Genomic DNA, 105,479 nt, shown 5'->3' on the forward strand with positions numbered 1-105,479 from the left:
CCCCCATCTACTATTATGACTGGCGAACCCTTTCTTCTATTATGACTGGCGACCCCAATCCATTATTATGATTGGCGAACCCTTTCTACTATTATGAATAGCGACCCTCATCTACCATTATGACTGGCGAACCCCTTCTACTGTTGACTGGCGAACCCCTTTTAGTATTATGACTGGTGACCCTCATCCATTATTATGACTGGCGAACCCTTTCTGCTATTATGAATAGCGACCCTCATCTACCATTATGACTGGCGAACCCCTTCTACTTTTATGAATAGCGACCCTAATCTACCATTATGACTGGCGAACCCCTTCTACTTTTATGACGGGCGAACCCCTTTTAGTATTTTGACTGGCGACCCTCATCCATTTTTATGACTGGCGAACCCATTCTCCTATTATGACCGGCGACCCTCATTCATTATTATGACTTCCGAACCCTTTCTACTATTATTAATAGCGACTCTCATCTACCATTATGACTGGCGAACCCCTTTTATTATTATGACTGGCGACCCTGATCTATTATTATGACTGGCGAACCCTTTCTACTATTATGAATAGCGACCCTCATCTACCATTATGACTGGCGAACCCCTTCTACTGTTATGACTGGCGAACCCCTTTTAGTATTATGACTGGTGACCCTCATCCATTATTATGACTGGCGAACCCTTTCTGCTATTATAAATAGCGACAGTCATCTACCATTATGACTGGCGAACCCCTTCTACTTTTATGAATAGCGACCTTAATCTACCATTATGACTGGCGAACCCCTTCTACTTTTATGACGGGCGAACCCCTTTTAGTATTTTGACTGGCGACCCTCATCCATTATTATGACTGGCGACCCTCATCCATTATTATGACTGGCGAACCCTTTCTACTATTATGAATAGCGACCCCTATCTACCATTATGACTTGCGAACCCCTTCTACCATTATGACTGGCGAACCCCTTCTACTTTTATGACTGGCGAACCCTTTCTACTATTATGAATAGCGACCCCCATCTACCATTATGACTGGCGAACCCCTTCTACTTTTATGACGGGCGAACCCCTTTTAGTATTTTGACTGGCGACCCTCATCCATTATTATGACTGGCGACCCTCATCCATTATTATGACTGGCGAACCCTTTCTACTATTATGAATAGCGACCCCTATCTACCATTATGACTTGCGAACCCCTTCTACTTTTATGACTGGCGAACCCTTTCTACTATTATGAATAGCGACCCCCATCTACCATTATGACTTGCGAACCCCTTCTACCATTATGACTGGCGAACCCCTTCTACTTTTATGACTGGCGAACCCTTTTTAGTATTATGACTGGCGACCCTCATCCATTATTATGACTGGCGAACCCTTTCTCCTATTATGACTGGCGACCCTCATTCCTTATTATGACTGGCGAACCCTTTCTACTATTATGAATAGCGACCCTCATCTACCATTATGACTGGCGAACCCCTTCTACTATTATGAATAGCGACCCTCATCTACCATTATGACTGGCGAACCCCTTCTACTATTATGAATAGCGACCCTCATCTACCATTATGACTTGCGAACCCCTTCTACTATTATGACTGGCGAACCCCTTTTAGTATTATAACTGGCGACCCTCATCCATTATTATGACTGGCGAACCCTTTCTCCTATTATGACTGGCGACCCTCATCCATTATTATGACTGGCGACCCTCATTCCTTATTATGACTGGCGAACCCTTTCTACTATTATGAATAGCGACCCTCATCTACCATTATGACTGGCGAACCCCTTCTACTATTATGAATAGCGACCCTCATCTACCATTATGACTGGCGAACCCCTTCTACTATTATGAATAGCGACCCTCATCTACCATTATGACTGGCGAACCCCTTCTACTATTATGAATAGCGACCCTCATCTACCATTATGACTGGCGAACCCCTTCTACTATTATGAATAGCGACCCTCATCTACCATTATGACTGGCGAACCCCTTCTACTTTTATGTCTGGCGAACCCCTTTTAGTATTATGACTGGCGACCCTCATCCATTATTATGACTGGCGAACCCTTTCTCCTATTATGACTGGCGACCCTCATCCATTATTATGACTGGCGAACCCTTTCTACTATTATGAATAGCGACCCTCATCAACCATTATGACTTGCGAACCCCTTCTACTATTATGACTAGCGAACCCCTTTTAGTATTATGACTGGCGACCCTCATCCATTATTATGACTGGCGAACCCTTTCTCCTATTATGACTGGCGACCCTCATCCATTATTATGACTGGCGACCCTCATCCATTATTATGACTGGCGAACCCTTTCTACTATTATGAATAGCGACCCCCATCTACCATTATGACTTGCGAACCCCTTCTACCATTATGACTGGCGAACCCCTTCTACTTTTATGACTGGCGAACCCTTTTTAGTATTATGACTGGCGACCCTCATCCATTATTATGACTGGCGAACCCTTTCTCCTATTATGACTGGCGACCCTCATTCCTTATTATGACTGGCGAACCCTTTCTACTATTATGAATAGCGACCCTCATCTACCATTATGACTGGCGAACCCCTTCTACTATTATGAATAGCGACCCTCATCTACCATTATGACTGGCGAACCCTTCTACTATTATGAATAGCGACCCTCATCTACCATTATGACTTGCGAACCCCTTCTACTATTATGACTGGCAAACCCCTTTTAGTATTATAACTGGCGACCCTCATCCATTATTATGACTGGCGAACCCTTTCTCCTATTATGACTGGCGACCCTCATCCATTATTATGACTGGCGACCCTCATTCCTTATTATGACTGGCGAACCCTTTCTACTATTATGAATAGCGACCCTCATCTACCATTATGACTGGCGAACCCCTTCTACTATTATGAATAGCGACCCTCATCTACCATTATGACTGGCGAACCCTTTCTACTATTATGAATAGCGACCCTCATCTACCATTATGACTGGCGAACCCCTTCTACTATTATGAATGGCGACCCTCATCTACCATTATGACTGGCGAACCCCTTCTACTTTTATGTCTGGCGAACCCCTTTTAGTATTATGACTGGCGACCCTCATCCATTATTATGACTGGCGAACCCTTTCTCCTATTATGACTGGCGACCATCATCCATTATTATGACTGGCGAACCCTTTCTACTATTATGAATAGCGACCCTCATCTACCATTATGACTTGCGAACCCCTTCTACTATTATGACTAGCGAACCCCTTTTAGTATTATGACTGGCGACCCTCATCCATTATTATGACTGGCGAACCTTTCTCCTATTATGACTGGCGACCCTCATCCATTATTATGACTGGCGACCCTCATCCATTATTATGACTGGCGAACCCTTTCTACTATTATGAATAGCGACCCCATCTACCATTATGACTTGCGAACCCCTTCTACCATTATGACTGGCGAACCCCTTCTACTTTTATGACTGGCGAACCCTTTTTAGTATTATGACTGGCGACCCTCATCCATTACTATGACTGGCGAACCCTTTCTCCTATTATGACTGGCGACCCTCATTCCTTATTATGACTGGCGAACCCTTTCTACTATTATGAATAGCGACCCTCATCTACCATTATGACTGGCGAACCCCTTCTACTATTATGAATAGCGACCCTCATCTACCATTATGACTGGCGACCCCTTCTACTATTATGAATAGCGACCCTCATCTACCATTATGACTTGCGAACCCCTTCTACTATTATGACTGGCGAACCCCTTCTACTATTATGAATAGCGACTCTCATCTACCATTATGACTGGCGAACCCCTTTTACTATTATGACTGGCGACCCTGATCTATTATTATGACTGGCGAACCCTTTCTACTATTATGAATAGCGACCCTCATCTACCATTATGACTGGCGAACCCCTTCTACTATTATGAATAGCGACCCTCATCTACCATTATGACTGGCGAACCCCTTCTACTATTATGAATAGCGACCCTCATCTACCATTATGACTGGCGAACCCCTTCTACTATTATGAATAGCGACCCTCATCTACCATTATGACTGGCGAACCCCTTCTACTTTTATGATTGGCGAACCCCTTTTAGTATTATGACTGGCGACCCTCATCCATTATTATGACTGGCGAACCCTTTCTCCTATTATGACTGGCGACCCTCATCCGTTATTATGACTGGCGACCCTCATCCATTATTATGACTGACGAACCCTTTCTCCTATTATGACTGGCGACCCTCATCTACCATTATGACTGGCGAACCCCTTCTACTATTATGAATAGCGACCCTCATCTACCATTATGACTGGCGAACCCCTTCTACTATTATGAATAGCGACCCTCATCTACCATTATGACTGGCGAACCCCTTCTACTTTTATGACTGGCGAACCCCTTTTATTATTATGACTGGCGACCCTCATCCATTATTATGACTGGCGACCCTCATCCATTATTATGACTGGCGAACCCTTTCTACTATTATGAATAGCGACCCTCATCTACCATTATGACTTGCGAACCCCTTCTACAATTATGACTGGCGAACCCCTTTTATTATTATGACTGGCGACCCTCATGTATTATTATGACTGACGAACCCCTTCTACTATTATGACTGGCGACCCTCATCACCTATTATGACTGGCGACCCTTATGATTAATGTAGCCTCTTCCTTTTTATGACTAGCGACCCTTATCTAGTATTATGAATACCGACCCTCGTTGTTGATTATGACTAGCGATCCTTATGATCAATTACCCTTATGGTCCATTATGAATAGCGACCCTTATCTTGCATTATGAAAATCGGACCTTATGACCCATGGTCCTTATGACCTTATGACTAGCGACCCCTTTTGCCTATTATGACTAGCGAGCTTTTGGGTATAGGATTTTACACGTTATGACTAGCGGTCCTTATGACCAGTCAGTATTATGACTTATGGTCCTTATGACTGACGGGCTTATCCCGGTCTTCCAGTCGCCGTGCCCAGGTTGTTTTTTATCCTCGACTAGATTTTAAATCGGTTAGGGAGAAAGGAACTTGAGAGGCACGTCGACCCAAACGAAAAAATGAATTTGAATAAATAAGAAGATTCAAAAATTGAAACACTGGAAATTTCAAGAAAATCGGATGTAAAATATGGACGTTATATTAAATTAAAGTCTCGCTTTAAAGTCTCGCTTTAAAGTCTCACCCCAACGAAAAATTAATTTGAATAAATATGGAGATTTGAAAAAGTGTAACGCTGGACATTTCCAGAAAATCGGATGTAAAATAGGAAAGATATATTGGTTTAAAGTCTCGCTTTAAAGTCTCACCCCAACGAAAAATTAATTTGAATAAATATGGAGATTTGAAAAAAAGTGTAACGCTGGATATTTCAAGAAAATCGGATGTAAAATACGGCAGTTATATTGGTTTAAATTCTCGCTTTCTTTGTACAAAACAGTTATACTCCAAGCAGGATAGTAACATAAACTCACTATTTATTGTGAATTTTATTATCACAATGAATGGATTTGTTTTCATATTAAATATAGGAAGCATTTTAAATATACAATGCATAGGTTGTACAAATGGCGATGAAACTTATTCAAGAAGGAACAAAATCCTGTTCTATTTGACAGTGGTATGAGCATGTTGGTATTATTATGAGGAACACTAAGCCATTTCATACTTTCTTAAGAAATACACAAGACATAGTGAGTAGGTCACTTCATTACTTCCCCCATTTGATTTCGACTACCATCAGAATTAGCAAAGCCATTGTAACCAAACTGTAACCAAATCTATCTAGATTTATCATTTTTTTAATTGGTTGTATGATAATAATAATGATGTACATAGTTTATAAAGCGCTTTATTCAAAAGTTTTAAAGCGCTAAGAAAGAAGGGGAAAAATACAAGATATCTCAAAAAAAAAACATAGGAATTGAAAGTGAAAACACCATACGAAAAATTAATTATACGTACAAGTAAAGAGATGATCGGTGAATAAACAACTTAACTATGACGAGTTGATAATCATGCATGTAAATTTGAATGATCTTAATAAATGATCTTACAATCTGACTTAAGCAAATCTGAACACAATAGGATAATGCAAATCAACTGAATGGGATAATTTCATACAGAACACAATATAAGCGAACAATAGGTGAGAGAAACTTGATTAAAATAGGTGGGTTTTAAGAGAGACTTAAACAGATCTAACGACGATGCCTCATGTACATTAATGGGGAGATTATTCCTGAGCTTCGTATTATAGTTTTTGGTTCAAATTAATGCAAAGACAAGGAGTAGGGCTTAAACAAGTTTGCAGGTTATATTTCATGGTTGGCGTAACGTGCAGATTTTGCATCGGAGCATGTCGACGGAGCAAACGTTTTAGAACTACATGTAATGACTCCAAACATGATTGTCCTAAATTTCCCAAGTCAGAGTCTTCGGAGACCGATGAATGATATCATTTGTGTTAATCTATTCTCATTTTTAGTGCCCATGCATGTCGGTCATTACGTCATGGTAGGTCATGTCAATGGCAAACCAACTGATCGAGAGCGGGAGCGTCTCTATCTCTAAAACTATTCCATATATTATACGGTGACCGAAATGAAAGAACCATGTGTTTCATGTTGGCTGCTATGTTCAGGATCGTCTGATTCTTCATGATATTGATGCCGCAACTTCATCTTCGAAATTTCTTACTGTATATTTGTGTATGAGAGGAGAGAGAGATGCATACTTATTAATAAGATGTGAAATAGGATAATAAATAAGAACATGAGGGAATGGCGAAAGAGAAGTTGATGAGTAATAGGAAGACATTCATAATTATGTACAGAGTTAGGTGGATAAATCAAGAGAGGGAGAGAGAGACGGATATGACGTTCTGTAGGATGGCTAGTTTTCGAACAGCAATGATACCTAGTATGAAAAGGCATTAATTTCGGCTTTAATAGGTTTCCAACGCGATTAGATAATACTAATCATAATAGTATTTCATGTCAAGACTGTTCGTAGCAAGAGCTGGATTGAACAGAACTTTTACATTAAAACAACATAAAACATAACAGTATCAAAATAGAATTATAAGCAAGGGCGCCGGAAGCGGGGGGGGGGGGGGGGGGGGGCAGGGGGGGGGAGGCACTTGCCCCCCCAAATAAAATTTGGGGGGGCAAAACGAGATGTTGCCCCCCCCCCCAATGTGCCCCCTGAAAGTAGAAAATGATAAAATATTTAAGGACAAAAGTAAACGAAGGCACTTTTCTGCCTGATAATTGTCATTTCCATTGTCAAAAATGAAAATTTTTTGCCCCTGACGGGGCAAATACATTATCATAGTAAGCCTCGCGTCTTTTGACGAACAGTGTTCCTCTGTGAAACATACCTTTGATAAGCCCCTTTTCCATCTTATTACAGTGTGATAACGTTCAACCTTTTAATGAATACATTTCAGACTAAAAGCGAATGGCAAATTGATAGTGGTCCACCAATGATTAGGTTTATAACTCTATGATGCTGGCTGTGTCGTCTAACAAACGCGCGGTCGCCCAGAAACGCTCAGACCGGACCCGATATCACTAACGCGCGTGAACACTCGTTACTCGAGCAACATAATGGAATCTATGTCCGGGGGGGGGGGGGCACTTACATTGACGAGTGGATACCATGCGCGACCACAAAAAAACACGTAAAAAGGATGTCTTTTTCACGATATGGCACGTTACGTACGTAACGTGATAAGGGTGTCAAAAACACAAAAATGATAAAAAAAGGGTATCTATTTCGCTAGGAAAATTACGTGTTTTGGGTCGAATTTGTGGGGATGATAAAACAAAATTAAAATGTTTTATAAAGGATGTCCTTGTTGCCCCAACACTTCGTGTTTAGAGTCCGATTTGCGCAAGGTTTAGAAGTTGGGGGTCGTACTAAACCAAATAAGGTAAAGCAGACGACCGAAGGACCCGTAACAATAAACATTCCTGTACTTGTTTAGGGGTTCATTTCAGAGAATATTTACTAAGAGTATCGTTTTGTTTCCAATAATTCTTAAGGGTAGGGTTTCACACGCCAATACTTGTTAAGGGGTGCATTTTCAGAATATGGAAATTACGTGTTTAGGGTGCTTTTCGAGACCCCATGGTCGCGCAAGGTATCCACTCGTGAATGGAAGTGCCCCCCCCCCCCGAGATCTATGTCATAGCTGTCAAGCCCAGAAACCATAACATCTCGAGAAACTTGTTTCAATTATTTCATTTTCAACTAAATATAAATTGAGTTGATAGTGATAACAAGACAGTGCCCTAAAGAAAATACCAAGGTCATTTCAACTCAATATAGACATGTTATCAGAAAATTATACACAGAATAATCATGTGTAGAGGATTAAAATTCATGTTGTGAAAATGGTGAATCCCACTCGAAAGCAACTTAGAGATAATGTTTAGACATGAAAAAAATAAAATCATCTGTGAAAGTGTCTTCTTAACCGGACTCATATTATCCGAGATATGAATAAAAATGTAAATAAAGAATATAAAAGAAAAAATAAGCGTTACAGTACTGCTCAACTATAAAACAAAATATTAAGATATTTTCACAGCCCCGTATTTTCCTCTATTCCTTTTCATTGGCATGATTGGAAAGCGTTTTGTCTGATACTATTTCAGCTCATATGATATAGCACTTATGTATTTTAGATTCCAAAACTTCTTCCCATTACCTGTTACTAATCAGATCGAGATGGCAGCTAGCTCTGGTTCATCCCAGCTTTTGTTATTCATGGACGTTTAAAAAAACAATCCGGGAGTGGGTGGGGCTGCAAAACCTAAATTTTCGAAGAAACTTAAGAGCGAGGGGGCTTGTGATGGGGGAGCTTTTGCATTTTCTAGAATAAAATTGAAGGATTTCGTGCACAATTTTGGTGAATTTTGCCCTCTCGATCGGCGGCCCTCGGCTGCGTACGGTCAAAGGCCTATATTACATTGGTTTGAAACAATTTCGTTTGCAATAAGGCTCGTAATTTGCTGGAACTGCGACAATGACCATGAAGAAACACCAATCTGGTTCAGAAGAGGGGGAAACAGAAGGAGCAAAAGGAACTCCAATACTGTTTAATTCTCAAGGAATTTATTTTTGAATGCTCTTAGAAACGCAACTTTTTATACTCAATTTTTACACAAAGTCCTTACCGGGGGGGGGGGGGTCCCACAGCCTCTCCCACTCGATCGCTTCGGTATCTCACGCTGTCAAAAATATTGTGCCCCCTAACTGAAAGTGTTCCGGCGCGCCTGATTATAAGAATATTCAAAGTATGAACAAATATACAATCATAATTACTTTGGGGATTAATATAAATCAGCAGAATATTTTCAAATAATTGTAAATACTTTAATTGCAGAAGCTTCAAAATTTGCTTAAGATATAGTATACGAGAAAGCGGAACGGAAGGATTTATGATGTAAGTGAAATGGATTGGATGAATTTGACTGTAAAGGCTGTCGAGAGTTTGAATTAATGACGTATTCAAAGTATAAGCTGATTTAGAAGTGGAAATTATACAATGGGTAAATATCTAGAATAAATTGTTATATACAGAGAGTTTTATTTAACTATATACCTATTTTATATACCTAGATTAATAAATTTATTTACTACACTACAATTAATTATTACTACAACGTTACATTTTAAGTCTCAGGAAAGTAAACTTTATATCGTTAGAAGCTCTTCCTAATGTTGTAGCAACGCGGCTATGCTCTCTCTTGAATGGTCATTTAATTTCAACTTTGGCGACAATCTTCATTTTCTCATTTCCTTTTTTATTTGTGACCACATACCATGCATCCCTGAATGCATATTTCAAATCTGATTTGCTTGAATTTTGGCCAGACTAATCGACAGTAATATTTAGCTTCTTATTCCGCTACAAGTATTTGAGAACACCCTTTTTGTCAAAATATTTAATATGAATTTTGATGAGATTAGAATGATAAGGACAGGGTGGTGGTTAGTTTTATATTTCATATGTATTGGAGAATATCATGGGCTCTAGCCAGCTTTCATTGGGAAGTGTAGAAATGCAAAACAACTCTTTAATATCACAACTACATAATCATTTTTAGATGGATTCTCTGGACCTGAATTGCAAAATTTAATAGAAAATGAAATGTTTGATAAAAGAGGTCTTATGGCTTACCCCACTGGTTTGCCATGTACTATCTCCACAGTAATATTATGCTCATCATTGGAGTCAATACAAGAATCGAAGCTCTCATCAGTCCCACATCTTATGAACCTAATATTATTAACATGGAGAGAACACGCATTCGTCGGAATAAATTATTTTGTGTAATATAGGGCAATGGTGAAAATTTGTGTTTGGACTCTCGGGAAAGCGAAGTAAAAACACCGGTAACGGCGGGGACAAAACTATGATTTAATAATGGACCTACAAGATTTGAATTCCTTCAATAGGTTAACAGTATGAATGGTTAAAATGTAAGTATACCAAAATAGATTTGCATGAAATAAATAAAGAAAATTAATTACAAAAGCAAGGTGTTGTCATTCTTTAACAGAAGAGCGCTAGACGATAAATAATTCCGGTAATTCATGTTCAAATATTCCGAGTAGTATCCAAATGAAAGTATGCGTAGTTACGTCAATACGTGCGGCTGTGCGTTTTACATATCATACCAAGGGGGGGGGGGATTAACTATAATCTAAATATTTGCCAAATGCTTAATGTCATCCCTAAACACAGCATGAGACCATACTAGACAGCGCTTTGCATTTTAGCTTTTTTTTCTATGATGAGTATACGTTTTACCTAAAATATCATTTTATAATATTGTCCACCGAGTTGCTAAAGCGTTTCTTGTTACGTTTTAGCAGTATATGTATCCTTCATATTGAAGAACCGAAGATTGAACATTTGAAAACGGTGCATCTGAATCAAATCAATAAATGATCATCGTCAAAAGGTGATAGAAATAAAAGAAGGATATCTCACCCCAGGATCCTCAGATTTTTGAGATCGTGTGTTGATCTGAAAGCTTGAATAATGCGTTTGGTCTGATTGTTACCGGTGTAGAGATCTGTGAATGTGACCTTGACAAGCTGAGATGAGACCTTGTGAAGTGCATTGTGTAGTGCAGTGGGATCATCGTGGAGAGAAGCCGGTTTCCTATTATACTCATATGTTTGAATGGTGAGCTCTGTCGCTGCTGGTAGATGGATCCTCTGAATGACGTCACATCTGATCGTGCCCCGTACCTGTATGGTGAACCTCTTCACATTGTCAAACATCGATCCACAATCCTGCCATTCTTTTAGTGTACTATCAGTAACGGTTAGATCAGTCACAGTTGAGCTTGTGTTGCAGTAATCCTACAATAGATGAGAAAATAAATAAATAAAATAAACAAATATATAACAAAAGATCATGCTAGTGGAAACATGATACCACCCCATCGGCTGACAACATAACAAGTGGAATGCCTCTGGCCGTCTCACCTGCATCACGCGATTCAACATAGCAGCAGTGCTGACTATGAATACTACTCTAACTCGCACAAGATGTTCAGTGATACATGGTTACTCTTATGTCCACTTTTTATGAACTAGACCAATAAACTTACAGAGATATGATAGTTATTCAACAAAATAAACCCAACATGGCCAAAGTTCATTGACCTTACATGACCTTTGACCTTGCTCATGTGACCTGAAACTCGCACAGGACGTTTGGTGATACTTGATTACTCTTATGTACAAGTTTCATGAATCAGATCCATAAACTTTCAAAGTTATGATGGTAATTCAACAGATACACCTAATTCCGCAAAAGTTCTTTGACCTTGGTCATGTGACCTGAAACGCGCACAGGATGTTCAGTGATACTTGATTACTCTAATGTCCAAGTTTAATGAACTAGACCAATAAACTTTTAAAGTTATGATGGTAATTCAACAGATAGGCTACCCCCGATTCGGCCAAAGTTCATTGACCCTAAATGACCTTTGACCTTAATCATGAGACCTGAAACTTGCACAAAATGTTCAGTGATGCTTGATTACTATTATGTCCAAGTTTCATGAATCAGATCCATAAACTTTCAAAGTTATGATGGGAATTCAACAGATATCCCCAATTCGGCCAAAGTTCATTGACCCTAAATGACCTTTGACCTTGGTCATGTGACGTGAAACTCATGCAGGATGTTCAGTAATACTTGATTAACCTTATGGCCAAGTTTTATTAACTAGGTCCATATACTTTCTAAGTTATGACGTCATTTCAAAAACTTAACCTCAGGTTAAGATTTGATGTTGACGCCGCCGCCGCCGTCGGAAAAGCGGCGCCTATAGTCTCACTCTGCTCCGCAGGTGAGACAAAAACAGGAGAGAATAAAGGGAGAGAGATAGAAACAAGCTAAAGAAAAATAAAGCACCCAAACCATATCATAGGAAAAATACAACTCAATAATGATCTGTTTTCTTTACTAAAGGTGGTGTCACACCTTGGCGCTTTAGACAGTGTATGCCCGACGTATGAGGAATTTGGCGAATACGCTGTCGTACGTCGAATACGTTGCGGGTAAGTTTTGCATACGTTAAGAGTACGCCAAAACACGCTGGTATGCGTCGTCATACGGTGAGGTCGTCGAAAAAATTTGTGCAAGCACAAATTTTTTTTCGAAGTATGCCAGCGTATGGCTCATACGTCCCGCATACGCGGCCATAAGTTGTAGGCAAGTTACGCGATCGTTGATACACGTTGACACACGTTACTCGTAAGTTACTCATAAGTCGATGTACGTCGAGAAAATGTCCAGCGTACCCTAAAACTTACTTTTAACCTATGAGTAACGTGCTTTGAACGTATGTCTAACTTAACTCCAACGTATATTGACTATGAAGACGTGCTCCGGACGACCACAAAACTTACTGAACGTGTTTATAACTTACAGCTACCGTATAATGGCGTGTTGATAACGTTTATAGGAATCGGTATATAAAGGTGGGGTTCACAGGAGTTTTCTTCGGCATGGCGGTGGTGTTGATACGGTGATGTATCGTGCGGTTGTGTTTGAATAGTCGAGCGGCAGTCTTTTTATAGGGTACGACACGTGTTCGTCAGCGATACGCTGCCGCGCGCTAAGCGTAAGTTAGGCTATCGTAGGGCATAAGTTGTGTACGCCAGCAATACGCTAAACATTCATTGGAATACGTTACTTATAAGTTAACGCAGCGTTCGATATAATTTACTAAGACGTTATGTATACATCCAACTCGTTATAAATACGCTAAGTATACGCCCAAAGTTGAAAAAAAATTAAAGTTCAGCGTATGCCGACGTTTTAGAGAAATTTGATACGTCGGGCATACGCTGTCTAAAACGCCAGGCTTATGTCGAAAGGGTGGGTGCTGTCGCGTTAGGGTGCGTCCACGCGAACGCGAAGATTCGTCCAAAGCCCCCCCCCCCCCCGGTTTGGCCGAAAGGGTGCGTTGGGAGCGCCACGTCGCGTCGCGTTCACTGGAACGCGCCCTTTCGTCCAAAGCCCCCCCCCCCTTCCCGGTATGGACGAAAGGGTGTGTTTAATAATAATGAATAAATAAATACAAATATTTATAAGAAAGCTGAATATAGGGTATTTTGTCAAACATTGCCAATTTGCACGTAAAATAGTGGATTTTCAATCATTTAAAGCATTGACAATTTGAGGAAAAGAAAGAAAAGTTAAACTAAGAATAATGATGATAATAATGATAGTGATAATGATAATAATAATGATAATAATAATAATAATAATTATGATAATAAAATCAGATACCCACCCTTGCAATAAGCCACTTGGCGCCAATTTTTCACTCCAAATTCATTACCATAAATTCACTCTTTGGGGTGAAAATTATTATTATTATCATTAGTATAAGTATTATTATTATTATTGTTATTATTTTTATTATTATTGTTATTATTTCTATTATTATATGTATTATTATTATTATTATTATTATACACACAACACGCACACATAAAAACAGATACATCTCACAAAATATACTGAGGCAGGGTCTCAAGTGTAAAATATAGTAAGGTAGTCTCTGAAGAGTTAAACGTTGTGAATGCTGACCCGACATCAATTTTGGCCTTGCACTTCCAGGACACATCTGCCGTAACTTTTATAATTTGGGGGACACCAAATATCTCCAGGTATACGAATGTTTTCCTTTGTAATAAATACACACCTGCAAAGTATAAAATTGAAGGTAAGTTACTTTTTTTATTTGAAAGAACCTTGAAATCAGTCATAATTTTTACATGTATCAATATTACACCATAAAACATTTCCACCGAAAAATCCTCATGCAGCATGCCGTCATTGTTTTATTTTTCCTTAAAAAGAATGTTTGTGCCATATGATGATTTATGTTCCTATGCAAATTTCACATATCACTCGTCTTTTTTGTTTGTTCAGCTTTCTTATAAATATTTGTATTTATTTATTTATTCATTATTATTAAACACACCCTTTCGTCCAAATCGGGGGGGGGGGCTTTAGACGAAAGGGCGCGTTCCAGTGAACCCGACGCGACGTGGCGCTCCCCACGCACCCTTTCGGCCAAACCGGGGGAGGGGGGGGGCTTTGGACGAATCTTCGCGTTCGCGTTGACGCACCCTAACGCGACATCACCCACCCTTTCGAAATAAGCCAAAACGCCAAGGTGTGACACCACCTTAAGATTGTATTTTTACCAGGTTAATCACAATTTCAAGAAACACAATGTCGATTCTGTATTCACTTCCCGGCACCCTACCAAATCATTTTTGATAAATTCACATAAACCACCATTCTCTTCCAAACACACACTTCATTTCATGAAAACAAACAAAAGATCAGTAGTTGCATAACAAATAAAATGAAACAAAATTTAGCGTAGAACTGGTAATGTAATCAAAATTTGATGTAAATTAGAAAGATTTCCTGTATTTTTTCCCCACAAAACACTTTTATGTATGGCATATAGCGATATGCAAACGAGAGAATCGATGTTTAACTCACTATAGGCTGTCCATTTTTTTTTTAGTTCATAACAATGGAAATTTATCTTGATCAGCAAACATCATTCCACATTGTAATGAGAAAGAGAAAACATATATCAAAATACAATAATGTAAGGAGTGGCTTCATCAGTTTCCTCATGTACATGCCAATCACGACCGACGACACATATATATATATATATATATTTATATATATTGTGAAATTGATCAAAGTCGTATTTGGCGTCCGATGCGGGGGGGGGGGATTCAGGAAATAAGATTTTTTTTAAATTCAATGCAACTCTTCGAAAAACAGTTAAATTGAATGGCTTTCCTGGGTAAATATACCAATATCTATATCATTATTATTTTTATTATTATTACTATAGTCATTATTATTATAATAATAAACATTATCATTATTGTTATCATTATAATTATTATTATTATGTATATATACATATATATATATATATATATATATATATATATATATATATATATATATATATATATATATATATATATATATACATATCCTTGCTCTGTTTGTGCCTGATTCAAAACTATCGTTTGACTATAAAAGATAAGATCATCATATTCGTAAACGACCTACAACACAGAAACCGGAAATTATAGAATTAAAACATAAATTGAAAAAAGCCACAACTCTTAATATATAGGTATGCGAAAAATGATTTTTTAATAGGAACATAACATTTTCACACCGTTTAAAAATGGTATTTTTGGACTGAAGTAAAAAAAAAATCTTTGACTTTAAGTTCTGTCACATTTACATGTAAATTCTTCCAACTAGGGTCTTCAGATTATTCAGCTTACAGACGAACTGAGCGAGATCACGTGATGCAGAAGGACGTTCAATGAGATCAGCATAGAGATCAAGAGTCTTAATTTCATATGATAGTAATATCAAATGAAATCTAAAATCACTTGACGTAAATATGTGCGTTGAAATAGCATATTGATTTTATTCACGAACAAAATCACAGATCTAATGGTGTAGTAATCATGGTATAAGAATTGTTATTATATAGATAATTGTTCAGGGTATATGTTTAACGTTGCATTTTCAGGTTTCTCTGACAAGAGTAAATATATGAACACTGAAAATAATCGCCATACAATACTCAAAGTACAATATCAGAATGAATTGAAAATACACAAAAATGGAAAGAACAACTCCAGCCATGGACGAAAATCTCTTCCAAAAGGTAGAGGGGGGGGGGGGACATTTCCCCCTGAAAAAGGTTAAAAGCAAGGACAGGAAAGGGGTATGACTGTACACTTGATGTGAGTGCTAAGCGCGAGCCGAAACGAAATTCGACATCTCACGTTTTGTAAATCAGAAAAAGATGGATAATTGGATAGATGGATAATATTCCTACATTAATAATAATATTTGGTAATCTGATCTGAAACTGGCACAAGATTCGTATCTAAATAAACATGCGTGCCTGTGTTTAGATCCAGACCTAGAGTCTGGACATTCTAATTTCATTCTTTATTATAATATCAATAATAAGAGCGCGATGAGCGAGATAAAGATATTTGATTTTCCGATAAAAAAAGAATTTATTTAAGCGCAGTTACGAATTGGATATGGATCGCGCTTAATAAATGATGCGAGTGCGAAGCTCAAGTTTATATTTTTATCATTACATATATTTTGAGTTGCGACCGGGACATTTTAAGGACATTTTTTGTCTTCATATGACTATGATGACTATCTTCCTAAGCGAGAGATGAAACTTGTCGATATTCCATTTTGAAAAAAACGGACAATGATTATAAGGAAATCTTAAAATTATTATCTTACCTATTAATCTTATAAGCCCAATGAGGGCGCGAAATTGATGATAATTGATGACATTGATCATGAATAGGATGCATGGGTTAATATATTTTAACAAAAATAATGCGAGCCCAAATTGCGAGCCGAAAATTTTGATAAACTGTCATGAAAGAGGAATTTAAAATATTTTTTTACAATTGATACAGGTATACATAACCCCCCAATCATAATGCAAGCAAGTAGCTTTAGCTGATACTATTCACAATCAGACCATCCTAAAAAGGGATATTTTTCAAAAAATTATGGAATACACGAAGAGAATAGTTATTTGACAAATCAAATAATGCTAGCGCGCAGCGCGAGCGCAAAATGTTCATATTTAGACCATAAAATATAGTTATTTTACAGAAAACTATAAAATCTATTTGTAAATCAAACAAATCGAACACTTAATGTCCGAGAAATGTTTTGTATATTTACTTCAAAACTTGATATATTAAGCTCAATATAAGTCTATTGAGCAAGTTATGTATCTCATAGATTAGGCAATGCGAGCACAGAGCGAGCGAAAATTTAAAATTGTGACATGAACCCCCCCCCCCCCCTCATCTTATTTAATTCACTCGTCTTTCTACTCTTGTTTTTCCTCCTTATTTTCTCTTCTCTTTTCCCTTCTGGTTCTTTTCCCTCTCTTTCCATTTTTTCTTTTTTGCTCGTTCCAAATATTGGGGAGGGGGCATTTGATATCAATTGCCACCCATTTTCCAAAAAAGTGAGGGGACGCGTCGCCCCTGTCCCCCTGGGATGTCCACCAATGTATGCAATTTGATTTGAAATACATGTAAAAGAAAATCTTATATAGTCTTTGTAGTCGAAGAAAACCCAAATAACACCCTTAAATTCATTAAAAAATATATGAACGATAATTTTCATGGAGTATTCGCAAGTTGTCCGATTGTCCTAGTCCTTGAATTTACCACTCGTGACGTTGCCCTAAATGTCTCCGGTTCTGTCCTAATACGGTCTGCATGCTGTCCGCACCGAACGCCGACAAATTTATTTAGATAATCTTGTCTTAGGACAGTCCCAGAAATGTCCTACGACAATACGCAGACAGTCCTGGTTGTGTCCTAGGACAAGATCATTTGCATAATCTTTTACGGAATTTGGTTGCGGACAGCATGCCGAAATGACAAAAGTAGCTTCCGCAACCCTTCCTGGTCTTGTCCGCGCCCTAGTGGAAAACCGCCTTTAAGAAATCATCCCGATAATTATGTGAAAATATGAATCTAAATAAAAAATTGTTAAAAGTTGTTACACAAGATTCATTTGGCAGTGCAGCATTATGCAACCTCTATGTACCTAACGACCAAAATGCTTAAAGTCCCGAGAGTTAAGAGTATAATATTCAAAATGATTTAATATGTTTTTAGCTTTTGATGAATATATTTTTATCAAAATTTAGACAAAAGAAAATTTTTAAGCGGTTTATCGTATGTAATATAACCAATCATGTGGAATTCTCTTCCACAGAGTTTGAAAACCTAGACTTCACTGAAACACCTTCAAGGGAAACCTAAAAACATACTTGTTTGAGAGTGCTGTTAGATAAACATTGACTTATTGTTCAGGCATGTATTATAACTAATAGTTTTTGTTGTTCTGCAAATATTGTTCGATTGTGTACTAATTATTCATATCTAGTGTAGTCCTGTGATCATAATGCTTGTTTAATCCGAATTTAAAGACTAATAACGTTCATTCTGTTTACACCGCTATAATACCCCGATGCAAATATATTGGAATTCTATTTGTCTGAAATACAGGTACATTTATTGTTGAGCAAGTTGCGTATTTCATCATAATATGTCAATTGCACGGTGTATAGTGGCTGATCATGTTTATGAATTTTCCTCTATCTTACTTATACTATTGCTTATTAAATGACAGTTGGTTTAAATAACAATTCAAGGAGAGATTCATTATACAAGGTGGAATTACCAATTTTATTTTATATATGCCATCAAAGCATCATGAGACAATTAAAAGAAATTTATGATTTCATCAAGTACTCTCCCTTTATATAAAAAACATCCTTATAACAAATTACCGTTGCAGTTGATGCCATCGACAATGCTGTTGAGTAGAAGTCATCATGATACTGACCGGAGAGAGTGAGGTTCTTCAGATGATTCATCTTACGGATGAACTGAGCAAGATCATGTGATGCAGACGGACGTTGACTGAGATTCTCTTTGAGATGAAGAATCTCAATCTGATAAAAAAGTAACGTGAAAATAAAAGTAAAATTGATTTACATTCCATGCACTCGAGTGTGTATTGAAATCATTTCAACCATATTAATAATTAATCCCATCAACACATGGACACACTAACCTTGTATGACAGGATTTATGGTAAAAGAAATCGATGTAATATAAAAAAAAATGGAGATATGTTCTACATCCCTTGTTTGTGTCTTTATATTACCATAACCCTCATTGGGAAGTTATTATCCCAATTATTCACTGAAAATATAAATAGAAATAAAAGTTGTTACAAGCTGTTACACAAGGTTCATTTTGTAGTCCAGCCCTATGCAACCGCTACATGTACAGTACCAAGAATTAAAAGAGTAACTAAATAATGTTCAAAATAATTTTGCGATATTCTTATGATAGATCTACTTATTAAAATTCAAACAAAACGGAATTCCAAGCGGCTTTATTGTATAAAATGTAGCCAATATGATTGTTTGTGTTTACTGTTGAATAAAATATTCATAATACATTAGAATGAATTGAAATCAGAAAGTGAAACATTGTTCGATTTTGTTGTAATAACACCATTACGTCTGGTCCTTTAATCACAATGCATGTTTAATCCAAACAATATACCCAATAGCCTTCATTTCTTTCATTTTTGTTTGAAATACATGTACATTTATTTTTGAGCGAGTAGTTCATTTTTTATCACAATATATTATTATGCCAAATGCATGTTGTATAATAGTTATCATGTTAAATGACTTTTCTTGGGTCCTTTTTACTACTGACAGTTAAATGACAATTGATTTTTATAACAATCCAAGAAGAGATTCATTGCAAGGTGGAATCGAAAATTTTAGTTTATATAAGGCATCATAGCCTCATGAGACAATAAGAAGACCATTACGGTTTCATTAAGTACTCTTATTTCACGTATAAAAACATCCTAATAACTAATTACCTTTGCAGTTGATGCCATCGACAATGATGTTGAGTAGAAGTCATCATGATACTGACCGTCGAGTGTAAGGTTTTTCAGATGATTCATCTTACAGATGAACTGAGCAAGATCACGTGATGCAGACGGACGTAGACTGAGATTCTCATTGTGATGAAGAATCTCAATCTGATATAATAGTAACGTGAAAATAAAATTAAAATTTCTTTACATTCCTTGCACTCGAGTGTGTATTGAAATAATAACAACCATATTAATAATTAATCCCATCAACACATGGACACACTAACGTTGTATGACAGCATTTATGGTAAAAGAAATTGATGCAATATAAAAAAAATTGATATATGTTCTAAATTCCCCCCTTTTCGTGTCTTCTATAATACCATAACCCTCATTTTAGAAGTCATCATCCCGATTATTGACTGAAAATATAAACAGAAATAAAACTTGTTACAAGCTGTTACACAAGGTTCATTTTGTAGTCCAGCCCTATGCAACCGTAATGTACAGAAGTACCAAGAAGCTAACAGTCCCGAGAGTTAAAAGAGTAACTAAATAATGTTCAAATTAATTTTGCGATATTTTTATGATAGATCTACTTATTGAAATTCAAACAAAACGGAATTCCAAGTGGATTATTGTATAAAATGTAGCCAATATGATTGTTTGTCTTAACTGTTGAATAAAATGCTCATAATACATTAGAATGAGTTGAAATTAGAAAGTGAAACATTGTTCGATTTTGTTGTAATAACACCATTACGTATGGTCCTTTAATCACAATGCATGTTTAATCCGAACAATATACCCAATAGCCTTCATTTCTTTCACCACTATACTGCCACGATGCAAATATTCTGAAAATAATAATTTGTTTGAAATACATGTATATTTATTTTTGAGCGAGTAGTTCATTTTTTATCACAATATATTATTATGCCAAATGCATGTTGTATAATAGTTATCATGTTAAATGACTTTTCTTAGGTCCTTTTTATTATTGACAGTTAAATGACAATTGATTTTAATACCAATCAAAGAAGAGATTCATTGCAAGGTGGAATTCCCAGTTTTAGTTCATATAAGGCATCATAGCCTCAGGAGACAATTAGAAGACCATTACGGTTTCATTAAGTACTCTCCCTTTATATAAAAACATCCTAATATCTAATTACCTTTGCAGTTGATGCCATCGACGAAACTGTTGAGTAGAAGTCATCATGATACGGACCGTAGTAGAGTGTGAGGTTCTTCAGATGATTCATCTTACAGATGAACCGAGCAAGATCACGTGATGAAGACGGACGTTGACTCAGATTCTCACTGTGATGAAGAATCTCAATCTGATATAATAGTAACGTGAAAATAAAATTGAAATTTCTTTACATTCCTTGCAGTCGAGTGTGTATTGAAATCATATTAACCCTATTAATAATTAATCCCATCAACACATGGACACACCAACGTTGTATGACAGTATTTATGGTAAAAGAAATTGATGTAATATATAAACACAAAACAATTGAGATATGTTCTACATCCCTTTTTTCGTGTCTTCTATAATACCATAACCCTCATTTGGGAAGTCATAATCCCGATTGTTCACTGAAAATATAAACAGAAATAAAAGTTGTTACAAGCTGTTACACAAGGTTCATTTTGTAGCCCAGCCCTATGCAACCGTTATGTACAGAAGTACCAAAAAGCTAACAGTCCCGAGAATTAAAAGAGTAACTAAACCATGTTCAAAATAATTTTGCGATGTTCTTAGAATAGATCTAGTTATTGAAATTCAAACAAAACGGAATTCCAAGCGGCTTATTGTGTAAAATGTAGCCAATATGATTTTATGTCTTAACTTTTGAATAAAATATTCATAATACATTAGAATGAATTGAAATCAGAAAGTGAAACACTGTTCGATTTTGTTGTAATAACACCATTAAGTCTGGTCCTTTGATCACAATGCATGTTTAATCCGAACAATATACCCGATAGCCTTCATTTCTCTCACCACTGTAATGCCACGATGCAAATATTCTGAAATTAATAATTTGTTTGAAATACATATACATTTATTTTTGAGCGAGTAGTGCATTTTTTATCACAATATATTATGCCAAATGCATGTTGTATAAGAGTTATCATGTTAAATGACTTTTCTTGGGTCCTTTTTACTATTGGCTGTTAAATGACAATTGATTTTAGTAACAATCCGAGAAGAGATTCATTGCAAGATAGAATCGACAGTTTTAGTTTATATAAGGCATAATGGCCTCATGAGATTATTAAAAGACCATTATTGATTATGGTTTCATTAAGTAATCTTACTCCACCTGTAAGAATCTCCTAATAAATATACCTTTGTAGTTGATGCCATCGACAATGATGTTGAGTAGAAGTCATCATGATACTGACCGGAGAGTGTGAGGTTCTTCAGATGATTCATCTTACAGATGAACTGAGCAAGATTACGTGATGAAGACGGACATTGACTGAGATTTTCGCTGACATGAAGAATCTCAACCTGATAAAATAGTAACGTGAAAATGAAATCAAAATTTCTTTACATTCCTTTCACTCGAGTGTGTATTGAAATCATTTCAACCACATTAATAATTAATCCCATCAACACATGGACACACCAACTTTGTATGACAGGATTTATGGTAAAAGAAATCGATGGAATATAAAAAAAAACAATGGAGATATGTTCTACATCCCTTGTTCGTGTCTTTATAATACCATAACCCTCATTGGGAAGTTATTATCCCAATTATTCACTGAAAATATAAACAGAAATAAAAGTTGTTACAAGCTGTTACACAAGGTTCATTTTGTAGTCCAGCCCTATGCAACCGCTACATGTACAGTACCAAGAGTTAAAAGAGTAACTAAATAATGTTCAAAATAATTTTGCGATATTCTTATGATAGATCTACATATTAAAATTCAAATAAAACGGAATTCCAAGCGGCTTATTGTATAAAATGTAGCCAATATGATTGTTTGTCTTTACTGTTGAATAAAATGCTCATAATACATTATAATGAATTGAAATCAGAAAGTGAAACATTGTTCGATTTTGTTGTAATAACACCATTAAGTCTGGTCCTTTAATCACAATGCATATTTAATCCAAACAATATACCCAATAGCCTTCATTTCTCTCACCACTATAATGACACGATGCAAATATTCTGAAATTAATAATTTGTTTGAAATACATATACATTTATTTTTGAGCGAGTAGTGCATTTTTTCAAAATATATCATTATACCAAATGCATGTTCATGTTAAATTACTTTTCTTGGGTCCTTTTTATTATTGACTATTAAATGACAATTGATTTTTATAACAGTCCCAGAAGAGATTCTCATTGCAAGGTGGAATCGACAGTTTTAGTTTATATGAGGCATAATGACCTCTTGAGACAATTAGAAAACCATTATCGTTTCAATATACGTACTCTTACTTCACATATAAAAACATCCTAATAACTAATTACCTTTGCAGTTGATGTCATCGACAATGATGTTGAGTAGAAATCCTCATGATACTGACCGTCGAGTTTGAGGTTCTTCAGATGATTCATCTTACAGATGAACTGAGCAAGATCACGTGATGCAGACGTACGTTGACTGAGATCCTCATTGTGATGAAGCATCTCAACCTAATAAAATAGTAACGTGAAAATGAAATTAAAATTTCTTTACATTCCTTGCACTCGAGTGGATACTGAAATCAAATCAGCCACATTAATAATTAATCCCATCAACACATGGACACACTAACGTTGTATGACAGTATTTATGTTAAAGAAATTGATGCAATATAAAAAAATTGATATATGTTCTAAATTCCCCCTTTTCATGTCTTCTATAATACCATAACCCTCATTTTAGAAGTCATCATCCCGATTGTTCACTGAAAATAGAAATAAAACTTGTTACAAGCTGTTACACAAGGTTCATTTTGTAGTCCAGCCCTATGCAACCGTAATGTACAGAAGTACCAAAAAGCTAACAGTCCCGAAAGTTAAAAGAGTAACTAAATAATGTTCAAAATAATTTTGCGATGTTCTTATGATAGATCTACTTATTGAAATTCAAACAAAACGGAATTCCAAGCGGCTTATTGTGTAAAATGTAGCCAATATGATTTTATGTCTTAACTTTTGAATAAAATATTCATAATACATTAGAATGAATTGAAATCAGAAAGTGAAACATTGTTCGATTTTGGTGTAATAACACCATTAAGTCTGGTCCTTTAATCACAATGCATATTTAATCCAAACAATATACCCAATAGCCTTCATTTCTCTCACCACTATAATGACACGATGCAAATATTCTGAAATTAATAATTTGTTTGAAATACATATACATTTATTTTTGAGCGAGTAGTGCATTTTTTCACAATATGTCATTATGCCAAATGCATGTTGTATAGTGGTTATCATGTTAAATGACTTTTCTTAGGTCCTTTTTATTATTGACTATTAAATGACAATTGATTTTAATAACAGTCCCAGAAGAGAATCTCATTGCAAGGTGAAATCGACAATTTTAGTTTATATAAGGCATAATGGCCTCATGAGACAATTAAAAGACTATTATGGTTCATTACGTACTCTTATTTCACGTATAAAAATCTCCTAATAACTAATTACCTTTGCAGTTGATGCCACCGACGATGCTGTTGAGTAGAAGTCATCATGATACTGACCGGAGAGTGTGAGGTTCTTCAGATGATTCCTCTTACAGATGAACTGAGCATAATCACGTGATGCAGACGGACGTTGACTCAGATTCTCATTGTGATAAAGAATCTCGACCTGATAAAATAGTAACGTGAAAATAAAAGTAAAATTGTTTTACATTCCATGCACTCGAGTGTGTATTGAAATCATATCAACCATATTAATAATTAATCCCATCAACACATGGACACACTAACGTTGTATGACAGAATTAATGGTAAAAGAAATTGATACAATTTATAAAAGAAAATGGAGATATGTTCTTCATTCTCTTTTTCGTGTCTTCTATAATACCATACCCCTCATTTGGGAAGTTATTATCCCAATTATTCACTGAAAATATAAACAGAAATAAAACTTGTTACAAGCTGTTACACAAGGTTCATTTTGTAGTCCAGCCCTATGCAACCGCTATGTACAGAAGTACCAAAAAGCTAATAATCCCGATAGTTAAAAGAGTAACTAAATAATGTTCAAAATAATTTTGCGATGTTCTTATGATAGATGTAGTTATTGAAATTCAAACAAAATGGAATTCCAAGCGGCTAATTGTATAAAATGTAGCAAATATGATTTTATGTCTTAACTGTTGAATAAAATATTCGTAATACATTATAATGAATTGAAATCAGAAAGTGAAACATTGTTCGATTTTGTTGTTATAGCATCATTAAGTCTGGTCCTTTAATCACAATGCATGTTTAATCCGAACAATATACCCAATAGCCTCCATTTCTTTCACCAGTATAATGCCACGATGCAAATATTCTGAAATTAATAATTTGTTTGAAATACATATACATTTATTTTTGAGCGAGTAGTGCATTTTTTTCACAATATATCATTATGCCAAATGCATGTTGTATAGTGGTTATCATGTTAAATGACTTTTCTTGGGTCCTTTTTACTATTGACTATTAAATGACAATTGATTTTAATAACAATCCAAGAAGAGATTCATTGCAAGGTGGAATCGACAATTTTAGTTTATATAAGGCATAATGGCCTCATGAGACAATTAGAAGACCATTATGGTTTCATTACGTACTCTTATTTAACGTATAAAAATCTCCTAATTACTAATTACCTTTGCAGTTGATGCCACCGACGATGCTGTTGAGTAGAAGTCATCATGATACTGACCGGAGAGTGTGAGGTTCTTCAGATGATTCATCTTACAGATGAACTGAGCAAGATCACGTGATGCAGACGGACGTTGACTGAGATTCTCATTGTGATGAAGAATCTCAATCTGATATAATAGTAACATGAAAATGAATTCAAAATTACTTTACATCCATTACACTCCAGTGTGTATTGGAAAAATATTAGCCATATTAATATTTAATTTCATCAACACAGTAACACAGTGATATTGTATGGCAGTATTCATGGTATGAGAAATCGATACAATTTAAAACAAAATCAACAACATTGGAAATTCGTTCTAAATTACTTTTTGCGTGTCTTCTACATGTGCATATCAAAAATACACTTTAAAAAAGCCCTGGGAAGAATGTACATGTTGGTATTCTTTATATATATTCTTGGGTTTGGGTCACATCTCTCCAATTAAAGTAAAAGTTTTGACAGAATGTTACACTTGAGTGAGCACTGTCCATTTTCATGCAAACCTCGCACTTCCAGTCAATTGAAATACAACGTATATATTCGAGGTTATTGTAACAATTTTGACACCCAAATTTAAATTTTAACACTTAGGAAGCGCAACCTTTACCCTTTTTTGTGCCAGCAGGATCTGAGGAAATAACTGAATCTAAACAAAAGCTTACATCAGACATTTGCAACATTTTATGACTAAGTCTTAATCATTTATTGTGGGTTTACATTTTATTGTTCTTTTAATACTTTTTCTCCACACTTTTCCCAAGCTTGACATTGACAAAATGAAAATCAAGGCTAAACTATTTCACGTAAATCATAGCTTAGTGTAAAACAAATATCGTCACGATTGCCTCGGTGTGTGGGTGAGTGGGGTGGGACGCAATGGCACTCTTCGAAGTGCTTTGGACATGTTGGAAAAGGAAACAAGTTAAAAGAGGTAAATGATATCTTCAAATCAATTTTACTAGCAAAATTCCATGTGTTCTTCATGATTAAGTTCTACTTTTATTCGCATAACTATTTCAAAGTACTGCGCAAATCATTTTTCACTAACTTTCAAAAGTAAGTGGTGGTCACTCATGCTGAAATATTTTTACAGTCATATCGTCAATTACTGAAATGGATCCATACCAATGTTAAAATGTGGAAAAATCTTCAGGATATTACAAATGTATAACTTTGCAGGATATTTTTCAAAGTGTTAACTTTTTTATATGCACTATATAATACCATACCCCTTATTTGGGAAATTATCATGCTGCATATTCAACTGAAAATAGAAATAGAACTAAAAATTCATAACGATTTTCATCAAAAAATATAAAAGGAATTCAAATAGAAGAACGAATCATTGTTGGATTATTAGTAGTAATAATGTACACTATTTTACTCTGGTCCTTGGATCACGATGCTTGTTTCTTCCGAATAATAATCCTAATAGCCTTCATTTCTTGCACCACCATACTACTACACTGCAATTATATTGAAATTAATGATTGGTATAATATACAGAAATACATATATTGTTGAGCGAGATGTGTATTTTGTTTATCACAATATGTCGAATGCATGTTGTATCATTGTTAATCAGTAATCCATGTCCGTTCTTCATCTAATTGTTCTCTTATCCTTCAAACCGCTGTGGCGGATAACGAGGGATTCATCTTTATTTTACACCACCGTTCTACCCCAAAGAGAACAAAAATGTTATTTGTACAATTCATCGTGTTTCATCCGATTGGTGGTGAAATAATCAAAATGAGGCATAAAATGGTTAGTTGCGTGCATTTGAGTGTCCGAAAGTCCACACACACAGCTTCAACATGGGAACAATGGTTTTCATGAACGTAATATTGTAGATATCCGGGTATATCTTTATAACTATCAATAATCTCACACCGGATTGATAATAATGTGACAAGTTTATCCAATTCCATTAATTCGATGTAAATATTACTATAACTTATTCATTATTTACGTCTCGCTGTTCTTTTGAGGGTGTCCATGTTAACAACTCCTGCTATGGCAAACGGTCTGAAACCACCCATATTTTCGAGACGCCAGCACCTTTGTTTTCCCACTGGAATATCCTTAAGGGTCAGAAAGGTCGAGATTTATTGTTATCCCAATGGTTAATAGAGTACCTACAGTTTGTTGCGACTGGTATAATGGTTACATCTTATTTTTCTCCCGAACTTGAGATCGAGCAAGCAGAACATGGCATATTTTGTGTACAACGTCACGTGACTAACGTATGATAGTTTCTGTTACTAGATCCTTTTCATTTGAAACAATTAATACAGTTCAAACAAACTTAATTAACGCATTTAATGTTGAAAGTAACAATGTTCTTGTACTATAAAGCTTTGCATACTGATATTTATAATATAGCTATAGTTTGATGAAGCAAATAACGAGTCTGGAATTTATTTTGATTCGCAAAGGGTCTGCGTAAGTATAATATAATATATCATACTAGCAGGTTAGCATCGTCTGCTACGTACACAAAATGAGCGAACATGACCGAAAGTAACCATTATGATAAACAATTATTTTGTATCGCAGTCTTGTAACTTTTCTGTAAAAACTGGGACTTAAAATAAATTATAATTGCCTTTAAAAGAGTGGACATTCTCAATGACTTGTGCTGTTAACCTCAAATTCAAGGATTGGTAACAATATCAAAACGATTCAAAACGCATGTATAAAAATGTTGAATTTAGACAATGAGCAGCATATTCAGGGATAAAGAACGATATATAAATTTATGTGAAGAGGTTTACTATTAAACCTACCATTTTAATTAGCATTTTCAACTAAAAAATTCGTCATAGAACGTAAATTGGTGTTCAATCTGTCATAATTATTAGCCGATATAATCTAATAAAACTTGATTCCATCTACCCCGTATTAAATATTATATTTTGGCAGGGTTCCGTTCAATTGCAAGCAATATCCTCAATTTATCTGGAGGAAATCATGGCCAAAGTTTGTTGACCCTAAGTTACCTTTGACCATAATCATGTGACACGAAACTCAGGCAGATTATTTAGTAATACACTATTATCCTTATGTCTAAGTTTAATGAATTACTAGTGTATAGGTCAATATACTTTTTAAGTTATGACAACCTTTTAAAATACTTAACCTTGGTTAAGATTTTGATATTGATTCCCCTAACATGGTCTTAGTTCATTGACCTTAAATTACCTTTGATCTAGTCATTTGAACTGAAACACAGGCAGAATGCTTAATAATATTTTATTACTCTTATGTCCAAGTTTAATGAACTAGGTTCATATACTTTCTAAGATATGATTAAATTTCAAAAACTTACCCTTGGCCAAGATTTCAATGTCGACGACGCCGTCGTTGGATAAGCGGCGCCTGTAGTGTCGCTCTCCTAAGCAGGCGAAACCACTGGCGTAAATCCGTGTTGATGGGTGGGGGGATGACTGAAATATTTTGGCATTTTTTGCAATCATGTTTTTAGATATGCAAGGAATTGTCATTGATATGTCCACACTGGCGTTCCGTGGATCACGGCATTGTGGGGGCACCAGAATTTTTTTTTTAATCACTGAGTGAGCGCGCGAAGCGCGAGCTGATTTTTTTATATTCACACCTAAAAAGGGACATTATAATCAAATTTATGTAATCATGATAGGTACCTGTCTTGCTAAATAATGCGAGCGCGAAGCGCGAGCTGAAATTTTCGTATATTTTGACCACAAACAGCGAGATTTTAAGGAATATATTTTAGGAATCCATTAAGAGTATGCATATCTCACCATAGTCATCTAATGCGAGTGCCAAGCGCTTGCTGATTTTATTAGAATTACATTTGAACACATGAGACACTCTTTGTAGTCATTGCAATAATGATTATCATACGCATCTCACCAATCAAATATTGCGAGCGCGAAGCGCGAGCTGAAAATTTAGATAATTCAGACCTGAAGTGGGGCATTCTAAGGTTTCTTTGTAGGAATTAACTAGGACCATATAGGTAATTCATTTACCAAATGATGCGAGCGCGAAGCGCGAGCTGAAAATTTTTCATATTCAGATCAGAAGGGATATTTTAAGGACTGATATTAGGATTTCATGAAGAGAGGACATATCTCACCATTCAACTAATGCGAACGTAATCATGGAGAGGAAATGTTTATATACGGAGACCTTAACATGGGGCAATCACTTTTTGAGTCATGTAAAAGAAGCACATGTCAATATATGATAACTCAAGTGCTAGAAAATATGTTTGGTTTATATTGACCTGAAAACTTGATGTTTTAGTACAACAGGATTATATATCTTGTTAAACAGACAATGCGAGCACCAGGAACAATGAAGACGTAGGCCCTGGGCAAATTATGTTTCATAAAGTTATTATAAAAATGTTTCTTATGAAATGTAACATAAATGATTATAATATAACATTATAATGAATTATATTTTCTTCTTTACCCCTACGTTTCTCTTCCTTTCTTCCCATTTCTCCTTTTCCCCGTTTTTTTTTTTTTTTTTTTTTTTTTGGGGGGGGGGGGCATGTGCCCCCCATGCCCCCCCCCCCGGTAGTTACGCCACTGTTTGTCCATATGGTAAATACCCATCCGATATTGTTATCTTTTTTACCACATGATGGTTTAATGGTTTTATTAGAGATTACATTCAGAATGTTTTGACATTCCATGTAGCCTTCCCTCCAAAATCCCAACATTGATGAATTGGAAGAAACGGGGTTTCTCTTCAATGTTATAATAAGGACAAAAGTATTTCGTTTGGAAATGGTGAACTGGCTCTTTATTTGCATTTTATGATCCAATGATATTGTTTTATTTATTTGTTAAGCGGTATTTTAGGAAGAATTTTCACCAACAAAACAATTATCTCTTGTGATTTTTTTCATTTCTTCCGTAAAAAGGGGGGGGGATGTTTGTAGATGCCATCCCCCCTCCTCGAAAAGTCGGGGGATATATCCCCCATTTCCCCCCCCCCCCGGGATTTACGCCAGTGGGCGAAACAAAAATGCATTTCTTATAGGTACACTACTATTCATACATGTAGATTTGTTTTTAAAAAAATTTGTTGGATTTGGGGTAATTTATACAAACAAACCTGTAATGCTTTTTTTGTGTTTCTTTCTTTTCTGTTTTATTTTTTGTGCGTTGTTCTATGATTTTTTTTATCAAAATATAACTTATTCATAATGTACAATGTTATTCTACGTTGATGCTAGACATGATTATGAAACATGTTACTCTGACATTTCTGTATAATTATGAGATGGTTATACCAAATAAAGGTGTAAAAAAATAATGTGATTTATTTTCAGTTTATTCTATTTTTATAATGATATAATTATTTACAAATTGAATTACCGTTTTTATACAAAACTATGTTATGTATTAATGCAACGCTGTTTAAAATATTTAAAAAGTTTTAAAAATCATAAATAACGAAGTCGTAACATATCAAATCATCAACAAGCATGATTGTTTAACATGTGAAAAACATATAAAGAGGAATGCGTAATATTTTAAAAAGCATATTTATCTTCCACATCAACATATTTATCTGTGCTTGTTTTTAAAACTGCATCATTCCTTGTGGCTGCACTAGCTGGGGGAAATTGTTTAATATCGTTTAAAAAAACGAAAATGACTACGTGAAAAGGATACCTTTGCGGATGATGCTAGGGATGATAACGTTGAATAGAACTCTTCATGAAGTGAGGGACTGGCGTTTCCATATTTATCACCGAGAAGAAGTTCCGTGAGATGAGGCATCTTACAAATGAACTGAGCGAGATCACGTGATGCAGACAGACGTTGACTAAGATCAATGTAATTAATATCAAGACGCTCAATCTGGAATAATAGTGATATAATGAAGAAAGAAAAATACGTCATCAAACAAGGGCTTGAATGAGCCATTATAAATACTGATGTACCTGGATTTGAATAAGAATACTGGGAATTATTTGCTCGAGGTTGGAATGCTGTTACAGTATTTACCAACTATAGCAATTTTGACATTAAAACCAAGGCTGAATAATCCCCTCCATTCTTTCGAAATAGAGGCCTGGTATAATTATTGTATCATTTTTTGTACATTCTATTTTTAATAAGTTAAAAGGATAAATCTTTGTAATTTTGTGCTTGTACTCGTAATTCACCCTTTTACCTTAAGGTCATTGTACTAGTACGATTAATCATGAAAAAATGATCACAGTGGCAGCCATTTTGGAATTTTGCAAATTAGACGTCTTTTCATCACTTAGATTTTCTAAACGTGTAATTGTTTTTTGGACTTCATGGAAATGCATTATGCTGAAATAAATTGTACTGCAATTATTTGCACGAGAGGACTGTTTATCATAAATTTGTTACGCTAAGTGTCAATATTTCGAAATGTTAAATTGATTGACCTTTACCAGCCCTCCGGGGTTTTAGAGGTCAAGACTTATAATGCAAAACAATTATCTCTAGAATGTAAAGATGCCATAAAATCATTATTAAATAACTATTTTGCAACAAAACCCTGTTTATCGTGAAACAATGATGCAACAAGATCAATATTTTGATATTTGGCAAGTTTGGAGTTACTTGACTGAAAACGTTTGATATCAAGACGCTCAATCTGCCATAATAGTAAGATGATGAAGAAGCCAAACTACGTCATCAAACAAGGGCTTGATTAACCACTACACTTTATTCTACCTTCAGCGCAATGAGGAGAGCTGGACGACATCCCTTTTTTTACATCAATAACCATGTCTGAACATTACGTAATAAACAGAGTGAAAAACTGGACCAATTTTCGTCATTTGGTATAGTCTACGCATGTTCATGGCTGTATAATCAAACTTCTATTAAGTAATGGATATGATTTAAATTGCAAACTAAACAGATGTCAATATAAAAAGCAAAATCCAGATTGTCAGGATGATATGATCATTCCTTGTGGTTGTACTTTGGGGGGGGGGGTCGTTATTCAATTAATTGATTTATTTTTCAAATAAATGAATGAAATGAAAATAAAAAGAAATATGTTTGGTCACATGATGCCCTTTAAACCAATCAGCATACAGGATTTAATTTATGTAGGTTATAATGCACACTATTCTATCTTCAGTGGAATGGAGGGAAATTGAAGACCTGTTGGCTATGTGAACATAGCCAATGCTATAGCCATTTCAACTTGCCAATTAAGTAAACGTTTTAAAACACAATGAAGAGATGTCACAGTAGAAGGTACAATGACATCAATACAAGTTCGGAAGATGCTGATCATCGTGGTAGTAAAAACAAAATAGCTACAGGAGTTGATCTGTGGATAAAACATACTATTATTGCGACGTTTCGAATACACCTGCTAGTCTTAATGAAGCAATGAGGACAGTCGCCGCTTGGTTGTTATACAGTATACTGTTCTACTATATATTATTATTGGGATGATAATACAGCCCCCCGAAAATGGGATATATTATCCTCCAGGATTGACGCATTTACTTATTTGTTTAGAAAGAGGGAAGCTAATTCAACAATGTGTTGATCTGCCATGGGGCCTTGTAACAATGTACATGGCATAACATTTATAACAATTCATTTACATAGTAGCATCATAAGATAGGCATAAATAAATTAGTAAGTACATGTGAAGGAAACTCTAAAGTTGAGAGTTAAAAGCAGTCAGTTATCAATAAAAGTACAATTATTTAATATAAAAACAGATGACATTAAATTATTAAGACGTGTATTGTTACATTTACAATTAGACAAAATCTGTAAAATCAAGAAAGTAACCTGAAGTTGTGAGTCGAACAAAATATCGAAATAGATGGCCGAAAGTTAATTAGGAAGGTTATTTCAGTACAACTCATGGGTCAAAAGTGGGTAATGCTGAATGCTTCATCAAATGATTTTTAAACGATGCAAGGCTAATTTGAGATCTTATTTCAGTTGGTAGGTTGAGTACGTGTATAGAGAAGGGCCGTCATAGCATAAATGCGTTTTTACTATATTCTGTGCGACATTAAGGGAGTACTAGGCATAATTATGCATGTAATTATAAAACAATAAAGAAATATGTTTGTTCTTTCTTAATACCATAGCAAAATAGAGTTCACTGTCAAACCATATTGACATAAAACAAGCAAACATTGTATATGTCTTGCCGATATTAGACCCTATACACTCAATATACATATTTAGAACAAATGTACTGTCTACCAACCTATTAATTATTAACGATTTGTAAAAAATATATTCTGCTAGCCAACTGTGACTCTCCGTCCCTGTTTCTCCATCGTGTGTGTGTATCTCTCTCCTCATTGGCGGTGGAGCAGAGGATTATCTTTTGTGTTTATTTTTTTTTTTTGGGGGGGGGAGAGGGCGCAACAATTGGCGTCCCCCACCCAACACAAAAGACAATCCTCTGCTCCGCCGCCAATGTCTCTCCTTCTCTATCACTCTCTTTCTTTTCTCACTTATTAAATTAGTAAGCTTTGCGGCCATGCCCGCCCCGAAGACTTCAATCCCCTAGATAATGAGAAAAAAGGAAAAAACGGTATATGAGTGAATGTACCATTTTCTATATTGTTTTCTCAACCAATTCCAAAGTAAGCTAAGAAGGTCATTTTTTGTGCTTGCTCTCTTCGATCCCTTAAGACTTTCATTTTCAATACACAATGTTTTACCTCCTCAATTTAGGGGGTTCATCATGCCATCGGCACGAGGCTTTTGAATCTGACAAAAGTCAGTTAAACTGTGATCAAGTTGATCATTGTTTATAATATCATTCAGAATAAAACATTCTTGCTGCAGATAAAAAGGGAAAAGTAAACTACCGTAACCTGCATTTGTAGTAATTATCTGCAGTATTATCCTAACAGTAAAACAACAGTAAATACATTATACTGGATGGCTCAGTTTTTTATACTAGCCTATGGAATATTCGGAGGATATCAGTCCTTTGCCCAATACGCTCTGCCTCTGCCTCTCGTATTGATTCAGACCACTGATGTAGACAAAAATGTGCATTTATAATGCATCGCTAAAACACTCTACCGTGTGTCTCAAAAAAAAAAAACGTAACACTTTTGAAATGGTTGCCAAATTGAGCATATGTAATTTTATGAAGAAATGTCGATATATATAGAAACCTGAAGGACCAACCTTTCATATGATATGAAAAATCTGATAAAAGAAATCATGCTTCGATGAACAGTGTTCACTTAAGTTAGAAGTATGAAAATGTGCCTGCGGAGGATTTTTCCTTCCAGTTTTTGACAGGTAAGTTACTTGTAGCTTACAAAATAAGATCGATATGAGATATTCATGATTGATGGATCAACAGGATATTTTGAATACCTTGAATACTATTCCCTTTTCTCTGTTATTTATCAATCCCGAAACACCACCGCCCCCCACACACACATACACACGCACACACACTTCCACTCCCATCTTATTGTATCATTGATCTGGTAGATGTGAACGGGATTAAGGATGAATGGGAATTGGCTAAATTGAAATATTCCAAATCATAATGAACATTACCCAACCCCCTGTCCTCCCCCTCCCACACACACACACACACATATACAACCTTCTTCCTATCCTCTCACCTACTTCTTCCTGTTTTATCACTTTTCTTCTGAAAGTTTGGTGGATCATTTTTTTTTCATTAATAATCAAATTATTAACCAGTCACTCATTTTGATCAATGAAATCATTTTGATAAATCACTGAAACATTAATTTCATCAAGCGATTGCTCAAACCAATTATCACACGCACACAAACCACACACACACACGCACGTACACATACACACACGCGCGCGCGCACACCATTATGATTTTGAATATTTCAATTAAACATTTTCAAATTCTTCCTTCATCCTGTTCACATCTACCAGATCAATGATACATTAAGATGGGAGTGGAAGTTGGTGTGTGTTTGGCATGGGTGGTGTTTGGTGATTGATAAATGACAGAGAGAAAGGACTGGTATTCAAAACATCCTTTTAACACTTAATCCATCGATCATGAATATCTCATATCAAATTTATTTTGTATGCTATACCTGTCCAAAATTGGAAGGAAAAATCCTGCGCAGGCCGATTTTCATACCTCTAACTTAAGGGAACCCTGTTCATCGAAGCATGATTTTTTTCAATTTTTTCATTTCATATGAAAGGTTGGTCCTTTAGCTTTCCATACATATTGACATTTTTTCATGAAAAAATACATACTCGATTTGGCAACCATTTCAAAAGTGTTACGTTTTTTTGAGACACACGGTATACATAGCAATCCATATCATCAGTATTTATTGATATTGATTACAATATTTACTGTCAAAATCATGATAAGTTATCATTATAACTGTTTTCATATTATTCAAAATCATCATCTTTATTATTATTACTAGTATTATCATCTTTATTAAGTGTTATCATTTGACCTTTCATTATTATAATCTTACTTATCAATTAAAATGGTGACAATTTTGATCATGAAATAAAGTGGATGGCACCACCACTACTTGTATTTTGGCCATTATTGTCATTGAACACGAACAACAATTTATAACAATTCATTTATTTAAGTATATTACAGAAAATGCAATTAAAAGTATAAAGCAAAAAGTTTTGAAATTTCAAGGATCAAAATCCTTAAAGGAAAATGAAAACTTTGGAAGAAGTTAGCTTGTGTGAAAACAGAAAAATCAAAGAAACAGATCAACAAAAGTTTGAGAAAAATCGGACAAATAGTGAGAAAGTTATGAGCATTTGAATATTGCGAACACTAATGCTATGGAGATCCTCAAATTGGCACGTAATACAGATTTTTTTAAAATACATCATAAATAAATATTTGGTAACACCACAAAAAAGGCAAAAAGAGACATTTGAGGGTATTTTATAGTCCATCAAAGGGAAAGCTGTTCACATATGACTTCACACATCCTTGTCGCAGTGCCAATTGGAGGATGTCCGTAGCATTTGTAATTGCAATATTCAAATGCTCATAACTTTCTCATTATTTGTCCGATTTTGCTTAAATTTTCTTTGTTTTATTTTTTTTATTTTTCTGTTTTGACACAAGCCTACTTATTCCAAGGATTTCATTCCCCTTTAAAAGTCTTGAAAGTCTTAGGCCAATGCTTTGAATAAGTATGCCTCAAGGCCAAGGCCGATTATCAACGCGCTGCAATACTAGCTGAAATAAATTGATTTTTTTTGGTCATATGATATTCCTGTTTATCATAAACCAGTGATGATAATTGTCAATATTCTGCAATGTTAGTTCATTGACTTCTGCCAACTCTTGATGGTCAATAATTAAGACACGAAATCTGTCTAGAATATCAGGGTACCTTGAAGGTCAATACCAAATAACCCTTTTTTGTACTAGAACCATATTTATTATCATGAACAAATGATACAAAACTTCAGTGGCATGATATTTCAAGGTCGTGAACATTCAGGTTCATTTACCTCTAAAAGTTAGCAGAGGTTAAATCTGAAAACTTAAATCTCAATTTCAAAATGGATATTATGACAAGATAGGCCTATAGCAATAGTGAAAGGTTGCTGCTTGAATCACGGTTTTTTTTTAAGTGCTAGGATCAGATCAGTGTTTGTACTATTACGATTAATCATGAAAGATTCTCACGATGGCAGCCATTTTCATTTTTTAAGCAAATTAGACGTCTTTCTACCACTTGGATTTCATAGACTGGTATTTTGGGGGAATTCATGGAAATGCATTGTGCTGAAATTAATTGTACTGCAATGTTCTAAAATATGTTTTACCTTTGCCATCTCTCCAGAGTCAAAGGTCTAAAATTATAATACAGACCAATTATCTCTAGAATATAAAGATGCCATAGCAATCAATAGTGAATAGCTATTTTTCAACAAAACCATGTTTATCATGTAATAATGATGCAAAGGCACCAATATTTTGATATTTGGATTTGGGTGACTGAGATCAATACGTGTGATATCAAGACGCTCAATCTGGAATAACAGTAGTAACAGATGATGAAAAAACCTAAATACGTCATCAACCACTGCACTCTATTCTAACTTCAGCGGAATAGATTTGAGCTGGAAGACATCTTCCTTCTTATTTTACATCGATAGTATACGCATGAATGTTATGAGTGCAATGGACAGAATATTTCTTGAGGTGAAAGATGAAATGATCAATTCAACTAGGCGTTGCCGAGTTGAATTGATCATTCATTTCACCCTTCACAGAATGAAGTATTCTGTCCATTGCAAGAATGATAATAACGTTCATTATTTGGTTTATATGACACCTACAAATATATATTTATTCATATGAAATTTATGAATTTCGATGCAAAATATGCTCGGTCTGTTGATTGTCGCGTACATGCATACAACATGTGCGCGTTCAATGGACAATATCGTATGGATCCAAAATTTCACGGTTGATGACGTCATTGTAAAATGGGCTGAACGATTGATATCAAACAACCAATCAAATGACAAGGATCAACCAAGTTGTCATATAACCATGGCTAAACATTATGTTACACACAGAATGAAGGACTGGTCATTTCGTATAATGTATGCGTGCTGTATAGCTGCATAATCAACCTTGTATTGGGTAGAAATGTATTTGTTTCAAATTGCACATAAAACATATGTTAATATGGACACTCAGATGGAAGTTAAAATTAAATCATAATTATCAGAATAATATGATCATCCCTTGTGGCTGTACTAATTGGGGCAAATTGTTATTTAATTTTCGTTAAAAAAAGAAAATGAGAAGGTGGAAATATACCTTTGCGGATGATGCTAAGGATGATAACGTTGAATAGAACTCTTCGTGAAGTGAGGGAAGTGTTTCTTTATATTCACTACCGAGACAAAGTTCCCTGAGATTAGGCATCTTACAAATGAACTCAGCGAGATCACGTGATGCAGACAGACGTTGACTGAGATCAATGTACTTTATCTCAAGACGCTCAATCTGGAATAATAGTGACATAATGAAGAAACTAAAATACGTCATCAAACAAGGGCTCGAATGAGCCATTATAAATACACATATACCAAGATTTGAATGAGTATAATAGGAATTATTTGTTCGAGGTCGGAGTGCCATTACTATATTTACCAACTAGCAATTTTGCCATTAAAACCAAGGGTTCATAATCCCCTTATATTCTTTTGAAATAGAGGCCTGGTATATTTATTGTATTATTGTTTGTATATACTACTTTTAACATGTTTAATAAGTTAGAACGAAAGATCTTGGTATTTTTTGTTCTTGTACTCGAAATTCACCCTATGACCTTAAGGTCACTGTATTACTACAATGAATCATGAAAAATTATCACGGTGGCAGCCATTTTGGAATTTTGCAAATTAGGCGTCTTTTCATCACTTGGATTTTCTAAACTTGTAATTTTTGGCCGACATGGAAATGCATTATGCTGAAATAAATTTTACTGCATTTTTTTTGCACGGGAGGGCTGTTTATGATACATTTGTTATGCTAAGTGTCAATATTCTAAAACGTTAAGTTGATTGACCTTTCCCAGTCCTCTGGAATCAAAAGTCAAAACTTATAATGCACACCAATTATCTCTAGAATATAAAGATGCCATAAAATCGATATTAAATAACTACTTTTGAAACAAAACCATGTCTATCGTGAAACAATTATGCACAAAAAACAATATTTTGATATTTGGCAAGTTTGGAGTTAGTTGACTAAACACGTGTGATATCAAGACGCTCAATCTGGAATAATAGTAAGATGATGAAGAAGCCAAAATACGTCATCAAACAAGGACTTCAATAACCACTACAATTTATTCTACCTTCAGCGGAATGGAGGCGAGCTGAACGCTTTCTTTTTTTACGTTTACATCAACAACCATGTCTAAACATCACGTAATAAACAGAACCAAAAAATGGACTAATATTTGATATTGTGTATAGTCTATGCAGGTTAATGGCTGTATATTCAAACTTGTATTAATATAAAGGACACGTCCACTCCAACAAAAAGTTGATCTTGATAAAAAGAGAAAAATTCAACAAGCACAACACTGAAAAGTTCATCAAAATCGGATGTAATAGGAAAGTTATGATATTTCAGTGTTTCGTTTAATTTTCACAAAAGAGTTATATGCACATTTTATTTATTTATTTCGGTATAAAAAACATTGCACATAGCAGCCTTACGGCTGAATTGCGTACAATTTACAAAGATGATTGATACATACAAAACACAAACAATAGTTGATAAACATATATAAGATATTGAAATAAAACATAACTAACTAAACTCTGATCTATAATAAATGAATCTATGATTTAACAAATGAATTTACTAAATATTTTATGATATAATTCAATGGTTGCTTTGGGATGTATATGTCAAATGAATATGCCATCTTTCACATAATTCATGTACCCATTAATGCGAACCAATCACATCTGCTGCAATAATTATATTATATGATCATTAGAGAGGCAGCCAACTGGCCTGCGTGTGTAAATACGGCTTTTTTTCCGGTGCAAGTATAGGATTTTAGGATACAGAGTTTAAGGTAATATAATTCATGCAATATAAGTGGAAATGAAAGTATCGACAAAAACACTGATGAATTGCATTGGCAAACATAATAACGACTAGCGAAATATCCAGCTTGAAGTGTATAAAAGGGGAAAAATTGTGTCTAAGAACATTAAAGACCCAGACCTGACCCAAAAATGAAATTGACAAATTATATACCAATCGAAAGCTTATAAGGTACTAAATACAGCATTGTGAGCTTGATTCATTTTCACCCTTCCCAGCTGAGTATTTTGCTTAAGAATATTCCAATTATCGGGCTTCGAACCCGGCTTAGAAAATAGGCTTCATTGTGCTTTTCAAATGCCTCGAGACCGTGACGTCACGTTGTGTAAGAAGCGTCGCGATTCCATAGGTTTGTACACAGAAAAACTGGGTTATTTTTTTTTGCTTTCCAGATTACGCATTTCATTTTCTTCACTTCCATCACAGAGTGATATCACATATACTTTTTCCTACATGCTTAAATTATGAAATCTACATTTTTGAACTAGTTTTTGCCATATTTCATTTCCTGCTTATTTGGCGTAGATTTCAAATCTATCTGCATTCAGATTATGTATCACAACTTTTCCTGACATAGCAATTTAGGCCCAATAAGAGCCAAACAAAGAAGTCACAAAAAAGGCATTGAATAGTTGTAGGTTTCCATCAATTTCAACAGTGAATAATTGTGAGTGCCATTTGCATCTGAAAACGGAAAAAATTGGATTCATAATATAGAAATGGAAGAAAATACCCAATGCTTTTGTACACAAACCTATGGAATCGCAACCCTCCAGACACAACATGACGTCATCCTTTCCAGGCGACGTGGGATGCTCAATCGAAGCGTACTTTGGAAGAGCAGTTTCTATGATTTTTATCTAATATTTCTTAAAAATGGAAGGAGATGTATAGAATATTTTTGGTATATTTGCATTGTATGAATCATTGCCTTTCTTTTAATATATGATTGTTTTTACACCGGTCAGGGTCTTTAAGATTTATCGTTTGAGCATAATTTAAAATATAACATCCTGGTCCGTATGAAAATGAAGAGACTGATGATGTCATCCACTCACTATTTCTTTTGTATTTTATTATAAGAAATATGAAATATTCTAATTTTCTCCTCATTGCCAAGTGAAACAACGATTAATTCCTCCCTGTACATGTGGAATTAGCAGCATTTAATACAAGTATGGTTCAGTCAAGTTGGTCCTTAATGTCAAATCTCCAAAAAATGAAATATTGTATAATTCAAACAATAAAAAAATAAATAAATAGGGAGTGAGGGACATCATCATCTATTGCGGAAAATGCTCAAGGTTACACGAGTGGCATCATCCAGATTCGTAATCAGCACCCTCGAATTGACAAGAAATTAAAAAAAAAATATTGTTTATATAAAAAACAAGGTTTGGTCAAGTTTGGGGCTTATCCTGGACTATTGTCTACGGACACCTCGCTGACTGGTGTGTCGGAGCATGGTCGGAGAGATTGCACGGTTTGCGACGTCATTGACGGAATAGTGCACCAGTCCATCGTTGACGTCACAGAGTAGTAAATAGGCATCTTTCGCAAATCTCTACAACGCGAGATTAGAGTCGGGTAACTCAAAAGTTAACGATTAATCATAGACTCGAACTTCTAGATTGATTATACATTACAGTCAATACAATCAAACGTAGAAAACTGTTTTACAATCATTGAAAAGCTTTGTGTTACAGGCCCTATAGATCTTGCTTTTCGTGTGCAAAGCTCTTTCATACGATACCAGCATGCCATACCATGCCATTTGCCTGCCTAAGCTCGCGGCGGGACCTCTATCATGGCTATGACTCCAGCTGGCTGGAGACATGCGAAATGTAGATTATGACATGGATAAGAAAGTGGTTTTTCAAACAAATCGAGTACATATTGAGTAAGAAAAAACTTACCGAATTAAGGCTTAGATATAGATCATTACAGTCCATCGAATCGATATTGCATTTAATGTGCATTATTTGTGGATCACTGGCAAATGATTCCATGGGTCAGATCACCTCTCAAGCCGAATCATTTTCCATGCGTTGACATGTACACAGCATGCAGCAGGCTATAAACCGTCTAAATTTGCGGAGTTTTTTTTTCTTTTGCCAGCACCTTCTACATAAACGATATGCCTATATAGCACACAATGTAATGGGCAGTATGTTTTATTTTTCCGCAGAAATAGGGTTTTGCCGGGGGGGGGTACACTTCCATTGATGAGTGGATACCAGGCGCGACCATGGGGTTTCGAAAAGCGCTCTAAACAAGGGAAGGTCTTTTCCAGATTATGAAAATGCATCTCTCAAGAAGTATTTGGGTTGTGACACCCTACAAGTAGTGGAAATATATCCCTTTTCAGTATCTTAATCATTGTTTCTCACACCCTCATAACGCTACATAAGCCTATACGTACATGTATACCCACTCTTTCGCTTTTTACGTGTGGTCGCGCCTGGTATCCACCATTCAATGGAAGTGGGTCCCCCGGGCGGCCTCTCGAGCTCTGGGAGGAACCAAATTTGGATTTGGAAAGTCGTCGTAAATAGTGCGGTATGGTGTGTCATCCCGTAGGACTAGCGTGCCAAAATTGATTTTTTGGTTGTTTTGGCTTCAATAGGGTCCCCTTAGACCAAAAACGATGGGGGTCAAATTTTCAGACCCCTCCTTCCCTTTGTGGGGGGTCCTTTTTGGCGCCATATTCGTCTGTACAAAGCCCAATAGGATAATCCATTGTTTTCAACCTTATTTCTCACTTTTCTTCGCCAATTTTATTTTTAAGTTGTCTGAGGTGTACAAAAATGAATATTTGATGATGTTGTGAAGTCAATATTTTTTCACTTTTGCCATACGGGGGCGGATTTTGCGAAAAATGCCCCAAAATTGTAAAATATTACCCCCAAAATGTAATTTTCCCACTTTTTGGCACTAGAATTAGGACAAAAAGATTACAAAATGAAGTGCATATGTCTTGTTGTACAGTCCAATAACAGAGGAATACATCACACGTAATTTATATGATTATTATTAATAAATTAATGTAAAAGTCACCCCCATTTCAGGATTTTATGCAGTGAAAACCTAACTACAACACTAGAGGGCGCCATAACTTATCATGATGATATTAGTGTGGTACGGTACATCATGACACACTTCCTGCAGGATTTTTGTGCCAAAATTGTTTTTTTTTTTTGGATTCACTTGGGTCCAATCTATCATGAAATGATAGGGTTCCAATTTTCCCCACCCTCACCCACTGCCTGAGGGGGGGGGTCACCTATATCGAGACCCACTAAAATCAGGAGTATTAGTAATTTGCGCCCGGTTAAACAATGGATTATTTTATGGAATTTTATCATCTCTAGACAGCTAAAATGCCTATATCTGAAGGCTTCAAGTTGGACGAGCATCCTACCAACCATATCCCCTACCCCCCCCCCCCCCAACTGACTGGCATACAACTTTCACTATTCGGCCACTCGTTCCGGAGTACAATAACGATTAAAGTACTTCTATTCGGATTGTCAATTATGTACTTCTCGGCTAATTTCCAATTACTGATAGCCAGAAAAAACACATAAAATATAATTTTAGCTCCCCCCCACAAACACGCACATATGCACATATTCATTATTGAAATAACATGTGATGTTTAGAGAACTTCCGAACTTACATTGTTTTTCAACAGTTGTTAGTACTAATTGACCTCAGGAATAATATACTAAAAATCTACCAAAATCTGCATCAGGGAAAGTGGTTATTTTCAAGATAGTATCCAAGATGGCCACCATTCACTTAAAATTAATGAATACGACTCTCTCATTATCCACCCTAGAATCCTAATTAGTTTCATACTCCATGGTCTAGGAGTTAAAATAATTTGTTGACATAGGGTAGAGTGAATATAAGGACCCCAGGATACCTGGAAAATATAAGATGGCATCAAAAAAGCCTGCCATGTGCTAAAACTCCGCAATTTGGTTTTGATTCAATGATTTTAAGGGTGAAGTAGTAAATTCGAAAAAGTTACAAGAACAGTGAGTGGTCTGGTGGGTCCAAAAATCCATGATGGCTTCAAAAAATTTATTCTGAAATGGCTGCTAAAATTAAAGCAGACATAGCTGATTTCATATCGTCCATGGAAATGTGATTTCGATGTTTAATTTTAAACCACTGGTTTGGGTTAAGTAATATATAAGGATAAGTTACAAGGACAGTCAGTGGTCTGGTATGTCCAAAAATCAAAGATGAATTCCAAAAAATGATATTAAAATGTGAGAATTATTTTGGTGCCTACACTTATGGGATAAGTTATCATATTGATTCATGAGTTTGTAATAGCACCCACTTGATGAATTTTTTTAATCTACCATGGATTTTAGACGAAATGGAAAACTAAATATCCTTGTTATTTGTTGAATGTATTATCTAACCCTTTATACCACCATGTAGACAACCAAATTATTCCTCACATATTAATATTGTGTAAACTCTGATCATTATTGAGTTTTAGGAATCATTTTAGATGCCATTTTGAAAACTTTCTTGGATTTTTAGGCAAAATGGACAAGTGCATATCTTTGTAACTAATCGAAAGTATTATTATAATCATGAAACCATTGAGTGGACACCAAAATCCTATGTCCTTGGTGAATTTTAAATGAACGATGACCATTTTTAAGTAACAGCATTCACTTTAGACTCAGATTTTTTCACGACATCTTGGATTTTCCGACATAGACCAATGACTGTCCTTGTTATTATATGGTAATATTAATAATCTAGGTATATTTACCCAGGGAAGCCACTTCAGTTCTAAAAACTGTTCTCCCAGCGGGCCTTGCCATTATTACCCCTGCCTTAGATGGGCTGCCCATAGGCGCTTTAGCATTCAAGGAATTCCTTCGCGCATTCAGGGAATTTCTACCGGGTACCCATTTACCTCACCTGGGTTGAGTGCATCACAATGTTGATAAATTTCTTGCAGAATGAAACTATGCCATGGCTGGGATTCGAACCCACGACCCTTTCAAAGTCAAAAGACCAATCCACTGGGCCACAACACTCGAACGGTTGTAACTAATTTTCTGACTTTAAAAATCATGTTCTTGATGGATATTACATGTCCACTTGTAAATAACAGTGCTATTTCAGACTCTATTGTTCAAACCTGTAACATACTCGACCAACGACTCTCCTTGTAACTTATTCTAATGTATTATTAGACTCACTTTTCCATGGTAGTCACACACATTCATATTCCCGGATATTGAACAAACTATATCGGTTTTTCAAGCAGCAACAGCAATTTCAAACTCCATTTTTGGAAGCCATCTTGGATTTTTTAACATACCGGACCACCGACTGTCCCGGTATGTTGAATCCAAGTTGGCCTCCAAAAGTTAAATGAATAAAGAATGGAAACGGTATTCTTGTCCCAATTATGATCGTTGAAACCATGGTCTAGACACCGATTTCATCTATCTCAGGTATATAAAAATGTGCTATGTCCATTTAAAGTATCAACAACCATTTTAAACTCCATTTTTGGAAGCCATCTTGGATTTCTGGGTCCTTGTAACTTTTCCCGATATACTTCTTCACCCTTATAAATCTTTGAATAGAAACCAAATTAAGGTCACTTAAGTAACAAAAAAAAAATCCAGGATTTTTTTTTATTTTAGCCCAAGGCAGCCATTTTGTCCCCCCCCCCCCGTGGAGGGGGGGGGGGCGAGAATCAAAACAATTTAGATGCCCATACTATGAATCGGCATTGGAAATAATTGCTCTTGAAATGTGTCAGCTTTCAAATTTATTGATAAAATTACAGTGCCTAGAATTTGATTTTTTTAGGGAAGTGCTTATCATAAGTTATGGCGCCCTCTAGTGTTGTAGTAAGGTTTTCACTGCATAAAATCCTGAAATGGGGATGATTTTTACATCAATTGACCAAAAATAATGATATACATTACATGTGATATATTCCTCTGTTGTTGGATTGTATAACAAGACATATTCATTTCATTTTGTAATCCTTTTGTCCTAATTTTAGAGCCCAAAAAGGGAAAAATAATATTTTGGGGGCAATATTTTACAATTTTGGGGCATTTTTCGTAAAGTCCGCCCCCGTATGGTAAAAGTTAAAAAACATTGACATCACAACATCATCAAATATTCATTCTCATACACCTCAGACAACTTTAATAATTAATTGGCAAAGAAAAGTGAGAAATAAGGTCGAAAACAATGGATTATCCTATTGGGCTTTGTACAGGCCAATATGGCGCCAAAAAGGACCCCCCACAAAGGGAAGGAGGGGTCTGAAAATTTGACCCCCATCGTTTTTGGTCTAAGGGGACCCTATTGAAGCCAAAACAACCAAAAAATCAATTTTGGCACGCTAGTCCTACGGGAGCTCTGTCAGTGACATACCGTACCACACTATAAATCAGATATATCGCTTTTACCATAGTAGCAACCAGAATTTTGCACACGAAACGCAAATTGAATGTTTCCGTTTCAGATGCGAAACGAAAAAAAAATCTCATGTCACACAATTTGCATTACAGGACGGAGTTCTACGACCATAACGACGGACCCAAAAGTCTCTCCCAAAATGAACTACCGTTCTAAATAAGCGTACGAGTTCTCAAATGAAAGGTCGGGAATATCCTTCAGTGGCCATTTTATTTTCAACATCATTGTAAAATAGCGAGACTATGTTTGGTCACATGATGCTATTTTGATGGATCAGCATACTGGATTTAATTTGAAGGATATAGTACACACTATTCTTCATTTGCGCACGGAATGCAGGGAATTGGAAGACCTGGGGAGCCTTTCATGAAAGGACTTGTCAGACGTTTTATCCAACAAGTACTGTTTTATCCGACAGATACTATGGTAACATTGCCTCTCAGCCAATCATTATCAAGGAAAGTTGTCAGACCTGACAACTTGTCGGACTAAAATTTTGATGAAACGCTCCCCAGTTCTTATGTGAAGATAGCCATTGTTTTAAGCATTTCCGGAGCATTTCAACTTGTCAATTAAGTATACGCTTGAGAGAACACACAATAAACAGATGCCAATATGGACGGTAAATTAAATCAAGATTAGTTCGGAAGATGTTGATCTTCGTGGTAGTAAAGAAATCGCTGTAGGAGTTGATCAAACTGTTGTCAAACTATAAGCAAACTACAATTGCGATGTGTGTGTGTGTATTTGAGTTTTTGTCAGACGTGTATCAATCAGATATGATAATTTACGTCTAGGACCGACCATTACCGTCACCATCCAAAAAAGTGACCAGGGTTCGAACCTCTGCATCAATTTTTAACTTCCCCACAGCTTGGATTACAAGCACGGGCAACGACGCCCAGTCAGCGATGTTCCGCCCGCACTTAGTCTTTAGGAAAGTCGCCGCTTGGTTGTGGTGATGTTCCTGTAGATTATTAGTGCCCCCCCCCCCGGGGGGCAGTCAAATGTACTGATGTGCACATGCGTGACCAAATTATTTCCACACACCCCCTAAACGAGTTATTCTGTGTGCAAAAAACACCCTTCATTTCACACATTTTGGCTTCATTTACACATTTTGGGCCCTAAACAAGTTATGTCGCCAGTATATGACTCCAAAACAAGTTTTGTACAATCGGGAAGAACCCGAACACTTTTCAAAAAGAGGAGGAAAAGGCTCCGGGAAAATAGCTTTGGAGAAGAAAACATGCCTTAAACACATTTGACTAGTCTTTAAAAATGTTTTTGAAAAAAAACATACCATAAATACGGTTGATAACCCCGCGATTAACCATTGACCAGTTTTTTAAAACCACCCTTTTTTCTTGAAAATCGGTGTTTTTTATGCCCTTAACGAGTGCACGCGCGGCCCGCCAACAAAAACTATAAAACAGACCTTCAACGCGTCTGTGTGTCACGCATGTGTACATCCATATATTTGACTGTCCCCGGGATTAGGGGGATAATACAACCCCCCCCCCCAAAAAAAACCCGGGTAATAGAATATATCATATTCTTCCAGGATCGACACATTCCGTTCTGTATATGATTAGGTTCTTCCTTAAAACCAAACTAAAATAAAGTTCACTGTTAAACCATATTGACACAAACAAGTAAGCATTCTCTGATGAGTACCCGAGCGTTTTCAAAGCAGATATATTTGGTAAATGTTGCTCATTTTATAGCTTATTTGAAGAGTTACTAAAATGAGTTAGGTCTGCTTATTAATGATTTGTAGCTTTCGGAAAGACTAGACTAGTAACGTTTTGAGTGTTATTTAAAACGAGGTACCGGTATTATTATAAGATTAATGTTTCTATTTTCAATTTATTTTATGTTTCATGTATACATATTGTTGTCTGTGCATTACGCCCTACAAATGAAACAAGTATATTGTTATTGTTATGTACTATGGATATGAGTTGAATATGAAACTTTTTTACTAATAAAGATGAAACACGTATACGTGTTTCATCTTTATGTATACATGCGCTCGAGCATTCGTGGACTTTTTTTTTACTGAGTGCCAATTCACCTGGGTTGAGTGCAGCACAGTGTGGATAAACTTCTTGCTGACGGAAACACGCAATGACTTGGATGCGAACCCACGACCCTTTGTTTGAAAAACGAGAGTCCGAACCACTAGACCACGACGCACCCACATGCTAATAAGTGGCATCGAAATCGGACTAATTGAAGTTCACCAGTCCTTTGTTCTTAGGAGCCAAACCGAAGAATTATGCAAATGAGGTCATTAGCATGCATGTGACCCATCATCACTTGCAGCACAGGTTAAATTGAATCCGACACTACACACATACTAAGCGACATCGGAATCGGAGCTTGTTTCTTGGTCAGGTTCCTTTTTTAAGGGGGGTTGAAATGACGGGAAACAGCCCTACGTAACCTAAATACGTCCAACCGAACGCTAAATCACCATAAATGAACCGGTACTACAGTGTGTATCAAAAAACGGGACAGATGAGAACAGTCTATAAAATATTTGTTTCGAATTTTAATGTCTATATTTGGGTGTTAATAGGTTTTCTCAGGTCATATCTTTCAAATGCTATTAAAAAAAACAGTTTCGTTCATGCTTGAGCGAACACGGAATGTTTTTGTCTGGGGTTAAAAAGGAGGATTGCGCCAAAATGGCATAACATTATAAACATGATGATCGGACTTCTTGCTTATTAGCACTTCCTTTTAACCTTTTCTTTTTCTTTGCCATAATCTTCACATCATGTGGTGAAATTCATTGTCAGATTTATCTATTTGTTTGAATTGTTCTGTTGTTGTTTCTTTTTAATATGCTCTCTGTTAGCTTTGAATATTCCATCTTCAAGCTAAAACAATTTTGCTTCAACCGGAGTATGGGAGAGCGTGGATTTCTTTTTTCAAATTATTTAATTGTGTGCTACAAAGGTATGGTGCCTTTTGAACAGTGCCAAACAGATGATGGGCGGGGGCTTGGGATGCTCCCCGCCCCCTCAATTGAAAAAAATCATGACCAAGAAAAAAAGTGGACAGGAAATAAAAGGAAAGATAGAACGTAAAATATGATATTATTTTCTAAATATTATGTCAAAATCTATCACAAAATTTTACATTGTAATACAAAAAGTGGGAATATTTGCGTGCTCACTTCACTCGCTCACAACTTTTTAATACATTTTACCTCAGCTGCCATATCTAGCTCCTTCAAAATTGACCCACTAAACCATTCTCATTTAAAGACATGAATGCCTTGCTGTGTTTCCTGTCAAGCATTTAAACTTGGTCAAGGAATCAATGACCCCTTGACAAAAGAGATTCATATCTTTTCACGGTACATAACATAATTTTTTTCACATAATAAAAGGTTTTGAATAATCACAAATTGTCACAATTAATCTTGCAAATCTACTTGCTTGGGTTGACAAAAATATATTCTTTTCTCAGTTCCTTATCAAGGAAAATTAAAGCGTAAGGGAAGTTCAACTGAGAAAAACAAAATAATTCAAGTGAATAAATAGATTTGTAAATACAATTTGACAGCATAATTCGAAAATTGTAGCACAGATAATGAAAAGGTCAAGTAGGAGTCTCCTGATTAGCAAGAAGTCTGATCATATTACTCATATTCTGCAATTCTAGCGCATGCCTCTTTTTGAACCCCAAACAAAAACGTCCCGTGTTCGCTCAAGCATGAACACAATTATTTTTTTAATTGCATTTCAAAGATAAGACCTTAAAGCACCTATTTACACCAAAATTTAGACATCATAATTTGAAACAAAAAGATGTCCCGTTTTGTTTTTGATACGCACTGTATAACAACAATTTCGGCCAAGATGAAAAAGAAAGGCAAAGGAAGGAACCTGGAATTTCAAACAGAATGAGATATTTTCTGAAAATCATCGCTAAAATCTTCCACAAATGTATTTCATAATTCCATTTTATTTCTAATCGCTCACAGATATTAAAAAATAATACGCCACTGATTACCAGTAAATATTGTGTTTAAAGCAGCCACAGATTTAGCAAATTAACCTTTGGAAGAAAATATTTACTTTTATAAAGTGCTCTTATTTCCCGGAGAGAGATGTAGAAGGTATTACAAAACATTTCCAATTACATGAATTACCGGACATGATAATAATGTATGATTATTTTTACAACGATTATACACACTGATAATCTATTGAAATTAACTCTAAACTGCGAACACGTCATTTGTTGGTTGAAACGCACCCCCCCCCCCCCCATTAAAAGAAAACAATCATAACAATAATTTTGAATAAGTAAGTATAAACATGAACAAATAATAATAATTTTAATACGTACTTTCGAATGAGTGGCGTTATCAGCAAGCACCTCGGATAAATTTTCATGCATATTCTCTACTCGGCCTGCAGAGATAACGATCCATGCTGATCTCAGAGTAGATGAGGAGCACATGAAGTCAGCCAGGTCCTCCAAGTATGCACATCATTTATGAGAAAAGATAAAAAATAAAATCGTATAACACATACACGTAATCTATACTTGAAAATAAAATTCTGACATTTAAAGAAATATATACTCTTTCAACTTGGAGAGCTTATGCTAAAGCTTAACACTAAAGATCATGTACATCAGCCAAAAGGTAATCATTACAGATATGTCTTATCTAATGTTAAACATCAGAAGCTCACTTCTAACAACACAAGTTTATATATCCAATATCCAGTTAACCATAATACTATTAAACTTACTTTCTGAGCTTTAGAAAAGGTAAACAAATGTAACATTTTAATAAAATCACCTTTTAGCTCTTAAAGAATGATTTAAAAGTAATGATAATTTGGAAAAGCAAATTGCCTTACCCCAATATCATATAAATAGACAGCAAATGCAGAGAAAAGGGTAATCAAATAAAGAGATTGTGGCCAAAAATGTTATTGTTTATTTTTCTTGGGGGTGGCGGCTATTTTGAATTTAGGCCCGGCACACTTTTTTCTCGAACGCGAGATAAAAAAAGTAATAATATTGTCATTTCATGTTAAAATGCAATAAAAGGAATAAAAAAGGGTTGGCGTATCGAAATGACAAAAATAGGACGTTTGGCCCAGGTATAGCCCACTCTTAATATTTTTTCACTATTTCATCTGCAATTTTTAAAAACAAATTTTTCGTTAGAGTAAATTTCCCCTTTAAAATTTGACTGTTGCTGTTCCTGTATGAATTGCTTTTGAAAATTTACTTACCACATTACGATGATTCACGATGAAGATATGTCCCGCTACTGTGTGCGCCGGTATCTTCTCCCCCTCGATCACAAGTGTCTTGCTGGATGAAGTCGATAGATGATCTGCCACAGCTTTAGCCACTGTTTGGTCTTGACTCTCATATGCTATATCAGCAATGTAGTCATCGTTACGCCCATGTACAGTTGATCGTGTTGATGTTGATGCTATGAGACGAGTTATGATATCCAATCCGACTCCCTTCTGTTGGGCCGAGGTGAAGTATAGAAGCTCCCGGAATTCACTTGCGTTGACGATTATATTCTTCATCAACCTGTCGTACTCGCTTCTGTTTGAGTTGTGAAGAGATGCCAGATACATCCCTGATAGATACTCCTGAAACAGCTTATGAGGGAACTGGACAGATGAGACTGCAGAATGAGAATGGTGTCTTCTCTCTCTCCGAGAGGGAGTTTGCGTTTGTTTAGTGAGTACTCCAACTTGGCAACCTGTATCCACAGAACCCGGCAATCTCTGAAATTCTTCTTCAGTGAACACCAGTCTCCTTTCATGGAGCCCCTGCAAGGCTAGGCAACCGATATTGGATAGATGACGTAGAATGTCCTTCCGTTTCCTATCCATTTCTCCATCAATATTACGAGCAGACATATTGAGCTTGGAAAGATAATGATCTACTAAGAAGTGGATCATCTCATCAAACAGTTGGGAAAATGTCTGAAGCTTGGACATTGCTCCACGGCGTTCGCCGTCGAAGTCTTTCCACATGATGCACAGCATAACTGTGTATATCGGGAAGGGAGCCATGTTCTCTCTGATCACACCGTTGTTTGAAATAAATCGATTCAAGTCCTCAGCTGATGTTGTGTCTGGATGAAAGAACTTAGTGACGTAGGAAGACAGATTGTCAGCAGAAAAGCCTTCGACGGCAATGAAAGCATACACCTTTCTAAGATCCAAATTCATCCGTATCTCATCTGACCGCCATCTTCTAGACGTGATTAGCACTCTCCCTGACTTAAACAGCTGATTGAGGATGATAAGGGGGATTTGATGAGAGCTCTTAAGATCGCCAGCTAGCTCATCTAGGCCGTCAAGAACAAGAAAGACGTCTTTCTGATGTGAGAAGACATACTTGTTTAGTTGCATGGCTGTAACCATATTGTCGTCTGGGAGGTAAGACTTTATTATCTCTCCAAGAGTCTTACCCTCTAAATCACGTAGAAGGACGAGAAGAACCAGTTTGAAATCTTGGTAGCCAGCTCCATGAATCCAGTCCCAAACAATCTTCGAGCAAAGAGTTGTTTTCCCCACACCACCTTCACCTTCAACCAACAAACGTTTAGGAAGGACTCCGTTGACTTTAGTCTTGAGCAGGTCTGCGTAGAGTAGCGGTGCCTTTAGGGTTGCTCCTCGGCCTTCTTCTATCAACGTTAAATTGGTGAAGATCTGATCTAATTGAAATAGAAGACTGCTGTTCAGTGGATCTGCTGGAATCTGACAGTGATGAAGGGCAGAATATTCTTTGACCTCTTTGATGACCCGTTGGATTTCCTCTTCTGTCAGTGATGGTATGTGATCACCGGCCTGGCCTGTCACAAGAGAGAAAAAAATGTATCAATTCATAGAAGAATGCAATTCGAAAGAATATGACTGGTCTTTCGGTGACGTGTTTCACTTAATGAACTTTTTGTATGATATTTATATATTTTTTTAGTCTCTTGTGATCATTATTTTTATTACTGTTTTTAATATATATATACATGTACATGTATATATGTAATTGTCATTAAATATTATCATTACTTTTACTACTTATTCTAAATTTTCATTTTAACGTTGTCTATTATCATTATTATCATTTATGATTTTCATCATCATAATAACTCATCGTCAAACTATCATTGTTATCATCAAGATCTCCATCAGATTATCATTATTATAAATTCAATACATGGCCGTAGTGTAGGGGGGGGTCGTATAGTACTGATAGTCTTAATCACCTTTTAGAACACTGTTTGCCAGCTGTACCAGATGTATGTCTTGTAACTTGGTTGACAATATTTTCCTCGCTTCTTCCTGCCGAACTGTTTTGAGCCATTCGCAAAGCATCTTGTAGGTAGCTAGCATTATGTTTCCAATGTTGTCTTCCTTGAATCGACCTATTTGAGCTTCAGTGAATTCTAGAGCTAGTCCGACCTTCCTAAGGTCTGATGGATCTATACCGTCAGCAAGGAGATACAATTCATGCTCACTTAGATCCTCAAGCCTAATTTGTATAGAAAGACATCGGATAAACACATAATAAATAACAAAGATGTTCCAACGTTGCTCTTCTATTTGATCACTGTGTTTTGGGGAAATATCCTTAACCTGAAGAATAAAAAAGGAGCATTCCATACATGAATCAGGTTTCACCCTTCAATGATAAAAACAAATAATCATATAAATAAATATCACGACTAAAATAAGCATTAACAAGTGTTTACGTAATTAATCGCACCCTTTGAATTCCGTCGAATATCATGTACACTATACACGAATCTTATCGCCAATGATTGAAATTAGTCAATTTAAAGTCACTGTCATATTAATGACCCCATAATTCAACCTGCTTACTTGGTATTTGGACCCGGGTTTGGTTCCACGTCACCAGACCTCAGTAGGAGCATGTTCGCCATATCGGGAGAGCAACCACCATTGGATAAAGGTGATATGTCATGTCCACTAACTTCAGCGACTTGTATTATACGATACCCTGCCACCTTTTGATTATGAAGAGAGCAGAAGAGAAAACAGTTATATACAATATTTCCTTCGCAAACTGTATTATGTAGGTGTATCAATTCCATATCTTTCCGACTTTGATGGTTATCAACTATTAAAACATTACATGACATTAGAAAGGACAGTTTATTCGAGTCATTTGGGGTTTCTTAAGTGGCTGTACCCAAATAACCATTTATAAATAATATCTTAAATTATAGTGAATATTATGTTAATGCCATGTCCAAAAAAGCGAATTTGTAAACTTATTATGTATTATTCACTGATACTATTAGAAGTTATTCTTAATGATAATTAGGCGCTTACTAGCAACACTGTATTATGTTTATGACAGTTTATTCTGGGGAATGGCAAAACTAATACAAATAGCAAAAACTGGTTTGCACCGTCAATTATTGACCGACCTATAACATTAAGCTATAAGAATCGGGTAAGACTCTCATTTTTAGATTATTGCTGGATAAATCTCGTTAGGTATTAAAAAAATAGTGCGTCCTTCTATTAGGAAATCTAGATCGTCTGTTAATTCTTTTTCGACATAAGAAAACGATTTATGGTCTCTTATCATTAAAAATTCAAACTTTTTTTCTTCCTTTTGATACCAAATATGATATGAGTAGGGAGTAAATATGAAATATCAATTTTAATTACAAGTCGCGCGGGAAAATGAGTCGAAATTCGCTCAAGACACTCTGACCTTAGCATATTTTGTACTCTTGGTACAGTTTCTGTGAGTTTCTGCGCAAGTTGCTTTTGGTATGTTTCATAATATATCGCTTATCGTACTCCACATTGTTTCAACTATTCGGTTTTGGTCTTTACAAATGATGCTAATTTTATGGCCGAAACTTATCATGATTGCGATATCTTTCTCTAAGGAGAGGTTTCGTTTTTGTGGGATGCGCTGTATAGGAATCAGAATAATTTGTTTTCACAAGAATGTAATGTTTCTCTGTTTTGCATTATCCTGATAACGTTGTGTTGCTAATTATTCTAATTGAGTAAGATATGGTTCTAGAAAGGATCTTAGACCTACCCTGGTACACGACGATTTGTGTCCAATGCTGCGTGATAGATTCATCCTAGCACTAGCCGATAATTGGTTATCTATCCCCGACGGTAAAGGGTTTGGTGTCTTCTTCTCGTAACGTGTGCTGTCATCTCGATCACCAGTGAAGGTTCTGACAACCTGTGAGTATGACTCTGATGTGCCGTCTGTTTGGTCAGGTTTACTTGTTTGAGTTAAATTGCTGGAGTTGAGATGTGACACGCGACGAATGGTTATGTATCTCAGGTCCAACTCGTCTAGGTCACAAGACTTGGTAGGTTTGGTGTAAGAAGGATCAGGGACAGGAGTGGATTGCTTCTTGGTTAAACTTGTTGGATGTGTTGCAAGTGTACAGCCACCAGCACACTTAGAGCCATTCTGAGCGATGTGATCGGGGCTTTTAGTATGACAAGAAGAACCATTGTCTCCAAAGTAACCGGTCTCAGAACATGATTTGACTGTGCTTCTATTGATGTTACTTGGCGATTCAGTTTTGGCTGGGTTCAGCTTTATATCGTTAGAGGACGGAGGTTTTTGGCATGTTGCATTACCAATTTTGCTATTTTCATCAGTTGAAGAGCCATTGGAAAACGAATGGTGGCGAGGGCCATTGTCATTTGCTTTTAAGTGATCAGCAGCTTTCTTCGCCTTTTCAATCAATTTAAGACCATAAACATACCTCCTTAAATAGTAGTAGAAGTCATATACTTTCTCTTTCCGGCGCATGTACGTACCAATCTTGACACGCCAGACACTGAGAGAGACAGGCATGATGACATCAGGAGACTGCGTGATAAACGAGAAAAAAATGCATTTTTAATGAGATGGGGAATTTTCTCTTTTTAGTATCAGCAAGCGCATATTCAATTTAACGTGGTATACGTTTCACGAGTTCCGTCTGATTTCTCAATAAATGAAATATGCAATATGATATTTTGACCCATTTGACCATGTGGTCAGAGGCGTCGATCCTGGGGGGGGGGCAGGGGGGCGATCGCCCCACCAATGAAAATATTGGGGGGGGCAAACAGATAATTTTGCCCCCCCCCCCCACTAATTCCGAATATGCAAAGAAAACAAAAACAAGATTGTAATGTTCAGCAAGCTAGACTGATATACACATCTCGTTATTTATTTCAAATCGTGCTCAAAATGTCCGCTATTCTTCCTTTAAGTATTCATGGGTACCAATAATGCTTAGAATATCAAGCTTTCAGGTCAGAATATAAATAAATGTCAGCTTGACACTCTCGGCACTTGTACCATCTGTGTAGTGATATATGTATCCTCCTCATGAGTTACTACAAACAGACCTAAAACAGGCATGCTTTTCCTGTCAGTATACTAAAAAAAAATCAGCTCAAATAATAATAATAATAATAAACATTTCTTGTATAGCGCATATCACAATTATAAATAATGTCTCTATGCGCTTCCAAAGGACTTGGATATTATTACCCCAGCTGTAGCTAGGCTGCCGTAATTACTATGATTACAGCGCACACGCATTTCAAGGAATTCCTGCCACGTACCCATTTACCTCACCTGGGTTGAGTCCAGCACAATGTGGATAAATTTCTTGCTGAAGGAAATTACGACATGGCTGGGATTCGAACCCACAACCCCCTGTTTCAAAGTCCAGAGACTAATCCACTGGGCCACAACGCTCATGCTTCGCGCTCGCATTAATTTGTTGGTGAGATACGTGTCTGTGTGTATATATATATATATATATATATATATATATATATATATATATATATATATATATATATATTTATATATATATGTATATATATGCATCTGTGTGTGTGTGTGTGTGGGTGTATGGGAGGGTGTTTTGTACGATCGAGCGCCTTTGGAACATTAATGATTCCCCCCCCCATCTGAAAAATGGATATAAAATATATATATATATATATATATAAATGTGTGTGAAGCTATACATGTACAACAGCTTTGGCAACTCTTTTTTATTTAAATATTGTGTAAAGAAATGGATGAAGAGAACAACTGTATCAAAGCATAGCTTTGATCCAGCTGAGGCATGGCGGCTTGTCATTGTTCAAAACCCAACTTCACCCGACAAAGGAAATTCTAATTGGTATGGTGTCGAAAATCTGTCTATCTGACGGTCAATTGGATCAGGGTCGGCCTAACCACTAACCCGTCTCTGTGGTCTAGTGGTTAAGGCACCGGAGTTCAAAGCTGGAGGACCAGTTTCGATTCCCGGCAGAGACATTTCTTCGGCATCACCAATTTTTCCAAAGGGTAGATAGCTCTGGGGAACTTTGATTTAAGCTACGCCTACCATTGTTCTCTTCATCCATTTCTTTACACAATAAATATATATATATATATATATATATATGTATATATATATATATATATATATATATATATACATATATATATATATATATATATATTTATTATATATATATATATATATATATAATATATATATATATATATATATATATATATATATATATATATATATATATATATATATACATACATATATACATGTATATAAAGTGCTTCCCACAAAAAACGAAACCGAGATTTAACGATCATTTATCATTACTTAATTATAAGTAAAATAGACAAATGACCTACCAATTTAAAGCTAAGAATCTCGTTTTTATCTGATATTACTTAGATTATTTCTCATTCACGCATGAGTGAGCAAAAAACATTTTAAGGATACGAAAACTCATTTGGGGTATCTGGGTTTCAAAAAGAAAATCACATTTTTGAAAAGTTCAATATCTGCTCTTTAATTTGATACCTAAATTACAGAACATGGTCTAGAAATAACAAAGTTATGCTCATTTGAAATAAGGCTTGAATTTCAATAATTTCATGAAATTAAGAGGTTCTCCAGGCTGGCCTTCAAACTCACTCGACACTCCGTTTTGTTAACGATCAGCCATGCATTAAATCTTTTGTTCACCATGCGATAGCTTCTGTGGGAAACCGGTGAGAACCGATGAAATTATTGAAATACAAGCCTTATTTCAAATGACCAGAACTTTTTTATTTCTTGACCATTTTCTGTAATTGAGGTACCAAACTAAAGAGCAGATATTGAAATTTTCAGAAATGTTGTTTTCTTTTTGAAACCCGGATACCCCCCGCCAAATGAGTTTTTGGTATCCTTTCTTCAAATTTTTTTGCTCACTCATGCGTAAATAAGAAATAACCTAAGTAATATCAGATGAAAGAGGAGATTCTAAGCTTTAAATTGGTAGGTCATTTGTCTATTCTATTTATGACTTAGTTATGATAAATGATCGCTTAATCTCGGTTTCGTTTTTTCTGGGACGCAGTGTATATATATGCCTGTGTGTGTGCGTGTGTGTGTATGGGAGGGTGTTTTGTACGATCGAGCACCTTTGGAACATTAATGATTCCCCCCCCCCCAATCTGAAAAATGGATCGACGCCCCTGCATGTTGTATTAGCCAAGGATCATAATTATTTACCAAGAGTAAACTTAATTAATGCAGAAATATGTAAGTGATAACAAAACGATGGAAATGACCTCATTTCATTTGACTTTGACCCCTGATACAGAAATAAAGAAATGAGAGCAAGTTGAACAAAACCTTTTAAAAAATGGATGAACATGAACTAATATCATTTTGCCTGACCCCCAGATGACCTTTGATACAACCATCTTAAAAGACTCACATGCGGTATCACCCAAGAAATGTATTTGCCAACTGCTAACATAATTGCTGCAGAAAAAAAAAATCGAGAAAGTTTAACTAAGAAAAAAAAGGAAAGAACTTACATGTAAACACCCGGGGGGGGCACTTCCATTCATGAGTGGATACCATGCGCGACCATGGGGTCTCGAAAAGCACCCTAAACACGTAATTTCCATATTCTGAAAATGCACCCCTTAACAAGTATTGGCGTGTGAAACCCTACCCTTAACAAGTATTGGAAACAAAACGATACTCTTGGCAAATATTCCCTGAAATGAGCCCCTAAACAAGTACAGGAATGTTTTATTGTTACGGGTCCTTCGGTCGTCGGCTTTACCTTATTTGGTTTAGTACGACCCCACTTCTACACCTCGCGCAAATCGGACTCTAAACACGAAGTTTTGGGGCAAAAAGGACATCCTTTATAAAACATTTTAATTTTGTTTTATCATCCCCGCAAATTCGACCCTAAACACGTAATTTCCTAGCGAATAGATACCCTTTTTTCATTATTTTTGTGTTTTGACACTCTTATCACGTTACGTACGTAACGTGCCCTATCGTGAAAAAGACATCCTTTTTACGTGTTTTTTGGTCGCGCATGGTATCCACTCGCCAATGTAAGTGGCCCCACACCCCCCCGGGGTAAACACCAACATCAAAAGGGTTAATTGCCATTTCGTCTACTGTCATTTTTGTCATTTTAGTCCAATAGCCGTTTACCTAATAACAATTTCGTCTATTATCATTTCGTCTATTTGCCATTTGGTCTAATTTATTTTTTTCCCAATTGGTTTTCATTACGTCTATTACAATTTAATGCAATAGCCAAATAACTTTTCTAAAGTAAATGGTCGAATGACCACTTCGTCTACTATCATTTCTTCAATGTTCCATTTGGTCTAACTGCAGTTGGTCCACTGTCAATTAGTCTAAACCCATGTCCTTTGACAATCATTTGGTCCGATCACCAATCGCCATCTAGGCCAATGATTTCGTCTACAATCATAAATAGTCTACTACTAGCAGCCCTATGTGTTCGGTAACTGTGTACTGCCGAATCGACTCATGTTGCTTTTGTGATTTGTTACGAATTTTCACCTGTTGTTTGGTTAATTGTACACTATTTTAAACTATTAAGAGTGGGCTATAAATGGGTTATTTTATTTATTTACTATTGGAAAAGTTTGCGTGTGTGTGTATGTGTGTTCCTTTTACCTTTTCTGAACATGAAATTATTTTTTTTGTCTCGGGTCCGAGAAAAAAGTGTGCCGGGCCAAATCCAAAGTGGCAGCCACCCCCCCCCCCATCACATTTTTGGCCACAACTTCATCCTTTTTTCTGGTTTTGTTGTCTATTCATATGATTTTTGGGGCAGCCGGTTGATTTTCTTAAGATAAGTACTTTTGAACCTTTATTTGTAGAGTTAACTCTTACTGTGCAAGGCCCAGTGCAGATATCCCTCCACTGTCAGGGGTAATCGAGTGAATCCTAAATTGACCGAAACGTAAGCAGCGACTGATTTTAAAACGGTCAAAACTCTTTACCTGGACGTTGTTCAATGAAACTTTCTGACATGATATAATGCATGGTTCATGAACTTTATGATCAAGTTGTTATTTTTTTATTCGTGTTCTGAAAAAAGGAGAAAAGATGTGATTTAAAAAGGGTGATTTCATCTATACTTACACATTTTTTGCCTTTTTCAGTCAAAAAGTAAGTTTCATCCCCGTGTGGTTCTTGTATAGGCCTATTAGACGATACCACTTGAACAGTAGCAAGCAGCTTAATATAGCAATATTGCTTTTATTCCTCTAAATTTGGGCTTACTGATATTTGCGAAATATATCTTATCAAACAAAAGAAAATGTCATTTATACATAGGAGCTATACAGTACAATGTACTGTACATAATTCATTGCATATCCATGCATTGACCACCATGACATATAATAAGGCCTGTTTATAAGTTATAGTGTCATAGAAATGAGCTCCTGGGGTTTAGAATCAAATTGCTAGTCAGCTGATTTAACATGGTGTAACCCGATGTAACATAAACTGTGTAAATGCACATTACATTATTAGCCATATCTTCATCATTTGGAAGTTGTTGTTTTTACCTGGTTGTGGTGTCTAACCCTATTTTCATGGGGTCAGATAGATATACGAAACTACTTGCTATTGTTTAACTCGTATTGTCGAATATCCAAGAACAACAAGACGATGAAACGTACATGTACTTTCTTGCTAAAAAAATGTAAAAATGTGTAAATTTAGGTAAAATCAACTTTTAACTCTAAAAGTAATGGATTAAAGGTATTAATTTCAGGAAAAACAAATCGCCTGCCCCCCCCCCAAAAAAAAAAATAGACACCAAAGCCAGAGAAAAGGGCCGCCGAATGAAGTTGTGGCCATAATGTTGATTTGGGGGAGTTTAGGCGGGAATTTTGGATTTTGGGCCGACACATTTTTTTTCGGACCCGACACAGAATTATTGTCCTTTCATGTTGAGATACATTACAAGGTATAAAACAAAATTGTTGCCATATTGCAAAGACAAGAAAAAGGATTTTTGACCCATGTATAGCCCACTCCTAATAATAATATAATAACAATAAATCTCATTGAACAGGCAATGCCAGCGCGAAGCGCGATCTAGCGAAAAAAAATGATATTGAAGAATATATTTTCCAGGTCTTCCGTTCATGAATTAATCACTTGTCTCTCTCTTCTTATATTACCTATTCCCTTATGTTTTGTTGTGAATCTCCCAATTTTTCCTTTTCCTTTTTACGAGACACCATTGGAAATTTTACGGCTACCATGAAGTCGTTCGGAATTTATGCTAATTTGTTCTGTAGAAACCTGTTCTGTTCGCAGACGCCATGTTATGTTCAAGCTGAAGGGATGTTTGAAAGATGAAAGTCATCTTATGATGAAATTTAGTTGCCGAGAAATGCCGCCCAAGAAGTGAGTGTAAAGATAAATTATCATTTAATAATTATGTATAAACCAGAAATGTATATTTTGGTTGGATGTGGAAGAAAACTGGAATTTACTTGACCTATGTGTGCGTAGTACGATACGGTAATTCGCTATACATAAACAATGAAGCGATATGTGACCGATATTGGTAATCGTACACATAGGTCGTGTTGAAATTATAACATGTATCAATTTGGTATAAAACAGTCTTGACATGGAGACAAATGTCGCTCATTTCATGATAAAAGATATTGAATTCCATAAGGTCAATTTAGAAATGGTTTAGAATTCTGTTTGAAAGAACAATTATTTATTTTACAAACATAGAGTGGTTAGAAGACTACATTCTCAGATAAACAAACATGAAACAACGAATGAGTCGTTTCATATAAACAGATACCGATAGTTTTCATGTTGACTGAAGGTTTCGATTAATTTGTGGAAACAGATAGAAAAGGAAGTTTGAATTTTACGTTAATATGAACGATGAAGTGTCATATTGATATTCTGAGGCTTATAATTTATCAATGAAAGCCTGCTTGTTTAGGGATAGGTTTTTTTTATAATAGCCCATTAACTTTTTTATTAGCTTTGATACAAAGGATAAAAGCCAAGCAATTGTGAGTTATTTATCAAAAAGATAGAAACAATAGTTTGTGTATTGTTTTGTATAAAATCTATAACAAGGGTTAAGCATAGAAATGATGCGTTGCAGATACGTCTAGGTTTTATATACATTTACATTGGTCACATTTAGATTATCCTTCAAGGAAGTGGTATTTTCGGCATGAAGGTTAGCTCAAGGTCAAATGTTTCTTTTGGAGGTTAAATGCTATTTGAGCTTAAGGAAATAGGCTCATGTAATTAGAAATTTGCAAGCCATATTTTTTAGCTTTAAATGATCAAGTGGAATGCGTGTAACGCAGGTTTTATTTGATTAGTCTCATTCAAGACTGGTGTGTTTATTTATGAATGTGTCTTTGGATACAAGACTTAAATTTAAAGTGACACAATAAAAGGCAGTCATATTAAAATGACAGGCAAGTTAAGCATAATTTACGAGATGAAGCACTTGTGATTCTCGTAATTTAGAATAATATGTGTGAGCTTCAATAAGGATGAAGTTCATTAATTTATGCAAAAAGCATACCCATAAAAGTTAAAGTGTTTTGTTATACACCAAACGTTTGCTTTTCCACATTTGAAAAGTACATGCAAATTATGACATGGCTAAGACTAGAGGCCTCATATCTATTCGTATCGAGGTGAAAGCCTTTGACTTACAATGTATTGTTCATTTTCTATATAAATGACAAAATGACTCGAGATATTTGATATGTAAAATCAAAGTCAACATTTATTTGTGCAAATATTGGACAAATACTTATGATGCATTCATTTTTGTTTTTTCTATACAGATTGAATAAAATTGCAGACTAATGCAGCCTATGCAATTCCAAAGCGGTTTTCTTGGTCGATTGTTCTTCAGATCTCAGTGATCCACCTTATCTCTCCCTCCTTTCCCACTTTTCTCTTCCTTTTTTATGTGTTGCCAATGGCTCTTATTGTTATAATGTATGTTATAAAATATTACTATTCTTATTCATTACTATAATTACTACCATTATTTACTATTTTTTACTAGTATTATTACTATTTTATAATTATTTTTATCATTGTTATATGATGATGAAGAATGATCATTATCATTTTAGGTGTTTACTTGTTAAAAAATAAAAAAAGTAAGTAAATTTCAATTTCATTATTTGTAACCACTCTATTTCCCTCATGTTGTGTACGTGATGTGATAGAGAGAAGGGGAGTGTTGGGATGCTGTATCGGTGAACCGCATCTTTCCATTCCTGATAGTAGGTCTAGTTATCATCATGGTTTCATTTATCATTTATTTTTATCTTCAATAATTTCAAAGTATAAGTAATTTTGCCACCTCCGCGCGGATAATGCAACGTATTTGTGTCACACAAAATGGCATTGGACCAATTGGCTATTAGACTAGACGAAATGGTTATGGGTTCAGTTCTGAGAATTTTTCTCCAAATTGAGACAATTTGACCAGCATGATGGAAAACATACACGACATCTCACTTTCAGCAGAATGTTTTCACTTCATTTTGCTAACGAAAAACACACTAAATATATACATGATAATATACATGTATGTGTGATCAGATTATGTTGGTCGGAGAGCATAAGTACTCCAAAGGATATTAAATGCAACTGATTGACTACTAGGAGTTGAGAATTACAGTACTGTCATGATTCAAATTTAATAAATCATCATCTAAAATTGTATATGAATTAATTGATTGATATTATAATTCAAAAAAACACTTTTAAATAAGATTTTAAGCAAATAATAGTGACATTTGCTTGAATACAGATAGGTTCATGAAATTCGTTGGATCAGCACCAGTGTGCTTATAAATGGGAACGCCCTCCCTGCAGGACTTTACCTTTGTAAGCAGAGATGTGGGTCTGGGAGTTGGTGCGTCTGTCTATGCCCATGGATCGAATAAAAACTGTAAAAACGTTATACATGATTAAATCATTGAGGCTGATTATTTTCTGCCAGTGAAAATCAATGCTTCGACAGATCCCACAATTTGCAGCTTATTAATTATGCAAATTTTATGCATATTCTTTATCATTATGCTATAATTTGATAATTTCAGCTCAAATATAAACATTTGAGCTGAAATTATCAAATTATAGCATAATGATAAAGAATATGCATAAAATTTGCATAATTAATCAGCCGCAAACAAAAATAACAAATTTCCCCAAAGGTACACTTATGAATGCAGGATTTTGCAGTATTCATGTCTGTGAACGCGAATATAATTAGAGAACATTGTCAAAATAATATTCTGAACTGTCAATTTGGCAGCCATTTTGTTTAAGCAAATTAGGTGGTCTAAACATGAGAAATTAGCATGGGGCCGATCTTATCAGATTCAGCATATTTGAATTGTGTGAAATAGTCCGGTTCCAAACTTTTACCCCAAAATTCTTCTTTAAGTTTATATATAGGCCTCTTTTTCCAGAATGGCTCTAGTCTATGCATAAATTTGCATAATTAATTAGCTGCACACCGAAATAGCCAATTTTCCCGAATGGTACATGTTATGTATGCAAGATTTTGCAGTATCCATGTCTGTGAAAGCGAATACAATAACAGAACATTGCAAAAATAATATTTTGAATGGCCAGATTGGCAGCCATTTTGTTTATGCAAATTAGGTGGTCAAAACATGAGGAATCAGCTTGGGAACCGATCTTATCAGATTCAGCATATTTGAATTGTGTTAAAAAGTCCGGTTCCCAACTTTTACCCCAAAATGCTTCTTAAAGTTTATATAGGCCTCTTTTTCCGAAATGTTTCCAGTCTAAAAATTTATGTTGAAAATACGAATGTCAATGTGCCATTATAATGAATTGAATGAATATGTTTACTGAAAATATACAGAAGGGTAAATTAAATTTTGTTATATCTCTTGCAATACTCAAATAGGTACTTCAAAATTGGACCAGGAATGACACAAATTATTTTTTCGACATTTTAAAGACTTATATTATTTCGGTGAAACAGTTCTATGTACGTCTTCATGAATGTTTAATGACGAATTCATTTTGTCATATACCGATTTATTCTCTCGTTTTATCACTTGAAATTGTGTTTATTCAAATTTGACCACCAAGAATGCAAAAAAAATAAATCAACTGACAACTGATTTAATGCATAAGGTATTCATTACTGCAATTTGTTTGGTTACACGGAATAATTATCATTTTAACGTAAGAAAAAAGGGAATGGGAATATATCTCCTCTAGATACTAGAATTCATTTATAATCAAGACTATCTCAAATTTTATCATTTCAATATTTGTCACGTGCTTTTGTTTTCGTTTTAAGGCAAAAAGTTTTATGAATGGTATTATGAATTTGTATATGTACTTTTAAATTATGAATGTTGGGCAATTAAGCTCAGGAACTGCGCATTCAATCTTAACAACAATGACCGTCGGGATTGTTTGAGCAACCAATTTCATTTTTTTATTCAAATTAATGATATGTAATTCGTTTGTTTGGCATGGCATATGTATCTAATATCTGAATGTATAATCATGTAATGAGCTATGAAAATACTTACCTGATTTTCTTATTTACGAGATAACTCATACATCTACTTGATTTGCTAGTTCAGCCCTCTGGACTGCCATACCCGAATAGAACTCCCAAGAATTTAAAAAGCGCGAGCGCGCCCTCTCCCGTTCAGGCTTACTACCCATGATCACCGCGCAATTAGCGTCCATCTTCCTCACCTTTCGCAAGCCCATACGTTGAAACATGTTGCTACGCAAGGCGGAGGGTCGGTGGGAGGGTATCAAGTAGATGTATGAGTTATCTCGTAAATAAGAAAATCAGGTAAGTATTTTCATAATTTACTTCAATAACTCCATACATCTACTTGATTTGCTAGACCAGCACGGACTCAAACCGTAGGGAGGCATGTTTTCAATTGTAAGCCTAAGAAAATTTGAAAAAAAAACAACGAAATTTAGGGAGAGGGGGAAAAAGCCGCAGCTGCTTTAAGCGCCGAAGCAGCAAATCTCGCCTCGCTGGACGGAATGTCCTTCAAGTAGAAAGAAGTGAAGGAGTTAGTTGAGCGCCAAAAGGCGGCCCTCAAAAATGTCCTCGAGAGGAAAGCCCTGTATACTCAGGAATACTAAGTATCATGGGCCCTCGGCCTAGTGTCAGGAGAACAACATCACCTGCTGACTAGAGCGTAAGAATCGGAATTTGTTGAAAGTTTCAACAAGAATCGTGATCGGAAAACTGAAGCTTTTAAGGCTCAGTAAGTGATCAATCGACCAATCTGAGAAGGCGAGATATCTCAGAACCCCTGCAGAAATTTAAGCGTGCCGCTTGCTAGTAACTAGCATGCGACTAGCAGGGCGCTCGCTTAATAAGCGAGTGCCTGCTAGCGAACAGTCCCTGCTCGCTAAAAGATCGCTTAACTATTACTCTGCACGCATATCACACGCTTAATTAGGCTAGCCGCATGCTAGTTACTAGCATGCCGCAAGCTTGCGCAAGCTAGTCGCACGCTTCCCGCAAGCTTGGAAATTTCTGTAGGGGAAGCCTCCGCGTGGGAGAAAGCGCCCAGAATTTGATATCTGTCTCAAATGCGTGAGGGCAGAAAATCTGCAGAATTCTGATAGAGAGCTGTGGTAAAAAGTTACTAGCGGTCCGAAGGGGACCAGGAACGACGGAGAGTAGGGATTTAGGAAGAAAACCACTCGTAAGGCAGACAAGGGTCGAGAAAGCGACTGAGTGCCATCCTGTTAATAAGGAATGCCGCGGACATGTTGCCTATGTAGAATAGAGCAGTCTGGTCAAAACAGCTCAACCGGGCGTGTCAGGGAAACAGCGCGGTACACATCACGACAAAAGTGTGTTAGACCGAGTGATCGAGAGAGAACTCAGGATCCCCTTTCTCCCATACTGATTGAAGCACCCATCTGAGGGTGCAGTGTCCGCGGTGGAAGAGGTGGCTTGGCTCAAGCCACCATCGCCGAGAGAGCCCGTGAGGCTAGGCTGCGATGGCTGTCCGCTGGGCGGGGGAATCCCTAGCAGCAGCAAGCGTACGCCAGAGGGAGCTGGCGAAAAGAAATCTGTCACGATATTACGTGTAAACGACCATCAAGAGATGCTCTAAACGAACAGACATCGCCAGACATGATACCTCAACCGTTACATTCGCAACGGAATCGAATGAGGTAGCAACGGCCCTGTCCTATCAAGTTAGGGACGGAAACTGGCTAAGAGTGTCGAAGTCCTCGCTTGAAGAAACAAGCGAAGGAGACTTGAGGAAGTAATCACAAAATTTCCATCAGTCTGCGGTGAGAACCAGTTGTTTATGAAAACAGTCACAAGGCCTGTTTCTCAAGTAATCGTAAGAGCAAGCACCGCCGGCGCCGGTTGCGGCAGCGTGGAACAGTCCGATATCGGTAAGATAAGGAGCTCCAAAAAGCTGCGGGGGGCGGCAAAAATGACGCCCTAAGCAGCGGGGGATGAGAATCTAAATTTCTAAAAGAAGAACTCCAGTGAAGTAAATCACTTACATGGAGAGACTCATCCACAGTCGGCCCGAGAGAAGGCGGGTCGTAGTGATCGTGGTTAGGAAGGCATAAGCATACATCCATCCACGGTTACATCATCCTCGGTCGTGCGGTGACCCTGGCCACATGCATTGCATGGAAGGAGGATGAAAGCAGCATGCGGGGCGACTCGAGTGTGCCGTGAAAAAATTTCTAAGAAAGAAGCCGATTCGACAAACGGGCACGGTAAAGACATCCACCGTAGACCACTCCGCACAAGGAGGGAACGGCGGAGACGCACGCAAGATTGACCCACATAGAGGGCAGTCTATAAGATAGACAGTTAGAGCTCGACCGATGGTCTGGCGGTGTACAGTTTGGTGTGAACTCGCCGACCCGGTACGGTGGGTGTGCCCAGAAAGTAGGCATAGAATGCCGACAGAGAATCCTGGGGCTTTAAACAAGTTTGAACGCACGTACATAGCCAACAATCTCATGAGATGTACGGCGGTTACTTTCCTCCGAGATGATGTTTACCCAACCGGGAAAGACTCGGGGAACAGCTGTGAATGTCAACAGGAGGGATATCTAGAATATGAAAAGCTGATTCCTTCCACGTATTCGGTGCGGGTGCTGCAGGCGGTGTCCGGGGGGACGACCGGTGATGGCAGCTCGGGCAGGGTTCGTACGAGCCGCCCGAATACGAGACAAATAGGTTAACATAACCATAATGCACCGGGTGGTGAAGGCATAGCGATTATTAAGCACAGGAGAACTTTTAATCGCCGTAACATTCAGATCCGATATACATACTCATAAGCTCGGAGAGCTATGAGATAGTGAAACATACCGCTGGGCGGTGATGGTGCTCATATCAGAGTCGCCCTCTCTTCAGCGGCGATCGCTGGAGAACGGGTATCTGTACTAGCCCTGACTCTGGCGTTGCAAGGGTAGGAGCTAAGTAAGACAGGGCACCCTTACTTTCGAATAGAAAGTGAGGTTCAGGACAGAAAAGCGACGGTCTCGTCGCCTGGGCGGCCGGTCCGCGGACTTGATAGGTTGCCCTCTCAAAGCAGTCAAACATTCTCACGAGAGAAGTGCGGCATGCGGTATGTAAGAGATTCATACCTCCAATCTACGGGCCCGCTTAGGGGGAAGAATGGAGAGAGTTACCGCTGAAGGAGTCGTCGCCGTATGTGAGCTTGACGTAGAGGGCGAATTCGGGAGTACCTGCATAATAATCGCCCCCCCCCCTGCCTCTGCCTTCTCGCTAGCCTCGAGAGGCTTGAAAATTTCGAGACGGCGGCGCCGGAGCCTGGCGCTTCCGGGCAGCAGCAGAGCGGGGGTGGATTTACACCCTCGGAGCTGGCGGCTTCCTCGTCGTAGGAGCCGCCTCGTCTAGAGCGACCCCGTCACTCTCCGAGACCCCCAATTCGGCCGATTGAGCTCGGGGCGCCTGAAGAGGCGGGGCGAGAAAATATGGACTCCCTTGCTTCATCAATACCCCCGCTCGGAGGGTAGATGTGAGGTAGATACTTATCAAGCAGCGCCTGAGCGCTTACTGAAAAGTCGACCGCGGGATAGGGGTTGTCCTCACACTGTCCGCCTTCGAGAGACTCCTCGTACAGGGAGTCTCGCTCTATGGACTGAACCGGGGGGTCGTCCAGTAAGCGCCGGGGTGGCCCCGCGTGTCGGCTGGGACACGTGCTCTGAGATCGACGAAAATGCTGGAAAGCACACGCGATCTTGGGGGACCCGGTTAGTCGGTGCACTGGCTGGCGATTTAACAGAATCGCTCGAGGATTTCCCGGGTGTCTGGTGGTTATTGCCCACTTGTCTCGCTTGATGCTCAGGGGCATCAGCGGGGTGAGTAGACGTCGAGGGTGGGGTGAACCCGCACTGCTCGAAAGCAGAATGTAGCAGCATGAATAGCTGTGACATCTGACCACCGACACAAGGGTCTGAAGGAGGGACGCCCATGGCAACAGGGCTGGCCGACCTCACCTTCGACCTCTTCTTCTTCGCGGCCTCCGCCGGCGTGGCCGGGGCAGAAGAAGGCACAAGAGGCACGGGTGATTTCTTACGATTTGCCGCCCCTGGCAGGGCGGCCGCCAACAACGAAACTTCACCCGAATCTGACGGGGTCAGATTGTGGTCACAGTCTGATGTGTGACGCCTCTCGCGGTAGCAGAATGTAGCAGCATGAATAGCTGTAACATCTGACCACCGACACAAGGGTCTGAAGGAGGAACGCCCATGGCAGCAGGGCTGGCCAACCTCTCCTTCGACCTCTTCTTCTTCTTCTCTTTCTGCGGGCTCCGCCGGCGTGGCCGGGGCAGAAGAAGGCATGAGAGGCACGGGTGATTTCTTACGATTTGCTGCCCCTGGCAGGGCGGCCGCCGGCAACGAAACTTCACCCGAATCTGACGGGGTCAGATTGTGGTCACAGCCTGATGTGTGACGCCTCTCGCGGTAGCAGAATATAGCAGCATAACATGTATGACTCTAACATCTGACCACCGATAAGAGGGTCTGAAGGAGGAACGCCCATGGCAACAGGGCTGGCCGACCTCTCCTTCGACCTCTTCTTCTTCTTCTTATTTTGCGGGCTCCGCCGGCGTGGCCGGAGCAGAAGAAGGCACAAGAGGCACGGGTGATTTCTTACGATTTGCCGCCCCTGGCAGGGCGGCCGCCAACAACGAAAATTCACCCGAATCTGACGGGGTCAGATTGTGGTCACGATCAGATTGTGGTTACAGTCTGTGTGACGCCTCTCGCGGTCAGGGGCTGGGCGATCTCTCCCGATGCTGTCAACGGAGGACGACTTATACGGCAGAGATCCTGACCTGTGCCGGGGGGAGAGAACCGCACTCTCCCTCCGGACTTCTGGTGACCCGGTAGCCGGTGGGTCGCATAGCCCTATGGGTGCTGCGGCGGCAGGACCTAGTTTAGGCTTGGAAGCCTTGGCTACCACTTTTTCCTTTGTCCGAGACCGTGGCACCACAGTCTCGGCCTTCCTTCTCTTAGCATCCGACCGCAAATTCGGAATGCTGATCGACGCACCCTCATACTCACCGCCGCCGGGCGCTCACCGCGGCGTCCCTCCTACTCGCCTGGAGGCGGCCGACTTCTGTAACTTGCAATCGGGACGGTCCCCGTGGAGGGCACCAGGTCCTCTGGGGCTGTGTTAGTCCCATTCAAAGGTACCTCTCTCTACCCTGAAAAAGAAAAAACAAGAATTTTTTTTTTTTTTTTTTTTTTTTTACAAAGATCTCGCTTAGATTAAAAGTGGAGACCGGAGTGGTCTTTCCCTCCTCCTAAAAGGAGTTTGTTTGAGCAAACAGAACAAAACAAGAGGGGAGGGGTAGGGAGGAAGAAGAACCTAAGAATAGTTTAGGTATCTGCCTGTAAGAAAATAAAGAGGTCGGAGACTTTGAAAAAGAAACTCCTACAAGGTTCCCCTACTATATTCTCTTTTTTGTGCCCGAAGGAAAAATTCGAAACAAAAATTCAAAAATGAATGCAAGTTCAGAAGAGAACGAAGTTTCCACCTGCGAAGAAACACAAAAACAAGCATTTCAGAGCAGGAAGAAAAGGGATTGAGAGACAAAAAATTCCAGATAAGAGAAATTTTACGATAATTTCCAAGAGGAAAAAAAAAGTAACCTCCTGTGGAAAGGTAAAGAAATTCAGAACAGGAGGAAGGAACGTCTCTAGTAACGATTCCAAGAGGAAGAACGACACAGTAAATCCTCAACGGGAAAACGTAGAGCCCGCCTGTCGAAGTAAAAAAATATAAGACTAGGAGGGAAGAGGGAATTGAACGAAGAAAACAATTCCGGGAAAGGTCAAAAAAATTTCAAACAGGAAGGAGACCCCACCTGTAAAGAACAAAAATTTTTTTTTTTTTTTTTTTTTTTGGGGGGGATTGAATAACCAATCAATCAAGGTATAATTGCGTAAGCCGAATTAAACAATCCCCGAAGCGTCTGTGAATAAAATATTAATCATGAAAATTTATTCAGAACAGAAGGAAAAGGAGTTGAGCTTTAAGATCCGCCTGTGAATAAAATATCAATCAAGAAAATTATTCAGAACAGAAGGAAAAGGAATTGAGCTTTAAGATCCGCCTGTGAATAAAATATCAATCAAGAAATTTATTCAGAACAGAAAGGAAAGAGAATTGAAGAATTAATCAAACAATAATCAATCGAAAATCTTAATAAATCAATTCCAGAAAGCAAGGAAGGAACAGCGTTGAAGATCCCAACCTGCAAAAAGAAATAACAATAACACCCTCGACAACAAAGTGTAGAGGCTGTCTAGAATTTAATTCAAAGACGGCACCAAAAGCCACCACGTTTGAACGTGAAGAACAATAACCATGACAGGTGGTGAAGGCTTGCTGCCACGTAGGCAGGCCAAGCCCGGTGCCTCGCGACCGCGCTAGCGATGCGGCGCGACGAGAATCAAACGTTAGAAAAACAATTTAAGTGTCACCAAAAACACGTCTAAAAAGTCACGCCAGGTGTAAATTCTGAACACAATCTTACACCCAAATGGAAAGATTGAAATTAAAAGGGAGAATGCACCACAGATAAGCGAAAATAATATACCAAAGCTCAAAAAAGATTTGAGCTCTTAGGAGACTTATCTGAGCACGTCTTGACAGGTGGCTTGCCGAAAGCAAAAGAGGAAGATGGACGCTAATTGCGCGGTGATCATGGGTAGTAAGCCTGAACGGGAGAGGGCGCGCTCGCGCTTTTTAAATTCTTGGGAGTTCTATTCGGGTATGGCAGTCCAGAGGGCTGAACTAGCAAATCAAGTAGATGTATGGAGTTATTGAAGTAAATTATGATTTTTATGCATCGCGGATAAATTATTATTTGCTTAATCTAAATTTCAATTTTCAAAGTTTCCTTAGTTTTCATAAAAAAAAATAATTTTTTATACATGGGGGGGGGGTACGTTTCGCTTGCAAAGGCGTTAAGGGTAATACTATATTTTTCCTTTTCACATGACAATACTGACTATGTAAGTATTTTAATTAACACTTACTTTCTTCTTTTTTGGTCTGTTCTTTTCATCATAAAAAACATTTTTTTATACATGGGGGGGGGTTACGTTTCGTTTACAAAGGTGTAAAAGGCAATACTATATTTATCCTTTTTAAACGACAATACTGACTATGTGAGTATTTTTATTAATACTTTCTTTCTTCTTTTTGCTCTGTTTAACTTTTTACAAGAAAGGACAGATTAATGATTTGCCAAGAGGGGGGGGGGGTGTCAGGAAAAGTTTTGACAAGCTAAAAACAAAACATTTTCACTACAAAATCTAGGGCATTTGTTTAAGGATAAATTTTACAAGCAAAAAAAATGAATAAGATCCCCAATCGCCTATCCATGACACGTTTAAGTAAAAAAAACAATAAAAAATGTGCCTCTCAAAAGTGAATCCGCCACTGACATGTCCCTTTGAAACATATCTCCAATTTTATTTAATTTCATGGGTGATCTTCTGTATGCATGGTATGTCAAGCATGGTGGATTTGAAAGGTTTAGCTCCATATCATCAACCAGTGCTTTTAATCTTGAAAAAAAAATTTTTATTCTAGTACATTTCATAACATTATTTCAATATATTACTAACAGGAAAAGTAGGTCTGTATATAAAATGCAATTGCCGAATAATCAACATATTTTAAATGAGTTGTTGCTTAACATTTTGAAATAAAATGTACTAATTCAAATTAGGCTTACTTATTGGACTCAATAGCTGCCACGCCATGCAACATTCTATTTTGGATTCCCCTTTCTTAAATTGCATGCTCTTTGTATAAATTCAAGTGGTTCACGTGAAGAATGTTTTGCAGATATAATGAACCCACATGCGGGAAAAAATGCTATGCTTGTGAATTAATAAAAGTGGATTCTTTTGAACGGATTGATTTATAATAGAATAAAATAGCATAGGTCTACTTGATAACACTTTATCTTAATATCGAAATTAGCTGTTTAAATAAATAAATAATGAACTCGTGCAAGGGTGAATATGGTCATTCATTAGGCATAAAAATTTTCCTTAGTTCATTTGTCCATGAAATAAGTGAGTTTACAACCACCCCAGAGCGCAAACTTGCCGGCAATTCATCCCAGGAACGGGGAAAAGAATTGATGGCTGATATGTGAAGTCGATTTGTTCGCGCTCGGAGGTGGTTGAACTTCACAACCTCCAAGTGCCTACTGTTAATCAAAACGGAACATCTAACTGCATCACAACGTACAATACCATACAAAGCCTTGGCAACATAAATTAGTTATGAAAATTTCCTCCTTGATTCCAATGTTTGCCAGTTGAGTTTTAGTAATCTGTCATGATAGGACATTTCTTGCCTTCTTTGTTTAAGTATTGTGGCTCGTTTCTGAACATTTTCGACCTTTTGGGATAGATATTTTGTATGCAAGTGCTAAGCTCGTTGACCGCACTCAAGAACATTTGATGTAATATTTTATGATGTAATATGAAACTGAAATAAAACAGTTCTGATCATTTACTCTACTTCAAACAAAGGATGAGTTCCTAACTTGTGCTAAAGAAGGTAGTTTAGGTGGAGAATTGTAGAGAATTGCACCACTATAATATTCAGCTGTAAGACGCATGTCCATTTCAATTTGTAGAACTGAATTTCCCGCCAATTCTGTAACTGACAAAATACCTGATGGCTACCTGATTCCAACTGCTCAGCCATCGGGAAGACATCCACTTGCTCATGTCTTCCTGATGGTTGAGTAAGACGCTGTTTCAAAAAATTGAATTTGCTGACGTGTTTCTAATAGTTATTATATGGTCATTGGCTAGCCGATGTCTTGCTGATAACTGGACCAGAAACTATCAAGAAGATTGATTATAGCTACCAACTAAATGTCTAAATTCTATTCGATAACCATCAGATGACCATCCGGTGCCTATCGGATGGCATTCTTTTTTTTATATTGGGTATAGGCCCTACCTCTCTGCTTTTAGTACCTCTGCCATTATTTCCTCTGCCATTTTTTCCCCAAGCCAAAGGTTTACATCATCGCTGTTCAACATTGTTGTTCCCTTCATTGGCAGAGTCACCAATTGAATGCTCTCGACGAGAGCGTGAAGGAATGTACCACAATTACTCGTTGCAGGTCCCTTTCCGCGTATGGAAAAGGTTATTTTTCGTACATGTACATGCAATGCTCTTTTTTGTAACTCTCTCCCACTACCATTCTTCTCATGTCTGTTTAACCTCTCTACCCTTCCCCAGGTCTCTCTTCCTCGTTTCTTTTTTGTTCTTTTCTTCTGTGTATACTTTATCCAATCCTCTCTATTCTTTTCCCTATGTTGCAGCACAGGTGTGTGTGGGTGTGTGTTGGTGTGGTTGTGGGTACATGGGGATATCTGTGTTAACGGTTAAACCTTTGCGAGATACTTATAGGTCTTGCGTGTTTGTTTCCTCTTTTCGTAAGCACATATTCGATGCCTGCACCGATGTGCCAGCTCCATGGCTGTGCTGTTTATTGGGGGAAAATATACTTCTTTCTTCTTTTTGTCTTCATTGTTTCCCCAATAACACAACGGTGCGGACTGTGAGTGCTAACCTGAACTATCGAGTTGGATTATTTTGCCTTCTTTTACATAATTTCAAATATTTATTATATCTTTTTTTCAATTATCAACTCGAGCTTGGAACTTAGTAATATAAAAAGAGCCCTCACTACAATTTTTTTAATCCCTAATCATTTTTTAACTCTTTATTATTCTTATTTCTTATGTATTGTTCTGTCAATATTGCCTCATATTTATCTCAGCTATCAAACTGATAAATCAAAACAATCACTTACCTTTTACATTTTCACTAAATTCTTTCATAAATCATGATAATTAGTCTTTTCTTAGGGATAATTCAATAAGAAAACTCACCCATAAAATATTGGTCACTAGGCATTCAATTTTTTATTACCAGCCAGGGACTTATAGATTGAGAGAGAGGGGGGGGGGAGAGCTCACTTGCAAAAGGAGTCATTTTTCATCAAATTTGATTTTTATGTCTTAATGTATAGATTTTCAGTAGCTCTGTAAGATGATACCAAACAAAATTTGAATTCCTATTAAAAAGTGAACTTAAATGGAAAAGAAAAATCCCCCTTTTTTTCAAAAAGGGTTAGGTCCATTTCAGTTTTAGTTGCAAGAGGGGTTAGGTCCACACAGATTTTTTTTTGGGGAAAAAAATATATTAAAAAATATGAAGACAGGTAGATTTCTCTTATACCCAATTTTATGTTCTCATGGTAAGGTATCATAAAATTTCAGTTTCGCATAAGAATATTGCAATATGGGAGAATAACAAAAAAATATTTTCTTGGAGTGGACCTAACCCCTTTTGCAACCAAACTCTTCTGAAGAACTCATTTGTCAAAAGGGGTAAGGACAGTTTTTCATGGATTTTATCATTTACTGTCTCGAAACCTCTAAATTTTTAGTCGTACCAAAGACAACTTGAAATTCAAGTGAAAACGTGAATGAAAATGGTATTAGAAAAATCGCTTTTTAATCAAAGGAGATTGGATTAATTTCAGTTTACTTGCAAAAGGTGTAAGGTCCACAATGATACATTTTTTTAATATATAGAAAAAAATTGAAGACAGGTAGATTTCTTTTATGCCAAATTTCATGTTCACATGATAGGGTAGTACATCATCACAATTTAGTTTCTCATTAGAATATTGCACTAAACAGAGAATAAAAACATGTTTTTTTTCTCGGAATGGTCCAAAGTGGACCTAACCTATTTTGGAACTAAACTCTTCATATACATACATACATACATATATATATATATATATATATATATATATATATACATACATGTATATAGATACCTTGTTTGGGAGACACAATGGTGTTATTAGACCTAGTTTTAGGAGACAGCCGAGTTTAGGAGACATTTTCGTGTCTCCTTTACATTTCGACAGCGCATTCACGCAGTTTTAACAAGGCCGACAGCTATAATGCCTCATGATTATTCATGTAAACATTGTAGCTCTATGTTCGCACCGTCCATTCTATACAAGGGTACATCAACTTAAAATAAAAGCCTGTTAATTTTGGGGGGTGTATACTTGGTGCTGTTATATCAGTACATTTCGGAGACACAAAGTTTATGAGATATATCTCGCTTTCTCTATCGTATATGTTTGGGATATTCATTTCTAAGATCACTTGTGATTCTAACAACGTATTAATATCCATCTTGCTCATCATTTTTTAAAACAAAAATATATATCTGTTATGGTGTTAAAATCACCCTCTTTTCGGCAACTCTTTTTTATTTAAATATTGTAAAGAAATGGATGAAGAGAACAATGGTAGGCGTAGCTTAAATCAAGGTTCCCCAGAGCTATCTACCTTTTGGAAAATTGGTGATGCCGAAAAAAGTCTCTGCCGGGAATCGGACCCGGGCCCCAAGCTTTGAACTCCGGTGCCTTAACCACTAGACCACAGAGACGGGTTAGTGGCTAGGGTGAGCCCGATCCGATTGACCGTCAGATAGACAGATTTTCGACACTATACCAATTATATTTTCCTTTGTCGGGTGAAGGTGAGTTTTGAACAATGACAAGCCGCCATGCCTCAGCTGGATCAAAGCTATTGCTTCGATACAGTACACGTATGAGAGAAGAAATACAATGTGTAAAGCTTTACATGTACAACAGCTTTTTTGGCAACTCTTTGGCAACTCTTTTTTATTTAGATATTGTAAAGAAATGGATGAAGAGAACAATGGTAGGCGTAGCTTAAATGAAGGTTCCCCAGAGCTATCTACCCTTTGGAAAAATTGGTGATGCCGAAAAAAAAGTCTCTAAAGGGAATCGAACCCGGGTCCCCAGTTTGAACGCCGGTGCCTTTATACCACTAGACCACAGAGACGGGGTAGTGGCTAGGCCCGTGTTCGATTTTTGGAAAGCTCGCAGAAATCTGTTTGCGCAGAAATGCTCGTTTTCATGCTGTGACAAGGGGAAAGGGCGAAATCAAACTCACCCTGCGAAACATTTCTCATACATTTCCCTTGCAATTATAGTCAAACGGAATAAAACGGATACATACAAGCTTTTTGTAACAATTTTGCCACCCAAATCGAAATTTCAAAACATAAAAACGCACAACCTATTCCCTTTTTGTGCTAGCTGGATCCGAGGACATAACTGAATCTGAACAAACGTTTATATCAGACCACTCCAGTATTTTTTCACTAAGTTTTACATTTTTCATTAATACTTGTTTTTCCATACTTTTCCCAAGTTTGAAAATGAATAACAAAATGAAAATCAAGCCTAAGCTATTTCATGAAATCACAGCTCCGTGTAAAGCAAATCGTCACGATGGTCTTGGTGCGTTGGGGAGTGGGGTGGGGCGCGATGTACTCTTCGAAGTGTTTTTGGCAAGGAAGGAAGTTAAAAAAGGTGTAAGATATTTTCAAATCATTTTTTTTTCCTAAATTTCACTTGTTCTTTATGATTAAGGTCTTCTTTAATTTGCATAATTATTTCAAAGTTCTGCGTAAATCATTTTCAATAACTTCTGAAAAGTGAATGGTGCTCACTCAAGCGGAAATATTCTTCGACAGTTAAATCGTCATTTGCTTCAATGGATCTGTACCGACGTTGAAATGTGGAAAAATCTTCAGGATACTACAAATACATAATTTAATTTTTGTTTCTAACTTTCTTTGATAAACACTGTATATATATATATAATTGATAATGATATTGTTTTATTATTGCTGTTGATATTATTGTTATTATAATTATTATTATCATCGTCATTTGGCAGCCATTTTAAGAGTTTGATGATGCCTTTGGGGTAGGTAACATGACTTGCTCAATCAAATTTATTTCCTTTGGGAAGGACTGATAATAATATTTTTTTAAATGGCTTTATATCATGAAATACAACAAATATTCAACTCGTTAGCGCCAATATACCAAACATCTGTGATTCCTAGAATATTCCCGAACTCTAGGTATATTTCTAGAATTTCACTCTGAGTCATCCAATGAAATATAAATAACAAGTCGTCCAACCTTACATTTGCCTCCTTTCATTTTTGAAAGAGTAAGCCCCACCCAATTTAAACTGAACTACAAAAGGAAAATGGTTACAAAATGGTTTGTAAAGAAGGGGGTAGAAAGAAATGAGATAAGTTAATGAGAGCATTGAAAAAAAAATAAAGATAAAATAAAAAGGGGAGGAAAAATAAACAAGTGCAAAAGTGCCACTGCCATTTAGTGCATGTGACGGTTGCTAACTCAGCCTTCCTTAACCCTAAAAAGACTGGGGGGGGGGCTGATTCACCCCCCCCCCTCGACGTTTTTCGCGATAAATCCGCTGCGCAAAATTTTTTGACCGCGTCGCTCGTTGACTTTTTACTTTCAAGTTTTGCACAACTTTTGAGACCAAAATTGTGACCCCCGGGTACGCGGTTCCAAAATAACGCAACATTTCGTAAGTGCATGCAGACCCAAAATTACTCGAAAACGTGAATTTGTGTACAAATCCAATGCAAATAGTGTTCTTAGCAAAAATTCATAAATGTATCATTATTTTTCCTTTTACTGCTCAAAATCAATTAATTTTATCTTTTTTATGGTCAAAATAAAGTCCCCGACAATTTCTATTGAAAAAAAGTCGAAAAACAAAGAAATACATAAGAAATTTAGAAAGCAATAGAATACATAAGAAAATAAATTTGATTTTGAATTTTTTTTAAATCAATTTGATCAGATGCCTATCTAGAGTATGTGAAACAAAAAATAGCTTTTCAGGGGCATTATTTTATTAATTAGAGCAAACTTATGATTTTACGCATAAATTAGCATAATTAATGAGACATGAGATTTTTTGCCAAATTTGATGTTATAGTTTTGTAGATAATGCCATGGGTAACGCGTGTGCCAATTTTCGTCGCGATCGCGCGATCAACAGCCGAGATCATAAGGGGGGGGGGGCTGAATCAGCCCCCCCCCCCAGTCTTTTCAGGCGTCGAAATAGCCCAGTCTATTTAGGGTTAATCGAAACGGTTTGCCGTGCTAAGTAGTTAGTGTGTGTGGTTACGTGCGTCAAAAGATGTATGGACGTGAATATATGTATGCTTACCTTTTACTAACAGGTTTGTCCAATATCGATGATGAAATAGATCTCAATTTCCAAGTGTATTCCGTCACCATCCATGTTCACTAAATTGTACCTTATCGCTCACATTCAAGCACATCTAAGATAGGTGTACACGACGTCAATTTGAATCATTCCTCTCAAACCTATCCTAACAGTTAGGACACTTTTAAAGTCCCGCCTTTCGGTAAACTTTGTTTATGCACTTCAAATTGCTAAACCCGATTGCAAACCTCTTTAACGCCCGAAAGATAGAAAAAAAGAAGGGTTGGTTTCGAAAGGATCACCATAATATGACATTGAAATAGGTGTTTAATCAGCCGGGACGTGGTATTGTGTATGCTAGGTAGGATTTTGGGGTCGAATGTACTGTAAAGATTTTAGGAAACTAGACTTTGCAAAACAGGGAGTGGGTGTTTTCCAATTGTCATGTTATATTATTTATTCATTCGTTTGGGTGGATAAATGGAAATAATAAAAAAAAAATATGGAAGGACTGAAAGAGAGAGAGAGGGGGTAGGAAAAAGAGATATGACAATCATGTGACTGTACAGTTTGTAGTCATGTCTAACGAACATGTCTAATAATCTCTCTTGATTTGATAAGAACAGTTGGTTTGTGTGTACGTCATGATGATGTATTGGGGCGGTTATTTGTGTGTGTACATTGGGAATGTACGAGCTCTCTGAATTGGTAATAAAGTTGTTGTTTTCGTGTCACAGTTACTTAATTACATTTTAACAACTTTCAAGTTTAAATTCGGTGATTGTTTCTATAATATAGCTCAGCTTTAGGACGAAATTGCACATAGCAGCGTATACCCCTGAAGGATGATATCCTTGCGTCCCTTTCCTTCTCCCATACAGGACATCAACTGCCAAAAGAAGTAATTTCTAACTCGTTTGGCATGTGGTGTTGAAACCTTTTAAAAGCACTAATAGTATATAGTAGGTAATAATGTACACAAGTTGAGTGAAGGAAACCCCCTTTTATACGTCATCAAATTAATATTTTGGGTTAGATTGTAAAATTTATACATTTAGACAAAGTTAGAAAATGGGAGTTAAAGGAATGAGAGATTTACAATGTGACTGTCTATAATGTAATGTTTAGTATTAATATTGATTTGATAACTCAGTGTCATGTGCGCCAGTGTATGTGTGCGTGTGTGGGTTGTATACATATGTACGTTGTAATGGTTCCAGCACTCAATTGGCCTTAATGTGTTTTTTTTTGGTCTGTTACAAATGCCTTACTTATTTAAATAGCCCCAACGGAAGATTGGACAATAATTGTGTATAAAAGAGTAAACCCAAATTATTAAAAGTATTAGGAATTCTCCAGTACAAAACGTGGTGATTAAACGTACTGTCTATGTATATAACAATATCATCCCGATTTGTCTTTCTTCCATACAGGAGAGCGACAGACAAGAGAAGTAATTCCTAACTCTTTTACACCAGCAATAATTCCTTCCTAAGAATTATAATGGGTAGTAGCGGAATGAAGGAAACCCCTTTTCTAAAAGTAACTCTAACTATAACAGGTAGATAATAAAATTGTTTATTTAAACGATCATTGCAGCCAAAGGCCGAATTGCGATCAATTTTACAAACATGCAAGATCATTTCAACTATCATATCAAGCTTTTACAGTCGTAAACCTTTGGTGCTGACGGGAGGAGGAGATTTGAATTTTCGAAATTTACTTTATATTATTTTTTCTAATTTTTACCCAGATTTGTTCATCCGATGTCATATGAAAATACCAAGGATGCTTTCATAATCAGTTTTGCTGCTTTATAAACACACAAACACACTCAAACTTATGCAATGTAATATTTTAAATAGTAAGACAAATCAAATGAACGTACCGGTCATTCAATTATGGAGAGGAGTTTTAAATTCCATTGTCATTTCTGGTGAAAAAAAAAAATTTACTCATATATACCCCTTTTCAGAGACATATTCAACAAATAATACTCTTATTATTAGCATTGTGATACTCAACAGTCAAACCAAATTCACCGACTGAATTCAAAGTCGTGTACATGTAAATCCAGTAAGAAACTGGGAGTATAATTCCATGTCGATAATCTTCAGTCAAGCAAAATGCAAAAAGGACATTAAACTAATGATGATAAATTGACCAATCAATCCCACGCTATCACAAATGGATACATATTCATTGAGAGTCCAATATTGAGAATGCTACTTTCGATATGATAATTGAACACCAACTATTGACTATGAGTTCAGAATACGGGCCACCTATGTCATTGTAGTGTTTATTTCAAGGATAATATATTTTGAATTTCATACTGATTCTTTTAACGCATCACTACATCAAAGCATCCACTATTTGTCAATGGTACGTGTATGTTTTCTGGTTACACTTCGTAATTCCGAAGGTTCTTTATTCCGAAGATACAGGTGGAGATGGAACATGGCAAACCAGTTGGGTAAGTCATAAGACCTCATTTTATAAAACATTTCCTTATATTTCTACTTATATGTAATTAAAATCCCATCTCTCGGTGTTTGGAAATACATTGGTCACGCATGTGTACAACAATACATTTCAGTGCCCCCCCCCCCTCCCCACGGGATGGTGGTATTAGGTAGACGGGAGTTAGGATACTGTAAGGAAAATTTTCGAACTAGCGCTATGATCAAAAGGGTACTCTTTAATTCCATCTCCAGAAAAGGTTTCCAACGAGATTAAATAAATACGTTTCATAACGTGCATCTTAATACAATTAATACTTGAAATCATATTATGTTACTTTCAAAACGAGGTAAACTTTGCATCGTCAAAAGGTCTTGTAGGCAAAGCCGAGTTGGATGTACGAGTTTGTGCGAGTTGTAGCGAATTGATTTTTTGGCTACTCGCGGTAACTCTTTATTCAACTCTTGATAACCCTCCGTTACTCGCAGCAACTCGGCACAGCTCTTTACAACTCTTGGCAGCTCGACGCAACTCGAGTGATGTCGCAGTTAGCTCGTGCAATTTTTGAAAATTTCAAAATTTTATCAAGCTTTCGAGAACTCTTGAAATACTCGATCAAACTCGGAACAACTCGAAGTAGACTTGCTAAACTCGTGAGAAACTCTTCGTAAATTCTTGGCAACTCGTGAAAAATCGAAGAAATTTGCATAAATTACCATATATTTTTATACACGAGTTCCTGTGATTCTAATACGACCAGCTGTGAGTTCTGCACGAACTTGCAGAGTCACTTGGGAGCTAACCACGAGGATTGCAAGAGTATATGATTTATGAAGAGTGTGGATAATTTTGGTTTCTGTCAAGTGGTCCCTGAACATCTTTTGTGAGGTCAGAGGTCATACACCCAACTCGGCTCTGTGTGAACAGTGCATTATGCATAGTTCACACAGAGCCAAGTTGGGTGTACGAGTCCCTGCGAGCTTCCGCGAGTTGGAACTCGCAGAAACTCGTGAGGAAAATGCTACATTTTCAGGAAAGTTTTAAAGATTAACCAGAGCGCAGTACGAGTCACGAAGAGTTATCAACGAGTAGTACTGAGTACTGGTCGAGTAAATGCGATCTTTTCTCGACTTTGGCAGAGCTTACTAAGATTCTTTTAAGATCTTCTACTAGTCATTCAGCCTTTGAATTTGAATTTTCGTGCATTCTGCTTTTTTCAAGATCGATGACCAGATGGACCTCCTAGTCCATGCTAGAAGAGGCATAACCCTATAGGGTTATGCCCTATAGGGCATAACCCTATAGGGTTATAACCCTATATTTCACATATACAATATTTTGTTATGGTTTGTTATCAACTTGAGGGTGCTGATTAGGAATTTGAATGACGCCACTCGTGTAAACTTGAGCATTTTCCGCAAATTTTCAAAATCCAATATGGCCGCCAAAATATGAAAATTACCCCTGCAAATCACGAGATTGCCCTTCTTCTGCTAGGTTGGTGATAAGTACTGTATTTTGAAAGTCAAAATGGCCGCTACAGGCCCTAACGGTATTGAATTGGGACAAATAATTCCAACAGAATTTGCCTTTTCTTGAGTAAATGGTGTTGTATGAGTATATATTGTCTGAAAACATGAGTTCTAATGAAATATATCATTTAGGTGATAAATGTTATATTTCATTTTTTAAAATGATCGCCCTTTGCCCATTTATATTTATAAATAGTGTTGAAGACAATATCATACTTATAGATCACAGTTATATGCATTTCATGGTTCCGCTCATTCTTGTGAAAATTAGTTGCCCTGCAGCATGTTACATAATTCAGTTAGGGTTTGTAACGGCTATTTTGAATGTCATAATACGGTATTTATCTCCTATATGGCAGAAGAAATGCTATATGTCATACAAAACAAGTTTTCAAACAACCCTTTATTCATAGAACAAAGTTATATGGATTGCAGAGACAAGCAAATCCAAATTACCTGTCCCCATTTACATCGTAGATATTTCTGTTAGGGCCTATAGGGGCCATTTTGAATTTCACAATTTAGAATTTATCTCGTGCATGAACGTGTTTTCAGACAAATTTTTCTCGTAGATCACAATTACACATAATTTATGGTTCTTATACTCTTGTAAAGAATAGTTTCTCCATTTGCATTGTACATATTACACATAGGAATTGTGGCCGTCATTTTGAATTTTAAATAACAGCATTTATCACGTACATGGCATATTGAACAGTATATTTTGTTAACAATTATGTTTTTAGTCAGTATTCCACTCATTTAACTTAAATATGTGTATTTTAGTGATAACCTTTGTGTTTTTTTTTTGGGGGGGGGTTGTTGTCCCATAACACTGTACATAACACTGTTCGGGCGTTTTGCGGCCATTCTGAATCTCAAAATACATCATTCATCACATATATGACATAAAAATTGATAAAACTCGTTAACAATCATTTTTTAATATACAGTGCGTATCAAAAACGTTAACACTTTGAAAAAGCCCTGTGAATTAAAAAATATACAACATATGGGCATTTTTTCACTTATAATCTTGGGTTTGTGTCTCATCTATCCAATGAAATTAAAAGTTTTGATAGAATGTTACACTTGAGTGAGCACTGTCCATTTTTGTAAAGCCTGCAGAAATCTGTTCGCGCATAAATACTTGTTTTTTCACGCTGTGTCAAAGGGGAAGTGCGAAATCAACTTTACCCTGTGAAACATTACTCATACATTTACCTTGCACCTTTAGTCAATTGAAATAAAACGGATACATTCAAGCAACAATTTTGCCACCCAAATCGAAATTTAAACACTTAGCAAGCAAAACCCTTACCTTTTTGTTCTAGCTGGATCTGAGGACATAACTGAATCTGAACAAACGTTTATATCAGACATCTCCAGCATTTTCATTAGGTTTTTTATCATTGAAAGTGGGTTTAAATTTCATTTAATACTTGTTTCTCCACACTTTTCCCAAGCTTGACAATGATGAACGTAATGAAAATCACGCCTAAGCCGTTTTATGTAAATCATAGCTCAGTGTAAAGCAAATATCGTCATGATGGCCTCGGTGTGTGGGGGAGTGGGGTGAGGTGCAATGCACTCTTCGAAGTGTTTTAGGCAAGGAACCAAGTCTAAAAAGGTGAAACATATCTTCAAATCAACTTAACTAGCTAAATTCCACGTGTTCTTTATGAGTAAGGTCTACTTTTATTGGCATAACTATTTCAAAGTTCTGCGCAAATCATTTTCACTAACTTTTCAAAAGAAGTGGTGCTCACTCAAGCGGATATATTTTTCCACAGTTATATCGTCATTTTTATTTTTATTTTATTTATTTTATTTCCAGGCAAAAGACATCAAGAATAAGTACAAGAAGGAGAAATTACCACCGACTAGTGCCTGAGGATGACTAAAAGAAAAACTAGTTTCTGTTATGAAGCTCTCCTCACTAATCGGGGTTTACAAAATTAAATATACAAAAATAAAATCGGTATAAAATGACAATATACATGTATGTTTAGAAACATTACTTATTAAAACAAAAACCTAACATTTGCTTGAATGGATCTGTACCAATGTTAAAATGTGGAAAAATCTTCAGGATATTACAAATGTATAATTTTACAAGATTTTTTCTAAGTGTAAACTTTTTTTATACGCACTGTATAGCTGCACTCATAGATCACAATAACCTGCATTTAAATGGTCACTTTCGTAAAAATTAATTTTCCCCATTTATATTGTGCATTGTAGAGTATTGGCGTCCATTTTGAATATCAAGAAAATAAAATTTTCGACAAAAGTCACTTTTCAATAAAGTATTTTACTCGTGCAACACATTACATTGATTTTATAGGCAATGTGCTGGTAATTTAATGATTGTCATGGGTAATTTGCATATTTTGGCGGCCATAGGCCTATGTGCGGAAAATGATTAAGGTTACACGAGTGGCATCATTCAGATTCTTAATCGACACCCTCGAATTGACAAGAAACCATCATAAAATATTGTATACATACCCTGGACTAATGAGCAAGATCTCGCAGCTGAATTCTCGTGAATTGTGAGGCTTTCTTTCTCAAAGACTTTTTAAAACCACTTTATCATCTTTATCCTTACATGTTTATCCTCAAGTAAATTTTTTTATTTTTGTACCATAGAAAATTAAGAGTAAATGTTACTCTTTAATATTGGTCAATTCTTTTGAAAAAAACGTGTGCTTTTAGATTTTAAAACTTGATAAGTCTGTGCCTAAGTTTGCAGCAATTATTGAAGTAAATAATTGCATCCAGAATTCTATAAAGAACAATACAGTCAAAGGTAACACAAACCGATGAACTGCCGTTTGCTATATGATGAATTATATACTTGAAATTTATTAATGTCATGATATTCAACATAGTTCAGTTGTTATATACACTTTTATTTTATGAATATATTGATTGCAAGATTTCCTTTCAAATAATTTGTGTACATATATATAAATAATTTTCCTTTCACTTTTTATTGTTGTAAAGCACTGTGAGAAAGATTTTGATAAGTGATTTTGATTCAAACAATAAAACAATTATGAGGAAGTACAGCCATTTGAATAAGATTGGAAATAATTTTAAACCTTTTTCAGCTAAAAAACAACAACATATACGATTCGATATAGCAACCGTGTTGACTTTCAAAGCACTGTAAATATTGAATTAAAATTCTCACAATTTTTTTTGGATAAAATGCTAAATTCATTGACCTAAAATGACCACGATCATGTGACCTAAGACGTGTGCATATCATTCTTACTTGAATACCCTTATTTCTATATGTTTCATGAACTAGATCCACAAATATTCTAAGTTATGATACCAATCAGAGAAATTACCCCAACACGGGCACAGTTCTTTGACCTTAAATGACATTTGATCTTGGTCATGTGACCTGAAACGGACACAGGATTTTAATAGATACATTGTTGATCTTATGTCCAAGTTTCATGAACTAGATTCATAAACTTTTTAAATTATGATGAAAATTCTACAAATACACCCAACATTGTCAAAGTTCGTTGACCCTAAATGACCTCTGACCACACACAAGATGTTCAGGGACCATTTGACAGAAACAAAAATTATCCTCACTCACTATACTCTTGCAAACCTCGTGGTTAGCTCCCAAGTGACTCGGTAAGCTCGTGTAGAACTCGCACCTGGTCGTATTAGATTTGCGGCAACTCGTATATGGAAACATATGGTAATTTATGAACATTTCTTCGATTTTTCACGAGTTGCCAAGAGTTAACGAAGAGTTTCTCACGAGTTTAGTGTGTCTACTTCGAGTTGTTCATTGGGGTGCATCTATTGTTGCGTGCCCAAATAAAACAGATAATTGTCTGCTCAAACGACCATGAGTATTTCAATAACATTAACCGCCCTTTCACACGGTACCAACATCGTAGTTTGAACGATGATTCCAGTGAAAAATAATTCTAATTACTAATTTTTAGCACTTGTGAATCCACACTAGAATCACGAACATTAATCGCAATCACGAATTCAAACTCTACTCCGGAGGTAAATTCCAGTGAAGTTTCACTCAAATTACGGTACGAATTTTACGTCTGGAAGGGTTGACCTCCAAACCATCCTTTGAGGGGCGGAGCTTACGTGACCTTCCAAGCACTTCCGTAATCAATACAAATGGCATGCATTCATCGTAGTTTGTTTTTGCAATGCAGTGCTTTGATTGTTTTTTCGGAAGTTTTTCGAAAGTTTTGAGACGAAATTCGCGACATACGGGCATCTCCAAGAAAATTCTAAGCAGTCCGAAAAATGGTGCCAAAGAAACCTTTGCATTCTTTATCATTTTTAATATTTATTAGAGTTTGCAATATATATTTATTGTAGATAAGTGATTTGTTTCTCTGTTCTATGGGATGCATGGTTTCCTTTTAACAAACCCATGACCATTGCTCCAACTCGATTGGACAGAAAACGAAAACAACCACATCATTTTGGCAAAACACAAAATTTGGGAAAACCAATATTTATAAGACACAAACAAAGAGGAAGTCACTTGCGAAAAATTGAATTGTTGGTATTATACTCCAAAAAGTTCATCTTTCATTCAGTTATGATGGTAAAAGCTTATTCATCTTACTAAATTTGAAAAAGAAAAACATTTTAGCCTGGCGAATCAGTGCAATGAGAATGAAGTTTAATTGCAGCGAGGTGATTTGGAGTGTGGCTGTTGACTACGCAATATATAACTTATATAAGTAGTAGTAGTAGTAGTTGAAGTATTAGTCGAAGTCGTAGAATTGAACATGATAATAACAACAATATTATAAATAATGATACAAATATACGACAGAAATGAATCAGTAAATTCATCACATTTAGGCATGGGTTGGTAGTTATTAGTTGCGCCTTTGTTCAATCCTTGTAGACCACGTCATTTATTTTATATTTCTCATAATTCGGGAGTTTTCGTGACTGTTTTTTGTTATCATTATCTTCTCCAATCTATATAAACACACATTTAATCAGGAAGTATATTACAATATTGAAAATTTTGGAAGAAATTAGCATTCTCGATTATATCATTTATAGTTCATGTATTGCATCGATAGATTTGTCTGACCATAATCATTTGCCTCATAAAAAAGTAACACAAGTCCAGTGGCAAACGGAACAACAAAGAGTGTCTGGAAATTAATAAAAAAATCATCCATGTAAAATATGCTGATAATAAGTTAATGGCAATGGGCTATTCTTTCTGAATAAAAAATCAGTCATGCGGGGGAATGTTGTCTGGATTGTCCTTGGAGTTGACGATTCTTATTCCAGCTTTGTTTCCACGTTAAAAAAATGAGGATTTGTTTTAATAGTACAAAATCATTTTGGCAACTTATTCTTTATTTCGGTTGTCAAGTCACGTTTGGTACTTTGCAAGAAAATTCGTGCAAAATTTTTGGGAGACAGAAGGGCGACGTAGATGTACAATTGTCAGGCGACCTTTTCTTAATTCCATTTTATTCGCTCCGACGAAAAATCTGCATGTTAAAGCAAAAAATAACATCGAAATCTCAATAAACCCTTATCATTCATTGTTATTATATCATTCTAAACCAAAAGCAAATGAGGTGTGCACACTGTGCAATCTTCAAGAAACTTCCAAGCAGTCAAACAAAATTGTGCCATCCTTTCTATCATTCACCTTTCTACACTTTGTTTACGGTATTTCGAAGAAGAATTGCCATTTAAAGAAAACTTATTTTCAATTTCTCTTTTGGAAGACGTTCTAGGAAGCTTTTTACGGAGGGCTTTCCCTTGTCAAATCACTGTTGATTTGGGGCGGCTAGCAAAATATGACATGCGAGCATCGTTTGCAATAAAAAAGATGCAGTTCTTTGGGCAAACATTATCTCTTTCCTTCATCATGTTCATACTATTAAGCTGTATTTGGTTGTCTGGAAAATAGTGCATTGTAGCATTTGCGATATTTATTAGGGTTTGCAATATTCAAATCGTGCAGATAAGTTATTTTTTGTTCTCTGTTCTATGACATGTATGCTTCCCTTTAACAAATCCATGGCTTTTATATTGCTCCAACTCGATTGGAACGAGAATGAGAACAAACACATAATTTTGACAGAAAACAACATTGGGGAAAACCAGTATCATCAGACACAAAGAAAGAGGAAGTTACCCGCGAAAAAAGCCCATGAATTATTTTCGGTATTTTACTTCATGACGTTCCTCTTTCTTGTGATGGTCAAAGCTTTTTAACTATACTAGAATTTAAAATAACACATATTAGCCTGGTGAATTCGTGCAATGAGAATGATGTTTGATTACTTGTGTGATGCGTGAACGCGAAATGATATGGAGCCCGATTGTTGACTAGGCACTCCATTTATGCATTAACTCGTGGTGATAGTAGTCATGGTAGTAGGAGTAGTAGTACTAGCATTCTATGATAGTAGCAGTCTGATGATATTAAGAATAATATTAATAATAACAATAATAATAATATCACCATTATTATCACAAGTGACATTACAAAATTGTTGTGAATTCATCAGTAAAATCATTACATTTATACATGGGTCGATAGATATCAATTGCGCATTTGTTCAATTCTTGACCACGTCGTCAAAGCTGTATTTCTCATAATTTGGGGGTATTCGTGACTATTCCTATTTTTGTAAACATTATCTTCCCCAACTTGCATAAAAATCCATATTTTATTGTTCGAAATAGACACCAGAAATGAAATACTCCGAAAATGTGTTTTGTCCAATTGATCGTGGGCCCGGCAGGCGCTGTGTAGCGCCAGATCAACGAGGCTCTATCCCTTTGTTGTTGAACGCCAAACAGGGTAGCAGCAACTCCCACCTTTTAACGTCTTTTGGTCTGACGCGGCCGGGGTTTGGACCACCGACCTCCCGGTTGTGAGACGGACGCTCTACCAACTGAGCCAACACACCATATCATAATGAAATCTATAACCAACTGGAAATTGAGATGTATTGTTTCAATATTTTTGCAATTAATTGGCATTCTCGAACTTTCATTCTTAGTCAGTCGATGTATCACATCGATTAAATTGTCTAACAAATATTAATTTGCCTCATCCAAAGTACTTTGAGAAAAGTTAGGGATAGCGTATGTGCCCCAATGGCAAAAGAAACAACAAAAACGTGCCTGGAAAGTCATTGTAAAAAAGGATCATACATACATGGCTAATTGCTGAATACAGGGCATTGACAATGGTCCAATCTCTTGGATAAATAAATAATTTAAACTGACGATTCATATTCCAACTTCATTTCCAAGTTAAAAACCGAGGATTTTTTGTGTTATCAATCTAAAATTGACATGAAAGTAACATATATGGACTGTTGATCCTAATCGCAAGAAATTTTCTAATTTCTATTTTATTCATGATCAAAAATAAAAATATTTCCTGTTAGCTAGAGAGTGTGCGTATTATTAAGTAAATATTCATCATTAATGTTTTAAACCCGTGGGTGTAATACATAGTATACAGCGGGTTGATTTAAGAAACCATGTAGATTTCCTTATCAGAGTCTTCATTAGATAAAATGAATAAAATATCAAAATTAGCAGAAACTACCAATTCATCAAAACTAATTACTTTTCACACATTGGTAGATTTTTTGTCCTTGTGAGAGTCACCTTTTTAGTCATGAGATTATTCTGAGGTGATATGTCTTTTATGAGTGACAAAATATCACTTTACAAAGGAATTAAAAACAGAATGTTTAATGACATTGAAGAGAAATAGAGGGAGAGGGTGGGCCAATTGAAAAAAATATAGCATTATATGAATATCAATGTACGTTTTTAAAACATGATGACTGCGTGGGGAACACCTTTTTTTACGCTTCCAATTGATTTAAGAAACTTAAAGATTGCAACTATTTGGTAAAAAAACGTTGTTTTGAAATAATTGACTTGGTCTTACTAAATGATTAGAGGACAGAAAGCGATATAAAGATATAATGCGGACGTTTAATTCGATTGCACACAAACTTTCTTGAAGTTTTTACAAGTCGCATTTAATATCCATAGTATAAATTATTTCTGCACTTTCTCTACAAGTTACATGTAATTACCAGGTGGGCAAATATTAATAATTAATTCACATAAATCAAAAGTGTGAAATGTGCCGTCTTTTGTGGTTCTGATGTCTCCTACTTTATGAGATATGAAGACTAGAATTAAATGATATGATAAAGTTCGAAGAGATGATAAGAAACGATTATGAACGTTTGGATATACAGGTTATTCAGATTTAGCCAAGATATTTTTCAAACTTCAATTACACAAAATGCTTGATGAATATTAAAGGACAAGCTCATCATAAAACAAAATCATCCAAGAAGCATAACACATAACATTTCCTCAAGATCAGGTGGGTGTTTCGTGAAGTAAAGTCATTCGTATCTTACGAACAGCTTTATGAAACACCCCCAGATGTAAAATAAGAAAGTTTTGACATTTCAAAGATTCGACTGATTTCACAAAACAGTAATATGTACATCCTGGTCAGTATGCAAATGAGAGGCCTGATGACACCTTCCACTCACTTCAATTTCTTCCTCATTGTCGCCTGAGGAAAACATGTATTCCTCCCAAAACAGGTGAATTGCCATTTTCATTACAGTACGTGGTTTAGTCATGCATGTCGTTACTGCCGAATCTGTGAACACCCAAATATTGTATAGTTCAAGCAATAACACGAATATAAATAGTGAGTGGAGGAATCATTGACTCTATCATTTGCATACCATTGTGTTGTGCAGTAAACTTTTTTGTGTGTGAAAATAAGCAAAACTTTACTGTCAGAACTTTCTTATTTTACATCCAATTTTGATGGAATTTTCAGTGTTGTGCTTGTAGGATTTTTTTTTTCGATTTATTCATTCAGTTAATTCTGAGGTGGACCTCTCTTTATTTTTTTTTTTTAAATCAAACCACGGGCATGGCAGGACAAACGTATTGGGCACCGTACAGTCAAATTTGGAGAAACTGAATGATAGACTTTTACCATATACATATAAATGTATCTCTCTGCGATGAAGGTATCCCCGACTTTTGTGAAGAATGGTATACAAATAATGACTGTTCATTCGTGCAATGGACATAAATACTTCATGAGGTGAAATATGAAATGATCCATTCAAATGACAAGGATCTATTTAGGTGTCATATAATTTTGCCTAATGTTTAAAACAATATTTATTTCTAATGCAAATGGTCGATAATCTCATGTTGATTGAAGTTGAAGAAAACCCACTGTTTTGTTATGGTAACATGCACATGCATATACAGCAAACACGTTTACATACACACAAAAATAGCGCATTGTTTAAGCCTGTTACTCTAACAACAAGCTGTTTGAAATTCTTGTGTGATTGTTTAAAGTTTTTACACAATATGTTTTAAAAGTTTAACTAATAGTTCTTACAATGACGGGCTTAGACAACAAGCTTAAAATCTTGAAATGGTGTTTTTACAGTGGAGCAAAGAATATTTTTGTCTTGTAGAGAAAACGAAAAATAGACACAACGGAGAACATCCAGGAAATGGGATAAACCTTTATATTTTTTCGAGACCCTTAATTGGAAAGGTGGCCATGACCTGGTCGTCATAAAGCAACACAAAAATATCCTGAATCGAAAAGATTTACATCAGGAAGGTGAGGTTTCAAATTAAGAATACCCTAGATTACATGTTGATGGTAACATTATTACATCTGTAGCTACATACCATTCGACAGTACAATGTACCTTTCTTTGCGAAAAAATGCATTTACACAATGGGCTAATAGTAAAAATCAGCCAAGTAGTTTTGTCCTTGTTACACGCACACACACAAAATATTATTCTTATAGAAAGGAGAGGCTTTTCTCTCAGGAAATTAATTTTATGCTCTATCAATTGTTAACCTAGATTCATTACTTTGTGGGGTTCAGCAAGAAATTTGTCCACATTGTGCTGCGCTCGGCCCAGGTGATGGTGATTGGGTATACTGTTAGGAAGGAATTCCTTGAATGCCTGAACGCCTACGCAGCCCAGCTAAAGCCGAGGTAATAATAATAATTGGGGCCCGCTGGGAGAACAGTTTTCAGAACTGAACTGGATACCCTCACGGCCTCAGTAAATATACCTATGTTCGTATTAATAAATTTATTATTATCATACTTAATGAATGCTATTGATTGCTTGTATTCAATTAATATCTCTATACTTCCTTTAACCGGGGACACGTCCCTGCTTTAACTACATTAACGCTTTATCTACACAATGTCAATCTTCAAATACGTTTTTGTGAAAATTTCTGTTGAAAATACGAATGTCAATGTGCGCTTATAATGAATTGAATTAATTTGTTTCCTGAAAATATGCAGAAGGGTATTTGAAATTTTGTTATATCTCTTGCAATACTAAAATAGGTACTTCAAAATTGGACCACGAATGACACAATTTATTTTTTCGACATTTTAAACATGTGAAAGACTTACATTATTACGGTGAAACAGTTCTATGTATGTCTTCACGAATGTTAAATGGCGAATTCACTTTGTCATATCCCGATTTATTCTTTCGTTTTATTACTTAAAATTGTGTTTATTCATATTTGACCACCAAGAGTGCAAAACAATAAAATAAAATAAACTGACAACTGATTTAATGCATAAGGTATTCATTGCTTCAATTTTTACAGGGAATAATTATCTTTAACGTAAGAAAAGGGGAAATGGGAATATATCGCCCCTAGACGCTAGAATTAATTTATTTAGCATAACTATCTCAAGTTTTATCATCTTAATATTTGTCACGTTCTTTTGTTTTCGTTTTAAGGAAAAAGATTTTTGTGAATGGTATTACAAATTTGTAGATGTACTTTTAAATCATGAATGTCGGGAAATGAAACTCAATGATATATAATTCGTTTGTTTTGCATGGCATATTTATCTAATATGTAAATGTATAATCAGGTAATGAGTTATAATTTTTATGCATTGCGGCTGAATTATTATTTGCTTAACGTAAATTTGAATTTTCACAATTTCCTTAGTTTTCATCATAAAAACATTTTTGTTTGCATTTTAGCGGGTTTTACGTTTCGTTTACAAAGGTGTAAAGGGCAATACACTATTTTTCCTTTTCACACGACAATACCGACTGTGTGAGCATTTCAATTAATGCTTACTTTCTTCTTTTTTGCTCTGTTCAATGTTTTTACAAGAAAGGACAGATTAATGATTTGCCAGGGGGGTTGTAAGGAAAAGTTTTGACAAACTAAAAAAAACATTTTGACTACAAAATCTAGGGCATTTGTTCAAGGAGAAGCTTGACAAGCAAAAAAAAAGACAAAGATCCCCAATCGCCTATCCATGACACGTTCCAGTCAAACAAAAATGTGCCTCTCGAAAGTGGATCCGCCACTGACATGTCCCTTTCAAACATATTTCCAACTTTATTTTTATTTCATGGGTGATCCATCTGTATACATGGTATGTCAAGCATGGCGTATTTGAAAGGGGTTTCTCGATATCGTCAACTGGTGCCTTTAAAACAATTCTAGTACATTTCATAGCATTATTTCCATATATTACTAACAGGAAAAGTAGGTCTGTACATGAAATGCAATTTCCAAATTATCAACATATTTTAAATGAGTTGTTGCTTAACATTTCGAATACAATGTACTAATTCAAATTAGGCTTACTTTTTTGACTCAATAGCTGCCACGCCATGCAGCATTTTATTTTTAATTCACCTTTCTTAAATTGCATGCTCTTTGTAAAAATTCAAGTGATTCACTTGAACAATGTTTGGCATAGATAATGAACCCACATACGGAAATAAATATTATGCTTGTGAGATAATAAAATTGCATATTGTTAATCTAAATTATATTGATTGTATTGATAATTATATTGCGCGGAAAAAAACATTCAAGTGACTAATGATGAAATACAATGAAAAATTACATAAGCCACCATGGCTATCGAGAAATTAAATGATCATAACATTAAATCAAATTATTTGAATATGAGATTGAGCAGGAAAAAAATATATTATTACTACATTTAACAGTATAATATTACCCCATCTGATTTGTTGCAAAACTTGATGAGGACATACTTTTTAAAATCATTTTAAACAATTAGAAAAAAAACTCAATAAAATGTAATTAGATTATTACCTTGTTCTTCCTTTCTTGAACACACCGAACCACTATTTTACAAACTCAAGATGTTACCATTGAAATCACCTATCATATTTGCGGCATCAATTATGTGAAAATATTACATGGCCTTTTTAAAAAACTTACTTATTCCATATGATAATGTGCATTCTTTTCACACTCGTCAGAGTTGTAGACTTTACATTCCAAAGGTGAAAAATGGCAGAGGTAAAAATGATAGAGGTAAATGGCAGATAAAAAATGGTATTGCCTCTGCCAAAAAGAGGTACCTCTTTTTGGCAGAGGCAAAAAATGCAGAGGTTAAAAAAGGAGGGATATAAATGTATGCCTACCATTCTACCGACCTCCTTTGAAAGGAAGAATCGTCCTGACAAGCCTGATGAATAGTTGTAAAAATATATTGGTGAAGGTTTAAGGAAATTGATGAGAAGACAGTACATTTAATTCCGGGGGGAGGATAAGACTCACCAACCCTGCCAGCCCAAAGGTTATCGATTTGGTGAAGACGATCTACGATTTAAAAAATGTAACTATTTCAATTAGTCCAACATTATAGTTTTAGTTCTCTTGTCGGAACCTTTCTTATTTAATTTATGTACATGCGGGTGCCTTTTGGCAATATATTGCATGGGGGTTCAAGACCGACCACTTGTACCTTTCCGATTTTACCTCTGCCATTTTAACCTCTGTCATTATTACTTCTGCAAATTAACCCCCAGCCATTACCACTGATTACTACTTATACAGACAAACTGTGCACTGCGGATGTCTATAGGCTGGCCATCCGATAGAGCTAACGGATACCTGTGCCATCCGATAGAACTATCGGATACCTATGCCATCCGATGGCTATCGGAGGATGCCAACCGATAACTATCGGAATAATGGCAATGATAAATTGGAAGGGTCCAAACGGGTGAGATCAAATACGAATGAGCCACTCGCTCATTGCATGAGTTTTGGCAGCCCTGAACAATTAATATAATACAACGTTCAACGAACGACAATGATACAGTCAGCCCCCAAATTCGAAAACAAAATGCTAAATGTAATGTCTGTGTAAGGATGGAATTGCTTATAACCAGATAACCGTAATATTTTCTGTATAGTTTGAATGACGTCATATTTTCCCTCATTCTGTTAAAAAGGCTAAATATATATAATCCCCCTTTTTTACTGGATCCAATGCGCCTTCGAAATCTGAATATAGGCTACACATGCACACCAAATATCAATACATAAGTCCATTCAAGACTTATTACCTATAAGTTACGAATTGAAAACTCCGCTGGTATGACTACCTCTACATAAAACTCAAGGCTTGGGGCTTCAGTGAATGATCATGCACTTGTGCATTATCTAGCTTAAACATTTGATTTAACATTTTATGATGCAATACGAAATTGAAATGAAACAGTTCTGATCACTTACTGTACTTGAAACAAAAGATCAGTTCCTAACTTATGCTAAAGAAGGTAGTTTAGGTCGAGAATTGTAATGAATTGCACCACCATAATCTTTAGCTGTAGGACGCATGTCCATTTCCATTTGTAGAACTGAATTTCCCGCCAATTCTGTAACTGACAAAATACCTGATGGCTACCTAATACGAACTGCTTAGCCATCAAGAAGACATCCACTAGCTCATGTCTTCCTGATGGTTGAGTGAGACACTGTTAAAAAAATGAGTTTGCTGACGTGTTTCTAATAGTTATTATGTGGCCATTGGCTAGCCGATGTCTTGCTGATAACTGGACAAGAAACTATCAAGAAGACATCCGGTAGGGGATGATTGCTGATAGCTACCAAATAACTGTTTAAATGCTATCCGATAATTATCGGATGACCATCCGGCTCCTATCGGATGGCATTCTTTTTTGTATTGGGTATAGGCCCTACCTCTGCCTTTACTACCTCTGCCTTTACTACCTCTGCCATTATTTCCTCTGCCATTTTTTCACCAATCCGAAGGTTCTCATCATCGCTGTTCAACATTCTTTTCTATTCATTGCCAGAGTCACCAATTGAATGCTCTCGACGAGAGCGTGAAGGAATGTACAACAATTACTCGTTTCAGGTCCCTTTGCTGCGTATGCAAAAGGTTATTTTTCGTACACGTACATGCTATGCTCTTTTTTGTAAATCTCTTCCATTACCATTCGTCTCCTGTCTGTTTAACCTCTTTGCCCTTCCCCAGGTTTCTCTTCCTCGTTTTGTTTTCTTCTGTGTACACTTTATCAATTCCTCTCTATTCTTTCTATTATTTTCCCAATGTTGCAGAGCAGGTGTGTGTGTGGGTGTTTTGGTGTGGTTGTGGGTACATGGGGATATCTGTGTTAACGGTTAAACCTTTGCTACATGCAGATACTTATAGGTCTTGCGTGTTTGTTTCCTTTTTTTCGTATGCACATATTCGATGCCTGCACCAATGTGCCAGGTCGATGGCTGTGCTGTTTATTGGGGAAAAAAATATTTCTATCCTCTTTTGGTCTTCACCGTTTCCCCAATTACACTGAACGGTGCGGACTGTGAGTGCTGACCTGTGCTCTCGAGTTGGATTACTTTGCCTTCTTTTACATAATTTCAAATATTTATTATATCTATTTTCAATTATCAACTTGAGCTTAGGACTTCGTTATATAAAAAGAGCCCTCACTACAATTTTTTTAATCCCTAATCATTTTTTTACTCTTTATTATTCTTATTTCTTATGTATTGCAGTGTCAATATTGCCTCATATTTATCTCAGCTATCAATCTGATAAATTAAACATTAACTTACGTTTCACATTCTCACTAGCTTCTTTTTAAAATTCATCATAATTAGTCAATTTTTTGGGATAATTCAATAAGAAAAGTCACCCATCAAATATCGGTCACTAGGCATTCAAATTTTGATTACCAGCCAGGGACTTATATATATATATAGAGAGAGAGAGAGAGCTCACTTGCAAAAGGAGTCATGTTTCATCAAATTTTATTTTTATGTCTCAATGTATAGATTTTCAGTAGCTCTGTAAGATGATGCCAAACAAAATTTGAAATTCCTATTAAAAAAGTGAACTTAAATGGAAAAGAAAAATCCCCTTTTTTTCAAAAGAGGTTAGGTCCATTTCAGTTTCAGTTGCAAGAGGGGTTAGGTCCACACAGATTTTTTTGGAAAAGAATATATTAGGAAACATGAAGACAGGTACATTTCTCATATACCCAATTTTATGTTCTCGTGGTAAGGTATCATAAAAATTCAGTTTCGCATAAGAATAATGCAATATGGGAGAATAAAAATGATTTTTCTTGGAGTGGACCTAACCCCTATTGCAACCAAACTATTCTGAAGAACTCATTTGTCAAAATGGGTTAGGTCCATTATTCATGGATTTTATTATTTTCTGTCTCTAAACCTTTAAATTTTTAGTCACTCTGATGATACCAAATACAACTTGAAATTGAAATGAAAAAGTGAATGAAAAAAGGAGATTGGATTAATATCAGTTTACTTGCAAAAGGTGTTATGTTTTCTTTATATATAGAAAACATTGAAGGCAGGTAGATTTCTTTTATACAAAATTTTATGTTCACATGATAGGGTAGTACATCATGACAATTTAGTTTCTCATAAGAATATTGCAATAACTGAGAATAAAGAGATGTTTTTTCTCGGAATGGTCCAAAGCGGACCTAACCCCTTTTGGAACTAAACTCTCTCTATATAAATATATTTATATTCAATGTGTATCGAAAAAAAAGTTTACACTTTGAAAAGCCCTGGAAATTAAAAAATATAAATTTAAACATATTATCTTGGGTTTGGGTCTCATTTACCCAATGAAAGTAAAGTTTTGACAGAATGTAACACTTGAGTGAGCACTGTTCATTTTTGTAAAGCTCGCAGAAATCTGTTTGCGCAGAAATGATCGTTTTCACGCTGTGTCAAGGGGAAGGGCGAAATCAAACTTACCCTGCCAAACATTTTTCATATATTTCCCTTGCACTTTTAGTCAATTGGAATAAAACGGATACATACAAGCTTTTTGTAACAATTTTGCCACCTAAATTGAAATTTCAAAACATAAAAAAGCACAACCTATACCTTTTTTGTGGTAGCTGGATCCGAGGACATAACTGAATCCGAACAAACGTTTATATCAGACATCTCCAGCTTTTTTCACTAAGTTTCACTAATTTTCCATTAATACTTCCTTTTCCATACTTTTCCCAAGCTTGAAAATGAATAACAAAATGAAAATCAAGCCTAAGCCATTTCATGAAAATCACAGCTCCGTGTAAAGCAAATATTGTCACAATGATCTTGGTGTGTTGGGGAGTGGCGTGGGGCGCGATGTACTCTTCGAAGTGTTTCGGGCAAGGAAGCAAGTTAAAAAGGGTGTAAGATATTTTCAAATAAATTTTACTTGCTAAATTTCACTTGTTCTTTATGTTTAAGGTCTACTTTAATTCACATAACTATTTCAAAGTTCTACGTAATTCATTTTCAATAACTTCTCAGAAGTAAGTGGTGCTCACTCAAGCGGAAATATTTTTCGACAGTTATATCTTCATTTGCTTCAATTGATCTGTACCAACGTTAACATTTGGAAAAGTCTTCAGGATATAACAAATATATAATTTTACCTTTTTTTACTTTTTTGATACACACTGTATATATATATATATACATATATATATACATATATACAGTGTGTATCAAAAAAGTAAAAAAAAGTTAAATTATATATTTGTAATATCCTGAAGATTTTTCCACATTTTAACGTATATATATATATATATATATATATATATATATATATATATAATGTTATTATTCCATTATTGCTGTTGATATTATTGTTATTATAACTATTATTATCATCGTCATTTGACATCCATTTTAAGAGTTTCATGATGCCTTTGGGGTAGGTAACATGACTTGCTCAATCAAATTCATTTCCTTTGGGAAGGACTGACAATAATAATTACATCAAATGACTTTATGAAATACAAGAAATATTTAACTCCTTAGCGCCAATATACCAAAAATCTGTGATTCCTAGAATGTTCCAAAACTCTAGGTATATTTCTAAAATTTCACTCTTAGTCATCCAACAGAATATAAATAACAAGTCGTCTGACCTTACATTTGCCTCCTTCATTTTTGAAAGAGTAAGCCCAACCCAATTTAAACTGAACTACAAAAGGAAAATGGTTACAAAATGGTTTGTAAAGGAGGGGGTGGAAAGAAATGAGATAAATTAATCAGAACAATGAAAAAAATATATAAAAAAAGGAGTAAAAATAAACAAGTGCCATTGCCATTCAGTGCATCTGATTAGGTTGCAAACTCAAACAACCTTCCTAAAACGAAACGGTTTGCCGTGCTAAGTAGTTAGTGTGTGTTGTTACGTGCGTCAAAAGATGTATGGACATGAATATATGTATGCTTACCTTTTACTAACAGGTTTGTCCAATATCAATGATGAAATAGATCTCACTGTCCTGGTGTATTCCGTCACCATCCATGTTGACTAAATTGTACCTTATCTGTCACATTCAAGCACATCTAAGATAGATGTATACGACGTCAATTTGAATCCTTCCTCTCAAACCTATCCTAACAGTTAGGACACTTTTAAAGTCCCGCCTTTCGGTAAACTTTGTTCCTGCACTGCTAATTGCTAAACCCGATTGAAAACCTCTTTAACGCCCGAAAGAAAGAAAAAAAAAAGGGTTGGTTTCTAAAAGATCACCATAATATGACATTGAAATAGGTGCTTAATCAGCCGGGACGTGGTATTGTGTATGCTAGGTAGGATTTTGGGGTCGAATGTACTGTAAAGATTTTAGGAAACTAGACTTTGCAAAACAGGGAGTGGGTGTTTTCCAATTATCATGTTGTATTATTTATTCATTCGTTTGATGTGGATAAATGGAAAGAATAAAAAAGATGGAAGGACTAAAAGAGAGTGAGAGAGAGAAAGAAAGAGAGATATGGCAATCATGTGACTGTACAGTATGTAGTCATGTCTAACGAACGTGTCCGATAATCTCTTTTGATTTGATAAGAACAGTTGGTTAGTGTGTACGTCATGATGATGTATTGGGGCGGTTATTTGTCATAGTTGTTTTCGTGTCACAATTACTTAATTACATTTAACAAGTTTCAAGTTAAAATTCGGTGATTGTTTTCATAGTATATGTCAGCTTTAAGACGAAATTGCACATAGCAGCGTATACCCCTGAATGATGATATCCTTGCGTGCCTTTCCTTCTCCCATACAGGACATCAAATACCAAAGAAGTCATTTCTAACTCGTTTGGCATGTGCTGTTGAACCCTTTCAAGAACACTTATAGTATATAGTTGGTAATAATGTACACACGTTGAGTGAAGGAAACCCCCTTTTCTACGTCATCAAATTAATATAATTGTGGGTTAATTTATACATGTATGTTTCAATGTATATAGATCGTCCAACCACCCAACTGTAAGAAGGAATAGAATACAGAAAGAAAGAGACAAAGTTAGAAAATGGGAGGTAAAGGAGAGAGAGATAACAATGTGACTGTCTATAATGTAATGTTTAATATTAATGTTGATTTGATAACTCAGTGTCATGTGCGCCAGGGTATGTGTGCGTGTGTGGGTTGTATACATATGTACGTTGTAATGGTTTCAGCACTCAATGGGCCTTAATGTTTTTTTTTCTCTGTTGCAAAACCTTACTTATTTCTTTTCAACTAGCCCCCCAGCGGAAGATTGGACAATAATTGTGTATAAAACGTAAACACACACGCAATACCCTCATGGCGGCAGCATGAAATATCACCCTGTACTACAAAAAGAACTTTCCAGTATAAAACATGGTGATTACACGTACTGTCCATGTATATAAGAATATCATCCCGGTTTGTCTTTCTTCCATACAGGAGAGCGACAGACAAGAGAAGTAATTTCTAACTTTTTGACACCAGCAATAAGACCTTCTCAATGATAATGGGTAGTAGCGGAATAAAGGAAACCGGAAACCCATTTTCTAAAAGAACTCTAACTATAGTAGATAGGTAACAAAATTGTTTATTTCAAAGATAATAGCAGCCAAAGGCCGAATTGTGATCAATTTTACCAACATGCAAGATCCTTCCAACCATCTAATGAAGCTTTACAGTCGTAAACCTTCGGTGCTGGAGGGGCGAGGAGTTTTAAAATTTCGAAATTTACCCTATATTATTATTTTTTTTCTAGTTTTTACCCATAGTTGTTCATCCGATGTAATATGAAAATACCAGTGATGCTCTCATAATCAGGTTGGCAGCTTTTTAAACACACACACGCCCACAACTACACACCGTAATAGTATAGATATACGACAAATAATTCAATTATGAAGAAGAGTTTTTAATTTAATTGTCATTTTGTAATGAAAGTAAATTTCATTTACTCATGTATACCCCTTTTCAGAGTAATATTAAAAAATACCCTTAATATTAGGATTGTGATACTAAACAGTCAAACCAATTCGTGTACATGTAAACCAAGTCATTTACCGATCATAAGGGGGTAATTCTATATCCATAATCTTCAGTCAAGTAAATGCAAATAGGACATTTCACCAATGATGATAAATTGACCAATACATCCCATGCTATTATAGATTAAATGCATGTATATATATATATATATAAATATATTCATTCAATGTAAAAATGAAGTGCTATTTTAGCACCTACAGTGCTTGTATAGTGATTTCACTACGGGTGCTGAGTTTCTAGTTTAAATTTAAACTAGAAAATCAGCACCAATCGTGCAGTCACTATACAAGCATTGTAAGTGCTAAATTATCACTCATTTTTTACAGTGTACTTTCGACATGAACCTTTTTTCCATTCGGCGCAGGCCATATTTTGTTATAGTTTCCTCGATAAAGGGTTAGTGTTCGTTCAGGCATTTAATAAAAAGACTTGTATATATTTTTGGTGTA

General features: G+C 36.2%; 1 protein-coding gene across 1 annotated transcript; it reads right to left on the bottom strand.

The window, feature by feature from the left end:
• Positions 1-10,253: 10,253 nt before the first annotated feature.
• LOC121413018 lies at positions 10,254-56,857 on the bottom strand. Its single transcript, XM_041605783.1, has 17 exons — positions 56,825-56,857; positions 56,262-56,780; positions 55,058-55,203; positions 54,442-54,707; positions 52,442-54,030; positions 51,540-51,668; positions 38,877-39,065; positions 31,727-31,915; positions 26,005-26,169; positions 24,828-24,992; positions 23,661-23,825; positions 22,514-22,678; positions 21,327-21,494; positions 20,152-20,316; positions 19,034-19,198; positions 11,074-11,450; positions 10,254-10,356 (listed from the first exon to the last, which is right to left on the bottom strand). Exons 1-17 carry the CDS (start codon positions 56,855-56,857, stop codon positions 10,254-10,256), a joined length of 4,698 nt encoding a protein of 1,565 aa, XP_041461717.1.
• Positions 56,858-105,479: the final 48,622 nt, after the last annotated feature.

This window comes from Lytechinus variegatus, chromosome 4 (assembly GCF_018143015.1).
Source record: "Lytechinus variegatus isolate NC3 chromosome 4, Lvar_3.0, whole genome shotgun sequence".
In the NCBI taxonomy this organism is placed as follows: Eukaryota; Metazoa; Echinodermata; class Echinoidea; order Temnopleuroida; family Toxopneustidae; genus Lytechinus; species Lytechinus variegatus.

Excerpts from the sequence above, each read along its gene's own strand:
- LOC121413018 (XM_041605783.1), bottom strand. The coding sequence starts at position 56,857 with ATGGCTCTTCAACTGATGAAAATAGCAAAATTG. Across the intron at positions 31,916-38,876 it reads CCTTAGCATCATCCGCAAAG|ATTGAGCGTCTTGATATTAA; the intron begins GTATATTTCCAC and ends CTATTATTCCAG. Across the intron at positions 26,170-31,726 it reads CCCTAGCATCATCCGCAAAG|ATTGAGATTCTTCATCACAA; the intron begins GTATCCTTTTCA and ends CTATTATATCAG.